The sequence below is a fragment of the Pinus tabuliformis genome, chromosome 3_2 (assembly GCF_031772625.1).
Source record: "Pinus tabuliformis cultivar Carrire ecotype Pingquan chromosome 3_2, CPIR1, whole genome shotgun sequence".
Classification (NCBI taxonomy): Eukaryota; Viridiplantae; Streptophyta; class Pinopsida; order Pinales; family Pinaceae; genus Pinus; species Pinus tabuliformis.
In genome coordinates, this window is record NC_142302.1 from 531813696 (window position 1) to 531957874 (window position 144179).

Sequence of the window (144179 nt, forward strand, 5' to 3'; positions counted from 1 at the left end):
AGAAGAAGTTCTATATGTGATCAAAGGAGAGAGAGATTACTCTAAATATGCTATTCTAACTGCAAAAAGGAGAAATACTGAAATGTAAAGCAAACCTAGTGAACCCTAATTAACAAACTAATTCTACTTTTGCAGAAAGCACTATGAAAACCATGGAAGGAATGCCATTACATACTCAAGGAAATAAACAACATCTAACTAAGCTATTTTTGGAAGTAAATAAGAAAAAACATATTTTGGATTTTTATATATTTTTATGTGAATTTGACATGCATGTAATTTCTTGTGTGTGAATGTGGCAGTGAATAGGTGGCGTTGAAGGGTGGTTTTGGGACTTTGGAGGATGTGGGATGGTGTGTATGGGTCCTAGGAGGTCTTAGGTGACCTTCTGGAGGCTTTTTTCACACTCGACCTGTTATCAGGAAATCTAGTGCCTATGCAGAGCTGCTAGTCCCACTAAGGGTGGTAGCTACCTTAGAAACAAACAAACTAAAACCACTTTCATTTTCCTTTATGAGAAGTAGATAAAAGGGGAATAAAGGAGACCAACCTCTGTCTTGCGCTTGGTTCCTGGCTTGATTCCTCTCCCTTCTGACAGATCTTTACCACTCGCTTCCTCATCTACCCAGCTTCAAAGAGCACCTGTGGAATCAAAGCAGCATAACACTATCCAAGAATAGAGATCTACTATCATAAACAATATAGGACCAGATATATATTGACCACACAAATGCATATATCATCAATCATACAAGAATGTGGAGGAAAACTTGAATATCTTTATTAATAATCAAGAATAGCAAAGAGGATTACAACCAATTGTTCTGACCCAGTGTCATCCTCTCAGCAAGAAAGCCCTTCTTAACCTTATGAAAAGCTTAGATCACCCAACACTATGATGTTACACCAAGAAACCAACAACACTTTCTTACAAGATACAAAATTCCAGCCTCTAGATCTCTAGGATGAGGGATCCATATATAGATGTTTGCAAGGGGGGTGAGTCAGCTTTTGAGATTTGATTAGTGTCCTCTCTCTGATTGTTCTTGATTCCACTTCGAGATTGATGATCTCTTACTCATCCCTGGGCAAATGTAGAAAGGCAAGTGTCACAGGAGAAGTTTCTGGAAGATTCCATGATCCTCCACCTCACAGATTGACCCTGCCATTTGTCCACTCTCACCCGTCGCACCCCATAGAAGGTATTTTCAGTATGCATCGCAGCTCTCGTGTGCATTTAGGTGGGATGCAGTGCACTTTGACCATGGAGCAGGTGAGATGGTTCCGTTTTGACCAGTTCTAAGTAGTTTTTCATGGAGAAATTCTGGGAGATGATGTAATCAGCTGACCTTGTTCTTTTAGGGGTTCGAACAACACTTTTAGGGACTTAGGAGCCCTTCGTTTATGGACATTTATGTTGCAGTGCCCAAAAATGTCTATAACAGTTGCTCCCTAAAGCATGAGGTCATTAATCTTTTGATGTCGGGTGAAATGCTTTATCATGAGGATCCGAAGTTTTTTCGAGCTGGAAGGTGACCTGTAATAAGATACAATACAACACATTATCTTCATAACATTTTCATAATCTAGTTGAGGTGGGCATTCCCATGCTCAGCGTTATAAATTCATTTTCATGTACATAAGATAGACAGTCGTCTGCGTGCAGACTGATGATTCTGGTAGAGCCATCATCCCTTGGATTGGATGATTATCTGTGTAGCGATGATGTACATTTGATGTCTTTATTTTCCTGAATATATATTGCAGCTTAGATGGATGAAATTAGATCCAGGGTCTTGAATCTCGTTCGATCTTCACTCGAAGTACAAGTCGATCCATGTGAGAAATGTTCTGGAGTCGAACATGGAAAGACATCGCCGGATTACCAGCCAATGATGTAAGTTGTTAACAGGCACGAGAGGAATCACCGATAATGATGATGAACCTTAAGGTACTACAGTACAATTCACGTGGTGTGAATAAGGGACTTGGCATCGAACACCATGCAAAATCGTTCGGTCGAAGGCCATTGATGTAAACCTATCACCGGAAGTGAGAAACTTGCCATTGAGGCATGCAAGCTTCAAGTACTGAAAGGGTTGTTCCTAGATCGACTTCCTGGATAATGAGCTAATGTCGACAAGAAGCGATCTGTCATAGGAGGGCCTTAGTGAATCCCACATCAATGACATGGAACAGAGCAAGTGATTTTAATGGAGGTGAAAACGATCTGATGATATAAGGTTCAAGGTGACGGTCATGAAAGAATGGAGAGTAAATGTATTGCAGTGGATGAGACACAGGTGAATTCTCTAAGCAACTTATCTTGAACATATTGACGACACTGACATGATGGATTGGTAGCGTTAACACCAAAGATGGATGGTGTGATGGACTAATGGTGATATGACCAGTGAACGGAACAAGCCAACCCGACTCGGATGCGGAGTAAAAGTGTCATGTTCAAAGCGACTTGCTACCAATAAAGTTTCTTCGAGTTTTCTTCCCAATTTTTCCCTAGTAATTGTTGACCAGTACCCCTTTATTTTTTTCAAGCTTGAGGAGGATAACATATGATTGTTCTATAATTTTCCCTTCGGGCAAACCCATCGCTATGTTTTAACGAGTCTAGCGATAGTGAAACTCGTTCTTGTTTGTATGGAAAAGTTTGTTGCTATTCGTTTTTAACAAGTTTAATGAAAAAGATATCTCAGTCCTTTTCAATTTTAGAGAGTCTAAGAAAGGGACGTAAAGAAAAATCCAATAATCCTTTTTCGTCATATAATCCCTTGAGTCTGAAAAAGTATAAAATAATACAAAGGGATGAATGTTCGGTAATTTTAATGAGCCGAACAAAACAAGCACTCGATCTTTTTTTGTAATAATCCCTCAGGTCCAAAAAGATTAAAATCTAAAGGAGAGATACAACTTTTGGTCACTTTGACGAGTTGGAGAGGCCAATTGCTCGACAATATTTTCATATTTTACAAGTCAGATGAAAAGAGCTTAAAGGAGACTCGTTTTTCAAGGAACGAGTGATAAATTCAGGTAGCAGCTAATTCCAGGTAAGGTTTGGAATTTTCCAATCATGGCAGTGTCACAAGGATGGCTAACAGGATCGCTCTTCGCGGCTGTTCCTCAAAAAGCGTAAACAATCAAATGGAGGTGAATGATCGGCCAAAATAGAGTGGAGGTGATGATGAGAACATGACCAAGGTTCAATGGCTGATGATAATACATTCACAATGGTTATTTACCGGAAATTGGTTCATTTTTTAATGAGATTAAACTCTGGGGGAACATTTGCTCATTGCTTATGTTTATTTTTTAACAAGCTTGAATTCCATGATAAAACTACTCGATCCAGTCATATAATAAGGATGTCTCATTTAAAAATGACATTTTTTCAAAGCTTTGCCCCACATCCTTTCTTTATGAAAGTTAGGAAATGACCAATCCTACGAGTTTAAAGGGTTAGAGGACCTACAAATTTAAAAAATAAATGGTTGCTCTTCGCTTGCATGCCCCCAGATATAGCGAAAAATTTCCAAGTTACCAAAGATTGTTCTATCCGCACCGCGGACAAAACACTTCCTTGGCGATGTCTATCGAAATAAACAAAGGTGAGTGGCGCAATTGGCTCCAGTTACATAACTTTGACGAAGGAATCTTATTCCAGTCTAATCTCATAAACTAGTCATATATCCTTCACTGAAACCTACCCTATACCCAAGGTTTTCCTGTCGAAACAGACTAGGGTGCATGCCCCCTGGGTTTCAGTCATGTCCTCTGAATCACTCAAGCTCATCAGGTGGACGGACTGGGGATTGATGAGACATTCCTTCCGTGAAAATACCATTCAGGGATGGTATTTGACTATTTGCTATGTGTGAACCGGGGAATGAAAGCTAGTCTACGAGCTTGACCACTCTTCCTTCATGCAGAAAACACATTACTCTAAAGAGGGAGGAGACAATGGCTCCCATGCAATAAATATCGTCACGTCCAAGGATTAGATTATAATCCAGGCATCCTTGGACTACCATTATGTTCATGTGAACGGTTTTCCTTCTTAATGTTATCGGCACATTGGGAAGGATCCCTAATGGTCGACTAGTTCCTTTGTCAAAGCCTGTTAGATTTCTCATTTCAGGCAAAAGCGATGGCGAACCAAGCACTTTCCAAGCAGTTGAGGAAAGGATACTCACAGAAGCCCCTTCATCTATGATGGTACCAGCCATAACCATTCTATATTTTTCAGCAATGATTCGAAATGGTACACTAGCTGGTAAACGAGGTCTGCCTAGTAGATTCCAATCGAAGGAAACAACTAGGTTTCTTGGAGGTGGGACTAAATAGACGGCCGGATATGACTCTGACAAATTTCCTTCCTGTGGTAAAGGAACGGGTAGACTGCCCCCATGTTCATCGGAGTCTATGATTACGAAGATAATTTGAACAGTGTCGTTCTTGTACTCTCCAGTGACTGTATCATCTGAAGATGGATCCACTGAAGGCAAGACTAGGTCAACTGTCGCCTCGACCTTTTGACTTTTTTCTGGTGTGGATTCAGATGGTTTATCTTCAATGATAGATGCTTCGGATGACCGCAATGGTGTGTCAGCTGGATTTTCAACTAGTGATGGACTTCGTAAGAGATTCTTATATCCAGGAGGAAGCCGTAATGGTGAAACCAGATGGTCATCCAAAAGTATTTTAGCCTCATCTAAGAAGGGACAACGGTGGACGGCATGATCGCCTTCACACAGTTTACAAGGAAATTTACATTTTCCTTTTTGTCCAGGGGCTTCACTTTCACTAGTTGACAGTGTATTTTCAACATGATCATCAGAGGTTGATGACACTGGATTATGCAAACGAGGAGACCATTCCCTTAAGATCCGAGGGATGCAAGGACAATCTCGATGATAGTGGTCTCCTTTACAAATGACACATGGCGATTTAGGACTGGACAGTGCAGTGTGTGGATTTTCGCTAGACAATGCCTGGTTTCCCCTTTTCACCTTTGGCTCCTTCTTCTTCTTCTCTCTCCTCTTCTCCTCCTTCTTCTTCTCAGTTACTTGATTTTTGGCTTTACCAGCTTTATCAAGTGAAGAGGAAGGAGGAGAGCGAGAATTGGATGAAGTAGAAGGTTGGGGGGTAACCCTGGTATCATTTAGTTGCTGACTTGGTTGTTCAGGAATCACTGTGTTCTGAACGACAGATGTCGAGAAGAGCCATACGGGAAAGCTGATTGTCAATCCTAGAAGCGACAATGTGGCCATATGGGGTGCACCAACATCTCCCCAATAGGAGAAAGGACTAGGATTTCCTCCAAGGGGAAATCCTTGGTTGGTGGACTCCATTTTTCTCAACCTGAGACCAATGTAGGAAAGGTAATGTTTATTCTGATTAAAATAAATTTTAGACGCTTTGACACAACTTGTTTTTTCAATTTTTAGGAGTCGAGAAAAAACAAAAGATGACTCTAGTCGCCTTCAAATTTTAATGAGATTGAAGTGACAAGTGCTCAGATGGACCTTTTCCTTTATGGAGTTTGAAAAGGAATGAAAGAGACTACTCTAGAAATCTAGATAGAGGGATTACCAAACCAATCGCAAAACTGTAGGATACTATTTATGGTACGGCAATCAATCATCCCGAATGTTGTGTTCAGTGCATTGCGATCGATAGGGTGGCAGACACGACGTCCTATGGATAAAGGATAAAACCTATTGTGGTATCCCAATATATGCTCGACGATACATGCGAGCACAAGTCCGTACTGACACTTATCGTCTCAAAGTGGAGGAATCACCCAACCAGCAATGAAAACAATAGTAACCAGGCATTACGACTCCGGAATACATCTCTAGCCTAGACTTCTAAATTTTGTGTGTTAGGTTCCAAAGCGTTTTTAGATTCATTAAATTTATTTTACAGTTGATCTTTCTTAAGAAATTTTCCTTTCAGGTTCACCGCATGATGTAGATATACAATTCCTAAAATGCAATCTAAGATGATAAACACTCATTTAATCTTCTTTTTTGCAATGAAAATCCTAGCTACTAAGGAAAGAGAGACGATATTATTTCAACATAGAGCAGAGAGCACACACTATATGCACTGTCCTAAATCAAACCAACAAACAGTCTAAATGAAAATGCACATGCATGTATTTGTTTTCAACCTTCTTAATGCGTGAATGATAAAAAGAAAGCTAAGCGCAAATCTAAATTATTTTTCAAAGCAACATTACTAACAAGTTTCTTTTCAAGACAAAATGAAGACAATGACGACACTATGTTATTTGGAATTGAAAACTTGCTTTCGACACTTGAAAAAACTACTAATTCAAATCAAATACAAGAGTAACATTGTAATCAACTATCAAGAACAATCAGATTCTCTTCTATGACTGAAAACGACACTTGCGACACTTTCAAATCAAGAAATGACAGTTCAATTACGCTACTTCTTTGTAAATGAGAACTGAAAATGGCTCACAATACATAAAAACATTTATAGTTCTTTGCACAATAGAGGCAGAATAATGGAAAGGAAGGGGGTTTCCAACAAAGGTATACTGACTACAGACAACAAAACTCCTGAATAGAGTTGAAAAGAGTGAAAAAACCAAATTCTGGAGGCAAAATTAGCCCTTTCTGATCAGCGCACCTGTTACACAGGGATTCTAGTATGCATCCCACCTACAGCACACGAGAAGTGCGATGCATACTGAGATCCTTGAAGAGAGGGTGTGACGGTATAGTGCGAGACTTTTGATCTAGTTCTTGATCATAGTTTGCAGCACAGTTCAGGGATTTAGGCAGAGCAAGTGGTAATCAGTAAATAAATCACAGGGGTAGATCTAAGGAGGTTACTAGAGCCACCACAATGGCAATTAGAGAGCTTATAAATTGATTGTTCAGTTTATAAACAAAACCTGAAGATAGACTAAAGCAGCATTGATCTACTTTAAACTTGCATAGCAAATGCAATTCGAAGGCTAGGTGGCTTGACTTCAGGCTCCGTCTGTAAGTTTATAAAGCAAACAAATATAGATAAACAAACAATCTATTCAATCCCCAATGCAGTCACCATTTTGTTATCGGGAAATCTAGTGTCTATGCAGAGCTGCCAGTCCCACTAAGGCTGGTAGCTACCTTAGAAACAAACAAACTAAAACCACTTTCATTTTCCTTTATGAGAAGTAGATAAGAGGGGAATAAAGGATACCAACCTCTGCCTTACGCTTGGTTCCTTTCTTGATTCCTGTCCCTTCTGATAGATCTTTACCACTCGCTTCCTCATCTACCTAGCTTCAAAGAGCACATGTGGAATCAAAGCAGCATAACACTATCCAATAATAGATATCTACTATCATAAACAATATGGGACCAGATATATATTGACCACACAAATGCATATATCATCAATCATACAAGAATGTGGAGGAAAACTTGAATATCTTTATTAATAATCAAGAATAGCAAAGAGGATTACAACCAATTGTTCTGACCCAGCGTCATCCTCTCAGCAAGAAAGCACTTCTTCACCTCATGAAAAACTTAGATCACCCAACACTATGATGTTACACCAAGAAACCAGCAGCACTTCCTTACAAGATACAAAATTCTAACCTCTGGATCTCTAGAATGAGGGATCCATATATAGATGTTTGCAAGGGGAGTGAGTTAGCTTTTGAGATTTGATTAGTGTCCTCTCTATGATAGTTCTTGATTCCACTTGGAGATTGATGATCTCTTACTCATCCCTAGGAAAATGCAGAGAGGCAAGTGTCACAGGAGAAGTTTCTGGAAGATTCCATGATCCTCCACCTCACAGATTGACCCTGCCATTTGTCCACTCTCGCCCATCGCACCCCATAGAAGGGATTTTCAGTATGCATCACACCTGCCATGTGCATTTAGGTGGGATGCAGCGCACTTTGACCATGGAACAAGTGAGATGGTCTAGTTTTGACCAATTCTGAGTAGTTTTTCATGGAGAACTTCTGGGAGATGATGTAATCAGCTGACCTTGTTCATCTAGGGGTTGGAACAACACTTTTAGGGACTTAGGAGCCCTTGGTTTATTGACATTTATGATTGGGGTTGCAGTTCCCAAAAATGTCTATAACACGACCTTCAAAAGAAAACCTATAGGAAAATCTACAGGAGGACACAGGAAATCTACAGGAGGAAAACAGGGCAACTACAGGAGGCCTACAGGAGAAGGCCAAGAGCATTTTTCACTATTTTGAGGGTGTGAGAGTGGTGGAAAAGGGTGGATGAAGGTTGGACTGTGGTCTTAGGGTACCTAAGGTCTACCATGGACCACCAAGAGAGAGAAAGATGACTGGGTTTGCTTAAGAAGAGAGGAAGAAGTTTTATGGAAAATGTAGGAAACTAAGGCAGAATTGAGGTGAGGTTTGGGCGACTTGTAGGGCATGGATCAGATGGAGGATGGGATGGCTGATAAGCTAGCCTACTACTAGAAGAGATCTACTGCAAAGGAACTGACAGTCGACCAATAAGATCAAGCAAGCAATGAAATTAGTGCATCTAGAAAAACAGAGTTTTGCATCAAAATAGTCTAAACAATGATCTATGGAAGGAAATGCTGAGAAATGTTGCAAGAAAGGAAAGAATGAAATAATACTATTGAAAATCATGAAGTGAGCATGATGAAGAAGATCTGAAGCAAAGCATAACTAGACTATTATCCTACCCAAAAGCTGCAAACACTAGAAGTCCTATGAATGAGGAAAATCAATGTTTTTGGGGTAGCAAGAGAGTCTTTGCCTCAAATCATGGTCCTAGACGAAGGAAGAGAGGCCAAGGCACTGTTTCTAGCCCTCTGAATCTTCCTTTTATCACTTCTTAACCTACTACAGAAAGCACGAATGGAAGAAAACTACTAAATCATCAAAAGAAACCTATTCTTAACCATAAGAAAAATACATCTAACAACAAACTAATCTACAAAATGAAACAAGGAATACAAATACAAGTAAAGAGGAACTTGGATTCTTGGTTTGGGCCCTAAACCAAGAGCTTTCGTGCTCTGAGGTAACTTAGTTCTAGCTCAAAAAGGATTCCATCTTTATTTTCAAAACAATAGGAATATTACATGAAACTGTCATAATAATAAGCTCGAAATTTGAGCAGAGTTTACATAAGCGAAAAAAATCCGACCCTAGTGATGCCCTAGGCCTCTCTACTTATATAAATGAAGATACCAACAACTTCCTTAAAATCAAGGAGGCCTGGCTCCTAAAACTCGAGATAATCATCAGTCATCCTCCACTCGCTCGGCTGCCTTCTAGTGCAAGATTTGACTAAGAGTGCTCCGAGCTGAATGAAGGGGAATTCAAAGTGAGAAGTAATAAATTAGGGGGGTTCCATCCTATAAGTCCTCTCCTCTATCTATTTCAAGTTATTGCTACCATTTGTCCACTGAATCCTTACTTTGACCTCGAAATCCGTCAATAATCTGCATTAAATACATGTTAGACCATATGGCACAATAACTAACTCAACTCACTCTATAACCATAAATATAATCAGAAAATCATACAATAAGCTATGAGAATGGTTGAATTGGCTAGGTTGGGAGGTAAAATGAGCCCATATAATTACCTATTTATGAGGCTCATCATTACCCCCCTATTGATGGTGTTTCTCATCCTCTGAGCAACTTAGTCAATCTCCCCATATTTTATGACCCTGTGGCCTCCCTAGCATTCCAAGATTCTTATGTGGTCTACTCTTCTTTTCCATAGAATAATGCCTTCCTGTCTATTTCCTTTCACTACTCCTCCCCTTCTTCTTCTCTTCTACCTTCCAGCACACCTAATAGGAGGGCAGGACACAATTTGAGGCCAATCCAATTGACCTTCAGCCTCTACATGGAGCGCTTGTACATTGGCGCTCTTTTCAATTACTCCTTCAGCCTCACGGGGGAATGATATTCCCTAATCTGCAAACTGTGTGGTAAGGTGTTCCATCTCCTCATGCATGAATGCACACAGTCATCCCCAAGTAGCCTTTGCATATCCTCAAAGTTTGCAATGGCTTGTGCCTAATTGGTGAGATATCTAGGGCCAATCTGAGGGTCATTGGCAAGCAGGTTGTGTGTGCTGATGAGTGCCATAGGAACTGATGGCTCAACACTTATCATTAATGGCTCATTCTGCTCCTTTATCATCAATATTTTTATTTCTACTACCCTCAATTCTTCATGATTCATCCATCAGGCCATGGCCATTAATTGCAGGTCCCCTAGCTTGGCATTGGGATCCCACACATTCATGTATGTGAGGGCCATGTTGTGTAAGTAGAATTCTGTCATCTTTGCTCTATCCTCTAAGGTGCTTTGGTCACGCAAATCCATAAACTACCTGTAGTCTTGGAAACACATTGTGCCTCTTTGTGCCAAAGTCTTTATTTTGGAATTGTAACCATTGGTCCTTTAGATAGAGGCCATAGGATTTGGCTGGTGTTCTGTATTGCAATGCCTCCATGGATAAGTTGGCCATGCATGCCAGCTGGGTCTCTTTCTCTTGCAGTTGCCTCCTTAGCAATTCATTTTTAGTTTCAGGGTGGCTTCTTGTAATTGCTTCCCTATCTCTCAGGGCACTCAACTCTCTACCCATTTCCCTAATTTTGTTTTCCATATGGCCAACATCCTCAACCACTTTGGATTTGGCTATTTGCATCCACCTATTTGTTCTCACTCTTTCTTTCTCTAATTCAAAAAATAGTGGAATTGCAAATTTTTGTGGAATTATTTTGCCTCCCTCAAGTAGGTTGTAATAGGAGGCAAGACTAGGCTAGGGGTCAGGATCTTGTGTCTCTTGTGCTTCCTCCTTCACTTGTGGTTGTCCTTCTATCCTTTTCTCAAGTTTTTGGGTCTCCTATAGTTTTGACAATGTCTCCTGGAGAACTATCTGAGCCTCCTGTAGGACTGTTTTTGGGTCCTGTAGTACTGCCTTTTTCTTCCATGTGGAAGATCTAGGAATCCCTCTTTCATATGTTATAGGTGTCTTGGAAGGAGATTCTTTCCCTTTGGCAGAGGGGGAATCCTCAATGGTAATTGGCACTTTTGAAGAGGGCCGAGGCTTGCCTGTTTTAATTCTTGTGCTTTTCCTAGCCCTAAAATACGTGGAGGTATGTCTTTTCCTATTTTTCTTTGACTTGATTGGGGTCCTGAGGGTAGTGAGGGCAGCTGCTACCTCCCTTTCCAAAGTCTTAGGGGATTCTTCTCCTTGTTCTTCCTCCTCTGCTTCTTTTTCTCCTTCTTCTGTCTCTTTTTTTGTCTCTTCCTGATCTGTTTCTTCAGCTTTCTCCTCCTCTATTTCAGTGCCTTCCTCCTTCCTTTCTTATTCTACTATGTAGCCCCTGGCTCCACCTTATCCCCCTTGTTTTTCGTCCTCCTCACTGCCAGTAGAGTTGGCATCATAGGTTAAGGATTTTATGTCATCCTCAGTTGTCATGTTTAAGAAAACTTCCCATGCTATGGGGAGTGTAATGTTTTGGAGGGCTTCCTCTACTAAGATTCTAATTAAGCCATGGTGAGATAGCTGCTCTAAATTTCCAGCTTGTACCTTGGTTCTGGAGTCAGTGAGGGATTGCAGGAGGAAGTAAAGGATACTGAGCTTCTGAGGTGCTGGAGTGTCCATGCCATACCTTAATTCTTGGAGGATTCTAAAGTGATAACCATAAACAATGTTGTACCTCCCCTCACAGGAAATGTATTTGATTATTTGATAGCTAACCTCATCCCAGGGATATGGTATGCTAGCCCTTTTAATGCCATTTTTATCTTCAACAAGGGTTTCATGATTTTGGAAAACGTTCTTCTTGTTAGCCTGACCAATTGGTTTCTCATCTTTACTCCAAGGCAGCCCAAGAGGAAGGGTAGTGACCCTACTGATAAATTTAAGGGTTATCTCCATGCCAAGACCTCTCATGGTGACAATGGCATGTGTTATTGTGTGAGGACCAAAGAGAGGACAAATTCTTGGGAAATCTCCTCATCAAACCCTCAGAATTTCTCAAAAAAGTTCATCCAATTTTCTCTTGTGAATATCTCCACTACTTGGGGATGTGCATGGAGCCTAGTGGAGTTAGTGAGCTCCTTTCTCATAAACCCTCCTGTCATATTGTCTATACTATTTTTGAAAACCAAATATGGAGGTGGAGACAAAGAATTTTGACAAAAACAGATAAATAAAGGAGACTGTGTTTTTTTAAAATAAGAAGATTTTTTTTTATGTATTTTCTCCTCTCCTAAAGACTTATTTCCTCCTGAAATTGAAACCACTTTTTTTATATATTGACATTCAACCAGTGGTGTGCATGAACCCTACCTCTTCAGACTAAGAATCGTGCTAAAGATCATGTTTTATCCCCTCAAAACAACTTACTGGCCCTCTTGTAGAAGCCTGTTGTCCCTCCTATAGATTTCCTATAGGTGCTCCTGTAGAAAACGCCGAGAGCAAGAATATGGGAGAGATCGATGGAGGAAAATGGTTATGAGGTTGTGGGGTCACAAGGAGACTACTGTAGCTAAGTTATGAGGAGAGAATGAAGGAAAAGGTGGTGAGAATGCTCAGGTAGGAGTATTTATTACCCTTTATGGATATTTTTGGTGAGGAGTGCTGAGCTGGCAAGGTAAACGTTGGCCATATTCGGACTGTTGGTCCCCACTTGCTTGGTCATCATGGCCCTTCCTCATAATCATCCCTCATTATTGCATCGAAGTTCACACTTCCTCCACTACCTGTCCTTGGCATCTTGTGTTGGAGTTGACTGTGCGCACATGTGGGTGACATCTCAGATGAGTGGAGTCAACTAGATGAAGGTGGCCAAGTTAACTGGCCACCTTTCCCTCATTCAACCTCAACCATCTTGTTGCTCTTGCATGACTTCTAATTACACAAATGCAAATAGAGGAGTGACTTAGTTACTTACCTGTGATCCGAGTGTATTGGCTGTGAGGTGCTGTGGCTTTCTCTGCTGCAAGAATTTCTTTCCTTTTTGCATGTTGTCTCTGCTTGTTGATGTGTGGTTGTGTGCTTGTGCAGGTTCTCCTCTGGCTGGATCTAAGCTTCAGGTGCCTTTTCAACCTTCATGTTCACACTCTCTTCTTGTTGGTGCTGGATTTCTATGGGAATAGCTGCTACAGGAATTCCTACAGGAGCTCCTGTAGCTACTTCGCACCTTGAAACTTCAGCCTGTTCCTATGCTTGGAGCTTGAGGATGATGCTAGAGGTGTAGATAAAGATGGAGAGGTAGTAGGTATGCTTCAGGTGAGGTTGATGGTACGTTTTCCTCTCATTTTTTGTTTTTGTTTTTTTTTACATATATTGGAAAACATTTTTCTTATGTTTTTTTGGACAAGAGAAAAATGATTCTTGGGGTGTGATGCAGGTTGAGAAATGATGGCAAGGAGGTTTGAAGATTGTATGAGGGATTATAGGTTCTTCATGACACTTCTTTGTCCCTCAAACTGCCTTCTCTAGCCACTTCTAGCTCTTTGTAATTCCTACAAGAGCCTCTTATAGAAAGCACAAAGCCTCCTATAAAAAACACAATTTTGGAAAAGAGGTATAATGGGGTGAAAGAAATGCCAAAGATGATGGAGGAAGGAGTGGAGAAGATGAGGTAGGTGTTGTTATGCATGTCAGTTCCCCTTGGAATCTTCTTCTCCTCCCTGTAGTCCTCCTGCAAACCTACAACGCAACAAAAAAAAATCATTCTCTTTATCCTTTTTCTCTTTTTTCTTCTCTCTTTTCTTTTTGGAAAACAACTAGGGTGCCTCAGAGAGGTTTTCACCCTCATTACCTACCCTGGGTGCCTCCAAGGGAGGTTTTCACCCAGGGATCTTTTCTTTTTCCTCTCTTTTTTGACATCACTGGGCCACCTCATAAGAGGTTTTCAACCCAATCATGGGATCCAAGTGCCTCATGGAGTTTTTCACTTGAGTCCTTATTACTGCTTCCTTTTCTTCAATGAGTGGGTGCAGTGGAAGCTAAGACATGCTGCACTACCATCACTGTTTTATTCAAATCTTCAATAAACTCTCTCTTGGAGAGGGGTTTCTTATAGACTTTCAACCGATGTCCATTGAAAAGCATGGGGATGGCTTCATCATCAATGGTTCTGATCATAATTGAATCATTGTCATTGCATTTCTCCACAATGTAGGGTCCCAACCATCTTGTCCTCAGCTTGCCTTTGAAATCCTTGTATCTCGAATCATAGAGTAGTGCCCAATCTCCTTCTTGGAATTGCTTCTCCTTGATATTTTTGTCATGCCATATATTTCTCTGAAGCTGAACTACCTATATATGGAGAAGGGCTTGCAATCTGTGTTCATCCAATCCATTGAGACAAAGTAATATTTCCTTCTGTGCATGGCTGAGGTCTAGGTCCAACTGAGTTGCCATCCTTAGGGTATTGAATTCAAACTCTATTGACAACAAAGCCTTCTTCCCATAGACCAATTCATAAGTTGTGAACCCTGTGGTGGTCTTCCATGTTGTGTTGTAGGCCCAAGTGGCCTCAACTAATCTGTCTGCCCATTCTTTTCTACTGCTGCTCACTACCTTTGTTAGGATCACTTCCAAAGCTCTATTAGTGACCTCCACTTGCCCATTGGCTTGTGGATGGTAACGGGTGGAAGTCCTGTGCTTGATCTTATGACGTGTGAGCATGTCTTCAATCAGGCTGGAAGTGTATTGACTTCCTTGGTCTGTGACCAACTCTCTCGGATACCTGAATTTGTAGAATACTTTTTCTCTCAAAAACTCAGCTACTTTTTCTTCTATCACTGCTTTGATTGCTTTTGTCTTTGTTAGGTATTCGGCGCACACAATGATGTACTACTTCTGCTTTGAAGGGGGGTCGATAGGCCCTACAAAGTCCATGCCCCACTTCTCAAATGGCTCAAAGGTCACTTGAGTTTGCATGGGTATTTCATCCTTTGGAATGGGTTTCCCCATCCTTTAACACCGATCATACTAGCTCATGTATCTCCTCACATTCTGATGAAGAGTGGGCCAATAGTAACCTACTTGCAATATCCTGAAGGCGGTTCTTTTTGCTACAAAATGACCACCACAAGTTCCGTCATGACAGGTTAGGAGGATGTCAAGGACCTCCTCCTCCCTGACACATCTTCTCAAGATCTGGTTTGGGCCATGTTTGAAGAGATTGCCCCCAATCCAAGTGAAAGGGGTGCTTTTCCTTACTATCTTGCTTTTCTCTTTTGAGGACAGGTGTGGTGGGAAATGTGATGAAACCAAGTAGTTTGTTATATCAACAAACCATGGAGATAGTACTGATATAGCAAATAGGTGTCCATCTGGCATTTGGTCATCCACCATTCCTTCTTCACCTGCAGGCAAATTTACTCTAGACAAAAAGTCAGCAACAACATTCTCTTTACCAGGCTTATCAATAATTGTCAAATCAAACTGCTATAGTAAAAGCAACCATCTAATAATGCAAGCATTTACATCTAGTTTGTTCATTAAATATCTAATTGTAGCATGATCAATGTGCACAAAGGTTTGATAGCCTGTGATATAATGTTTGAATTTGTTAAAGGAGTGTAGGATAGCTAGGAGTTCCTTGTCGGTTACAGTATAGTTTAACTCTGCCTTTGACAAGTTTTTGCTTATAAAATATATGGCATAAAGTAACTTTTCATCAATTTTTCCTAAGGCTACTCCTATTTCTTTGTTAGAGGCATCTGTGTGAATGTGGAAGGGTAGGGCCCAGTTTGAACCTCTGAGAATTAGGGCAGTCACTAACTTTCTCTTTAAGGTATCTAAGGCTTCTTGACAGTTTTCTGACCATATGAACTCAACATATTTGCCTAAGAGGTCAAACAAAGGAGAGGCTAGCTTGCTGAAATATTTAATGAATCTTTTGTAATATCCAGCTAAGCCTAGGAAACTTATGACATCTCTCACCTTTTGAGGAGGTGGGACCCTTTGGACGATGGCAATTTTGTTGGTGTCCAAGGGCAGTCCTTGCTGAGATATTGCATGACCTAGCACGGTCCCTTCAGTCATCAAGAATTCACATTTTTCTAGACTGAGGGATATGTTATTCTAAATACACTTATCCAGAACTTTTCCTAGGTTAGATAAAGCTTCCTGAAAGTCAGAGCCAGAAGGAGTAAAATCATCCATGTATATTTTGACCGCATCATGGACCAGTTCAGAAAATATACTCAATAACACTCTTTGGAAAGTGGCTGGAGCATTGTACAAACCGAAAGGAAGGACCTAGTATACAAAGGTAACCCAACGACAAGTTAAAGTGGTCTTATTTTGGTCTTCCTGGCTGATTTGAATCTGATTGTACCTACTAAACCCATCTAGGACAGAGAAAAAAAAATTCCCCGCCAGACCGTCTAACACTTGATCTATGATAGCTAAAGGAAAGTGGTCCTTTTTAGTGGCTTTGTTCAATTCCCAATAGTCAACACAGATTCTCCACTTACCATTTTTCTTCAGCACTAGCACGAAAGGAGAGACCCATTCATTATCAAAGATGGGATAGATGAATCCTGCATCAAGCAACTTCTCTAGTTCTTCCTTAACAATATCTTTAAGTGCTAGGTTCATCCTCCTTTCAGGCTGCCTGACTGGTTTACAATCCTCCTTGATGTATATATGATGAGTACATATTGAAGGGTGCACTCCCTTCATCTCCTTATAACTCCAGGCAAAGGCATCTAGATGTTTTCTTAGTAGACTGCACAATTCCTTCTCCTGGGAAGTGGATAAGGATGGATTGATTTTCAATGTTCTTTCTGGGCCAAAATCTATATTCTTAACATGGAGAGAAGTGGACTCAGCCACACAGAGATCAGTTCAGGCATTGTTTTGGGTTTCTCTTACTATGTCCTCTAATGGTGATACACTGGGAGGTGGATTCTTAATCAAATTTTCAATCATATCATCCTCATCTTGTTGTTTTCCCCCGTGGAGATTTCTAATGCACAAAGCAGTGCAGAATAAAATTCATCCTCATCCTCCTCCTCCAACCAGAGAGGTAGATCATGTTCTATAAAGGTTTGGGCAGGAATATATAAGGTTAATTGCTTGGACATATGCCTGTTCTTGATGGTCATGTTCCTAACTTGGTAGCTGATGTAGGCATCTGCTATAGCCAACCAGGGTATTACCAGAATGAGAGGATACTTAGTGAGCTTTAGCTTTGGCTAGAAAATTAGGAAATCAATAGGGTATTTCCAAGAATCAATAGAGACCATCACATCTTCCATAATCCCCTGAAGGGTCACAGTGGAGTGGTCTGCTAGCTATGGCACTATCATGGTCTTCCTCAAGGAGCCCTGGAGGTTAAGTTTGAGCGTTTTGTCCTTTGTCAACACATTAATGCCAGCTCCCAGATTAATCAAGGTATGCGGGGTCATTGTGCCATTGATGTGTACATCAACTACCGGGCTTCCAGGATCCAGATATTTTGGACAGATTATCTGCCCCAATATCAAGTCAGATAGTTGTCCTATGACATTGATGGTTGGAGCATCTCTCTTGCGCCTTCTTGGATGCCTAAAGCACTTCTCTTTGATCAACCTATCGTAGATAGGCACATATTTTATGGCTTGGAGAAGTGGTATCTTTACACATAAATGTTTCAATTCTCCTAGGAGTTCAGTCCCTTCTGGGGTAGGTTGGATTGTCATGGTTAGTCTCTCAGGAAAGGGTGGATTTTCTTTAGGTTCACTTTCCTCTTTATCTTCCTCAACCTCTCTGGGTGGAGGCTGGCTATCTAGGAGAACTTTCCTAGATTGCAAGTTGATTTCTTGAATCTCCACCACATAAGTTGGGCATGATGGTTCCCCACTATACACTTGCTGAGCCTATTTGTTGTTCATGTTTGGATTTGGCTAGGTAGGCATTTGGGATTTCCTTGGTGGAGCAGAAGGTAATGGTTGTGGTTGGATAGGTGGTGGAGGTAAAAGAGCAGGAGGAGAGTTGTATTATGGCCTCCACCCCTGATGAGATGCATTCCACTAAGGTTGTGGTTGAGCATAGGGTTGAAATGAATGAGCGAGTGGTTGGGCATGATATTGAGATGTGAAGGACCAAGGAGGAGGTGTGGACTAGGAAGGATGAGCAAGGGGGTGCCAAGAAGGTATGGATGTGACTTGGTTGGGGTCGTAGTATGCCTGAGATGTCCCTTGCATCCCCTACTAGTATTGTCTAGGTCCATGCGGTCTCCCTTGGTTTATGTAATAGAGTTGTTCAGTGACTCCCTGAGCCCCTTGATACATAGCTTAAATTCCGGGCAAGGAAGGGCACTTATCTATAGAATGATTTTCTTCACAGACTAAATAAACCTCTATAGAGTTCAATGGGCATTCGTTCCTAGCATGCATCCTGGTGCATCTAGGACAAAAAATGGCTAAAGCCATTTTTGCTTCCTCTTGCTTTCTTTTGATATGTAAGGTATCCATTTGCATGGCAAGAATCTGCAACATCTCACTCTTGAAGTCTTCCAACATGTACCAATTTCTCCTTAAATGGATGAGTTGGAGGAAGAGGTACTGGCTATGGGTTAACTCCCCCTACCTTTCATTCTGGATGCTCTAGAATGGTTTTTAAAAACAGTCTTTATGTCCTCATAGGATAATTGGTAGATGTCTCCCCTGGCCAGTAGATGGAGGGTGTCTAAAAGGTCTTCCTGAATTCCCCTGAGTAGGACCAACTTCAGAGACTCAGGGTCAAGTGTACACTCAGCCCTTTTGTAATTAAGCTGGAACCTCTCTTCGTAGTCTTCCAGGGACTCATCACTTCCCATGGTCATTCGGAAGATTTCTTCTTTAGTATCTTTTGTCCTACAATAGTCTCGATACTTGTTGTTAAAGGCTTGTTGCATTTGAGTCCAAGTTTTGATGCTATTGTAAGGTAACCCCATGAACCAGCGCAATGTTGTGTCCTTGAGAGTAGAAGGGAACAGTTTCAACTTTTTCTCATCTTCTGCATAGTCATAAGTTCGATAGATGACAACGAACTCAAACAAGAAGGTGTCAGAATCTTCTGTAGTCAGGCCATGGAAGTGAAGTAGGGCTAAAGGACTTATATTTTTCATTTTGGTATGCTATTGGTCTCTTGAATGGGAAAGTTACCCTCTATTATTTCTCCATTACCCCTAGCATTTCTATTTTCGGCCATCGACTCCAGAGGAACGTTTTCTTCTTCTTCTTCCCCTATAGGCTCTTCAAATATGTCTGGCTGTTCACCTAAGGGTTCTTCTTGATCGCAGCCACCGAAGAAGAGAGAAGGTTGGCTATGTGAAGTAGTGGGGGTGTTGGGAAATTTTTTTCCTGAATTATCTCTATTCCTATGAGGCATGAAAGGAAATATCTTTGGTTGGTTTTTTCTTTTTTTTCCGCATTGATAGTACCTGCAGAAACTAAAATTGTGATTGAAAAAAACAAATTGCAACTAGTTGAAATGAACTTGCTGAATGGAAATTGTAGAATTGAAAAAGGAAAGCAAGTAAATATAGAATTAAAAGAAAGGAAATGGCTAATCCACTTTTGCTGAAATGGAAATTGCAGAATTGAAAAAGGAAAGCAAAGAAATGTAGAACTGAAAAGAAAGAAATGTTTGGCCTACTTTTGATGAAATAAACTATTAGCAGAATGTTGCAATAGGAAATAGAAGAAAGCAGTAATCACAGAATACTCTGACGCTTCCACAACAATGGCACCAAAAATTGGTGAGCACCAGTATTGTGGTAATAATGCTGCAACTCCTGAGCTACCTACTTTACTGTTATCAACTCGGTAGTTCGTAACAAACTTGGAAGCGTTGATGCTATATGCACAAGTACTAGTTCTCACTGCAGGTTGTCACTTGGTTAGTCGACGCAATATCACTAGGAGCTCAATCCAACTTCTATGGATTCTAGAAGAAGCTTTATATGTGACGAAAGGAGAGAGATATTACTCTACATATGCTATTCTAACTGCAAAAAGGAGAAAGACTGAAATGTAAAGCAAACCTAGTGAACCCTAATTAACCAACTAATTCTACTTTTGCAGAAATCACTATGAAAACCATGAAAGGAATGCCATTACCTACTGAAGGAAGTAAACAACATCTAACTAAGCGAATGTGGCAGCGAATAGGTGGCGTTGAAGGGTGGTTTTGGGACTTTGGAGAATGTAGGATGGTGTGGATGGGTCCTAGGAGGTCTAAGGTGACCTTCTTGAGGCTTTTCCCACACTAGGCCTTCAAAAGAAAGCTTACAGGAAAATCTACAGGAGGACACAGGAAATCTACACGAGGAAAACAGGGCAACTACAGGAGGCCTACTGGAGGAGGCCGAGAGCAGTTTTCACTATTTTGATGGTGTGAGAGTGAGTGAGAAAGGTGGATGAAGGTTTGAATGAGGTGTTAGGGTGCCTAAGGTCAACCATGGACCACCAGGAGAGAGAAATATGATTGGGTTTGCTTAAGAAGAGAGGAAGAAGTTCTATGGAAAATGGAGGAAACTAAGGCAGAATTGAGGTAAAGTTTGAGCGACCTATAGGGCATGGATCAGATGGAGGATGGGATGGTTGATAAGCTAGCCTAATGCTAGAAGAGATATGATATAAAGCAACTGACATTCAACCAATGAGATCAAGCAAGCAATAAAATGAGTGCATCTAGAAAAACAGAGTTTTGCATCAAATTAGTCTAACCTATGATCTATGGAAGGAAATGTTGAGAAATGCTGCAAGAAAGGAAAGCATGAAAGAATAATATTGTAAATTAGGAAGTGAGCATGATGAAGAAGATATGAAGCAAAGAAGAACTAGACTATCATCCTACCAAAAAGCTACAAACACTAGAAGTCCTATGAATGGGGAAAATCTATATTTTTGGGGCAGCAAGAGAGCCATTTCCTCAAATCATTGTCATAGAGGGAGGAAGAGAGGCCAAGGCACTATTTATAGCCTTTTGAATCTTCTCTTTATCACTGCTTAACCTGCTACAGAAAGCACGAATGGAAGCAAACTACTAAATCATCAAAAGCAACCTATTCTTAACCATAAGAGAAATACATCTAACAACAAAATAATCTACAAATTGAAACAAGGCATACAAATACAAGTGAAGAGGAACTTGGCTTCTTGGATTGGGCCTTGACCCAAGAGCTTCAGCCTTTTGAGGTAACTTACTGCTAGCTCAAAAGGGATTCCATCTTTGTTTTCAAAACAATAGCAAGATTACATGAAACTCTCACAATAATAAGCTCAAAATTTGAGCAGAGTATACATAAGCAAAAAAAATCTAACCGTAGTGAGGCCCTAGGCCTCTCTACTTATACAAATGAAGCTACCAAAAACTTCCATAAAATTAAGGAGGCTTTGCTCCCAAAACTCGAGATAAGCATCAGTCATCCTCTACTTGCTCGTTTCCTTCTAGTGCATGATTCGGCTGCTTGTATTCTGAGCTAATGAAGGGGAATTCGAAGTTAGGAGGAATAAATGAGGGGGATTCCCTCCTATAAGTCCTCTCCTCTATCCAGTTTGAGTTATTTCTGCCATTTTTCCACTGAATCCTTGACTTTGACCTCGAAATCCATCAATAATCTGCATTAAATCATGTTAGACCACATGGCAGAATAACTAACTCAACTCACTCTATAAACATAAATATAATCAGAAAATCATACAATAAAATAAGAGAATGGTTGGTTTGACTAGGTTAGGAGGTAAAACGAGCGCATATAATTACCCATTTATGAGTCTCATAACTGCTGTGACTGAGGCAACCAACCAGAACAAGCGTATAATATAGGTCGTCAATGATGCATGTTGAATGGTCCCAGAGTTGGCCATTCGTGAGGAAGAACTAGTCGAGGTGCATGACACTCGTACAGAAATGGCGAGGGTTCAATTGGATTTGAACCTATAGGTTAACAAGTTACAGTTGAAGGCCTATCCTTTCACCCCACTAGAAGTAAAGGAGAAATGGGTGACCACTGTCATAGAGGTAATAGCGGCAGTTGACAGTGTAGTAGTAGACTACACACAACTTTCTGAGTAGTCATTCGAGGTCCTGACGAGCTTGCAGGAGCACCCTAATGTACAAGGACTAGAGACAGAAGTGCATGAACTACAACAGTGCTATGATGAGGTCAAAGGAACAGTGTGAATCGTTGCACTCACACAAAGATTAGCGAAGCTGCAGGAGGACAAGCAGCTAAAAGAAAAGGTGGATGCAACACTCCACAAGGAAGTAGTATTGAAGGTGCGACTAAAACCCTGATTAGATGAGGTTACACGGTCACAAAATATATTGAAGGAAAGTTTGTGACTCTACAAGAAACTCAACAAAAGCTTTATTCTGACAGTTCAGGAGCAATGACTGAGCAAATGGTTGAAGACGTGAAGCAGGTGGCTGTATAGTGCACTGCTGAAGTTGTAGTCATACGGGTCGAGCTGGGAGGTCTTTGCGCTAAGATCTTTGTGTCTACTGAGTGAATCAAGCATGATTCACCATGTTTTGTGCTAGGGGCCTATTGGGAATAGGATCCCCTAAGGATAGTTTTGGGGGTAAAAGCCCATGTTTGGGTCGAATTTTGTAATAAAGTTGTAAAGACTCCGCATTTTGTGGTCACGGAGCATGAAGGTGTCATGATTCATAAAGGGTTGTCCACACTTATTTTTGCAAAGTAAAGTCAGCTGTAAAGATCTACCCATGGTCTGCGGACCATGGGATTGTATAAAAAGAGCTAAATAAGTAAGCTCTAAGTAGTTAGAAATCGTCAACAGGAAATGGTAGTAGAAGTAAGAAGTCTTGAGTGATAAGGAGAATAGTGTAAGTTTCAGGTCTTAGTGTAGGTAGAGGCTATGTAGCTGAGTGCGCAGAGGCCTGGGGAGGATTTCCGCAACTGAGTGCGCGGACCCCTGTAGCTGTGTGCATAGGGTAGATAGAGTATATAATCATCTAAAGATATCAATAAAGAGAAGCATTTTACAATTCTGTGTCTTGTTTCCGATTAATGCATCTTGTCATATTGTGTACGAATTTCATTTATAATGTTTATGTGATGCACAAATGTATGTAATTATGTTAGATAATTGAATGGAAATAAGGATATCTGTTTACGCGGTGCTAACTATGACTGTTTAATAAGATAGGTAAGACACTTAAGCTACTTTGGAAATCTACATGATACGCTGCCCTAGCAACGTGAAAGCACCTGAATTGCAGGATAGGGCTACGCAAAGGTCAATCATACCCCTTCATGGAGATACTGAAGGGAAGAATAGAGGGCTAGTCTTATAAAGCCCTAGAACTTAAGTGAAATTTGTGAAAGTAGGAATAAAAGGAATAAATCGACATCAAGACCATCTCAAGGTGTGGAAACTTGATTCCAGCATCCCCCCATATTTCTTTGGGTGAGACTTTGGTTCACGCTCCATGAGTTGATGCCAAAAGACCCAGTAGTGTAGGGATTTTGGATAACTAATGTTGAAACTAGGTTAGGCCCCACCAAGCCAAAAAATGGTTCCTTTCCTGACTCCATTCACTAATGAAGTGTTGTTCAATGTAGGTGGCCAGGAAGCTTATTCCTTCACTGATGGGTTCTCTGGGTACCATCTGATCAAAATCATGTTGGAGGATAATAACAAGACAACCTTTGCAACTATGTGGGGGTGTTTTCAGTACACGGTAATGCCTTTAGGATTGAAGAATGTGCCTACTATTTTCTTGCCCGTAGTTGTTGTGGCATTCAAGGAATTTATTCACAAGTTCCTAGAAGTGTACTTTGATGACTGGACTATGTTTGGACTAGTGAAACACCATGTTGCAAGTTTGTGCTTGATGCTAGATACCTGTCGAAGATACCAGATTGCACTCAATCTCAAGAAATTTCTGTTTTGTGTTCCTTTTGGGATGCTGCTGGGTCATCTGGTTTGTAGGCAGGGACTGATGGTAGATCCAACGAAGATCATGGTGATACTTCACTTGGAAGCACTGAGGATTGTGAAATAGCTGCACACTACCCTAGGACATACTAGATATTACCGAAAGTTTATCAAAGGCTCTGCCCAGATCACCACGACTATGGAGAAGTTGTTGAAAAAGGATTTCACATTCTATTGGAACGAGGAATATAAGAAAATCTTGGATGTATTAAAATAAAATATGGTCACCAGGCTGATCTTAGTCTTCCCAGATTGGAAGAAGGAGTTTCATGTATATGTCAATGCATCATGTATAGCACTGGGAGCAGTACCAAGATAGGCTCAGGGAGGATACCTACACCAATCTATAGTGTTCGTGAGAAGAAGGTTATCCAAGGTGTAAAATAACTATTCCACCACCGAGCGCGAAGGTTTAGCCATGGTATACGTGCACCAGAAGTTTAGACACTATTTGCTGGGTGGCCATTTTAATATTTATACAGATCATTCTGCGTTGAAATACCTAGTTAATAAGCCTACGTTTGTGGGGGAGACTCTGCAGGTGTTTGTTATTGTTCTAGGAGTATGATTTTGAAGTTATTGTGAATCCTAGATGACTGAATGTGGGACCAGACCATCTTTCATGCATCGAAATAGGGGAATATCCCACTAATTTGGAAGAGGGATTTCCTAACACGCAACTACTTGCAGTGCGTGCTGCGGATGGCCATTTTGAAGATATCATACACTTCCTAACAACAAGAACTGCCCTAGAAGGATACACCGTCTAGCTGAAGAAGGAGTTAGTGGTGCGTGTGGCAGAATTTTCTATCATTACTGGACATCTGTACCAAATGGGTCTGATGAGATATTGCAATGATATGTACCATAGTTTTAACAGAGTAGTATCCTTGCTGACGCTCATGGAGGTGCTGCTAACAGGGTGGTGGAATCATTCAATAAAGTGTTGGAGAATGCATTGACCGATGTTTGTAATGCTCAATGAAGTGATTGGGATCCGCGCTTACCTGTTGTACTGTGGGCGACATGCAATAAGTTGACTAGACAAACACCGTTTAGGCTACTATGTGGTGTCAAATTAGTAATGCCCATGGAATACATTGTGCCTAGTCTATGCATGGTGGCACTCATGGGTATGATCTATCGTGGAGCCTTGGAAGAGAGGCTTGAACAACTGGTTGAGCTTGAGGAAGAAATATTTCTAGTTGGATTTTACCAACAAGTCCAAAAGCAGCGCGAAAAAGCATGGCATGATTGGCACGTTAAGTTGTGCACCTTCAAGGTAAATGCCCTGGTTTTGTTATATAACAGCAAGTTTGATAAATTTGCAGGAAAATTCGAAATGCATTGGCTAGAGCCCCATGTCATTAAGGAGATTAGCAGTGGAGGAGTGGTTCAGTTGGTCAAATTTAATGGAGATCCTTTCCTAGGAAAGGTGAATGGCAGTCGCTTTAAGCCATACACTGGTGGTCTGACCATGTGACTGTATGAAGGTAACATAGCCTTAGGGCTCCAAGCATCTGAAAGGAGGCACGGAACTATAAACTACATTGCTCGGGTTGGGGAGCTGTGAAATTGGGGGATTGAACGAAGCAAGGAAGTGTCACAGGGTTTGTGGCAACGTGAAGGGAGCTGCACTACCCAGGGAGAAATCGCGCAGGTCAGTCGGAAAGTGACCGTTAAAGTGACTGTTCAAGATTTGACTGTAGAAATGTGGCCAAATGGAGCAAGCAGCCAGCATTTAAGATGAAATTTATGGGTCAAATCCTTGAAAATATTCCACCAATCTAGAATTACTGACCAAATTTTGGGGGAACGGTTGGATTTGAATTCAAAATTCCCTATAATTTACAGGCGGTTACCGAGAGAAAAACACTTGGCATTTAGAGAATTGAGTTGTTGAGCTCTCAGGTGAACATGAACCGAGAATTATTCGAAGCTTTGATAGTGAGTTCAGCATTTGAGAACTTAATAGAGATATCACGAGCATTGCTGATGAGCGCTATGTTGCCACCTGCCATAGCCATGGATGCCAAAGCAGTGACGACCAAGGAGGATATGCGAGAAGTGGTTAGCGAGGTAGAAGTAGCTACTCGAGAGGTTGTTGAAGTATTAGTGAATGTCCCCAAATCACCAAGGACACTGAGACCAAAGTCAATCGCAACCAAGGAGAGTGTGATGGATAAGAAGGGAAACTAGCCTGCAATACCGATGTGCACATCGCCGAGAAGAAACCCATGTAGGTTTTAACCCCATACAAAAATTACCTGCATACAAATTCTAAAATAGAGAAAATAAACAACACAAGAGCATAACACATAAAAAACATATACACAAAGATTTTCCCCTGGATCCCAAAATAGAGACTACCAGATTGATTTTTCATTATGTTCCTTTCAATGTTACATATTTATACATGCCGTAGCATCCAATACCATGGACTGGAAACCATCATGTCCAAAGCATGGACCGAAAACAATCGCATCCAAAACCATGGACCGAAAACCATCGCATCCAAAACCATTTGCAAAAATCATGCACAAAATCATAGGTAGGTTCACCCAACCTAATAGAGGGGGTTTACCTACACCCCTCAAACCCCCTGTGACCCCCCTGTTACACAATCAATGCAACAAAGGGGGGGCTCTTCCCCCCCTCTAACCCTTTGGTTAACTACATCGACTAGTCATGGAAAGAATATAAAACAACCCAACATTTTCCCACTTGTTGTTTTCTTCCCACAGGGGGCCACAAGTGAGCTTGGTCATTTATCCAGCCCTGCAATGCCCATTGTTTCTCTAAACCAAGAGAACTTATTAGAGCTCATAGATTTTGTCAATGCATCTGCAGTATTCTTCAAAGTGTCCACCTTTACCAACAACACCCTTTTGTCTTCTATCATATCCCTCACAAAATGATACTGAACATCAAAGTGCTTTGTCTTTGAATGATATGCAGGGTTCTTTTCCAAGAAAATTGTACTTTAGCTGTCACAGTCTATCCTTATAGCTCCCTGTACTAACCCCATACTTGAGCACAATCTCTAAAACCAAACTGCTTCCTTGCTTGCATGATTGGCTGCCATGTATTCTACCTTTGTAGTTGATAGTGCCACTATAGATTGCTTCTTACTCATCCAACTGACTGCACCTCCAAATAGGTTAAACACATACCCACTTGTAGATCTTCTCTAATCCAGATCTCCAGCCCAGCCTGTGTCAACAAAGCCACAAATATCCACACTCTGTCCAATTTTGGTCTTCCTTGGTAGCACAAACCATAATCACTAGTGCCACGGAAATACCTGAAAACCCGCTTCACTGCTATCCAGTGCTCCTTCACTGGTTTTGACATAAACCTGCTTAACACTCCCACTGCATGTGCAATGTCTGGTCTAGTAAAAACCATTGCATACATCAGGATACCAAATGTAATTGCATATGGAACATGGGACATGCCCTCTTCCTCTTCTTGTGTCTTGGGACATTGTTGAGCAGATAACCTCACACCTACAAGAATAGGAACCTTGACCGATTTACTATCCTGCATATTAAACCTCTGTAGTATTGTCTCAACATACTTCCTCTAGTTTAACCAAAGATTCCTCTTTCCCCAGACTCTTTTAATTTCCATGCCCAAAATATAGTTTGTAGCACTAAGATCTTTCATGTCGAATTTGGAGGACAGTTGGGTCTTCAAGTCCTGGATAATTTATTTGTCATTTCCAACCAGCAACATATCATCCACATACAAGAACAGATAAATAACATGGTCACCAATTAATTTAAAATACACACAATGATCTGCTTTGCTTATGGTGAAGCTAAGTCCCTATATAAATGTATCAAATTTCTGATACCACATCCTTGGTGACTGTTTTAACCCATAGAGAGACTTCTTTAACTTGCATACCATTTCTTTCTTACCCTTCACCGCAAAACCTCCAGGTTGCTTCATGTAGATCTCCTCTTCCAGATCCCTATGAAGAAATGTTGTCTTCACATCCATCTATTCTACCTCAAAATCAAAAGTAGCAGCAACAGATAAAAGTAATCTAATAGAAGCTACCTTGGCAACAGGAGAAAAAATATCACCAAAATCAATTCCCGGCACCTGCGAATAACCTTTGCAACCAACCAAGGTTTGTATTTCTCTACCTTTCCTTCTGCATTTGTCTTCTTTTTGAACACCCATTTGCTGCCAAGGGGTTTCCTTCCAACTGGCAACTCCACCAGATCCCAAGCCTCATTTTTGTGCAAAGCTGCCATTTCATCAACTATGGCCTCTTTCCAGAGTTTTCCATCCTCTGAATCTATTGATTCCTTCACGGTTCTAGGATCATCGTCAGTAACCGATAAAGAAAATTTTGAACAGAAAGAAGTTGGACTATACCTTTCTGGTCTTCTTTCTCAAACTGATCTTCTCACACCCGAAGTTTGTGGCTCTTCATCTTCTGATTCCTTCTCTACTGTAGAGTTTGATTCTTCCTCCTTTAGCTCAAACTCTATCTCCTCAGGTTCCTTTGGTTGGAATTCATGTTTAATAACATATTTTACCTCTCTGAACACCACATCTTGGTTGTACACAACCTTCCTTGTTACGAATTTCAAATCTTATAACCCTTTAAACCATCGTTATACCCAATAAAGATACACTTTTTAGATTTACTATCCAACTTGGTTCATTTCTCCTTTAGAACATTTACATATGCATCACATCCAAATACCCTCAGATGTGAAAGAGATGGTTTCTTACTAGTCCATACATCTTGTGGAGTCTTATCCTCCAACGCTGATGAAGGTGATCTATTGACAAGGTAACATGATGTCTCCATTGTCTCTGCCCAAAATTCCTGTCCTAACTCGACACCACTGAGCATGCTTCTTTCCCTTTCCATCAACATCTTGTTCATTCTTTCTGCAACTCAATTTTGCTGAGGTGTATATAGTAGTATTCTGCCATGCTATACCACACTTCTTAGAGAATTCTTCAAATTCCTTACTGCAAAACTCTCCACCGTTATGTGTCCTCGGCACCTTTATCTTCTTCTCTATCTGGTTTTCAACCAGAGCCTTAAATTTTTTAAACCTATCAAAGACTTTAGATTTTTTCTTAGGGAAATATATCCATGTATTCCTTGAGAAGTCATCTATAAATGATACATAGTACACATACTTACCCAGTGATGGAACCTTCACAGGTCCAAACACATCACTGTGCATAAGTTCTAATATCTGTTTCACCCTCTTACCACCAGAGGGGAAACTCACTCGATTCTACATCCCATATACACAATTTTCATAGAAATAAAAAACCAGAGAGATATTACTCATACCTTCTACCATACTTTTACCATGAAGTATTCAAAGGCCCTTCTCTCCAATATTTCCAAGCCTTTGATTCCACAACATTGTCTTCTCTTGAGAGATCACTAGATTTTCAACTCCACTTTTAGGAGCCACATAAATGTTGCACCTATCAAAAAGAGTGCTAGCTTACAGCTTGTACAAAGTTCCAATCCAAACTCCCCGCATCACTACCATTGCTTCCTGAACCATCTTGCAGGTATCCTTCTCGAATATTATTTTTACACCTACATCATGCAACTTGCTTACAGAAATCAGATTTCTGGCCAATGCAGGAATATGTAGAACAACTAGAAGTGTTATAACCCTTCAACATTACAAATTCAACTTTACTTTTATGCGACCAACGATTCTAGCTTTCTTATCATCCCCTAAGAAGACATCACCACCATCATATTTCTCATATTCGTAGAACCACTCTCTATGGGGAGTGAAGTGAAAGGATGCACCTGAGTCAATCAACCATGCCTCATGATCTAAATGTATACCTGAAGAAGCCAAGTACACATCCCCACCTTCATTTGAGGTGGTTTTCGCGTCTGCAGAAGGAGCATCATCAGATCCCTTTCCCTTGTCAGGAGCTTTAGATTTACAGTCCCTTTTTTAGTGCCCTTCCTTACAGCATTTCCAGCACACCACCTTTATAGGTTTTCCTAGAGATTTTGATCTCCCTCTAGATTTAGATGTCCCACTCGATGACTTATTTTTGCTTCTGTTTTGGGACCGTCCTCATATAAACAAGGCATCACCATTATCGCTCTCCATATTTTTCCGTCTCATTTCCCCTGTCAGCAAGGATGAGACTATTTCATCAAACTGCAAGGCAGTTACATTGCTACCTATTGCAATAACTAGACTATCCCACAAATATGGTAGAGGACACAACAAAATGATGCACTTATCTTCATCTGAAATTTTAATATCAATAGATGACAACTGACTTACCACAGTATTAAATGCGTTCAGATGCTCTGTCACCGAGTCTCCATCTTTCATCCTCAGGTTATACAACTTTTTATGTAGGAAGAGTTTATTCACCAGAACTCAGATTGGTATAAAGTACCTAACTTGTCCCAAAAAGCCTTCGCCATAGCTTTCCCTGATATATTCAACAATACTGAATCTGAGACACATAATTGTATTGTGCTCTTTTCCTTCCAATCCAACATCTTCCATTATTTATCGGACACTCTCGTTGGTTTAATATTGGATCTATTACGATCCACTTATCTTTATCCACCAACATATCCTCCATATTGAGTTTCCATAACTCAAGACTCTGACCATTAAATTTCTTGATCTCTATCTTTCCACTGCTCACCATCTTCTTTCACCACCAAAATTGATCCCATAGATCTCCCACTAAATAGGATCTACTACAGGCCCGAGCGAAACCCCTCAGCGGCAAAGGAATCCCCTTGAAGCCCAAAATAGATCTGATACCAAATGTAGGTTTTAACCCCGTACAAAAATTACCTACAAGTGAATTCTAAAACAAAAAAATTAAACAATGCGAGAGCATAGCACATAAAACACATATACACAGAGATTTTCCCCTGGATCCCAAAACCGAGACTACTCGATTGATTTTTCATTATGTTCTTTTCAATGTTACAATACATATTTATACATGCCGAAGCATCCAATACCATGGACCGAAAACCATCGCGTCCAAAACCATGTGCAAAAATCATGCACAAAACCATAGGTAGGTACGCCCAACCTAATATAGGGTCTAAAACCAAAATTTTCGATGGCGCTGCCCAGACCCCATAGACGGGGTTTAGCTGCACCCCTCAAACCCCTTGTGACCCACCCGCTATGTAATCAGTGCAACAAAGGGGGGCTTCGCGCCCCCCCCCCCCCCCCCCCCCCAAACCCTTTGGTTAATTATGTTGTCAAGTTGTGGAAAGAATATAACACAACCCAACAACCCACCGAAGCCCACCGCACAAGAAAAGGGAAAAGCCATCAATCTAGAGTCGGAGGAGGAAGAAATTGAAGTCATCCTGATGGATGATGAAGATGTGGGAGTAGATGTGGAGGAAGTTGAAGCCTAGGCTACTAACCCTATCACTCAGTTATTTGAGTATGTTGCCCCACACAAGGGCAAGACCATAGTGCCAAAAGATATCGATGAGAGCAAGGTCCCTTGCAAACCCCTCTGCTACCAGATGAAATTGTCTTTGAAGGCCCATGCTTGGGGTAGGTTCCTTTACTAAAACTCAAAGGCTAGGACTTGGTTGATCATGAGAAGTTCCCACGCCTAGCGATCGAGTAGCTGATGTGTAGCATCAGCGATAAAAACACTAGAATGACCACATTAGAGCTGTGGAGGTGGCTCAAAGGAGTAGACAAGGCAGGTTTGCTCAATCTACTATGGGTTTCGCATTATAACCACACCCTGGTTAAAGTATTGGTCATCAAGCAGCTACTCTGCTTGGTGCATGATGGGTGTCTATGGTTGCAGGAGCCAATATCCATCACTAATAGGTTGATCTATAGGATCACACAGTTTCTTTACACAGGAGAAAATTTGGCCATGATATTTGGCAGAAAAGGTCATGAGAAGGCCCTCACGGAGGCCATGAAAGAGAAATTTAAGTTGGTAAAGAAGCCGCGTGGATATGCCATATCCAGCATCTATGACCCTACTATGAAGGTGGCTACATAGATTTTAGCAGGGAAGGTGATGAGGAAGTGTCAAGCTAACGAGGTGTTGGCACCTATCATCGTGCTAGCAGCCCAATGCACTGAAGGATTTCAGTTCAATTGGGTAGACTATCTCTGCGGTGAGTTCATTGCAAACTTCCATGAAGAACAGGAGCTCAGCAAGATGTTCCACTATTTGTGGCTCTTGTTTTCTATTGTGCTGGTAGCATGGGAGTTGCAAAAGGATAATCAATTCCCTTCAGTCATGTTAGACCTACCAGGAGTAGCGAAGTACGCTTCACTATGGGTGACCAAGTTTGTGTAGCGCATCATGGATAACAATATCTTCTAGATCTTGATGGAGATCAACATCTGCATGGCCATCAATCGCAAGACACATTTGTCGCCTACAATTTCTGCCAACTTGTAGGGCTACGCAGAGTTTAAAGGAGATTTTCACCATGTCCATTAGGGCATGGAAGGACCCTGCATAGAAATGATATGATATGCCTTACCTGGAAATAGATGACACCAATAATGTAGTACTTGATTGATGGCTAGAAAAATGGCGCACCATAGCAGACTTGACAGTGGGAGGAAGCAAGTCCACCACACAGAAAAAAAAGGAGGAGGCCAAGCTCAAGATGACGCAGCTGGTCGAAAATAGAAAGAAGGAGGCTACTAACAAGACCCAGGCAGAGTGTGATGCTGCTCAACAGATAGAGAAGAAGAAAGGTGGAACAGAGTGAGGCTCTAACAAAGGCGCAAGGTCGCCTTCACTTGAGATAAAGGAAGAGACGGACGAATAGAAAGAACAACATGGCACGGACCCACAGGCAACATCCACCTGCATCAAGCATCTAGAAGAGCAAGAGAAAGGAGGGTCCAGGAATAAATCCAAGGCTACTAAGACATCACTAGACCCAATCACCTTCACAGAGGGAAATTTGCATGACATCGGTCACATGGTGCAGGATGTCACCACTAAGGCCCTACAACAGTTTGAGCAACAAAAGAAAATAATCTTGGGGGCTATCCAGAAAGGTCTACAGGAGTTGCAGACTCGCATATGACAGGCTGGAACGGTGTCCACCAGCCTTGTTATCGGCACTTCAAAATTTGCCGAGATGCTACATGCCAAGATGTCCAATGCAATGGTGCTGCCTAATGGAGAACTAACCGTGGAAAATGAAGCTGATAGGCCCACTGTCAGCTCCCTCAAGGGAGTAGGGTTGATTCTAGCAGTGCTCCTTCACGAGGCACTCCTCCTTTTCAGGATGGAGTGATTACGGAGCTGAGGGCCCATGAGCACCGCGCCCTCTAGATGATTATTGAGAAGTGGATTAACAATGAGAAGATGGAACTAAAGTAGGACTCTTCCATCGCTGCTGTGACCAAGGCGACCAACTAGAAGAAGCATATAATACAGGTCGTTGAGGAGCTATGCTGAATGGTCTCAAAGTTGGCCATTCTTGAGGAAGAACTAGTCGAGGTGCGCGATGTCGGTATAGAAATGGTGAGGGTTCAGTTTCAGTTGAACCTATAGATTACTGAGTTATAGTTGAAAACCTAGCCTTCCACCTTGCCATAAGTAAAGGAGTAGTAGGCGATCATTGTCACAAAGGCAATAGCGGCAGTTGACAGTGTAGTAGCAGACTGCACACAACTTTTTGAGTAGTCATTCGAGGTCCTAACGAGCTTGCAGGAGGACCCTAATGTACAACAACTAGAGTTAGAAGCATGTGAGCTATAACAACACTATGATGAGGTCAAAGGTACAACACAAACCATCACAGTCAAACAGAGATTGGTAAAGCCGCAGAAGGCCAAGCAGCTGAAAGAACAGGTAGATGTAGCGGTACATAAAGAAGCAATGCTGACGGCATGATTGAAGCCCTAGCTAGATGAGGCTTACATGGTCATCACCTCTATTGAAGGAAAGCTTGCAATTCTACAAGAAACTCAACAAAATCTTCAAGCAAACAGTTTAGGAGTAGTGGTCGAGCAGATGGTTGAAGACACGAACCAAGTGGCCACATAGTGCACTGCTAAGGTTGGGGTCATACAGGTCGAGTTGGGAGGTCTTCGCGCTAAGATTTTTGCACCTACCAAGTGACTCAAGGGCGAGTCATGATGTTTGTGTTGGGGGCCTATTGGGAATGGGATCCCCAAGGAGTGTTTTGGGGCTAAAAGCCCATGTTTGGGTTGAATTTTGTAATAAATTTGTAAAGACTCCACATTTTGTGGTCATAGAGCGTGAAGGTGTCATGAGTCATAAAGGGTTGTCCGCCCTTCTTTTTGCAATGTAAAGTTGGCTGTAAAGTCTACCCATGGTCCACAGACCATGGGATTGTATAAAAAGAGCTAAGTAATTAAGCTCTAAGTAGTTAGAAGTCGTCAATAGGAAGTGGTAGTAGAAGTAAGAAGTCTTGAGCAATGAGGCGAAATGTCTAAGTTTCGGGTCTTAGTGTAGGTAGAGGTTCTGTAGCTGAGTGTGCAGAGGCCTGGGGAGGAAGTCCACAGCTGAGTGCATGGACCCCTGCAACTATGTGTGCAGGGTGGATAAAGTCTCTAATCATCTAAAATTATCAACAAAGAGAACCATTCTACAAATTCTATGTCTTGTTTCTAGTTAATGCATGTTGTCATATTGTCTATGAATTTCATTTATAATGTTTATGCGATGTGCGAATGTATGTAATTACGTTAGATAATTGAATGCAAATAAGGATATTTGTTTACGCGATGCTAATTGTGACTGTTTCATATGATAAGTAAGACACTTAATCTAGTTTGGAAATCTGTAGGATACACTACCTTAGTAGTGTGAAAGTACCTGAACTACAAGTTAGGGTCATGCGAAGCTCAATCATACCCCTTCGTGGAGGTACTAAAGGGAAGAATAAAGGGCTAGTCTGACAAAGACGTAGAAGTTAAGTGAACTGCACAAAAGTAGGAATAAAAGGAATAAACTGACATCACGACCATCTCAGGGTGAGGAAACTTGGTTCCAACATCCCCCCATACTGCTTCGGGTGAGACTTCGGTCCGCACTCTGTGGACTGATGATGAAAGCACCAATAGTGTAAGGATTTGTTAGGCTAACTAATGCTAAACCTGGTTCAGGCCCCACCAAGCCAATACTCAGTCAATCACCAGTGATGGCGCTAATCACTATGCTCGACTCCTGGGGCATGAGACATTGAGGTGGCCACATCTTTACAAGAGTGATCCAGAATTCAACAGCATATATGAGACACTTCTCGAAGGGAATAACATTCCAAATTTTCACCTTCAAGATGTATTATTATTCCACTTGGGACACATATGTGTCTCTTCAAGTGAGTGGGCCAAGATGATTTGGGAGGCATAGTACAGTCAGGTTGCTGGACATTTTGGAGTAGAGAAAACAGTGGAGGTATTGCAGAAGTATTTTTATTGGCCAAAACTTTGTCAAGGTCTTGGGAAGTACACTAGATCCAACACCGTCTATGTCATTTCCAAACCAACCATCAAGAAGCAAGGCATGTATACTCCTCTACCTACTCCTAATCGGCCTTGGGAATCTGTCTCCATGGATTATATGTCATTTCTTCCTTCTACTAAGCATAACAACGATTGCGTTTTCATGATTGTCGACAGATTCTCTAAGATGGCCATCATGGCAGCCTGCAAGAAGAGAATCACAACAAAGGCCACTACTAAGATATTCCTTTAGTGAGCGTGGGTACTCTTTCGGATCCAACAGTCCATTATCTCAGATTGGGACAACAGATTCATGAGTGCATTTTGGTCAAGTCTCTGGTCGATGCTAGATACAAAACTCACTAAGTCCACGACTTTCCATCCCTAAACTGATGGCCAAATAGAGGTTGTCAACATGATGATCGTACACATTTTGTGCATGCACAACTTAAAGCATCCACACACATGGGATAAAGTCTCCCCTATGTCCAACACAGCTACAATAGATCTCTCCACATCTCAATAGGCCATGACCCCTTTCAGGTAGGTTGGGATTTCAGCCATTATGCCCCATTGATGTGGCTATACCATCTGCAGCCACTCCGGTAGATTCCACTCATGTGCAGTACGAAGCTGAAAGGGCTAATAGCTTCATTGAGTGCATTCAATACATCCACCAATAGGTCCACGATATATTGGACAAATCCAATGCTAGGTGAAAGAAGTGCCATGATTAGCATCAAGTGCCACACAAATTCTAGGTGGGTGACAAAGTCTAGCTACATTTAGAGAAGGAGCGCCTTGCTAGACCCCATCGCAAGTTTCACCCACTCTGATATGGGCCATACACCATCACAAAGGCCATCTGGGACAATTCCTTCGATCTCAACATCCCACCATTCCTTGGTCTGCACCCAATGTTGAATGTAGATCACCTTCGGCCATACTTTCCACCATTGTTGGACACATCTGACATTGTAGAAGAACTCACACCAACATAGCTCAACCTAGACTGCATGGAATAGGCAAAAACTGATCAGATCATGGACACACAGATCAAGAACACTCAGCAACAGAGGATACAACTATATCAAGTTTTCAAAGCAGGCCAACTCCTTCACCAAGGAAAATGGCTCACCAAGGACCAAGTTCATCAAAAGTTTCCTCATGTCATGGAAGAACTCAACGTAATCGGGACCATTGCCTCCTAATGGGGGAGGACTGATCCAAGTGGATATTTGTGGCCACCCACCTATTCCACTTGGACCCTCACCATTATTTCTTTCAATTTTTTGGTTTCCTTAATTATAGTACAATTTACTATTGTTGGTAGTTTTTCAGGTCCTAAACGTTTCGAGGCCCTAAATGATGGTCTTTTGCAAAATTTCTCTGATGATTATTTGAGTAATCACATCGGAAGTTGTATTCCTTGGAGAGATCTCTCCAATGAGGTATCATACGCATCAAACAGAGATAATATGACCATGTTACAACACCGGGAAGTTAACTACCCAACTAAGTCAAACAAGGCCCATACACTCTTGGTGTTACATCTCCTCGTGTTAGGATTTTGGTTGTTTAGGGTTTTCTCTAATTGTTCAATAATAAAAAGGCCCTTGAGCCCATAGAAACTTTTAGGGGCGAATGTTCGCCCTTTGGCAAAATTAAGGGGTTTTAAATTTTTAGTGGACAAATATTTTGTATCATAGTACATTTTTACAAATCACCTCAAATAGCCCACCTTATTTTAAGGGAGAGGGTAAAAAAGGTAAATTTAGCCCTTGAAATTAGGAGTTACAACCTTCCATTTACCCATTTTCAAGAATAGATTTTATTTAAGTGAATCCATTCGACCATTTTCAAGAATAGGTTTATTTAAGTGAATCCTATGGGCCAAATACCATATTTATAAAAGAGGTATGGTAAATTAATAAAAATATAAATAAATGAGAGGTATGGTAAATAAATAAAACATTTTTTATATTTACTCCATAAGTCACCTTATATACATGCAAGGGTGTAAACAAATAAAAATATAAGTAAAGTGGAGGTATGGTAAATAAATAAAACATCTTTTTATACTTACTCAAAAGGTATGGTAAATAAATAAAAATATAAATAAACTAGACATATGGTAAATAAATAAAACCTCTTTAAATAAATGAGAAGTATGGTAAACAAATAAAACATTTTTTATATTTACTCCATAAGTTACCTTATATTTAGGAACACTAAAAAAATGCGTTATATTTAGGTGAAACCTATGGGAAAAATACTATGGGACAAATACCATGGACTAGATTTTTATTAATACCATGCAAAAAAAATTATTAACCCTAATATTAATATTATTAACCCTAATATTAATATTAATAAAAATAAGAATGGCACATGGTATTGACCTATGGTATTCACCAAAATGGCACATGGTATTGACCCATGGTATTCACCTGGAATGTAGCCTATTTAAATGGGGGAATTAAACCAACATAGATCCATCTTTACTCTGGATCTACTAACCCCCGAGAGGTATCAAATATCGTGATATGCAAACTAGCATAGAGTGAAAAATATTTGATCCCTCTCGGGGGTGGATCAAGAGTAAAAATGGATGTTGTAATTTAATGTATGTTAAACATTTTAGCTTGGTTAAAATATAAAATAAAATAAAAATCAACTATTAATTTTATTAATTTTTATAAATTACTAATAGTAATTTTTAAGCTCTGAGTTTATGATAACCCATGGTATTGACCCATGGTAATAACAAGATCTTACAAGATTTTATAATTGAGTAAAATATTCCCCATGCCTGGTGAGAGATTCGCCAAAAAAATCATATATACATATTATATTATTGATAAAATGGCCTTCCATTTTTCCTATATACCATGGAGATTCGCCCATTTATTATACATATAAATTTAGGGGGGGGTTCTTAAAATTTTCCGTGCTTGAGCCTCATTGTAACTCACTTCAGAGGCATGTAGCTACCACATCTCTTCTTAGAGATAAGCTACCATCGCCCGAGCTATCTTATTTCCATTCTATTTCTAAGAATAGTTCAACATTTTTCTATTAATGAAATGAAGTGTTTTTCTGCTACATCTCTGTGTTTATGAGTATATCTGTAAGTTGTTGCGTTCCTGTTTAAGTTCAGATTAGACAACCTGGAGATCGGTTCCACATCTTCTACACAATATCTTCTACTCCGCTGGCCACACCTTCTTCATTTGAATCTTGGGGCTCCATCAGCTGCTTCTGCTTGTCCAACCTCTCCTTCGTTCTCTGCTTAGTGATTTTTCTTAGTGATTTCCTAAGTAGAGGCTCCTTTCTCTGCTTCTTCTTTTACATCTTGCGCCAACAATTTTCTTCCTTAGGGACCTCGGCTTGTTGACATGTGCTCATAGTGTAGAAATCATGATGAATCCCAGCCCTTGTCTAAGAAATTATTCTTCAATCACCTCCTAATTCTTACCAAACATGAAACAAAATGCTCAGCTCACACTTAATAAAAAAATCACCAGTCGAAATATTAGTGAGAAAAGTGTTCAAATGTGGAGTGGATTGCGATATTTATAACCCTTTTGAATTTCAAACTCCATGATATTTTTGAGATCAACCTCATAAATTTGAATTTGGCGGCAGATTTGCCTAGATATGCCCATTAAATGCATTCCCCACACTCCTTTTAAGGAAACTTTCCCTGTCAAATCAAATGTAGCAACCCCAATAGTCATATTAAAGATGAACTACATCATACCCTTCACTGCAACATGGTTACTCCTTCCTCATCATAGCTTCCTCCCTCTGTGCCATCCTCCTAAATACCATGCAATGCATCCTCCTCGATAAAGTCCTTGTTTGGAAGAGTAGTTTAAATTATCATGCTTCCTTCCAACTGCCTGTAGCACTAAAAATTTTCTCCAATCGTATAGTCATTGCATAGTCCCAGGGATAGAATTGTCCCTGTAGATTTTCAACCTACTACCATTTACTCACCGAAGAAATAATTCTCCATTCAGCTTCGTGAGCTGAACCGCACCACCATATGTGATATACCAATGCATTTTGAAGTTTCCCAGGAGCCTTATGAACTTACTATTGTACAACAAAACCAAGTCTTCATTCTTGAATTTGTTTGCTTAATATGCCGATCATGGCAGGCCTTTTCCCTAGATTTCTACACTTGTTGCTGAAATCCTGCAATAGAGCGATCTTCCTCGAGTGGGAGCAGTTGTTCCAATATCTCCTCCATAATGTTTCTATCCTCCATGTCCATGACGATAGTGATTCTAAGACTCGATACTATGTATTTGATACGCATTACAACTTCCTATCCATAAACTAATCTAAATTGAGTCTGTCCCATCAACTTCTTGCAGGTAGTCTTGTATGCCCATAAAACTACTGGTATGCACACATCCCAATATTTTATGTTGACATTGCATATTTTAGTCAGAGTGTTCTCCAAAAGTTTGTTGAAATCCTCAACTGTGTCATTCGCCCGAGGATGATGAGGAATGCTCTTCTTATGACGTACTTGAAATTCCTTCGTCCGTGCTTCACTAGTTTTCTGTAAGAAGTGCGATCCTCGGTCGATCATTAAGATCTTTTGACAACCACATATCGACAAGATAATTTCAAAGATGAATTGCACAATATTGTCTGTGCTGCAATCCTTTACTGGTTATGCTTCAACCCACCTAGTAAGATAATTTGTCACGGCAATAATGTATCACGCACCACTCTTCTTTCCCAGTAGATTGATCAACCCAACAAAGTCAATCACCCACTTATCATAAGCCTGCATGGTGACTCGTGGATTCAGTGGAAATTCATCCATTCTCGACGGTCTTGTGGTCCTCTGGCAGACATTGCAAGAACTGAAATATTCTTTTGAATCCTTGTGTACCATGGGCTACCATAGTCCTGCTCTTAAAATCTTCTACGTGGTGTACTTTCCTACATATTGTCCTCCCATGACACCACCATGTGCTTCTACCAAAATACTATCTTTCATGCTCAGGGACATATCTACACAATATCTCATGGGGGCCCATTTTATATAAATCTCTGGCAATCAAAGAAAAATCCACAGCTCTGACTACAATTTCCTTCTTTTGTTGCGTCATATACTCCACAGGGGCTACTATAGTAGAAAAAAATAAAATGATATCGATGAAATGATCATCAATAACCCTTACTGCAAAGAGTTGCACATCGATCAATCCTTCTTCAATGTTCATTGGTTCTTTGTCGGTCTCAATTCTAGACAGATGATCTGGCTCATCGTTTAATCATTCTGGATTGCCTATTACTTCAAAATCATACTCTTGGAACAAAAATAGCCACATGTAAATCTCCCCCCCTCCCAACACAAGCTTGGTCACCAAGTACTTCAGTGCAGAATGGTCTATAAACATATTGAAGTGTGAGCGTAATAAGTAATGCTTAGATTTATGGAGCAGCTACACCATATCCAAGCCCTCTCATTCCATTGTTTAATAATTCCTTTCTTCCTTAGATAATTTTTGACTCGCAAATGTGATGGGGTGATCAAGATCCCTTCTCCTGACTGCGCTAAGACAACGCCCATTTCTATTACGCATCCACATGAACATGGAACTCCTTCCAATATCGAGATCAGTGCAATGACCATTTTTTCCTTTAATGTGTCGAGGATTTTTTGAAATTCATCATCCCAACAAAAGGTGACATCTTTCTTCAATAATTTTTCCAACGGTGCCGTGATATGTGTGTAGGCTTTTATGAACTAATAATAACGAGTATTCCCTAGATATGCGCATAGCTTCTTCACATTCTGCGGCGGATCCAAATTGATAATAAAAATATTTTTTGTAGGGTCCACCATCAACCCCTGCTTGCAAAAAACATGGCCCATTAATATTCCATATGGTACACAAAAAATACATTTTTTTAGGTTCAGCAAGATTTGATATTTCCTATAGGTATCCAACATCAATCATAGGCTTAAAACATGCTTCTTTCATAGTCCAAAGACTCTCCAAGCATCAAAGTAAACCTACAGAAATTTGTGGATTTATTCTTTTAACGTTGCAATGACAACTTTGGAGAATATCGTACGTGCATTATTCAACCCAAACAACATGACTGTATATTGAAATGATCCCCATTCAGTAGAAAAAGTGGTCTTACTCCTATCTTCTCGCACAATCTTAATCTGATGATACCTTGAAAAACCATCTGTAAAGGAGTAGGCTTCCTATCTTCCCACATTATCCAACACGTCACCAGGGAACGATGTTGGGAACAGGTCATGTACACATGCATCATTCAACTTTCTTAAATCAACACAAATCCTTATGTCTCCCTTAGTTTTTTTCTCTTACACTACCATCGGGCTCACCCATTCAGATTCTTCCATAGGTCCAATGATTCCAGCTGTGACCATCTTCTCAAGCTCCTCCTTCACTTTCTCTTTGTATTTTGGGTTTATCCTCTATGGTTGTTGTTTTACGGGTTTCACATCTGGCTTCAAAGTGATCCTCATTATGCCCAAATCTCCTATAATGACTCTTAACTCGGTGAATTTCATCAGAAACATCTCCTAGTACTCATGCAGTAATTTGACAACCTTACCTATTGTATCCTCATCCTAGCTATCTCTGATGCACGCAAATTTGGGCTCCGCTTCTGAGCCTATATTGAATTGCTTTGTCTTAACATGCTATGTTATGTCAAGTATCTAAACTTATAGTCACGCAACCTCATATTGTCCTTCTAATTCAAGGATGTTAATTTTGCATGGATATTCGTCCCCCTCTTCTGCAGTCATATTATAGCATTCTATTGTTTGCTAAAATTGCACATTCTAATAAGGTTGTACCCAAGTTGTTGGCACATTTGCTGACCGGAAAATTCCTACTCGGATTTCCCTGAAGGGCATCATCGATACAGTGAAAAAAATAATCTTTGAAGCTAAAGTCCAATATCCTTCATATCATACCAGTCGGCAGTGCCATGGCACAACTCTGTTTTGAGATACCAATTCATCGATATCACATCCAAAGTGTGGACAAATATGTTTACCCATTTTGGTTGAGGTTATTCAACACATGTCATAGTCCAACGAGACAAATGTTCTTAGGGATCATACTTACCATTATACTTCTCTCTAAGCCTTGTGTTTGCATGACTGAACATGAGCCTCATCAATCAATGATACTCCCTCCAATCTCCTATATTGTCTTAATGCGAACCCCACCATCACACAGGTGTAGACCTCAAAGATATATCCAAGGCCTAGAATCATTGTTCTTCTTATACATCCCTTTCAAATTCATTTAGAAATAAGCTAACATCACCTATCCCACCATAGTAAGGTAAATTACATACCTCTATTGAGATGCAACAAAGAGGTTTTGTAAGTTTGTTATAGTGCAGAGTAGAAACTTCGTGCAACTGGTTCTAATGGTTCTCTAATTCCTCATTAGAGTATGAGACACACGAGTTATCCTTTTCCTAGCTTAGCCTCCCATCTGTTATGGGGTTGATCCAATCCTCATCCCATTTAGTTAGCTTACATATATTTTCAATATATTCATCATCATATTCATTGTAGATAGGTTCTGTATATCGCGCTCCTTCAAAGGGGTCCAAAGGAACAACGACCCTGGTACCATTCTTCTTGAATACCATACTTCTTCTTTTCAGATTGATTATAGTGTCCATATCAAAATCCCAATTGAGGCCAAGTAAATCCGTATATTTATTGTTGTCTTCCACAATCTCAATGAGTTCAAAGTCCGCCACCACACTTTCTCCTTCAATGTCCACAACACCACACAATCAACCCATCGAGATGATTTTCTTTTGACTGGCCATGCACTTCTAAATTAGTGAGCATTGTAGCTTTGGTTGCCCCATTCACTCCCATGTTTGCTTCAGTAATACATTCGCATCTGATCCCAAGTCTAAAATTACTTGATCCATTTCGAATTCGCCGATCTATGCAGTTAATCGAATCTCTCGAATGATTCTTTTGTTATTTTTGTATACTTTGTTTACCGCACATTGTTAAGGTTGTCACTTCTCTTTGCCAATGTGGTTATCAGTTAGTTATTGCAATCCTTCCACTATTTTTTTCTCCCTTAGTAACTTCATACATTTCTGCAAAAAGGACTTCAAAATGGTCGGATCAGGCTTCTCCATCGCAGTAACCACTTTAAGATTATTCTTTTGTGGTACTAGTTGAATATACATCTTCGATGTTGAAGCTCCTAGGCCCATGAAACTCTTTTTTGCTTCCATGAAGGTTTCTCTCTCCCTCTGCATATTGAACCTAGTACTCTTTTCTTCAGCCTTCCTCACCCATGTATTTGCCATAAGATTTTTTCCCTTTGTTTTATCTCCTCCTATAGTTGTGCCACTTCATGTCACTATGTTAACACTTGGATCATCTTCACACAGTTCAACCCTAATCATTTGAAAGTTATATGTAGGCTACTGATTCTTCTTTTCCTACATTTTATCCATCAAAACAAGACAATCCTCTATTACATGGTCAAACTATCTACAATACTTACAGGAAGGGGTAGTGGGGTTCTAACAATCCCATGCAAAATGTCAAACTTTGATGTAGTTATAACATACAATCTGACCCTGATCGCATCCAGCGTCACCTGCTTGACTGCCTCCTCAACCCGGAAATCCTTCGTGGATTATAGGTGAACCATGATCTTCCTGCGTGAAGACTTTAGTCTACATTCTATATGTTTTAGTTTTCTTTATCATCAAATCATAGTTGTGACAATTTATTTCATCATGTCCTACTGATCGGCAAAAGTTACAAAATAACTGCTTTGGAGACTGCACATACTTCTGTAAAAGATAACAATGGTCAATTGGGTGTTGGACTACAATTCGGAAAATACTACACTAGGCACATGATTTGGTACTTGTTCCAACACTAGGTTTCGGCTTCAGAGGATTAGGATCTCCAGCAGCCAAATAATCATGATAGATAGGACATTGGTCCTTATAGTAACCTTCCACTTTACACTTTATGCACCAAAATTCTAAGTGCATATTAGGCTGAAGTTCTTTTCCCTTCTTCAAATATTGTATCTCCATATGTAAGCTCGCTAACTGGGTCTATATATGCTGAACTCCTACATGAGTATCCTGTACCAGCAATGGTTCTAGCTTCATCGCAATTTATAATACCTCAGCTTGCGATGCGATCTTTTGTTTCGATAGAAGTAATCTAAGATGAGGTAATAGCGCAACTATATATCACTTTTTGTGCTACTCATCAGAGATCTAAAAGTTGACTTGTCCCAATTGCTAAGGGTTTTTCACAAGTTGAAGGCATTGACTACACTGAAACCTTGTCCCCTATTGCCAAAATGAACTCTATCCACCTTGTTCTTTCCCTTGCTGCTTCTTTCAAATGGGAAGTCCATCAGATGGATGTTAAATCTGCCTTCTTGCATGGGGACTTGCATGAAGAAATCTATATGGAAAAACCTATTGGCTTAAGAAATCCCTTTATGGTCTCAACCAAGCTCCTCGAGCGTGGTATGCCAAAATGGATAACTTTCTTTTAGAATCTGGCTTCTTTAGGTGTCATTCTAAAAATACTGTCTACACCAAGAAAGTGGGCAAGTCTCTTATCATTCTTGCTCTTTATGTTGATGATCTTATCCTGACTGGTAGTGATCCGAACCTTATAAACTATGTGAAGTCTAGCCTTAAAAGGAAGTTTGAAATGACAGACTTAGGACACTTACATAATTTTCTCGGTCTTCAAGTCTTGCAATCCAAGGAAGGTATTTCCCTTTCTCGGTCCAAGTATGCCTGTGATATTCTATGCCATTTTCACATGGAAGACTGTAAGCTAGCCCCTTCTCCCTTTCAATCTGGAGTCAAACTTTCAGTCACTTGTACTTCTCCTGAAGTTGATGCTACCTTATACTGTCAACTTGTAGGAAAAATTTTGTATCTAACCGATACTCGTCCTGACCTTTCCTTTGTTGTTGGCCTTGTTTCTCGGTTTATGTGAAAGTAATTGGAAAGCAGCTAAAAGAATACTTCGTTATGTTCGAGGTACAGTTCAGTTTGGGATTCATTACAGTGCTGAAGAATCTCCTCTATTGGTTGGTTTCACTGATTTCGATTGGGCTGGTGACCCTGATGATCGGAAGTCTACTGCAGGTTATGTGTTCACTCTTGGTTTAGGACCTATTACATGGGCTTGCAAGAAACAAGGTGTCATTTCTCTTTCTTCAGTAGAAGCAGAGTATCGCGGTGCTGTAGAAGCTAGTAAGGAAGCCTTGTAGCTTCGTTAGATCCTGTCACAGTTTGGCTTTCAGCAACATCATCCATCTACACTTTGGTGTGATAATCAAAGTGCCATTCAATTATGCAAAGATCTAGTCCAACATCAGCGCAGCAAACACATTGAACTGCACATGCACTTCATCAGAAATCTCATCCATGACCATGTTCTTGAAGTGCAATATTGTTCAACAGATGATCAAGTTGCAGACATCTTTACAAAGGCTCTCACAAAGAGAAGTTCACTAAACTTTGATTTATGGTTGGAGTTCAGGAAGTTGTCACTAAGGGGGGATAGGCTCTAGTGCCTCCTTCCTTCTCCTATTGTGTCATATTTGTAAATCCTTCAATCCTATCCCAAGTTGTTCTTAAGGGGGGATGTTAGGATATTCCAGCACATAGGAAATAGTTAAGTACAACTTGGTCTAGTATAGAGTTAGGTATAGAGTTAGGTAAAGTGTGTTTCTTTACTATGAACATTTTGTAACTTACAATCTGACGGTCACGATATGTAGTGATCCAATGGTTCATTCTCTCCTCGGTATTACTGACACTTGATACGTGGCTTAACACCCGATTGGTCCATGATCTCTATTTAAAGAGCATGGAGGGCCATTTCTAGGGTAATCCGTCTATGAGAGAAGCATATGTAAATTTTCATTCTTTTATTAATAAATTGCTTGAAGTGGCCACGTTGGCTCAGGCCGTGGACTGTTTCCCTCTTTGAGGGTTTTAACCATGTCAAAATACTGGTGTATTGATCTGTGATCTGTTTGTGAGCGGTGTCCTTTGGTGTTCTGTCTGAGGAACTTACCCTGTAAATTCCTACAATTTTTTGGAGATCATGGTAAAACCTACTATTACGTGTTCATTGTGTTGGCCTAGCGATCTTGGATGGATTACGGTAAAACCTGGTTCATATTGACAAGGGTGAGGTGGTTTAGCCTCAAGATGCCCTCATTGGTTCTTTTGGTTTGAGTTCCACATTCATGCTTGGAATATGGCATGAGGGTGAATAGTTGAAGAGAGATTTGGTTCAGCCATTCTATGGTTGGGTGAAATGTGCTAATCCCATCCCTGATTTGGATTTCGCATCATTAATATGAGGTTATTTCTCCTTGTATTTCTATGAGTATTATACTAGTTTATATGTGGATCATATTTTTGTGATTTCCTTGGTATTTCTATTGCTATTATGCTAGTTATGCATATATTTTATGACAGAGGCTATGTATGCCTCTCATGATGTTTTTACTTATAAATGAATTAACAATTCATCTATTACCTAATAGATGATAATGCAACTAATGATATAAGGGAACAATGCTTCTTAGTGATTATCAGATATGTGTGAGACCCTTATGCCTAAATATATTGTTTACACCTGTAGATTAAATATTTGTGATATGTTTGACGAAATTCCTATCATGGCTAGTAGGGTTCTAGTCAAGGGATTGTTCAAGTAATTGAATTTGAATCATCATTTCCTTGTTAACTTTCTATTTTGAAGGTGTCATTCAATTTTGGGTAGTGACTTGGGCCCTGGGTTTGAAGAAGTGGATCAAATATTGTGGATGCTGGCATAACACTGAGAAAAGTAGTCCCTGGAAACTAGAATGCCATGTTGTGGGAGTTTCTAAAGTCCTCTAGACATTGGCATTCCCATAACATGGGATAGTGTGCAGTTTAATTGCTCTAAGAACTCAGCAGGACCCAGGGGATGATTTCTTGAAAGGTTGGGATGGTTCCTGGGAGTCCTCATGTTGATGTGGAAGGTTTGTATGTTGTGTTTCCATCAATTCCACTTCATTTAGGTCACATAGGAGGTTGAATCCAATCATAGTAGCCTCTTGTCACATGTTTACCCCGGTTCGCCAGTTAATTAGGTAGATATTGGAGGACAGTGTTATAGAGTGGTATCAGAGCATGGTTCACCCCTCAGACTGGATGGATGGTGTGTTGGTCATGCATTCTTGTCAGTTGCATATATATTCCTTATATTTATAGTCCATGTTATTGTTGCATTTGCATGGTGTTGATCATGGTTTTAGTGATGTCGTCATGTGAATCTTCATGGTGTTGTTGTGGAATTTGTCATCATGAGTATATGGTTGTGTATTCATTTGTTATGCATGCCAGTGTCTATATGTTGTTATGCATGGATTGTCCTAGTGAAGGTTGTTGTGCATGAAGTCATCATATGCGATTAGGTCATCATGGTGTTATTGGTATGATTTCTTTATGCTAATGTCTTGGTTGAGATAGAGCAGGAGATGCAGACCATGAAAGTGAAGGTGCAACATTGGACTTTAGGGTAAGATAAAATAATCACACATTTATTGTATGTTTGGCATGCATGTATGTTAGTTAATGGATTGTTATATGAATTAGGGTTATATACATTAGGTTTATGTACATGTCTATTTTTGTTATGGTTACATACATGATAGATGCTAGCTTATTAGTTTAGTCATATGCACATGTGTTACAGAGCCATGAATGATAGTATCATGTGGTTATATGCATTATTGTTGATTGTTTTATGTTAATTGAATTGATGATTAAGCTATATGTGTTTGAAGAGTATGTTATATGCTAACTTGTAGTTAGATCGATGATTATGTTATTTGTTGTTGGTGAGCATGTTATATGTTAAATTATTGTTGTTATATGCTAGTTAACTTGAAGATTAACGTTATAGCATTAATATATTGATATTATGTCTGTCATACTAAGTTGGATTAGTCTATGCAAATGGCTAAGGTTATGACATTTAGGTATGAGTTAATATATTGTGATATTATGTCATACTAATCTAGACTGATCGTACATACGTGATTGTTATGCATGAAACATAAATGTTTATGAGCTTATGATGTGAACATGTTAGTTAGTTACTATTATGGATATCATGATCTTATTTTTGGTTGAGCTGATGTGTTGTAAAGTTATATTGTGCTAACTAGATTGATTGTGCAGACAAGATAACCTCCCCTAAGATACATTAAGGAATGAGCTTTCTTATGATGTGTACTCTGTGCTTGATTATTTTATTATGTCTTCTATTTGGTTTTTTAGTGTTTGATGTCGATTATACTATCTAGTTGATTTATATAACATTGTGTGTTTATAGTTTTCTTGAATGTTTTATTAATTGCATGATATAAGTAGGTGTCTATAAGCTTGTATGAAGAAATGATTGTGTCTTAAGATGGTTGTAGTAATACATATGAGTTGAGATAGTTTACATGTACTTGAGTGTAATAGGTCATAGTTGTAGAATTATGTGTAATGACTATGACATAGCCCATTCAGTCTGAGGGGTGAACCATGCTCTGATACCACTCTATAACACCCTCCTCCCACATTTACCCAAGTAACTGTCCAACTGGGGTAAACATGTGATGAGAGGCTACTATGATTATATTTGATGTCCTATGTGACCTTAAGGAAGTGGAATTGATAGAAACAAAACATACAAACCTTCCACATCAACTACAGGACTCTCAGGAACCATCCCAACCACTCAGGTAGCTAGCCCCTAGGTCCCACTAAGGTTTTAAACCACTTGACCCCCGGGCGCTCCCATTAGATGCACCTGGCAGTTTCCAAAAGGCTATGACTCTCTCATTCCAAGGCATGCTAACATCCAGGGACTATTTTTCCTACTGTTGTGTCAATGCCCCTAGGTTTTGAGCCAATTTTATTTCCAGATCCCAGGTCACTGCCTAGAATTGAATGCCACCTTTAGAATAGAAAGATAACAGGGAAAAAATGATGCAAATGTAAATAATTGAACAAGCCCTTAATCATATCCCTACTAGCCATGACAAAAATTTCATCAAACAAACCAAAAATATGTAATCTACAGGTTTAGACATCAAATTTGGGCATAGGGGTCTCATACTTATATGAGAATCGCTATGAAGCATTGTTCCCTTATATCATTTTTTGCATTATCATATATTAGGTCATAGACACATTATTCATTCATTCATGAGTAGAAACATGATGAGATCCATACATAGCCACTATCATAAAACATATACATAACCAACATAATAGCAACAAAAATACCAAGGAAACCATGACCATATGATCCACATATAAACCAATATAATACTCATAAAATATAAGGAAAAATAATCTCATATTGATGATGTAAAATCCAATTCGAGGATGGGAGTACAACCTTCCACCCGACCATGGAATGGATGAGCCAAATCTCTCTTCATCCATTCACCACCATGCTTGATTCAAATCATGAATGTGTGACTCAAACCGAAAGAACCAACCAGGGCATCCCTAGGCTAAACCACCTCACTCAATAGAAACCACGCTTTACCATAACCCATTCCAGATCACTAGGCCAACACAATGAATATGTAATAAAAGCATTTACCATGATCTCCACCCAATCATTAGGCCAAACAAACATGGATGCCATGAGATTTATCCACCTACACCGTGAGGAATTTTCTTGTCTCCTAGTCTCTTAGGATTTGTCGCAATCCACACCAGATCACTAGGCCCTAAACCGAGACCCAATCTCCAGGCTTTACTACGAATCCCAACCTGATATTACTAGGCCCAATGGAGAGCAAGCCACCTCTTCGATTCACTGTATATCTTGCCATTCACCGACAAGGATTGTTAGGGCCATTGGCGCAACACAATCCTAGCTTTACCGCAACCCACAATCTAACTCATAGGCTACTAGGCTAGTGGCTTTACCATGTTCCATAGTCTGGTTCAGAGATCACTAGGCCACATTCTCTATCATTCGGAGATCCACCTCAATCAACCTTGAATCTATCCAAGAATCTAACTCAGCCAAAACATGAGAATTCCAGCACACAATTTGTATCCGAAAATGGCAAGGTTAGGTTGAAGATACTGTCACATCTAGAAAGACCCATGCCATAACATCAAAATAACCACATGCAATCCCATGCATGTCAATTATAGCAAGGAAAATAAACATGAAAATCGATACCTACGAATAATAATGTTGTAGATTCTTGATCCTACTCTTCCTAGTTTGATCCTTCCTTCGTCGTTCCTTCTTTGCCTTACTTGAATGCAAAAATGCTCCAGGAAACTCTAAGTGTCCACGAGTGAGAGAGAGAGAGAGACAGTAATGAGGGAGCTCTAAAACTAAATTGATAAAACGTTACAAACTAATCCTTAGAAGCCTTTTTATCAATTAGGCCTCTATTTTCTTCATCTTCCATTATTTTCCTTCACATTCCTCCTCACATGCAACCTATAACCGTTCACCTTCCTTTTCTCCTAATTTCCATTATTTTCATAAATAAATGTGCCAAAAATGCCATTTTCCCTTTGTAGAGCATTATCCATTTCCTTTTCCAATTTCCTTATCCATATTAACTGAATGAGCACCTGCACTAGGATGTCTTGCCCAACATTCAGCTTGGAATAATTGTCCCATCAGTCGTGGTTATTATTTTTTCCTTTATTAAGTTTTATTACATGGAATTTTCACCAAGGCTATTACAGAACCCTCCCTATTAGGAGACATTGTCCTCAGTGTTAAAATACACCTATGCCTCCGCAAAACACTTGAAGAGAAAACATACTGCCCATGGAGCTTTATAACATAGCTGGATGCAGTATTTACAATGATCAACCTACTGAAAATCAAACCAACATGACAACATAACAACATGACAACTATATTGACATGACATCCATATCACTTATTGAAGCTTTATAACATAGCTCATGGAAGTATTTACATCCATAGACATATTTACATATACCAAAACATCATCAAACATGTACCAAAACATATGCCAAAGACATGTACCAAAACACCATACAAAAACTTAATTGCGTCAACCAACAAACAATGAAGGATACATAACTCACATCTGATATTCCATCTCCCATGTAGCTTCATTGGCCCCAAAGTTCTTCCATTTCACTTTATCCTGCTAGGTTGCTCAATTCTAGAGCATGATCACCTTTTTTTGCAATATACACTATGGCTTCGACTGGAATTCTCCATCTGGTTCCACCTACAATATAGAATAGTCAATCACATGATTAGCATATTTAACATACTTCTTAAGAAATGATACATGGAAAACATCATGGAATTTCGCTATTGGAGGTAGTGCAAGTTGATAGTCTGTTGGCCTAATCCTCTCAATAGTACTGAAGGGTCCACAAGATAGTCATGTCATCTTGGCACATGATCCAATCCGTAATGATATCCTCTTTGGTTTGGTGCAAAAGTACACCTATTCCCCAACCTTGAATCCTTAACCATCCTACTCTGGTCTTCATATCTCTTCTGCCTATCATGTGCTACCTTTAGATTCTTCTTTATAACCTACATTTCTTGTTCCATGTCTGCCAACATGTCTGGTCTAATAAATACCCTGCTAACATGATCACTCCAACTAATGGGGGTATTGCAACTCCAGCCATAAAATGCCTCAAATAAACTCATCTTCAAAGATTATTGATACCGATTGTTATAAGAAAATTGTACCAATGGAAGATACTCCTGCGACTTTTTCTCCTAATGCATCACGTACCTCCTCAACATGTCCTCCAATATTTGTTTGACCCTCTCTCTCTGTCCATCTATCTAGAGATGATAAGTTGTACTCAAGGCAAAATCTATGCCCAAACCTATAAACAACTCCTTCTGAAACATGGACGTGAACTTTTCATCCCTGTTTAACACAATATTATTTGGAACACCATGGAATCTAAACACATCTCAAATGAATATCTGTGCTACATAGCTAACTAAGAATGTAGACTTCATGGGAATGGAGTGCATTGCCTTTGTCAACCTGTCCACCACTAACATGATGGAATCATGTTTTCCCACCTTCCTTTGCAAACCTGTGATGAATTCCATGGAAATGAGTACCCATTTCCATTCAGCAATCACAACTAGTTGTAGGATTCCACCTAGTTTCTAACACTTTTCCTTCACACACTGACAATCAAAACACCTAACCACAAACCCTGCTACATTCTTCTTCAGATTCAATCAATAATAAAATTTCTTGGTAGCATGGGTGACCTGAATATGGTTTCGTATGAAAGTCCCTCAAGGTCACCTTCTTAAGCTCACTGTTGTCTAGCACATATATCTTGTCTCTAAATCTAACCAATCCATTTGTTGTAATAAAATAGTCCACATTTTATGCACCTGCACCTATACCTATACCTATACCACTACATGTACATGTACTTGTATCTACACTACTACATGTACCTTTACTTGTAGACTACTGCAACCCATGGACAATCTCCATGTACCTGACATCCTGGTGACCTTCCTATAAGATCCTATCCTGTAAGTATATCCCATAGGAGCACATAGTTGCTAAGTGATTTACCTATACCCACTTTCTAAGACCATCTGCCACCCTATTCTCCTTTCCTTTGATATACTTGATCTCGAAGTCAAACTCATTGATCGTGGAAAACCATCTAGCCTGTTCGGTGTTCAGATTCAATTTTTCGAACAAATACCTCAACCGAAAGTGATCACTCATCAGCACAATCCTCCTGCCAAGAACATAGTGCCTCCAAATCTTCAATTCATGTATGATAACTATTAACTCAAGATCATGTTTTAGGTATTTCTACTTTTTCTCATTCCATTTCCATGACTCATAACATACCACCTATCCTTCCTACATATGGACTCCACGAAGTCCTCTCTTTCAAGCATCTGCACATACTACAAATTTCTTGTCTATATTTGCAATATTTATCACTGGTGCATCTGTCAATAACTACTTAAGCTACTCAAAATTGGCCTCAGACTCCTTTGTTCATTAAAATTTCTTACCTTTCCTCTGTAATGATATAATAGGATAAGAAATCTGTGATAAGTTCCTGATGAAACTCTTTTAATAGCCTACCAACCCCATGAAAGATCCCACCTCATCCACATTCCTAGGAGCTATCCACTCCATGATGGCCCTTATCTTTTCTGGATCTACTGCAATTTCCTCCTTGGAGACAACATGTCCCAAGTAGTGTACCTCAGTCTTAAAGAAACTACACTATCTAAGCTAGCATAGAACTAATTCTCTCTCAAGAACCTCAACACTACTCCTAAATGATTGACATGCTCTTCCTCATTTTTAGTATATACCAACATGTCATCAATGAACACAATAAAAAACTTATCCAAATATGAATGAAACACACTATTCATCAAGCACATAAATGTAGTTGGAGCACTAGTTAAACCAAATGGAACTAACACAAACTCATAATGCCCATACCTGGTCCCGAAATCCATCTTGTAAATGTCCTCTTTGATGCGTACCTAATGGTATATAGATCTCAAATAAATCTTTGAGAACACTGTTGTTGCTTTCAATTGATTGATCAAGTCATCAATCCTCGGTAACTGATACTTGTTCTTGATAGTCATTTTTTTCAACTTCTTGTAGCAAATGGATAATCAGAGAGTACCATCTTTCTTCTTCACAAACAATATCGGTGCACCCCATGGCGAAACACTTGGCCTAATGTATCCATTGTCCAACATTTCCTTCAACTGAAACTTCAACTCTACCAATGTAGGTGTGCTCATCATGTAAGGTGATTTCGATGCTGGAACTCCCCTTGTCACTAACTCAATAGAAAATTATACTTCCCTATAAGGTGGAAACTCTGAAATATCTTCTGGAAACACATCCTTAAACTACTATAGAACTGAGTTCCTACTCAAAACATCGGCATCCTCAGCTTCCTTACCTTCCTCACTATAAATATGTATGCAAAATAATTCACACCATTTCCTGTGACTGCGCTTTGCTTGCATAGTTATCACCATCCTAACTTATGTGGCTTTCTTCTTTCTATGTAAGATTCTTGGTTCCACATTGTCATCCACATACTCAATTTCTTTCTCATAATAATCCACCCTCGTTTTATGAAGATACAACCAATCCATGCTCAACAACATACTATATGATCCCAATGGTAACAAATTAAATTTTTTTATGGTAGGCATACCATTTGAATCAAATGCACAAGCTCTTACCCAATAATGAACTCACTTCTTTATACTTAGAGGCAACTGCAATAACCAAGATTTTGCATAAAATTCATTACTCAAACCACACTTATCCACAAAGTCAGGACTAACATCGCTATAATTAGATCTAGAGTCAATCAAAATATAAATAACTTGATCACAAATCTTACCATCCATCTCAATGATAGATGCCTGATGGTCTACATGTTTATTATCCAATGTGGAATAAATTCGAGGAGATGCTGACCCACATCCCCAACAGTTTGTGCCTCCTCTTCATTATATATCATAGGCCTACCACCCTAACTCTATGGATAATCTCTCTTAATTTTCTCCTTACCACATGTCCAACACTCCAATCGACTAGCACCCTCACCTCTATGTTGTTGTTGTGACCCATGTCCCTATCTAGTTGCCTTGAACCCCCTTTATGGTGCAACATTCTATTTCTCATCTGCATTCTGAGGCCTTGCTCTTTTCAGTTTCCATTTATCTTTACCTTTGTGTTTCCTTTCCATTCTTGTTGAGATTCATTTTTAAGCTTTGAATGTTCATAGAAATTATTTAATTTCCCAATAACTTCCTCAAGTGACTAAGGCTCATCATACTCAATCCGATCTCTAAATTCCAATGTCAATCCATTGACAAATTTATGAGGTTCATCAATGGGTATATTATATAGACCTTAATGCACCTCCATCTTACTAAAATCAACTTTTCTCATAACTCTTTACATGTTTTAATAATATTTTTCTTTATGAGAAGAGTAAACTTGCAATCATGTCTAGTGATCTAATGTGCATTGATTGCAAGTTTTGGAGCAAATTTTGGCTAATTAAAGTGTAGGAAATAGAATGAGACAAGAAAGAGGGATCCTAGAAGATATAATCTTGTTGACAAGGTTGATCCTCCTTGTGGACATAGACATGAGTGGGCCTAGAAACTTGAAAGGATAATAAACTAGACATCTTCCTAGATTATAACTAAAAAATTGAACAAAAGAGATGACCTATCTTGCTCTGATGCTAATCCAATTTCCTTTGTTGAGATCCTCAAATTTCTTGTGTAACAAACTCGTCCCTACTTATTTCAATGCTTATGTACCTGCATATGTATCCAAGAGACAACAAGGCATACAAACACTAATAACGAATCCAATAATAATCTATTTATATGAGCAAGGAATGCCAAACAAATACATACATGAACATATATATTAGGAAGATGAGCCAACAGTGGCATTATTATTTAAAGAATAAAGGGGAAGCTTACAACCATAGCCTTGATTTTGAAATGCTCTTCTTGAGAGGTAATCCAAGTCCAAGCCAAGAAACTCTCCAATTCTGCGTCTCCAAGTCTAATGAATAACCTCTAAGCAGAAGATCAGGATAGGGGTGGAAATGGACATAGATAAACCATTTGGGAATGGTAGAGGGGAAAATTATAGGTTAGTAGAGGGAGTTAGACCTCCTCTAAAGATAGTATTAGGCCCACATATTAACGAGGTAGCTCATAGGGATGAGACCAAGAAGTCAAATTAGGAGGATTCGACCTCATCTATGCAAAACCACCTCCATCTCGCCACTCTGGAACCTTCTAAATCACAAAGCTTCTCATCCTAGTTGAGAAAAATTCCTTTTTGAGACCATCAGGGATATGAGAGAGAATAGAGTAATGCCATCACTAGCTTAACAAGGTGAAATAGGCAATCATCACAGTTTTGAGCTTCATAAGGGCAATGATTCTAATTTTAGGGTTTCATGAGCTATTTCTTTAGGAAAAGCTCTAGAAATTTTCTGGGAAAAGCTAAAGGAGGGATCTGAGCTATACACATTGAGAGTATACTATATAATTATCATTTTTTTGGCACTTCAGGATATGTGACAGGGAAGCGCAGGATGCGTGAAAAAATACTACGTGATAGATGCCCACTAAAGCATGAAGGAAGAATGAGGAGTGATGGCTGAAATGCTTTACAAGCTTTTAGGCAAGGATGTGAACACATAGTGTCAGGAGACCTACAAATCAAGGACACATATACATATATATATATTTGAGATCAAGAGATGAATCCATGGCATGGACACAACCATCTAGAGGATGAAGACTATATAAAAATATCCATGGTATGGGTGTAGCCATCAAGATAACAAGGATCGGTATAAATATTAAGTCCCACGGTATGGTCACAGCCATTCGTATAATAGAAACATGTGTAAAATCATGAATAACATAAAACTCTATGCAGCTTGAGCCATAATAGACAAAAATCAGGGTCTTGTGCTCCATACTGACTCAATCAATGTATGAATCCCAGCATGTGAATAAATGTGTTGAAGTCAAACATTCTATAAAACTACCTAATTACCGACCTGTGATGTGGACCATTAATAGGTACGAGAGGAACCATCAATAATGAGAATGGCCCTCAAGGTACGACATTATAATCCGTGAATGTGATAATGAAGTTGAGGTCGAAGACTTATAGAATCACCCTATCAAAATCCATTAATGAAGACATTTCATTGGATGCGAAGAACTGTCCATTAAGGCATGCCAGCTCTAAGATACTGAAAGGGAGTTCCTAAGACATCTTCCTGGATATTGAGCTGAAGTTGATAGGAAGTGAACCGTCGAAGGAGGGAAATTATGAATCCCCCATCATCGACATGAAACAAGGAATAAAGTGGAATGATATTCAAGACTATAACAATGACTCAAATAATGTATAGGTAAATAACTACACATTAGACTTCTATTGAACATATTGGTGACACGACTCCGGAGTGTGGTAGAATCTGACTCAACACAGGACTAAAGGTCATGATGATAGTGTGGAATAGTCATATGAGAGGCAAGATGGATCACGAAAACCTAGGAGGACAAGTGACTAAGTGAGGATATCCAAAACCCAACATGAGAGTAGAAGAGTGTCATGTTCAAGTGTGGCATGCTGCCTATACAAAGGATGTCTCATCTTCATTTTGCCCCGGTATTTCTTGCAAGTACCCCAATCATTTTTATCACAAGCTTGAAGGGGATAACATATGCTTGTTATGTAAGTTCATTCCTTGAATGAATCCATCCTAGTAAGTTTTACGAGCCCTAGGAAGGAGAAGCTCCATCCCGTCATGGTGACGAGCCTTTCATCGTAAAAATTCAATGAGCCTGACGTAAGCATAACTCGGTATATTTTTCATGTTTAGAGAGTTTGAAAAAGAAACAAAAAATAAAACTCTGTCATATCCCTTTTCATGATTTGTTGCTCGAACCCGAAAAGGTAGAAAACAATATTAGAGGGAACATGTTGACCATGTCGACCAAGGTGTACCTTTTTTGTAAATAGTCAGTCTAAACCCAAAAAAGGGGTAAACGTCTACTAAGGTGATGTTGATTCATTTACTTTAACGAGTTTGAAATGATAATTACTCGACAATCTTTTCAATTTTTGACAGTTAGAAAAAAGATGAAATATGACTCCTGGGGGGTTCGTTTTTCATTTATTTAAGGAGTCCGAAAAAAAGATAAAATAAAAATCATATATCGATGTTCTTGATAATTCCTGGTTTAATGGAAATATCAATAGGCATCGTAGCAGTGACGGTTCCTGCATTACCCTCCGACAAAATTTCATGTACCTGAACATGTGTTTGAAACGATGACATAAAAGGATGAGAAACAAATGCTTTAGGACTGGAAGGCATCTCATCGAGGCCAGGGAGAAAGGAAGAATGATGATGTAGACCTTTCCATGGAACTTCCTCCAAATACATGACCTCCACAATACTCTTGTCAGTGGGGAATATCTTGTTCAAGGGATCGGGAGAATCCCAAGAACCAAGCCAAGGGGATGGCACATAAGTGTCCAGGTTCATACTGAAGACAATATGACTTTCTGAAGCATCCATCAAAGCTAAAACAATTTCTTGATAATTTATCTTCAATGGACTTAAAGGCATAGCATCGCCAAATGAGTCAATTTGATATTCGGAAGGGATAATACAAGGATCCACAGAATCTGAGATCATATTGACTGAATGAACATTTCGAGGTGGGACAGTAAAAGTACCCATTAAAGTAGAGTCTTTGAAGAGACCTATGCCCATACTCTTGTAAGGAATCTCAGTGTTTCCCACATAAGGAACGTTACCATTGGATGAACCAGAAGAAAAGAAAGATAGTTGATAAACCATGACTATTTTTCCTTCACGAGGAAAAGGAAGTACACAGAACAAAGAAGACACCACACAAAACGTGGCATGAGTCCATATTCACCCAAGAAGAAGGTTATATTTGAGATTGGAATCTACAACTTCTACTTCTAATTCAACATTCTTGCCTTCTAACATAATTGGTAAGTTCATGAGAATACCATATGATCGCGAAACTCTGCCATCAAAGGCTTCCAAGGTGTTCGGATATTCGTTAAGAGGAGGAGATCCAATGGCTTTCCAACATGAAACTGACATGATGCAGGTCAAGGCACCTTCATCAATAACCGTTCGATGAATCATCTTTCATTTGATAAGGACCTAGATGAGAAATGCGACCTGATGAGGAAGATGAGGTAAATTATTCTCTAGATCGAAATTAATCAGACTCAAATCAGAAGGATCGATAGAACCTTTAGCAGAAAGAGTGACTTCTACTATGATGGACAGGATTGAAGGAGCTCCAAGGTAGACATCGCCAAAGGTGCATGAGCTAAATCCTCAAAATATTGTAATGTTGCACAACTCTAGCATTCATATTGAAAGATGACTTCTGAAGAACACCTTTAGGGGGTGTTCATATGACAGACTCACTGTTAGGGCACTCGAATGGAGCAGACCAGAAGAGGACAGAGTAGAAGTAGAAGGAGCATCGTGGGCTTCTTTCTCCGTGGTCTGTTTACATGTAGCCAGATAGTCCTTGGTGTTGGGTAAAATTAATTACTTAATAAATAAATAAAACAACTAATCACCTAGGAATTAATTATCAACCCAAGGAGCATCTTTTTATTTCAAGGCAATCGGAAAAATTGCATAACAATACCAACAGTTAACATTGGTTCTATATGATTGTGGTCTATACTGTTAAGCTAATTTAACAAGAAATAAAATTTCAAACTTGAATAATAAAAAATAAGAAAGTAAATGACAGGAAAAACAATTATTCTAATAACACAACTTGAATCATTGCTAAATTAAACCGCACATTGCTGAATTGGAAATTTCATCTATTGCACTCAACAGAATTCAAATACTAACCTAGAGCAACAAATCAAATTAAATCTAGTAATTGAATGAAATAACAAATCTGGAAATTGCAACAAACAACAAATTAGTTAAAAGAAAGGAAATTTACTTCAAAGAACAATGATTGAAATTCAAAGAAACAAGCACACAACTAAACTATTGTAGATGTTCAAAGCAACACCTCGTCCAAGGTAGTGGGCCCAACTGCCCAAGACTTAGTTTTGCCTTGAGAAATAACTTATATTAGATTACAAATAATGGATGTAGAACTCAATGGATAACTTCCTTCATTAAAAAATATTAGAGAAATAATTACAACATAATGAAGCTCTTAGCTTTTCCTCAAATTCAACAATTATTCATCTCCCATCTCTCATCTCTTATCTCTTCTCCTACATCCTATCTAAGAATTTTCCATCTCCTATCTCATGATTATCCTTCCATTATCCTTCCAATTATTCTCTAATTCTTCTCTCTATTCCCCTCCTATTCTCCTCATATTATCCTCTTCTCTTTGATCTCTATTTTCATTTAAGTACATAGAGGGCAAAGGGAAGTTACAAAAAAGATGATTACAAAATGATTTCTGTTACAAATTTGGATTGTCCAAAATGAATTGATCAACAAGATCATATCTGAAAGATCTTTCCATCAACATTCAGCAGGAACAAGTCGAAATTGGTATTGCAATTGGAAGAATTTGGAAAATGTTTGTAACAACAAATCTGAGAAAATCATCTTCAAAGAACATTTTGTTTCTCTTAATACAGACCGAATTTTGGAAAACAGCTCATGAGAAATTAGTTCGGTCTGTTCTAGACAAAACCCATGTTTCAGATTTTCTAGATTCTCCTTCATTTGTCTGAAATATCCAATGCAAAACTATCACTTCTTATTCCAACAAATTTCTAAGTTGGAATACTTAATTTTGAGTTGGAGATCAAATTTGAAATCTCGAAAATATCTTGGAGGCTAAAATCATGAGTGTTGTTACAACAAATCCATTAGTAAACCATCATTGGTAAAATCATGCATAATAATCATCAATTTATTAAAAATAAAGGAGAAAAATGGTATTTTTCCATAAGAGCATAAATAATTATAAAATGGAATTATATGATAAATTATGATAAATGGCATGATAAAGAAGGGTAGAAATAGATGAAATGGGTGTTAAAAAGTGATAATATTAAGGACAAATTAATGGCCCAACATACCCCCAAACTAAATATGTTTCGTGTCCTCATGTAATCCAAAGTCTTTTTATTAACCAAGCTATAATAAAAAATGTTCATCTCAACTAATGGAATTAATGGAACAAATGAGTTCTTCCTCAAATAATGAATATTCAAGTTTAGCAATGTTGATGAAGGTGTAACAATTTTCACATTGACTTTCAAACACGTGTATATGAAGTTTCAACAAAATATGATATAAGTAACAACAAACTTCGTTAACCATTCTCTCAAAAACTACAAACCAGGTTTTGCTGAAATTTTGCAAGAAGATTTCTACTATGTTAATGCTTCTAGAATCCAAAAATCATATCGTTTTGATTCACGGATCATGAGATATAAGAAAAATAGTTGTAGGTGATAGTGCATGATGTTTGAAATTTTAAAAACTAATTTAACTTGAAATTTTCTGGGTTTGTGTATTTTAATGATACCTATTTACTATCCAAAAATCACAATAATTCAATTTATATTTTTTAAGATATACACAAATCAATTTCTGCACTGTATAAAAATGAAATTGTATGCCTTAAATGAGAAAGAAAGTAAAAAACATCCATCATGTGTAGCAATTCCTCCCCCGAACTGGAGAATTAGCATGCCCTTATGCAATACTAGAAAACAAATTGAGGTAGTTGCTACAATTGTGGTTGAAATCTATTCTTGGTGTAAAAAACCATGGAATAAGAGACGTTTTGAGAATGAATAAGGAGATTGATGGATGATGTCATGATCATAATAAATAAATGAATGAAAGTAACACTCCTCCAAACTAAAAGCTTCTATGTCTCTAAAAAAGGGAATTGGTAAAGATGTGGAATGAATGATGATAAATAATTCTCAATGGATTTTCATAAAATTCTCCTAAATTCATAGTAAATTAGAAACTTATGCTATTTTACCTCAAGTTTTACCACCGGGAAAAAAAAACTGGAATGGCATGTAGGTGATGAGCCCCAATTTTGGTACAATTTGGGCTCATTTTGGCCTATTCTACTTGCTCAAACCATTCATTTTTTACTGCTTATGCATGCATTTCTTAGTTTATTCATGTTGTTTGTAGGAATAAGGGTAGGCACTCTATCTACGTGACTAATGCATTGTGATTCCAGGTTTTGGCATTAAAAGGGAGCAAAAGACAACGAAAAGGAGACAAGGAGACAATGAGGTGGCACTGCTGACTTTTAGGAGAGGATGTCCACGGTCTTGGGGACATTCCTCGTGATTCCCACCAAGAACTCTGAGCTCCAATCCATCTCCCCTCCAAGCTTAGAAGTAGGCAGCTGTTCTACAGGAACAACAGTTATAAACTGCTCTACAGGAACAACAGTTATGACCGTCCTACAGGATCAGCAGTTAAACTCTAGTTGGACAGCCGAGCTCCTAAAATCATGGACACTTGTTGGATCATCATTTTTGTATAAGTGTAGAGGCCTTAGCCTTGGATAGGTTGTTGAAACTCTCGTCTTGCTATTGTAATTTTCGAGCACAGCTCCGTTTTTGTTCCTTTTTGTAAGCCAATTTGGCATGATATCAGGTTATGAATAAAGAAGGCAGATTCTGATCTAGTTCTGAGTTTTCTTAAGGAGACTATAGCTCTCAGGTTAGGGCCCAACCTGAGAGCCATAGATCCCCTCTGCTGTAGTGTTGTTTCCATTTCATTTCAGCACTTTGAGTTTTTCATTTGCACATGCAATTCGAATTACAGGTTGTTAAGTTGGTCTTTTTCATGAGTTAGATAGGAGTTGCTTATGATGACTTTGTTTCCATTTGCTTAGTGTAGCAGAGGATAGATATAATCGATTGGAGCTCCAACAAAAAGGTTGTTAAGGCTCACTGCCGTCTCATCTGGGATTGGAGTGCAGTCCATGACTAGCCACCAAAAATACGCATTTCTTTGTTCCATGATTGCTGCAAACATAGTCACGTTATGTTAGATGCTTCCACATGGTTCACACCTGCACCACACTCCTTTACGACAGCTTCATGCACATTCTCCTTCGCGTTTAGATTGCTGTTCATTGAATTTATAAGCACAGGTAGTCTAAGTTAATGCATTTTTGGTTTGGTGATAGTCACAAGCATTTGTTCCATTTACACTACTTTCTCTCATTCCATTACTTCGTCCTCCATGTTGATCACACATGCAAACACATCTTTGACCTCTGCTCCACTCTGTCATCTCCCAAAGTCTTTCACTCCTCACGTACTTCCATTCTCTAGCCCTTTCATTGACCTAGCCCTCTATCTTCCAACCTACTCCCTACATTCACTCCCTATCCTATTCCTCCACTTCTACAGCCATCACCAGCCTCATTCCTACCTTACACATCTCCCACTACCATTTCATCACTCCTCCATCACGCCAAACACTCACGGTAGGTCATCCTGTAGCCTTTTGTAGACATCTTGTAGAAACCAGAGTATCCTGTAGGATCCCCTGCAGACTTCCTGTAGGAGGCCACTCACTCGGTTGCCGAGCTTCTGAACGTGAGGAACCTCTGTGGATGGATGCTAAGGATCCCTAGGGACCTCTCCTAGCCTCCCCAACCTGTCCCACGCTTTCCTTCCTTCTCCATCCCATCTGCACAATCAAACCCTAGTTAGCACAAAATCACAATCATTCCACACACTTAAGGGAAAAATACAAAAACATATCTTTCATGATGCAAGTAGTTTAGATCCATGCATTTGCACTTATTAGAGGTAACAACAGCATTGGTAGAAGTTTCATTCACATTTCTTGCATTGTAGAGGTTAGACTAGTTAAATTAGGGTTTCCTAGGTTTACATGCTTTGATTTTCTTTTAGTCCATTTTGTCAAGTAGAGTAGTTTTCCTTTGAGAATAGCTTTCGTCCATCAATTAGCAAGCTTCTTCTGAGAGCCTATACAAGTTGGCTTGAGCCCTAGCGGACTTGTGCCAGCTGACCAAGTGACAGCTGCGACAAGAGCTAGTACTTGTGCATATAGAACCGTCGCTTCCAAGTTTGTACGAACTACCGGGTTGATAAAATGAGAGACAGGAAGCCCCAGGAGTTGTAGCATTATTGCTACAATACTGGAGCTCACCATCTTTTTGGCGCCGTTGCCGGGGAAGCGGCAGAGTATTGGTGATTGTTGCTATTCATCTATTTTCCTTTACAACCTTCTGCTAAGTAGTTTATTTCATTTCCCTTATGAAATTTCATTTATGCAAAAGTAGATTAGCATTTCTTGCTTTCATAGATTAGTATTTCCTGCTTTCATAGATTAGCCTTTCCTGCTTTCATAGATTAGCATTTCCTGCTTTCCTAGATTAGCCTTTCAATTCCGCAATTTCAATTTTGCAAGCGTAGATTAGTGTTTCAATTTCGCAAGCGTAGCCTAGCATTTCATTCTTGCAATTTCATTTGAGCAAAATAGATTAGTCCTTTCCTACTTTCATTTCAATTTCGCAAGATAGTTAGTTGCAGTTCAATCTATTTCATGCCTTGTAGGAGTAGAGCTAAGTTAGAAAAATGATTGCACAACACCCCCACTGCTTCACACAGCCAACGTTCTTCTTCGATGGCTGTGATGAAAGAGCCCCTGGGTGGACATCAAGACATATCTGAAGAACCTATAGGGGAGAAGAAGAAGAAAACATTCCTCTGAAGCAAATGGCTACAAGTAGAGATGTTGGGAGCAACATCTTGTCCAAAGATGAATTTGAAAATCAGATCAAAGATTTCAAGAGTGATATGAGGCAGTTTCTTGCCATGCAACTGGATACCTTGCGGATCCAAAAGAAGCAAGAGGAAGCCAAGAGGGCTTTGGTCATTTTTTGTCCTAGATGCCCTAGAAAGCATCCTAGGAACGAATGTCCAATGCACCCTCTAGAAGTGTGTTTCATCTGTGAAGAATACCATCCTACAGATCAGTGCCCTTCCTTGCCCAGAATCAAAGCTACATATCAAAGAGCCAAGGGAGCCACTGAATCACTCTGTTATATGAACCCAAGGAGGCCACATGGACCCGTACCCTACCAGCAGGAACTACAAGGGACACCCGAGACCTATTATGACCCTTACCAAGCCACCTTCATGCCTTCTTGGGGTCCCCCTGCTCATCCTTCCTGGTCTACACCTCCTCCTTGGTCATATTCTCCTTGTTCCTTCACAGATCCATATTATGCCCAACCAGTTGCTCATTCGTTTCACTCTTATGCTCAGCCACAGCCTCAATGGAATGCACCTTATCAGGAGTGGAGGCCCCAGTACAACTCTCATCCCGCTCATTTTCCTCCACCACCTGCTCATCCACAACCATCGCCTCCTCCTCCACCAAGGCACCCCCAAATGCCTACCCAACCACAATGCCATCCATCTCCATCTCAATTTCACACCCCCACTCACTTACCCGTACCACCATTTCCAAAGCCATACAATGGAGCAGCTCAACCCCATTGCAAATCTGAGGCACAACATGTGCAAATGACTCCTCTTGAGCCCAATGATCTTCACCAAAGCTCAGGAAGAGTGTTGCAAAGGAGAGATTCTATTGACAACATTGAAGGACCAAAAGCAAAAGAAGATTCAGAAGAGGAAATCAAAGAACCATGGGCTGCACTTGATCAAGTGAAGAGATCAGAATCAGAGATCAAGAAAGCTTCCTCATGGTTACCATCAAACCCTCCATGTAGTCAAGAGAAAGATCAGCAAAAAGAGGAAGAAGAGAAAGTCATGTTAGAAGGTGACATGAAACATGATTCAGATCAGAAAAAGGACCAAGGATATCAAAGCTATATTGAGACATGGTTCCAGACAGTCACTAAGTTGCAGCAGTACTCTCTTCCTCAGCTATGTTTTGTACTTTCAAAGTCAGATCATTTTGTCTCTGAGATCTGGATACTTGTCCAAGCATGCATTCCGAGCCTTCACATCATTTTGTCTCTAATCTTGATGTGCACATGGCTCCATTGGAAGTATTCTTATACTTGAAAATGATTTTGTTTTTTAAAGTAGGGTAGGGTAGAGTAAAAAAAAAAAAAAAAAAAAAAAAAAGAGAAAAAAAAATGAAAAAAGAGGAAAATAGAAATCTAAGGTGAAAACCCCCTCGGAGGCGCCTTAGATTGGCTCATTGATTGAAAACCTCCATGAGGCGGTCAATGGGTTGGAAAGAAAAGAAAATGAAAGAGAAAAAGATCTTTGGGTGAAAACCTCCCTTGGAGGCGCCCAAGGCAGGCAATTAGGGTGAAAACCTCCATGAGGCGCCCTAGTTGTTTTTCAAAAAAAAAAAGAGAAAAAAAAGAAAAAGAAAAATAAAGCTAATCATCATTGAATAATTTTATGTTGCAGCAATGACATTTCAGGTTGCAAGAAGGATGTTTCATGGCAGGAGGAGCACTCCAAATCAAGGTCAAAGGAGTTTTTGTGCCTTCTACAGGAAGTTTCGTATCTTCTACAGGAAGCTTACAAAAAAGCCAAATTGATCTCCAAAGAGGACCTGAAGGCTTGGAATATGTCCATGAGGCCTACACTCATCTATGTTTCCACTCCTCACCCCTTTTCCATCATTTTTTCATGTCATTAAGCTTCTTTCCTCAAAATTGTGTCTTCTACAGGAAGCTCTGTACCTCTACAGGAAACTTCCTGTAGAAGCTCAGAACGAGCCAGAATGTGTTTCATGAGCAGATCTGATGACTACGGGTTGGTGTGGACGCATGCAAGCCTCTTTTGGGCCCATGCACGATGCTGATACCTTGCTCCACCATCCTCGTCACCATGTAGCTAAGATCCCTGCACCAGCAAACCAGATCAATGAGTTCTCGTGGAAAAATCAGTTGTTAGAGAAAAATGAACACCAAGAGCTCACACCACGTCCATGTCGAGCATCAGAAGCTTCGGGAGTGTGATTAGCAGGTCATCTCCATTGTCAAGTAGCATGCACCCAAGGAGGTGAGACTGTTACAAGGCACCCCGCGGGAATCCTGTAGCAGTCAAACCTGCAGGAGTGGATGCCATTCATCGCCCAACCATCTGCAAACAACACACGGGCGCATGCAACCAGAGCGTCCACTACAGCGCCAGGATCCTGTAACTACGAGCCTCTGGGACTATATAAGCCACAGGCAGCAGGTAGATCCGTCGTCCAAAAACTGGAAATCATGTGCAGACGCGCGCAGGTAAGTGTTCTAATCCTTCCTTCCATCAAATCGCATGAGTATTACCTTGATTTGTTTGCATGGCGTAGAAATGAATGGTTGAGCGGCCGTAAGGCCAGTTAACTGGCCACGTTGGCTAGTGAAGGGATAGTCAGATGATGGGTGGCAGCCACGACAAAGGGAACACGCAGCACGCACGTGAAGATCAGTCCCGTCAACCGAGAAACGAGTTTAACCGAAAAGGGCGGCGGCAGATCTGTGGGAATGAATGCAGCAGCAAGTGAATGTGCAAGCGGATGATGGGTGACGTCACCCAACGGTCCGGTGGGGACAGCTCACCCTCCGCGCCACGAGCTGCCCCGATTCAAAATCTAATCGGCTAGATTGTGCACGTATATCCATCCACCTCCACTTCAAAACTTGAGTAACTCTTCTGAATACCTCTGCATGTTGATACGCCAAGCTTTCGGCCGACTGAACACCAGTGAAGCGCACCTCAACCGTAGTCCAACTACCATTCTCCTCGAAGCCTGCGCACTGCTCCTACAGGAACAGTTTCTACAGGAACGCAGTCCTACAGGAAGCAGTTTCTACAGGAACGCAGCTCTACAGGAAGGTGAAGTCTTCACATAAGAAAAGGTGGCAGAAAAGAGGTAACCCTGAAACTCCTTCCGCAATTGGCTTTCAAAGGTGGCAAGGTCATTATTCACAGTCTGGTCATAAAAAATATTGGATTGCCGTGCCTATACTATCGCTTCTATAGGATAGCAATATAATTAGACTGTGGCCTGTGAATTCATTGCATCCTCTGTCTATAAGACCGAATTTCCTTTGTATCTACCACCTTTGGTCAAAACCACTGTGTTCATCATGCCTGGTGGGTTTATCAGGCGAGAGCCCACTGATTCAAATACACTAAGAAGAAATCCGGCAGTGGTTGAGCTCTTCACGAGAGCACAATGGATGCTTTTTTGTGATAAACTACAGGGCTACGATGATGAAGTAGCCGAGGAATTCTTGCAGGCTCTGTAGCCTAAGTCCCAGACACTGGCCACAGTAAGCTTCAGAGGTCTCAGCCTCCAACTCACCCCAGAGCATATAAGTCGAATCACAGAACTGCCCATGGGTCTGCCGTGGGATAAAGAAGAGCGGAAGCAGAGCCAGCAAGCAAAGAAGGAGTTCTTCCCACCTGAAGAATCATTCACAGAGGACAAAAATGGGGTGAAAAGGACAAGCCTGTTGCCACCATGGAACGAAGTCAGTTTGCAAATTATGAAATATATCACCTGTGAGGGTCGTTACAACATCGTATATGCATATCACTTCAGGCTGCTCAATGAACTAAGACACCAGATTGACCTCCCTGCAGCACAGAGGCTGAGCATTCCTTACTTTTTACTGCAGTCCTTGATGGAGTGCTCCACAAAGCTCAAGGACGGAATTCCGGATCAGGTAGCCCACCATGGGCTAGTCAAGCTTCTTGTGGAGGATGCTCTCCACTCATATAAAGTCCCCCTCGCATGGGAATCATTTAGGAATTTACCAAGAGAAGGAAACATAAAAATGTTGCTTGAAGAAACGGAATCCTCTAGCGGTGAAGAAGAAGAGCCAATAGCCGAGAGTAAGAAAGGGAAAAGCCAAAAGGTCCCGACTCCAACACAGAAGAAAGAACGAAAGGAGAAGGAGGAGGGAAAGGATGACAGAGCAAAAGAGGACACCCCCATCCTGTCAGCAAGGGAAAAGAGGTTGAAAAGCAGGGCAGTCAAAACTAAGGTGGTCCCTGCCAGCCCAAGCACCTCGTCAGCTCCTGCAGTCAAAGCCAAAAGCAAAATCCATGCAACCAAGCAAGAAAAGGTGGTGAGAGTTGCATCTGCAGGAACGCAAAAACTGGCTTCTACAGGAAGCCCGAAAACACAAACACAGGCTTCTACAGGAAGCCCGAAAACACAAACACAGGCTTCTACAGGAAGCCCGAAAACAAAGACAAAGGCTTCTACAGGAAGCCCGAAGATCAGTAAGGAGTAGGCTTCTACAGGAAGCCCAAGAGCAACGACCAAGGCTTCTACAGGAAGCCCGAAAATCGTTGGAGAACAGGCTTCTACAGGAGGCCCAAAAACGGAGACAAAGGCTTCTACAGGAAGCCCGAAAGTGCAACCACAGGCTTCTACAGGAAGCCCGAAGACAGAGACAGGGGCTTCTACAAGAAGCCCGATATTGGAAAGAGGGGCTTCTACAAGAGGCCCGAAGGTCATTGAGAAACAACCTCCTATAGAGAGTCCGAAGATAAAGAAAGAATCTTCTACAGGAGGCCCGGAACCGGGCAAAGCAGGGTCTTCCACAGGAAGCCCGAAATCTAAAAAGGAGGGGCCCTCTACAAGGAGCTCCGAGAGAGCAAAACGCAGGAAAGAGAAGGCTGGCATTCTCGAAAAGGAGGCAGCAGTGGCACTGGCTGCCCTCAGCACACCTCCAAAACCGAAAGAGAAAAGGGAGAGGGAGACCCCTCTACCACCTGAAGCCAGGAGAAGCAAGAGGATGACCGCGGGCAAGCCACGGCCTCCACCCAGCAGCCAAACCACTTCAGGGGATGTCCCTACTTCACCGAGTGTAAGGACCCCCTCTAAAACATCAGCTACCCCTGAAAAGGGGAGCCCAAAAATAACTTCCTGGACACGAAAGATAGGCCAGTCGCCTTCCGAAGCCCGACTCAAGGAAATAGGAAAGGGGAAGGAAGCATCACCCTCGTCACCACCAGGGGCAGAGAAGGCAGGGCCATCAAAAGCAAAAAAGAAAGAGCCTTTTCCGGTCCCGAGTCCTCGGCCAAGGACAAGGAGCAGGAGCAAGGTTGCTCAAGGATGAGCAAATGATTCAGCTGGGGGGTGATGATGAGCCCCAATTTTGGTACAATTTGGGCTCATTTTGGCCTATTCTACTTGCTCAAACCATTCATTTTTTACTGCTTATGCATGCATTTCTTAGTTTATTCATGTTGTTTGTAGGAAGAAGGGTAGGCACTCTATCTACGTGACTAATGCATTGTGATTCCAGGTTTTGGCATTAAAAGGGAGCAAAAGACAACGAAAAGGAGACAAGGAGACAATGAGGTGGCACTGCTGACTTTTAGGAGAGGATGTCCATGGTCTTGGGGACATTCCTCGTGATTCCCACCAAGAACTCCGAGCTCCAATCCATCTCCCCTCCGAGCTTAGAAGCAGCCAGCTGTTCTACAGGAACAACAGTTATAAACTGCTCTACAGGAACAACAGTTATGACCGTCCTACAGGATCAGCAGTTAAACTCTAGTTGGACAGCCGAGCTCCTAAAATCAAGGACACTTATTGGATCATCGTTTTTGTATAAGTGTAGAGGCCTTAGCCTTGGATAGGTTGTTGAAACTTTCGTCTTGCTATTGTAATTTTCGAGCACAACTCCGTTTTTGTTCCTTTTTGTAAGCCAATTTGGCATGATATCAGATTATGAATAAAGAAGGCAGATTCTGATCTAGTTCTGAGTTTTCTTAAGGAGACTATAGCTCTCAGGTTAGGGCCCAACCTGAGAGCCATAGATCCCCTCTGCTGTAGTGTTGTTTCCATTTCATTTCAGCACTTTGAGTTTTTCATTTGCACATGCAATTCGAATTACAGGTTGTTAAGTTGGTCTTTTTCATGAGTTAGATAGGATTTGCTTATGATGACTTTGTTTCCATTTGCTTAGTGTAGCAGAGGATAGATATAATCGATTGGAGCTCCAACAAAAAGGTTGTTAAGGCTCACTGCCGTCTCATCTGGGATTGGAGTGCAGTCCATGACTAGCCACCAAAAATACGCATTTCTTTGTTCCATGATTGCTGCAAACATAGTCACGTTATGTTAGATGCTTCCACATGGTTCACACCTGCACCACACTCCTTTACCACAGCTTCATGCACATTCTCCTTCGTGTTTAGATTGCTGTTCATTGAATTTATAAGCACAGGTAGTCTAAGTTAATGCATTTTTGGTTTGGTGATAGTCACAAGCATTTGTTCCATTTACACTGCTTTCTCTCATTCCATTACTTCGTCCTCCATCTTGATCACACATGCAAACACATCTTTGACCTCTACTCCGCTCTGTCATCTCCCAAAGTCTTTCACTCCTCACGTACTTCCATTCTCTAGCCCTTTCATTGACCTAGCCCTCTATCTTCCAACTTACTCCCTACATTCACTCCCTATCCTATTCCTCCACTTCTATAGCCATCACCAGCCTCATTCCTACCTTACACATCTCCCCCTACCATTTCATCACTCCTCCATCACGCCAAACACTCATGGTAGGTCATCCTGTAGCCGTTTGTAGACATCCTGTAGAAACCAGAGTATCCTGTAGGATCCCCTGCAGACTTCCTGTAGGAGGCCAGTCACTCGGTTGCCGAGCTTCTGAATGCGAGGAACCTCTGTGGATGGATGCTAAGGATCCCTAGGGACCTCTCCTAGCCTCCCCAACCTGTCCCACGCTTTCCTTCCTTCTCCATCCCATCTGCACAATCAAACCCTAGTTAGCACAAAATCACAATCATTCCACACACTTAAGGGAAAAATACAAAAACATATCTTTCATGATGCAAGTAGTTTAGATCCATGCATTTGCACTTATTAGAGGTAACAGCAGCATTGGTAGAAGTTTCATTCACATTTCTTGCATTGTAGAGGTTAGACTAGTTAAATTAGGGTTTCTTAGGTTTACATGCTTTGATTTGCTTTCAGTCCATTTTGTCAAGTAGAGTAGTTTTCCTTTGAGAATAGCTTTCGTCCATCAATTAGCAAGCTTCTTCTGAGAGCCTATAGAAGTTGGCTTGAGCCCTAGCGGACTTGTGCCAGCTGACCAAGTGACAACTGCGACAAGAGCTAGTACTTGTGCATATAGCACCATCGCTTCCAAGTTTGTACGAACTACCGGGTTGATAAAATGAGAGACAGGAAGCCCCAGGAGTTGTAGCATTATTGCTACAATACTGGAGCTCACCAGTAGGGACTGGCATTTGCGGAATCTGATGTAGGCTAAGCTGATGCTGAAAGTGATGCAAAAGGTGGAAGCCATGTAAACACATCCAGTCTGAACAATTGTCCATGTTCGCGAGTTTCTTGAGCATCTTCTGGTAGTTGCAATAGTGTGGGCTTGTTACGAATAGATTTGCCCTCCATACTTGTTTTTCTCTTATAAACAATTCACTATTCTGCATGCAATTTTCTTGAATTCACAATTTTAGTTTTTAATAGCAACAGATAAAACACGTGCAAAGATTTCAATCAGAAAAACATTTGTACAAATGCAATAATAATATTTTTTCAAATCAACAAGTTATGGCGAAGTTTGGTAATTATTACACACACTATCCGATAATGCATATCTTCCCCCCTCAAATCAGAAAAGGGCATCCATGACCATGAAGCATAGGAAAAAAAGGAAAGGACATTGAGGATTCATAAATGTAGGTGACCAATCAAATAAAAGCGGTGTAAAATACGAAAAAGGCAATCAAAGCATTACACATCAAAAGATTTGAAATGCCCCAAAAAAGAATAAAACAGATATTAGATCATTATGTAAATAGATTTACCTTAGGTGGAAAAGTGACGAATGCATGACTGATGATAAATGTTAATGACTGGTGGTAGAGTGATTAGACAATAATGATATAATGTATATAAAGATATAGTTTACCACTATGCTAGCATGGTAACTAGATAATCATAGTGCCATTCACTAGGATATAACAAAGTGATCACGCTAGCTCGTGATGAGACCCCCTATCCTTCCGATAATTTTGACTATCAAAAAGGTCATTCCCTTGGTGTGGTGGCCACAATTGAATATCACCTGTTACACTTTTATGATCATGGCAGGATGGCTAGTGATGAAACCCCCTATCCTCTTTAAGACAATGTTTGTTACTTTTTCATATTTTTATATTTTAATACTTTTAATATAAAGAGAGGGAGACTTATTTACTCCTTAAGAGTCAGTGATGGCATAAGAGGTAAAGAAAATGTCAATGAAAGTTATGCTTTTCCCCCATATCATCATATCAAAAGGATTTATCCATTTGAAAGTGTAAAAGATAAACTATCATGGTATTAGAATAATAAATCATTTTATAATGTGTCCAAAGAGAATATATTCAACCAGTCATTATATAGGTGCACCATGTCAGCTTCAGAATAAAGATGACCATCAAAAGGTTTTAAAAGTCATAATGGTATTAATATTACTGTTTTTCTTTATCTTAGGCACAAATCCGATTGGATGGTTTTTTTGTTCAAAACATAAAAGAGAAAGAAAAATGACAAAATGACTAGCGATGAAACAGTAAAGAGAAATCACAGTTATTCTTAAAAAAATGAAAAAAGTGTTGTTCAATTTATTGAACAACAATCATTCAATCGATTGAATAGAAAACTCGAAAAGAAAAACATACAAAGGTGTTTCTCAATCGATTGAACAACAATCGTTCAATCGTTTGAACAAAAAAAGTCAAAAAACACAAAAGTGTTGTTCAATCGATTGAACAAAATTTTTCAATGATTTGAACAACAAAAAAAAAACATGCAAAAGTATTGTTCAATCGTTTGAATAGCAAAATTCAAAAACGCAAACGTGTTGTTCAATCGATTGGACAACAATTATTCAATCGTTTGAACAACAAAAATGAAACACGGAAAAGTTTTATCGAATCAATTAAGCAACAATCGTTAAATCATTTGAATAGCAAAAATAAAACACACAAAAGTGTTGTTCAGTTGATTGAACAACAATCGTTCATCATTTAAACAACAAAAATAAAACACGCAAAAGTGTTGTTCAATCGATTAAACATCAATCATTCAATCGCTTGAACAACAAAAATAAAATACGCAAAAGTGTTGTTCAATCAATTAAACAGAAATCGTTCAATCATTTGAACAACAAAAATAAAGCAAGAAAAAGTGTTTTTCAGTCGATTGAACATCAATCGTTCAATTGTTTGAACAGCAAAAATAAAACACACATAATTGTTGTTCAAGCGATTGAATAGCAATTGTTAAATCATTTGAACAACAAAAGTAAAACATGCAAAAGGGTTTTTTAATTGATTGACAACAATCATTCAATCATTTGAACAACAAAAATAAAACACACAAAAGTATTGTTTAATCGATTGAACAATAATTGTTGAATCGTTTGAACAATAAAAATAAAACACGCAAAAGGGTTGTTCAACCGATTGAACAACAATCGTTCAATTGTTTGAAGAGAAAAAATAAAACACGTGAAAGTGTTGATCAATCGATTGAACAATAATTGTTCATTCATTTGAACAACAAAAATAAAACACAGAAGTGTTGTTCAATTGATTGAACATCAATTGTTCAATTATTTGGACAACAAAAATAAAACACACAAAAGTGTTGTTCAATCATTGAAAAACAATCGTTCAATTGTTTAAACAACAAAAATAAAACACGCAAAAGTGTTGTTCAATCAATTGGACAACAATCGTTTAATCTTTTGAACGACAAAAATAAAACACACAAAAGTGATGTTTAATGGATTGAACAACAATCGTTCAATCGTTTGAATAACAAAAATAAAATAGAAAAAAGTGTTATTCAATTGATTGAACAACAATCGTTCAATCATTTGAACAACAAAAATAAAACATGCAAAAGTGTTGTTCAATCAATTGAACAACAATTGTTCAATCATTTAAACAACAAAAATAAAACATGCAAAGGTGTTGTTCAATCGATTGAACAACAATTGTTCAATCATTTGAACAAAAAAAATAAAACAGGAAAAGGTGTTGTTCAATCGATTGAACAACAATCGTTGAATCATTTGAACAACAAAAATAAAACATGCAAAATTTTTGTTCAATCGATTGAACAACAATCGTTCAATCGTTTAAAAACAAATATAAAACACGCAAAAGTGTTGTTCACTCGATTGAACAACAATCGTTAAATCATTTGAAAAACAAAAATAAAACACGGAAAAGTGTTTTTCAATTGATTGAACAATAATCATTCAATCATTTGAACAAAAAAAATAAAACACACAAAAGTGTTGTTCAATCGATTGAACAACAACCATTCAATCATTTGAAAAACAAAAAATAAAACACGCAGAAGTGTTGTTCAATCGATTAAACAACAATCGTTCAATCATTTGAACAAAAAAATAAAATGCACAAAAGTGTTGTTCAATTGATTGAATAGCAATCATTCATTCATTTGAACATCAAAAATAAAACTCGCAACATTGATGTTCAATCGATTAAACAACATCGTTCAATTGTTTGAACAATGAAAATAAGACACACAAAACTGTTGTTCAATCGCCAACAGAGCAGAAACTACAACTTTGAAGGAAGCAACACTTGAAACACAAAAACATGAAAGAAATTAGAAAATAAACAACACTTTATTTAAAAATAGTAAATAAATAAATTAATTAAGTTACAACATCTATGATGTTATTTTCTAATGGAATATCAATTTGTCAATGAAAAAAATAATCTCTTGGAAAAATGTTTTGGCAGTAGTGACATGAATCTTCAAATGGAAATCAATTCTCCATTTCTTCTATCATGAATCCATTAGGTAATGAATTGGATGAAATGCCATTTTTTCATTAAAATTTCTTTCGAGAATTGCTCGTTCATAAATTGACCTTCTTTATTCTCCTAGGAACTGCAAAAAAATGATTGTCTACCTGCAATAAAACATTAAATCATGGAGAAAGAGAGGTGACCGTTCTCCCCTAATCCAAGAATTATGCAAAAAAATAACTAGTTACTCTGTAAAACAAACCCACCAAAACGAATAACAAAGTAAAATTAATTTATTACCTGTGGGAGAACGGTGGCCAATCATGCTAACCTACGGTGTTTTAATCATAAATTTTTCATTTTTTGTTCAATTTGAGTGATTCCAAAGAAAAATGAAAGTAAATTAAGAGGCATATCTTCAATAGAGACAGGATTTAAATTTCATGAGATGATCTATCAAATTTACTTAGGATGACCTACATAACATAATCATTTTCAATAAACCATGGCCTCTGTAGAATGCATGAACATTGTACATCCAATGGACGAGCCCACGTACACAGAAGGCAGCCTGCCTAAAGAAGCCGAGATCGTTCTGCACTCTCTGGCGCTGAATTGGGCGGATGTTGTGGATGCAAAGTGCCTGGAAATCACGCCTCTCAGGGGAACCATGACAAACGAGGTCTTTCAGTGTAATTCGAAGACAAGGAAGGGGAAAAAGCCCAGGAAGGCCCTGGTTCGAATCTATGGAGAGGGCGTGGATTTGTTCTTCAACAGAGAAGATGAGATCAGAACATTCAAGTGCATGTCGAGGCTCGGGCAAGGACCAAGTTTGCTGGGTCGGTTCCCCGAAGACCGTATCGAGGAGTTCCTCAACGCAAGGTTTGTGATGTTCTTTAAGAGAAATTCTGGTTCCGAACCTAGCGGATCTCTCGCAGTTCTGGCTCGATTCCTTCTCCCACCAATGGAGAAACTCCCCAGGCTTACCCGCAGCAAGTCTCACGAGTTGCTCTTCAGAAAAATGCAGCCAAATCGCTTGCAGAGGCTCAGCAATGGCGGATACAGGAGGAAGGTAGATTTCCCCCCCTAGTGAAAGAAAGAAGAGAAACCACCGAAATGGCATCGATCCCTTCACGAACAGGTGCCCTTCTTCTCCCGCAGCAAGCACGAAGAAGCTTTCGGATGCGAATGCCCATCTAGAGAACGGAACGCCTGATTCGCCATCACTATTCTTGGATCTGGAGATTGTGGCGGCATTGCCTCTGACTCAGCCTTCAAGTTCGACGCCTGATACTTCCAATGTTGTTTCAGAAATTTCACATTCTGAAACCCTTCATAGTGCGAACCTGAATACAAGATCTCTGTCAGAATCTCCGACACGAAAGAATTCCTTTGCAGTGGATCTGGGTTGGCGTGAAAGCTACCATCGGCAGAAGCCTTTTCCTCCCCCTCTGCCTCCAGTGTGTCAAGAGATAGGAGACCCTACAGCCTCTGGCCTTGTGCTGCTTCAGAAAGTTTCTGAAAATTTCTCTATCCCCTTTTAGGTTCAAATCACACAGATCTCAGGAAAAACCACTCTGCAATCGGTACACCCTTCAGATCTGGTGCAGAATCTCAAAGTAAATCCGGAACGTCGATTCGGGATCCCCTCTGCCCTACAGAGACTTATATTTCAAGGTAAACAAATCGATGATACCCTTCCCCTCTCTTCTTACAGCATAAAAAATAATAGCTCTTTAGTGTTTTCCCTTCGTTTGAGAGGTGGCGCTGCAGGTCAATCTTCTTCTGCTCCTCCCTATTCCTACAAAGCTGCAGTTCGCTCTAAGATACCCAATTCCCCTGAACCTCCCAAACCTAAGCCTTTTCTAGTTGACAAGCTAGAGGAGGTCCCCTCTGTTGAGATCTCCCACCCTGACCTTGCAGATGACATTCAAAGATTTGCTGAGAGGGCCATCATTTGAAGATTGAATGGGCTTTGGCCTCGCTCTAAGGACCTTTATGACTGGATCAATGACAACTGGACTCACCATTGCAAGGTCTGCTTCTGCTCAAAAGGATATTTTATAGTTCTGTTCGACAGTCTCAAGCACTATGAAAAGGCCTTAGAAGAAGGTCCTTGGTTCATGGGTTCAGCAGGACTCTTCATAACTCCATGGTTCTCAGATTTTGACCCAGCTTCTGCAGTCATTACCAAATCCCCTGTCTCTATCAGACTCCCAAACTTTCCAGTTCACATGTGGCATACAACAGTCTATAGGAGCATAGGCAACACCTTGGGCAACTTTCTGATGGGAGATTACAGGCGGGAACAACAAGGTCTCTACACATATGCTAGAATATGTGTGGAGCTAGATCTAAGTAAGAGACTGCCAGAGAAAATCAATCTCAAGATCAATGACTCTGCCTGGACCCAGAACCTGGATTACGAAAACACCGCCTTCCGCTGCCGCCACTGTCACCTAACAGGGCACCTGCAGAATTCCTGCCCATCGCTGCCAGCAAAATCGAAAAAGGGAAACTCTGCAAAGTCCAAACCCAAGCATTGGACCCCTTGTTCTCCGCTGCCAGCAGTGAGCTCGGAGTCCTCAAGCTCGGAAGATGAGGACAGTGATTCAGAAATGGACCAGGCACCTCAAATGATGGATTCGTCCACAGATAAAACTACGCACAACACTATCACAACAATCTCCCAGAAACGTGTCCATGAGACCTCCTCTTCTGAATCAGATAAGGAGATCTCCCTAATGGAGAATTCCAGTCTTCAAGTTGTTTTATCTCACACTCCCCAGGATGGCTGGATAAAAGTCAATATAAAGAAAGGGAAAAAACACCGTGTTGAGGCCACTGCCCCTGTGGGGTAATAGTCAGTTTTTGCTCTCAAGTTATTTGTTGTAGCTCCGTGATTGGTTCACTCCTTCTCCGGGACCGAGGTTGATAGTTTCATCATTTCCGGTCTACCGGTTTCTTGTCTCTCATGATTGTACTATATTTTACTCAATAGAAATAGTTTAATTTTACTGAGAAAAAAAACAAACATAATCATTTTCAATTTCCCAGTTTAGACGAACAATGGATATTTAAATCATACATTTTTGGTTTGATGACAGATTGATATGATTCAAATTGGAAATGAAATTAGATTCATTTATTTATCTCTGGACAATTGAAATAGGTTTTGAATACAAGAAGAATTGGTGGGTCAAATACTTTAATGAACAGCTGGAAAAACAAAGTTTTAAGAGTGCTGATTTACGATAGACAATCAGTATTTTGGTCATAACATCCTCATACGATATCGAAATAGAGTGATTAAAATTTCCTTATAAACTATATTCATAGGGGAATATACCATAGAATAAATATTTTAACAGTATCATCATTTAGACCTTGAAAATCAGACTGTCCCAACTCTATTCTTGAGCTGCCCACTAGACACCCTATCAATGTTTTGGTTATAACTTTTTCGTTTCAAATCCAAATGGAGTTATTTAAATTGGGTTGGAAATTATACATACATGTCTACTTAATATAGAAACATGTTTTAAAAAAATTATATTTTGGTCCCTCAAAAAATGACTGTCCTGACTGTGTTTTCATAACTTTCATCAAGCCCGCAAGCCAAAAAATAGGGTATTCAAGCAATTTTTCCAAATTGGTGATAAAAATGAATATGAGTGTTTTTAGAACTATTATTTTCAATATAATACATCTATATACAAAAATAAATTCAAGCATTTATCCCAATATTAATTTTCACAACATGTTGCAACGAAAACAACTATTTTTACATATAAAGAAATTTATTTTTTTATATACTTGTTTATTTTATTTGCTACAGTAACCTACTCTATTTGAAAAATGAATATTCTTATGTATAAGAGTATTTCCAGTGAATGTATTTTCGAAACAAGACCTCAATTATGTACATACCCAAATTTGAAAAATGGATGTTAATAAATAGTAGGGTATGAGAAGCCAACTTCCCTTGAAAAAATGGTGTCAAAAATTGTTGAAGTATGGAGTGATGTTGCAAACAAATTATGGAGTGAAACCAATCTTCAATATATCTTTTACTTTCTTCATTTCCCATAGCCATCATATCATGAAGTTCTTGAGTTTTTAAAATGACTTGTTGATGCAGACTAGAAGAAACCTCATTTTCTTCCATAACTTCTACAATTTTTGGATTTGAAACATTCCCAATCTCAATATAAGTTTTCTGCAATGGTGCATGTAAGATAGAATGGGTGGAAAGGGTAGGTGAATTTTTTAGTTCAACACTGTAAGCATGTTGTACTGGTTTATTATGGTGAGGGTGTGGAATGAGTTGAGCAAGAAATTGTGTAGGGCATGGAGCATTTTGATGATGTAGTTGATTGGGTTTTGTGGATTATTTTGATAGGCAAGCAAGATTTTGTGGAAAATCTGTAAAATAATATGGATGATGTGTTTGTACTACAAGATGTGGGAGAGTATTCATGTGATCATTAGACGAACCATGCCAAACTTGTAGACAAGATTGGTAGGGGTTATATTGAGATTGACATGGTTTCCCTAACACATGAGTATTCCATAATGGATTATGCAAGTAAGAAAATGGAGAGGAATCATTTTGAACCATACATGTCGGCCACGATTTCCATGGTTTTGACCTTGTTGCAATTTCCCCATCTCTTTGATATGCTACTTCCATCCTAGATAAGGAAGAGTGACGATTTGTGGGATGCTCCTTTCGGTAATGAGGAAAAAACACTTCATCAAATTTTACGTGATTATTCTCAACCTAAAAAACATGAAATTGTGAATTTAGAGAGCTAATAAACTATATTTAAAACTTTCGAATAAAACATTCATTTCAGGACTTATGGCTTCTATTCTTGTAGTAGATTTGGAAAAGAAAGAAGAAACTTCTCTATAATTATTACCAGCCTTGGAGATTCCTCTTGAATACCTTATGCATAAATAAAAAACATCATCATATAATAGCTGAAAAACATCACCTTTTCCTATCAGATTTGAGAGTTCTAAAAATTCATCTTTGATTCTGTTAAGAAGGAGTGTTTTTAATATCTCTTTTTCCAAATACTTATGCTTTGATTTTTGAAGGTTGTATCGAAATTGCTCTACATAGTCCTCCAAGCTCTCATGTTCCCCTTGTATCATTCTGAAAATATCTTCACTATCCTTGCAATAGTCTTGGTACTTCTTCAAGAATACATTCTTCATGTCCTCCCATGTTTAAATGTAGTTCCCACCAAGGCTCATAAACCATCGGAGAGCTGCTCCTTTCAAAGTAAGAGGAAATTTTTTCAATATTTAAGCATTAGTACAATAATCATATCCTCTACAAAGTACTTCAAACTCAAACAAGAATGTATCTAGATCTTCATTTTCCAAACCATGAAAATTTGGTAGAGCAGATGGGGGAATTATGTGCACTTGTGTCACTCTTCCTAGATCTTTGATAGGAAATTCGAAAGTAGCAATGTGAGCCATTTCTTACCGTAATATAAGATGTTCTTCATGTGTTTCTTTGAGGCAGGGAAAATTTTAAGAACCCCCCCTAAATTTATAAATATAATAAATGGGCAAATCTCCATGGTATATAGGAAAAATGGAAGGCGATTTTATCAATAATATAATACGTATATATAATTTTTTGGCGAATCTCTCACCAGGCATGGCGAATATTTTACTCAATTATAAAATATTGTAAGATCTTGGCGAGTCTTTCACTAAATAATAAAAATTTGTAAAGTCCTAGTGAATCTTAGCATAGGCTACATGCTGGTTTAATTCCCCCATTTAAATAGGCTACATTCCAGGTGAATACCATGGGTCAATACCATGTGCCATTTTGGTGAATACCATGGGTCAATACCATGTGCCATTTTTATTTTTATTAATTCTAATATTAGGGATAATAATGGTTTTTTGCATGGTATTAATAACAATCTAGTCCATGGTATTTGTCCCATAGTATTTTGGCCATAGGTTTCACCTAAATATAACCCATTTTTTGAGTGTTCGTAAATATAAGGTGACTTATGGAGTAAATATAAAAAAATGTTTTATTTGTTTAGCATACCTCTCATTTATTTATATTTTTATTAATTTACCATACCTCTTTTACAAATATGGTATTTGGCCCATAGGATTCACTTAAATAAAACCTCTTTCTTGAGCCTTCATAAATAGAATGAGGGTTATGGACTAAATATAAAAAGAGGTTTTATTTATTTACGATACATCTAGTTTATTTATATTTTTATTTATTTACCATACCTTTTGAGTAAGTATAAAAAGACGTTTTATTTATTTACCATACCTCCACTTTACTTATATTTTTATTTGTTTACACCCTTACATGTATGTAAGGTGACTTATGGAGTAAATATAAAAAATGTTTTATTTATTTACCATACCTCTCATTTATTTATATTTTTATTAATTTACCATACCTCTTTTATAAATATGGTATTTGGCCCATAGGATTCACTTAAATAAAACCTATTCTTGAAAATGGGCGAATGGAAGGTTGTAAGTCCTAATTTCAAGGGCTAAATTTACCTTTTTTACCCTCTCCCTTAAAATAAGGTGGGCTATTTGAGGTGATTTGTAAAAATGTACTATGATACAAAATATTCGCCCACTAAAAATTTAAAACCCCTTAATTTCGCCAAAGGGCGAACATTCGCCCCTAAAATTATCCTTTCTTTGAGGCTCCTCCTTCAAATGTTCCTGTCAATTGGCTAGTGGAATGCGTGGTGCTTATATCACCACTTGAGTGGAATTATGAGAATTTTTTCTTTCAAAATTCTACCTCTAAAATTTCTACTTATATCAGTGTATGCTATATGACCTAAGCCTGACTACTGAGGGTATACCCATCACTAGTCTCATAGGATGCACACGTAGGTTCTTACCTTCCGTCTTCAATATCCAGCTCTCGTGAAGCCAGGTATGCATCTACAACCATATATTAGTGTGGTAGTGAAACTTGACTATCTCCCTAGCAACGATGCCAAAAGGTTGGGTAAAATTAATTGCTTAATAAATAAATAAGACAACTAATCACCTATACATTAATTATAAACTCGAGGAGCATCTTTTTATTTCAAGGCAATCGGAAAAATATATGCATAACAATAGCAACCGCTAACATTGGTTCTATATGATTGTGTTCTATACTATCAAGCTCATTTAATAAGAAATAAAATGTAAGACTTGAATAATAAAAAAGAATAAAGTAAATGACAGGAAAAACATTTATGCTAATCACACAACTTGAATCATTGCTAAATTAAACCACACATTGTTGAATTGGAAATTTAATATATTGCACAAAATAGAATTCAAATGCTAATCTAGAGAAAAAAATTAAGTGAAATTTAGTAATTGAATGAAATAAGAAATCTAAAAAATGTAGCAAACAACAAATTAGTTAAAAGACAGGAAATTTACTTCAAAGAACAATGATTGAAATTGAAAGAAACAAGAACACAACTAAGCTATTGTAGATGTTCAAGGTAGCACCTCGTCCAAGGTAGTGGACCCAACTGCCCAAGACTTAGTTCCACCTTGAGAAATAACTCATATCAGATTACAAATAATGGATGTAGAACTCAATGGATAACTTCCTTCATTAAAACATATGAGAGAAATAATTACAGCATAATGAAGCTCTTAGCTTTGCCTCAAATTGAACAATTATCCATCTCCCATCTCTCATCTCTTATCTCTTCTCCTACATCCTATCTAAGGATTGTCCGTCTCCTATCTCCTGATTATCCTCCCGATTATCCTTCCATTATCCCTCCAATTATCCTCTAATTCTCCTCTCTATTCCCCTCTCTATTCTCCTCATATTATCCTTTTCTCTTTCATCTTTGTTTTCATTTAAGTACATAGAGAGTAAAGGGAAGTTACAACAAAGATGATTACAAAATGATTTCCATTAAAAATTTGGTTTGTACAAAATGAATTGATCATCAAGATCTTTCCATCAACATTCAACAGGAACAAGTCAAATTTGGTATTGCAATTGGAAGAATTTGGAAAACGGCCACAACAAGAAATCTGAGAAAATCATCTTCGAAGAACCTTCGATTTCTGTTCATAAAGACCGTTTTTTGGAAAATTGCTTAATCCAAATCTAACTAAGTCTGTTTTGGACAAAACCCATGTTTTGGTTTTTCTAGATTTGCCTTCATTTGTCTAAACCGTCCAATGCAAAATTGTCACTTCCTATTCTAGCGAATTTCTGAGTTGAAATATTTAATTGTGATTTGGAGATCAAATTTGCAATCTAGAAAAGATCTTAGAGGCTAAAATTATGAGTGATGTTACAAAAACACTATTAGTAAACCATCATTAGTAAAATCATGCATAATAATCATCAATTTATTAAAAATAAAAGAGAAAAATAGTATTTATCCATAAGAGTATAAATAATTATAAAGTGGAATTACATGATAAATTATGATAAATGATGTGATAAAAAAGGGTAGAAATAGATGAAATGGGTGTTAAAATGTGATAATAATTAGGACAAATTAGTGGCCCAACACTTGGTTCAAGTAGCGATCGAGATAGGTGACGCAACTTGCATTATGACAACTTGGGATCCTGAGGAAGCAGAAGGTTGAGGCTGGTCTACCAATTGGGTCTGCTGTGACGGAAAGTGTTCTTTTAAGACATTCGAAGTCCCCTTTAGAAAGCAAGTAACTTCAGATAATCATGGAAAATATTTAGTGTAATGATCCTCCTCGCAAATGAGGCAAGGATATTTTGGCTTTCTACGAGAAACATCGTCAGCAAGAGATTTACTAGGGTCCTATTTTGGGGCATCAGATTTGGCCTTAAATTTGCCTTTCCTTTTACCTTTAGAGGATTTATCTACTGTGGTAGAATTGACAACATGAACCTCGTAGGTTTTTCCAGGACTGAATTAATTCTTAGAGGGATTATTGGAACCAGTGTTTGAGATCAATTTATTCTTCGAAGAAGCCTTCACAAGAGTCAGAGACAAGGAACCAATCACACCATCAAGAGGTGGTGTATTCAGAGACTTCGATGCTGTCAGATCCGATGATGATCTCGGAGCATAAGGTAACATATCAAACAATGTGTCAGATTTCGAATAGAATAGGTCAAAATACTGAGCACGAGTGATAACTTGCTCTTCAGTAACACATCCACCCATGGCTATGTCCTTAGCAATTTTGTTGATGAATGATTTTATGAACCATTCTACCAACAACTCATCAGCAATCACAAACTTGATGAGGCGACACTGATGTCTCAATTCATGGATATGATCAGAGATGTGGGTTATGGTTTCTTGCTTTAGTGAAGTGAGAAAACGGGTGCTAGTTTCATAGTGAATTCACAGCTGGAAATGACTGAGAAAAGCCATAGCGAGAGAGTTGAAGTCACCGTAGGTACCTTGAGGCAATTTGATGTACCACTAGGTGGAAACACCTGTGAGAGTTCTTTGAAAGAGTTGAAGATGAATAGAATCGTTGACATACGAATTGGAGGCACACGAGAGGTGATATGTCATCACATGGTTTTGTGGATCCTCCTTTGCTTTTCCCTTGAATTTGAGGCAATCACTCAAAATCTTTGTTGGGATTGGAAGGAAATATGGTAAATGAAGAATGGGATCATTCATGAGCCTGGAAACATTAGGTAGCTCCAATGTAGCCAAGAAAGGAAATCACGTGTTAAATGGCATATAGGGCCTTTGAGGAGACCCAAACTGCAAAGTCCATCCTTGCTGGTAAGGATTTTTCCCCCATAGTGGCAGATTTTGTCCATATGGAATCGAGTTTTGTCCCCACTGAGGGTTGCCTTACCCATAAGGAGGATTCGATCCCTAGTAGGTTTGATATTGCCCTGCCATAGGCCGCTGATGAGAATTATACGCGACATACAGGTTATAAGGTTGTTGAATCTGTTTCCACTAGATGTAAGCATTTTGAACCTGCTATTGTAGGGGTTTAACTTGATCTTGTAATGGCTGACCTTGCTAATATGCATATAAGGCTTGTTGTTGCAAATGTTGACCTTGTTGTTGCAAAGGTTGGCTTTGCTGCTGTAAAGGTTGGCCCTGCGCCTGCAAAGGTTGGCCTTGTGAGGAAAAGGGTTGGGAGGACTACTGAACAAACTATGTCTACGACTGCAAAGGTTGCTGCAACTATTGTAAAGGTTTCCCATATGGTTGTAGTAGATGTCCTTACTACTACAATGCTTTCCCTTGTTGTTGCAAAGATTCCCTTACTGCTGTGAAGGTTGCCCTTGCTGCTGCAAAGGTTGTCCTTGTTGCTGCAAGGGTATCTACATAGTTCATGGGGTGATACCTTGAGGGTATTGATAGTTCCCAAATTCGATCTGGCCATATCCACTTGCCATAGTGGATTGGCCAAGCTAAACATAAGGTCCAGCTTGAGGAATGTAAGGTGGATTTACCATATCTTGCGAACCATATGGCACATACGCTGGTTGGAATGAAACTTGAGCCATATATGGTTGCTGGTATTAGACGTTACCTGACCCAGATGGACAAGAAGTGTTAGGAATAGCGCAATAAAAGGGTTGATTCATTCAAACCATGTGAGTTTGTAATTCACTCACCATGGTTTTTCCAAACATCATGGGGATATTTGAATCCTTCCCCCCAGGTAGTGGAACAGTCTATCCACTTACTAGAGGGATAGAAGAACTTACCAAGACCTGAATTGAGACTATCGGTTGAACCAATGAAATAGGTTGAGACGGAATGGTAGGTCGAACTAGAACTGAAGTGAATGCAGTTTGTATAATCAGGTGAGAGGTTGTGTTTTGAATGAATGGACCTGACGTAGGCATAGTGTCAGAAGACCAAATGGGGTTTTGATACAATGACGAGGCACTAGGAGTGCACGAAACCAACTGAGCTAAAGAGGTATTACCATGCGACAATGTGGGCTCACTAAACTCAGGATAAGAGAGAGATGGGACTCTTCCTATAAAATGGAAGCCTTCTAGGGGGAACTTGTATCCTTGCTCATCATCTACATGAGGAGTGTGGGTAGTGGAAACTTCCGCATGACCCGGAGAGGAGATTGGGATCTCGCCTTCTGACTCCATATATGGGAAAAATTTGTGACAAGGAACCGGAGATGTATGAGAAGATAATTCTAAAGGAATTCCAGGTCGACAGTATGGACTATATGGACGATGTGGAGATACCACAACAGGATCAAACAATGGGTTCGGTGGATAAACAACTAGTCTTTGCGGACTTTCTTGATTCTGTTGACTCTCGGGTGTCTGGATAAAATTACCAGAGGAATTTGGATTAGATTCTTGTGGTGACCAGGAATCTGATGGAGTAGGGCAAGAAGACAAAGGTTGGATACTCATAACAATTCCAAGTTCAACACCTTGATCCTCAAGTAACTCAGGAAGTTCTGGATGAACTCCTTGGGTGGACCCTTCAGTATTAGACAATGAATGGGAACTATGAGATGGACTCAATGGTTCACCCATGATGGCTTCCCCTCAATAGAAAAAAGGAAAGGAAACAATTTGTTTAAGGCTTTAACAACAACAATGTAAACTTTGAAACGGGAACTATAAACTCAAAATGGGAACTCTGGCCAAAAAACCCCGAAAAAACATCAAAAACAGTGCTAAAAACGAAAAGTGTTGATGCTGGAATAACACATTTTTTTTTTGGGTAAATTTTCAACATGTTTTAAAAATGGCGGTCAAAATCAATTTTTTGCGCAAAAATTATCTAAAAAACACCCTCAAAACGAAAAGTGTTAATGTTGGGAGAACACTTTTTTTATCATGACCCCGAAAAACATTAAATTTAAAAAAATAATGAAAACATAAAATAAATAAATAAATAAATAAAATTAAAACAATGAAAAAACACTTAAAAAAAAAGTTAAAAAAAAATACAAAACATAAATTAAAATATATACTAAAAACAAAACATAAAATAAAAATGAAAAATGAAAAAAAAATCAAATATATAAAAAAAAAGAAAATCAATCATAAAAATGTAAAAAAAGAAAACAAAATTAATGATAAGAATTAAAAAACTAAAAAAAAAAAAAAAAAAACAAAACATTAAACAAATAAATAGTAAAAAAAAATATTTAAAAAAAATGGGAAAAAAAAAGGTTATCTTCTAAACCATAAAAAAAATTGGCAAAAGAAAAAAAAAATTAAAAAAAAATGGAAAATAAAAAAAACAAACATTAAAAAAAATAAAAATTAAGTAAAAATAGAAAAATTAAGAAAAAAAATATTAAAAATAAAAATTAAAAGCAAACTAGATTAAAAAAAAAATAAAAAAAAATAAAAATTAACAAACAAAAAAATTAAAAACTACTAAAATTAAGATTAAAATGTTGATTATTTAAAAAAAATATATAAAAATATATACAAAAGACAAAAATAAAAAAACAAAAAATGTTAAAAAAAAATTATCTCACAAACCATAAAAGAAATTGGGAAAAAAAAAACAAAATTAAAAAATATATATTTATATATAAAATTAAGTAAAAATAGAGAAATTAAAAAAAAAACAGTAGAAAAAACTGGGAAAAAAAATAAAAACAAACTAATTTAAAAAAAAAAAAAAAAAAAAAATTAACGAAAAAAATTAAAAAACAGGGAAAATTAATATTAAAAAAAAAAAATTAAATTATAAAAAAAAACAAAAAAATGTGTATTTTATATTAAAAAAAAAAAGGTGTAATTATTTTTTTGTTAAACATACATATTTTATTCACAAATAAAAAATTAAAAATTAAAATCTTTTTTTTTTCCAACAAGCTTTTTTTTTTTATTAAAAAAAATTATGATTTTTTTAAACAATTATTATTATTATTATTATTTTTATTTAAAAATAAAAAGGATTAAAGTTACATTTTATACTTTAAAAATAAAAAATAAAAAAAATTAAACCTACATTTTATACTTTTAAAAAAAAATAAAAAATTAAAATTAAAATTTACAATTTTTTTAAACAAATTTTTATTATTAAAAAAAAATTATTATAAAAAAAATTTAAAAGTTAATATTTTTTTTTGTTCTTTTTTTTTTAATTTAAAAAAAAAAATTAAAAAAATTGGTGGCCATTTGCCCCCCCGCCGCCCGTGGTGGTGCTTCGGTGGGCGGAGTGGCCTGCCTGCACAATCAATCAGAACATATAGATCATCAAGATCTGAGCTACTCGTTATGCAGATCTGAGCTACTCGTTATGCAGATATGATTTGAGCATCCATCACCATCTGCAACTAATAAGCTGCGTAGATATGGAAAATTTATTGGGATAGAGAAAAATTTGGAACACGATCAAATTAGGAGACCACCATTAGCTTTTTCTTCTGATAACCCAATTACACCAGATTCTTCAAATGCTTCGAACCTCAGATACTCATCCAAAATTGGCAAATTCACTGTTCAGAATTCCCACAGACAAAGATCATATCATCTTGAAACCATCAGAGAAAAATCAATGGAATGAATTGCCATTAGTGGAGAATGAATGAAAGAATTTTAACAAGATACAAATATAGAATAATTTCAGCTGGTATAGCTATACTGTGCTGACATTGACTGAAAGACATATGCCCAATGTAAAGTGCCTGATAAAATAAAATGCAAAAGAAAGCAAAGAAAAAAAAAATCCTTGAATGACATGCTTCTTCAAGAACACGTCTAAGTTAGAATAATAATGAAGGGCAGACTGGCTCGCTTGTAGCCCAGATCTTGGCCTTTAACAGATCTACTGTTGCTCCCCAATTTATTATGTGCTTCATACTCTCTAAGCATCGGCTCGCTTGCATCCCTGGTCTGGGCCTCTGACCAATCCACTCTTGCTCCCCAATTTACTATCTGCTTCATCCTCTCTAACCACAAGACCAGGCTGATGGCTCTCCACCCACCATGGTTGAGAGGAATTGTAAGCTACAAGTTGGTGGTCATATGGAGGTCAACTGGTAGAATCTGCCCCTAAATTGACAGAAACTGCAGAACTGTGCTGCAATTGAGTACAATCATTTGCATCTTCAGCAGGAACGTTCAGATACAACATAAACCCATAATTTGTGGTGACCATGTCTTGTACAAGAGGCACGTACTTACCAACAAATGCTCCTTCATTATCTCAGTATAGAATTCTATGTGAAAAGGAAACTCGGTTTGCTTTGGCAAGGCTGTATTTCTTTCTTTGCGGATGCTTTATGTGGATTTTTCCTTGTCTGCTAAAATGCATCTCGATTCTCTTTCACACCAAAAGGTGTACCAAGTCATTGTTGCTTTCCACATAACTTCAAGCCATTTCAATAATGCCGCTTTTTGTCATATAATTAATCCGGGTGAGATCGAGATGGAAATTAGAGAGAAAAATTGAATAGAATTTTTGAAAAAGTGAGATGCAAATTAAAACAACAAAAAAAAACTTGGTAACGATAATTACTCTTATTTACTTTATAAGATAAATTCTATTAAGCAAAGAAATTTCGGAGTGATATTTAGAAGTATAAATTCGAGAACTTGATAATGCATCATGCTCTGAATTCTATTAGTAAAAAAATATCGGGCGGATATTTATTAGAAGGATGTACGGGAGAACTTAATGATGCATCAGGCTGGAAAATAAACATTATAAAATTATTAAATGCAGAAGAGTAATTGATAAAATTTGAATATTTTTTCTAATCAATTATGCTTGGAGGTGAAAATTGCTGTTGCTCAGTCGTTGAATGGCTTGTATAAGTGTGCATGTTGGTAGCAGGGGGAGTGGAATGAGTCCTCTTGCGACCGCCCAAAGCTTGGCCAGATGGAAAACTTCTGTGACACATAGGGCATTCATGCACCCTAACTTTCTTAATCTCAGTGCACAAACTCTGCTTATAAGACTCAACAGATGGCCCATTGATAGACCAGTGAACTGCCTCTTCTTTGAAACTCTCATCAGTTTGCAGTGCGGGAAAGAGGGATTTGGACTTGTAGTGCCAGCTTGCCCTGTGGCCGCCCAGAGCTTGAAATGAAGAAAACTTCTTATTGCAGGACTTGCATGCGTAGAACCTCATCATCATCATCTGTGGTTTGAAATCAACATCCCATTCCGGACTGTATGGAGAATCTGCACCCACGGGTTCGAACCTCTTTGGCTTCTTGACTCTCCGTCTGATGGGGTGGAGCGTGGAGGGACCAAGGGACTCAGAGGAAGATGTAGTGTTTGGGGACTGCGACTGGTGATCAATTCCATCGGAGAAAAGCATCATCAAACAATGCGTAGCCATCTCCTCCTCATCGTCTTCTTCATGATCTTGATTTTCTTGATCTTGATCTTGATCTCCTTGATCTTCTTGGTGCACAGTGTTTTCTGATTTGGGTATCAGAGAAATCGAATACCTTGAGCGTCTGGATCTCTTGCCCTTTGTGGCAGAGCAAATGTCTGATACCAAATGCGGTGGAGGCTCCATGTCCACGTCTGGAGATCGAAACTGGAACAGAGAATCTTCCCCTACTTCTGCAACATATGGGATTGTTGCCATGGTTATTGTAAGTACTGCACTTAGGCGGACAGGGCCAAACAGGAAGCACAAGCTAAGGCAAGTACTGCAGTTGGGAGAACTGGGGGAAAACTGGAAGCACAACTAAAGGCAGTACTGCAGTTGGGAGAATTGGGGGAAACTGGAAGCACAAGTAAAGACAGTACTGCACTGGGGAGAAATGGGGGAAAGCTGAAAGCACGAGTAAAGGCAAGCCCTCTGCCCACCGCCGCGCCACCACGGGCGGCCGGGGGGCGGATGGTCGATTCTGGGAATCGACCATCCGCCCCCTGACCGCCCGTGGTGGTGCGGCGGTGGGTGGAGGGCCTGCATGCAGGCCACTCTGCCCACTGCCGCGCCACCACTGGTGGCCGAGGGCCAAATGGCCACCGATTTTTTTTTATAATAATATTTTAAATTTTAAATTAAAAAAAAATAAGTTTGTTTTAAATTGGTTTGTGATTTTATAAAAAAACATTTTTATAATAATTTTTTTTAATAATAAAAATTTGTTAAAAAAAAAATGTAAATTTTAATTTTAATTTTTTTTTTTTTTTAAAGTATAAAATGTAGGTTTAATTTTTTTTTAATTTTTTTTAAAAGTATAAAATGTAACTTTAATCATTTGTATTTTTAAATAATAATAATAATAATAATAAAAAATTTAAAAAAAAATCATAATTTTTTTTAATAAAAAAAAACATAATTTCTTTTAATAAAAAAAAAAACTTGTTGAAAAAAAAAAAAAAATTTAATTTTTTATTTTTTATTTGTAAATAAAATATGTATGTTTAACAAAAAAATAATTACACTTTTTTTTTTTAATATAAAATACACATTTTTTGGTTTTTTTTTTTTATAATTTAAATTTATTTTTGTTTTTTTTTAATATTAATTTTATCTGTTTTTTATTTTTTTTCATTAATTTTCTATTTTTCTTTTTTTAAATTAGTTTGTTTTTATTTTTTTCCTAGTATTCTCTAATGTTTTTTTTTAATTTCTCTATTTTTACTTAATTATATATATAAATATATATTTTTTAATTTTGTTTTTTTTTTTTCCAATTTCTTTTATGGTTTGTGAGATAATTTTTTTTTAACATTTTTTGTTTTTTTTTAATATTAATTTTACTAGTTTTTTTAATTTTTTCCTAGTTTTTGCTAATGTTTTTTTTTTTTAATTTCTCAATTTTTACTTACTTAATTTTTTATATATATATATATTTTTTTTTTTTTTTTTTTCCAAATTCTTTTATGGTTTATGAGATAATTTTTTTTTAACATTTTTTATCTTTTATTTTTGTCTTTTTTATATATATTTTTATTTTTGTTTTTTAGAGACAATTATTTCATGTGGATTGAAAATTTAATTAACGATGTATAAATATGTAGAATATCGAAAATAAAAAATATCGACCTTCTTCTTTAAATATGCAAATCAATAAAAACCTCACTACAAAAAAAAATAAAAAAAATAAAAACAAGAAAATATGAAGAAGAAGATCACTTCCAAAATTATTAAATTTACAAAATAATTATTTACATTTCATACATTAGAAAATTTAAAGTCAAAAAATAGGTCTTTTAAAAAAAGGGTGTGATGCAGAATAACCACTTTTTAAAATCAGCATGAAAATCACTACCATTCTAAAACGTAATGTACATAAAAAAAATTAAAGTGCCAAAAACTATGCTCTAAACAAAACATGTGCGTTCTGCATCACCCCTTTTCAAAATCGGGTCACTTTTTTGCTATCTCTACAAAACGGGTAACAGTATCAGTTCCCGTTTCAAAGTTTACATTGTTCAACCTTGAAATTAAGAGGGAATTACTTAATTTGGTCTAAGAAGCAACTGCTTGGGAAGACATATTTACCACGGGAAGTTATATTTTAGAAACAAAAACATTTCCTTTTCATCTTTTAAGAGTTGAGAAAAGGGTGAAAAGGTGACTCTAGTCACTTTCAATAGTTTGGCAAGTGTGAAAGGACAAGTTTGTCTATGATCTCTTCAAATTTAAAGAGTCAGAAAAGATCAAATGACTGCTCAGGTGACTCTAGGTAAAAGGAGTACCATGTAACCGTGAACTGCAATATACACCTCAAGAAATAAATTGATGAAGGACTTGATGTATGGGCAGGCAATCTCCCCAAATGTTATGTTCGATGTATCACGTTTACATTGCAGCAGACTCGACTGTTGGCATTATGACACAACTATGACACAGGTGTTGTCCTTGATGGCAAATCACTCAAATGACAGATCAGTTTAGGCTCACAAAATGAAGAAAGAGAGGTATACGCAGGTTCCCATTGACCAAGCCGCATATACACGCCGGTTCGCAGACCAAAAGGCACATATGGAGTACACACACACTTTCACGAAATGAAAGGCACGTACATGTTGGAAAACTTGGTTTTGTTCCATGGTATTTGGTCCATGGTATTGTGATCCATGGTATTGGTCCAAGGTATTTTGTCCGATGTGTTGACCCCAGGCATTTGGTCCAAGGTATTGATTCTAAGTGGTTTTGGACCATGGTATTGAGTAAGGCCTAAGACTATAAAAGGAGGAGAAGATCATTAGGAAAAGGCACTCTTGAATTGAATATCTAATGAAGAGAAAGATCTAAAATACAGGTGATTAGGTTATGGTGCATAGCTGGATTTGAACCAAGGATGAACCTGAGCACTTGATGAAGGATAAGTTCTTTTGACGGGTCAAGATCTTAAGGCTTGAAGAGAAGTATCTTTGTGTGGTTTTGATCTTTTATCTAAATAATTGGCACATGTCGTAATCTATAAATATAATGATCTAGGTATAACTGATGTTTGAATAATTGTAAAGGTTAAAATCATCATTTACAGATCTGTACACAGGTTCATTATAGCAAAGGTGTGTATACACACTGGTTCGACATTTCAAAAGTGCGTATATTCAGGCTTGCCTTGATACAAGTACGTATGCATGTAGGTTCGTCACATTGAAGTATCGTACACCTCATAAAATATGCTTTAGCTACTTCTAATTGATGTTGCAGTATTCTAGATTCTGGTTACTGTTACTATATTCTAGTTACAACATTCAGAGAAGTGATTGTTGGACTCAGTTTTGGTTGGTGCAAAGGAGATTGATTGATACAGATATATTTGATGTTTGATTGATGTTATCCAATATGAAAATTTATGAAATGTGGTCCCTAGAAGAAAAGAGAAGGTTGTATCCTCTATAGGTCAGCACCTGCGTACTAGTACATCAACTAGTACAAGAGCTAGGGGCTTTGTAGCTCCCTTCTAGGAGAAGCTGGAGAACGAGAGAAGGTTGTAGCCTTCTGCAAGTAGAAGCCTGCATACTGGTATAGGACTGTACCAATACAAAATATTGTAAAAAGAAATTTCTTATTAAAAGGAAGATAGAGACGATTGCAGCACGTGGTTTTCACCCACATTAGGTTTCCACCTTATATCTTGTGTTCATGTGTGTGACTATCTGTTTTGTTTCTACTACTCCCGGTTACTATTTATATGGTTCGGATGCTCAGATTTAAGATCAACTTATGAAGAATTAACTAAATTATAAGTTTACATGTTATATGCAGGTTGCCTTATATACAGTTGCGTATAAACGCAAGTTTCATTAGTGAAGTAACATATATGAATCAGAATATGGAAATGAAACATTGTTGACTTACTAATACTAATTCAATCCCCCCTCTCAGTATTATTTCCAACAATTGGTATCAGAGTAGGTCCTTCAGAAGAAGCTTGATCGCTTGAAGGAAGATCTATCATCATGAGTAACTACAAAAGATAGGTATCCATTAGACCACCAATCTTTGATGGAAGCAACTTCATTTATTGGAAGGTAAGAACCACAACCTATCTTCAATCTCTTGGAACAGTTGTTTGGGAAATCGTGGATGGAGAATATACATTTCCATCAGCAATTCCTACAGATATGACAGGTAAAAAGCAATATGAAATCAATGCCAAGGCCGCCAATACATTATTGGGAACTTTGTCACAATCAAAATTTGTCAAGGTCATGCAGCTCAAAACTGCCAAAGAAATATGGGACAAGATCATTCTAAGCTATGAAGGAGACGATAAGGTAAAACGTGCAAAACTACAATATCTCAAAATTCAATATGAAACTCTCAAAATGCGAAATGATGAAAGTATAGCTAATTACTTCCTACGTATAGATGAGATTGTTAATTGCATGAAAAACTTGGGTGAAGAGATAAAATAAGTTACCTTAGTTGAAAAGGTTTTAAGATCCTTGCCTTCTATGTTTGAATCAAAAGTTTCTACCATAGAAGAAAAGCGGATCTTCAAAGTATTACTATGACACAGCTGCACGGAATCCTAACTGATTTCGAAATGAGAAAAGGAGGTCCAGCAGCTATGAGAGAAGTCGCATTCAAAGCTTCATGAAGAGAAGAACTCAATGAATCAGGACATATTTCAGAAGGAGAGGAAGAAGCAAACTTTGTCAAGAACCTTCAATGGGGTTCTGGAAGATTCAGAGGTAAACTAGCTTTCAAATGTTTTTCTTGTGGAAGAGTCTGTCATTATGCTGTCAAATGTCGTTACAAAGATAAGCTTGATAAAGGTAAGGAATCAGCAAAATGGAATAGAAAACAAAGTGTAAGTAAGAAGAGCTACTATATGCATGAAGATAGCGATGGTTTATCAAATAGTGATGAAGATGAAAATAATAATGATTATAGACTTCGGATGGCTTTTGAAGATGATGATTTCTTGGATGCTTTAGATGAATATGGTCTTCATGAAGAAATATATAAACGTAAAATTTGTTTATAAGAAAAGAATATGATTATAGATAGTCTTGCATTCCAACTTGCTGAAAGGAAAAAACAAAATAAAAAATTAGAATGTGAAATTGTGGGACTAATAAAGGATATTGAGAAAACAAAAGCTCTCAATCTTAGATTTGCTAAAGGATTAGAGAGCCTAAATGAAATTATCAAAGTGCAGCATTCTCCTCTGATAAACATAGGTCTGGGATATACTAAAGAAGAACAGAAACTATCCACCTCCACTAAAAGCTATCTTGATGCAGTGAAGAGCAAACAATGTAAACTTTGAAACAGGAACTGATATTGTTACCCATTTCGTAGAGATAGCAAAATATTGACCCGATCTTGAAAAGGGGCGATGCTGAACACACATATTTTTTAGAGCATAGTTTTTGGCACTTTAAATAACTTATATGCTTACCCGTTTCATAGGGTTAGTAAAAACGTGACCTGATTTTCAAAAGTGGTTAAGCAGAATACACTTCCTTTTGTTGGGAGCATATTTTTGACATTTTAAATTTTCTTATGTATCAAATGTAAATATTTGTTTTTAAATATTAGTGATTTTCATGCGGATTTTAAAACGTGTAGATGCAATGTGTTGATGCCGCATACCTTTTTTAAAGAGGACTTATTTTTTACACTTTAAAATTTATTATGTCCAATTGTTTTTTAAATTATGATTACTTAACGAATTGTCAAGTTGTTTTATTTTTCTTTTTTTAAATGTTGATTAGTTAAAAAAAAATATATAAAAATATATATAAAAAAGACAAACAAAAAAAATAAAAAATGTCAATTTTTTTTTTATCTCTTAAGCCATAAAAGAATTTGAAAAAAAAACAATATATATATATATATATATATATATATATATATATATAAAGTTAAGTAACTAAAAATAGAAAATTAGAAAAAAAATTAAAAAATAGAAAAATTAAAAAAAATTAAAAACTAGTAAAATTAATATTAAAAACATTTTAAAAAAACTTAAAAAACAAAAATAAACTCAAATTATTAAAACATATATTTTTAAAATTTTCATATTTTTTTAGTTTTTCTTTTTTAAATAATTTGAGTTTATTTTTGTTTTTTTAGTTTTTTTAAATGTTTTTAATATTAATTTTACTAATTTTTAAAAAATTTTGGGTTAACTTTCTATTTTTGTTTAATCTAGTTTGTTTTTAATTTTTTTTCCTAGTTTCTTTTAATGTTTTTTTTATTTTTATATTTTTAGTTACTTAACTTTATATATATATATATATATATATATAAACATTTTTTTTGTCTTTTTTATATATATTTTTAAATTTGTTTTTTTAAGTAATCAACATTTTAATCTTAATTTGGCTAGTTTTTATTTTTTTTCATTAATTTTCCTTCTTCTTCTTTTTTTTTTAAATCTAGTTTGTTTTTAATTTTCAATCTTTTTTTAGTTTTTTTGTTAATGTTTTCTTAATTTTTCTATTTTTACCTACTTAATTTTATAGTTTTTTTTAATGTTTTTTTTTCTTTTCCCTTTTCCCCAATTTCTTTATGGTTTACATATTTGTTTGTTTTACATTGTTTTTAAATATGTTTTTTTTACTATTTATTTGTTTATAATTTGTAATTTTTTTTAGTTTTTTTTTAATTCTTAACTTTTATAGGTTAATTTTGTTTTTTTTTACATTTTTATGATTGATTTTTTTTTTATATTTCATTTTTTATGTTTTTTATTTTTGTTTTATGTTTTGTTTTTAGTATATATTTTAATTTATGTTTTGCTATTTTTTTTTTTTTTTTTGTGTTGTTTCATTGTTTTAATTTTAATTTTATATTTTATTTTTATTTCATGTTTTCATTATTTTTTTAAAATTTTAATGTTTTTCGGGGTCATGATAAAATATTTTACGCCATTATTTCAAAATGTTGAAATTTTACCCTTGAATTTTTTTTTTGTTATTCTAGAGTCAACACTTTTCGTTTTGAGGGTGTTTTTTGGACAATTTTTGCACAAAAAATTGGTTTTCACCACCATTTTTAAAACATGTTGAAATTTTACCCTAGAAAAGAAATGTGTTATTCCAGCACCAACACTTTTGTTTTTATCACTGTTTTTGATGTTTTTACGGGGTTTTTTGCCAAAGTTCCCGTTTTGAGTTTATAGTTCCTGTTTCAAAGTTTACATTGTTAGCAGTGAAGAGTTTGACAATTGTCAGCAATGGCATAAAGTAGATCACCAAGTAAATCGGGGTCAATCTACTTCAAGGACGAACATAAGCTACAACCAACCTCAAGTAAATCATACTCAGTTTTCTTCAAGAATGAATGTCAATAGAAACTATAATCACGAGGTCAGTAGATTCGATAATCGCAGGAATTTCTTTAATGGTCAATTTTTTTCATGTCATAACTTTGGACACAAAGCTGCTCAATTTGTTGCTTACAACACCATCAGGACTAGAGAAGCACGAAATCAAAAGAATGTGACAGGGATCATGAAAAGGACCTACAATAACTTTTCGCTTCTTGAAAATGAAATAGAATGCTCTATCTATAACAACTTTGGTCATGAAGATTCTGAATGGAGGAGTAAATTTCGTCAAACATCTCAGAAGGAGCAAACTTCATTAGGTCTGAAAATTTGGAGAAAGAAAGAACCGCAAACACAAAGATGTGGTATAGCCTTGTATGAAGAAGGACAAGAAAATCAGTGGTACATTGACAGTGGATTCTCGAAACACATGACAAGTGATAAAGAAAAACTTCAGTCATATAATGCCTTAGAAAAGGAAAAGAAGGTCTCCTATGAAAATGACACTCCTGCTGTCATAAAAGGTAAAGGTTCTGTTCTCTTAAAAGAAAAGGTTAAAGTTGGGAATGTTATGTATGTTGATGGTCTAAAGCATAAACTATTGAGTGTCAGTCAAATGTGTGATCAATGAAATGAAGTAGTATTTCGATCAAAGCGATGGGTTGTTCGTGAGCTTGATATAGGAGAAATAGTGATCAAAGGTATAAGAACTCTAAACAACCTATACATACTCAAGGGAGGACAACAATAGTGCTACCTAAGCAAAAATGATGAACACTGGCTATGGCACAGAAGATTAGGGCATCTAAGCTTCTCTCAAATAAGAAAATCATGCAGATTCTAGGTTGTTCATGATCTTCCTAATATCAGCATTCTAGAAAAAACAATATGAAAATCATGTCAATTTGGTAAGCAAAGCAGAGCTCATTTCCCTGAGAAGTAAGGATCAGCTAGTAAGCCTCTTGAACTTGTTCATACTGGTTTATGTGGTCCATCAAGGAAAAATTCATCTCATGGAGAAGAATACTTTATATTGTTCATTGACGACTTTTCCAGAATGTGTTGGATAGGACTTATAAAGCATAAAGATGAAGAATTTGAAAAGTTCAAAGCCTTCAAAGCCTTGGTTGAAAATGAATCTGATTGCAAAATAAAATGCCTCAGGTCTGATCAAGGAGGGGAATTTACCTCATATGAATTCTTCGACTTTTGTGAAGAACATGGAATAAAAAGGGAATTCTCTACTGCAAAGACTCCTCAAAAAAATGGAGTGGTAGTAAGGATGAACCGAACTATTCAACAAATGGCTTGTACCATGCTAGATGAGTCTGGAACTCCTGCAACGTTCTGGGGTGAAGCTGCATTTGCTGCCATCACTATTCTCAACAAAACAAACGTTTGGGTAAACAACACTCAAACTCCACATGAACTTTGATATGGTAAGACTTCTACTGTAAAATACTTCAAAGTTTTTGGAAGCAAATGTTACATCAAAAGGATTGATGAAAAACTTGGCAAGTTTGAACCTAGAGCCGATGAAGGCATTCTCCTTGGTTACTCTTCCCGAAGTAAAAGATATAAGTGTTATAATAAAGACTTGGGAAAATTGTTGAAGTTATTGATGTTGTGGTTGATGAAGCAGGTAAAAACCGAAGATTATGAAGAAGGTGAGGATTATCCTTCTACATCAAATCAGACTAATTCTGAAGAAGAAACTGATGAAGCACCAGAAGAACAGATAACGGTAGAAGAAAAGACTCCATCCAGGTATGTTCAGAAAAATCATCCAGAGACTCAAATTTTGGGACAGAAAGAGGTATGGGTGCAGACAAGAAGAACTATTACAGAAGCTTCAAGCTATCTAGCATTACATTCCACCATTGAACCTCAAAATGTACATGAAGCATGAAAAGATGAATGTTGGATCAAGGCCATGAATGAAGAGCTTGAGAAAATTGAAAAGAATAATACTTGGGAATTAGTTCCTAGGGCTCATGATAAGAATATCATAGGAACCAAATGGATATTCAAAAACAAGTTGAATGAAAATGGAGAAGTTATTAGAAACAAGGCTAGACTTGTTTGTAAAGGATATGCTCAACAAGAAGGTATAGCGTTTGAAGAAACTTTTGCACCTATTGCTAGACTTGAAGCCATAAGAATGTTCCTTACTCTTTCTAGCTTTCAGAAATTCAAAGTATACCAAATTGATGTAAAATCTACCTTTCTTAATGGAGACTTAGAAGAAGAAGTATATATTGAGCAACCAGATGGATTCATCCTTGGAAATGATCCAAAACTTGTATGCAGACTCAGAAAGGCTCTCTATGGTCTAAAACAAGCTCCAAGGGCATGGTATTACCATGTTGACAAATAGCTCCATCAACAAGGTTTTTCAAAAGGATCAGCTGACAGCAATCTATATACAAAGATTGATAATGATAAATTGTTAATACCTGTTATGTATGTTGATGATATCATTTTGGTAGCAATGAGGAAGCCATGATTCAAAAATTTGCTTTGGTAATGCAAAAAGAATTTGAAATGTCCCTGATTTGTGAGCTCAAATATTTTCTTCGTTTACAAGTTCAACAAAATAAACATGGTATTTTTCTATCACAGACCAAGTATCTCAAGTAGATCTTGAAAAAATATGGCATGGAAGAATCTTAACTAGTATGTTACCCTACGGTAACAGGATACAGTCTCAGTTCAAATGCTGAATCAGCAGCAGTACATCAACCAACTTACAGATCCATGATTGGCAGTCTGCTTTATCTAACAGGTACCCGACCAGACATCATGCATGCAGTGGGAATAGTTGGAAGATTCCAAGAAAATCCAAAGGAATCACACCTTCAGGTAGTCAAAAGGATCTTCAAATATCTTCAAGGAACTCAGAATTTTGGTTTATGGTATCCAAGGGACACAGATCTTACACTTCATGCATATACAAATGTATATTGGGCAGGAAGTGTGGATGATGGAAAAAGCACTAGTGATGGTGCATTCTATATGGGTTCCAGATTAGTGTCTTGGTTCAACAAGAAACAAATTTCAATTGCATTATCTACAACTGAAGCAGAATATGTGGTTGTTGCATCTTGCTACACACAACTCCTTTGGATGATGCAAACATTGCAAGACATTAAGATTACATGTACTCCACCCATCTCCATCCTATGTGATAATACAAGTGCAATCAGTATTTCAAAGAATCTAGTCATGCATTCCAAGACCAAGCACATACCTATCAAATATCATTTTCTCCATGAACAATTGCTTGAAAAAAATGTCAAATTGGAGTACGTTCCCTCCAAAGAACAGGTTGCTCATATATTCACCAAACCACTGCCCAGAGAGACATTTGAATATCTCAGGCAGAAGTTCGGAGTATTTGATCCATCATCTTGTCGTTGAAACTTATATGTTTCAAAAAAAAATGGTTGTACACGAGTTTCATGAAGCGTATCCGCGTACATATGTAGGTTTCTATGAAAACAGGCATGTATATGTTGATTTGAAGAAAAATAGTGGGCCTGACTCAGGATGAAAGGAGTCTGATATGGGTCTGACAGTAATCTCTGGCACAGGTTCAAGGGGAGATCACGGTTGCTATTCTGGAGGGTGATTGACAGATGTTGCTGATGATAATTGTTGATAAATATCATAGTCTTGTTTTAGATATTTTGTTTCTATGTCATGTATGTCTTTTATTATCAAGGTCATCAAACAACCTATTTTGTTTCCCCACTATGTATAGGATGGATGATGTAATGTTCTTGTTTTGTCATGTATAAACATTTTGTATATCCCCACTTGGTTGGGAGATGGATGTATGTATGAGTCTTTGCTGATAGGAAGGTCATTTATGATGTATAGAGCCATGTTCTTCTTGTAGAACATCTTTTTTCTGTAGACCTTGCTTACAGTCAGGGGGATCATGGACATCACACTTTAGCATATCAGAGATTTCAGCATGTACTCAGGGGGAGCATAACCCTTTGCCCTTGATGACAAATGGGGAGAGTGACTTGGGGTTGCCATCAAGTCTAATGGGGGAGATTGTTGGCATTATCACACGGCTATGACACAGTTGTTGTCCTTGATGGCAACTCACTCAGATGACAGATCAGTTCAGGCTCACAGAATGAAGAAAGAGAGGTATACGCAGGTTCCCATTGACCAAGCCACGTGCACATGCGAGTTTGCAGACCAAAAGGTGCGTATGGCATACACACGCAGTTTCACAAAATGAAAGGCGCGTACATGCTGGAAAACATGGGTTTGGTCTATGGTATTTGGTCCATAGTATTGTGATCCATGGTATTGGTCCAAGGTATCTTTTCCGACGTGTTGACCCCAGGTATTTGGTCCAAGGTATCGATTCTAAGTGGTTTTGGACCATGGTATTGAGTAAGGCCTAAGACTATAAAAGGAGGAGAAGATCATTAGGCAAGGGCACCCTTGAATTGAATATCTAATGAAGAGCAAGATCTAGAATACAGGTGATTGGGTTATGGTGCATAGCTGGATCTGAATCAAGGATGAACCTAAGTGCTTGAAAAATGATAAGTTCTATTGATGGGTCAAGATCTTAAGGTTTGAAGAGAAGTATCTTTGTGTGGTTTTGATCTTTTATCTGAATAATTAGCACATGTCGTAATCTATAAATATGATTATTTGGGTATAACTGATGTCTGAATAATTGTAAAGGTTAAAATCATCATTTACAGATCTGTACACAAGTTCATTATAGCAAAGGTGCATATACACACTGGTTCGACATTTAAAAAGTGTGTATACGTAGGCTTGCCTTGATACAAGTATGTATGCACGTAGGTTTGTCACATTGAAGTAGTGTACACCTCATAAAATATGCTTTAGCTACTTCTGATTGATGTTGTAGTATTCTGGGTGCTGGCTTGGGTTCTAGTTACTGTTACTGTATTTTGGTTACAGCATTTAAAGAAGTGATTGTTTGATTCAGTTTTGTTTGGTTCAAAGGAGGTTGGTTGATACAGATATATTTGATGTTTGATTGATGTTATTGATGGATCCAATATGAAAATTTATGAAACGTGATCCTCAGAAAAAAACAGAAGGTTGTAACCTTCTGTAGGTCAGCACCTATGTTCTAGTACATCAGCTAGTACAAGATCTAGGGGGTTGTAGCTCCCTTCTAGGAGAAGCTGGAGAACGAGAGAAGGTTGTAGCCTTTTGTAGGTAGAAGCCTGTGAACTGGTATAATATTGCACCAGTACAAAATATTGTAAAAAGAAGTTACTTATTAAAAGGAAGATAGAGACAATTGTAGCAGGTGGTTTTCACCCACATTGGGTTTCCACCTTATATCTTGTGTTCATGTGTGTGATTATCTGTTCTATATTTACTGCTTCTGGTTACTGTTTATATTGTTCTGATGCTCAGATTTAAGATCAACATATGAAGAATTAACTAAATTATAAGTTTACAGGTTATATGCTAGTTTCCTTATATACAATTGCGTATACACACAAGTTTCATTAACTAAAGTATCGTATATGAATCAGAATATGGAAATAAAATATTGTTGACTTGCTAATACTGATTCAGCCCCCCCTCTCAATATTATTTCAAACATCGACTTCCTATGGATAAAGGATTGCAACCTAGAGGGCTCTCCCTTTATATATGCGATAACATGGGGAGCACAAGTCCATGCTAGAGTTGTCTAATGCTGAAGCTAACAACAGTAGCTAAGTTTTAAAGACGCAAAAACACATCTCTAACCTATACCACTAGATATGATCGTTAATGTTTCAAATATTTCAATTTGATGAAGGCTAGCTATGTAGGGAAGAAAATCACTCAAATCATGCATCAAACCAAATGCAATATGCATCTATGACCATATTCAAATGCTAAATGAAAAATATGAAATGTAATCTTTCACATGATAAGAAAATGAAACGCCAAAACAAATCTTAAAGAAAAATTTCCTCAAGATGTAATGATTATTTTTCTCTTTTTGACAATGCAAAAAACGTAATCTAATGCAAAGGGAAATAGAATTGCAATAAAACCAATAAATATGAAAATCTCTTTCACATCAATGATTCGAATGCAATGCAAAATGTTTTGATAACTAGAAAATGAATGGCACTTTCACTTTAGTTCGAAACATAAACAACTTCAAAGAAAACACTTTCTTTTGATCCCAATGAGACGATTGAATTGTAGTCTATCGTTCGTCAAATGAAGCTTTAGTAATTTTCACTATATTCTCTAATGAAAACAACTTAAGTCACAAAAACCAAAAGTAATTTTCAAGCACGTTTGAATGCACAAATACTTTTTAATGCGGGCAATCAATCTCTGATATCTGATCGAAATACCAACAAGTGTATTAAGGTTGACATAGAAAACCTAGAACCCTAAAAGGCTAATCAAACTTCAGGAACACTCAAGCCAATTCAAAAGGAAATTGCATGCCGACACTGAGAGAGTCAATGAGAAACATACTGGTAAATCACAAGGAGAGGACAACTAAAACCGAAAATCAAAGAGAAAACCCTAAACTTCTAATTTTTCTACAATCATCACACTTGTCAGCAGTAAAGTAGTGATAATTGCTACTGTAACAAAAAAACCGCGATATCATCGCGGCTGTCAAGCTCATATCCACGATGGTCAAAGAAAAGGACAAAGAAATCTAAAATTTTCAAAAACAGTTCATGTTAACAATCTTCAGACATCTACTAGGCAATGACATTGATTGCAATCAAGCAATGAAGTCTAAAAATCAATGGTTGAACAAACTCGTCAAAAGACAAGGTGAAGGAAAAGAAGGAAAGTGTCATAGGCTCCCCAACGAAGTCACCATTTCTTTGAAAAGGTTGATCCTCTCTTTGGATAGAGACAATCCCTCTAGCCCAATGAGTGGTTCTAGCAACTTGAAAGGACAATCAACTAGACATCTTCCTAGATTATAACTGAAAAATAGAACAAGAGAGATGGCCTACCTTACTCTGATTCTAATCTGATTTCCTTTGTTGAGATCCTTGAATTGCTTGTGTCACAAAATTGTCCCTGCTTCTTTCAGTGCTTATGTACCTGCACAAGTATCCAAGAGACAACAAATCATATCAATACTAATAGTGAATCCAAGAGTAATCTATTTAGCTGATCAAGGAATGCCGAACAAATACATACATGAACATATATTTGGGAAGATGAACCAACAGTTTTATTACTATTTAAATAATAAAGGGGAAGCTTACAACCATAGAATTGATTTTGAAAGGCTCTCCTTAAGTGGTAATCCAAGTCCAAGCCAAGAAACACTCCAGCACTCCTCCAAGTCTAATGAATAACCTCTAAGCACAGGCTCAGCATAAGGGTGCCAGTGGTGATAGATCAATCATTTGGGAATGGTAGAGGGGAAACTTAAAGGCTGGGAGAGGGAGTTATACCTCCTCCAAAGATAGGATTAGGCCCACATATTCAGGAGGTAGCTCATAGGGATGGGACCAAGAGATCAAATTAGGAGGATTGAACCTCATCTATGTGAAACCATCTCCAGATTTCCGCTTTGGAAGCTTCTAGATCATGAAGCTTCTCATACTCTTTGGGAAAAATTCATTTTTGAGACCATCGCGGGTATGAGAGAGAAAAGAGTGATGCCATTGCTATCTTAACAAGGTGAAACATGCGATCATCATGGTTTTGAGCTTTATAAGGGTGATGATTCTCATTTTAGGGTTGCATGAGCTATTTCTTCAGGGAAAGCTCTAGATATTTTCCAGGAAAAGTTAAAGGAGGGATCTGAGATGTACACATTGATGAGTATACTGTATAATGATCATGTTTGGGGCACTTTAGGGTATGTCATAGGGAAGTGCAGGAGGCATGATAAAATACAATGTAATAAATCTCCCTCCTTAACTCCTCACTTACTCGAAGATTCCTCAATCAAATCTCATCAGCTCAGAATTGGAAGTAGTCGAGTCATAAGGATCATCAGAAGCCAAGCTACTGACAATTGAAGACAAATTGGTCTCAATATTGGGAGATAAGCCTCCCTAAAATTTAAGGAAGTTGTTGGTAACTTCAGTTATATAAATAAAGAGGCCTAGAGCCTCATTAGGATTCAATTTTTTTCTTCAAGATAGCTAAGCAACATTTTTGAGTTAAAGCATTGTAACTGAGCACTCTTGTGTATTTTTTATATTTTAATGTAAGTGAGAAGCATTCCCTTGATCCAGCATTGAGTTGACTCAGAGGGCTGAAGCTCTTGGGTTAGGGCCCAACCCTAGTAGTAGAGGTTCCTCTTTTTGTATATGTATGCTTATTTTATACTCATAGTTAGCTGTTGAATTGATTTTGGTGTTGCTAATTTTCAAGTATTGGCAGGGTTAATTAATTTGCTTCCATTTGTGAATAGTTCTAACAGTAGCATCATAGTGACAAGAAGATATTCCAAAAAGGTTGTCAGAAAGTGGTTTCCACCTCATTTCTCCATTTCAGGGATCATGATTTGAGGAACACTTCCCGTATAGCCCAAAAAACTAAATTCTTGATTTTCTACATAATATAAGGTTTCTTGATAATTAGGTCATTATATTTTAGTTTCGTAGGATAAATTGCAATGGGAATTTCTGATATATTATGTTTTGTATTGATTTCACAGTTCTTTTGTATTAATTTCAAGCACTTCCATTAATGAACTTAGCAAATAAATGGTAACAACTCTATTTTATTCTATTGAATAAACCCTTCTTGTTTATAGATGTTTTTATGTATAAATGAAAACAATGATGTGTGTTGTTGCAGGAGCTTCTACATTGTAGGGAGACCTCATCTCATTAGCCTCATCCAAGCCATATCTGCCCATGTTGCCAAAAGTCAATATGTTCTCAATTTGAATTCTTGTTTTATAAGGAAAAAATGTCATTTCCATTGAGAAAATCCAACCATCTCAAAGCCTTTTCTTAACTCCTGAGTAGTTCCTTCCACTTCCATGCCATATTGCCTCCTTATTCACCTCTTTGAAGCTCCATTCCACCCTCTATACCACTTCCAAAGCATTCGGCCTATTCCTGTAGTAAAACAGGGGATCCTATAGGAGAACTAGTACATCTTGTAGGAAATCTTGTAGTAGCCTATTTCGAGCCTGAAATGAGAAAAATCATCACTGAAGCCAGGATTAGGCCCCTACATGACCTCCAAGACATCAAAACCAATGTACCCGTCTTCCTCCACACCTGTCTTCCCTGCCAAAGAACAAGGCCAGATTATCATTTACATTTACAAAGAAAAAAAATTAAAAAAGAGGAGTTCTTTTATATTTACACATGCACACAACAATTAGTACTCTCTAGATTAGATTTCATGCTTAGATTAGTTAAAAACTCACATGTGACAAGTAGGGTTAAAGTAGGGTTCTTTTGAAAACACAATGTGTTAACAAGTAGATAGAGGATTTCATGTTACTTTGCAAGCATCTTTTTCAATCTTTCATTCTTGCAATTAGGCAGAATTTATTTTCTCTCATTTAGGGTGAATTTCCCCTCTCTAGTTCATAAGTAGACTTCTTCTAGTCAATAGAATTCTTGTTTGAGAAACCGTAGTGGTCTATCATCCCAATTAGTTAGTGACAAGAGTAGACCAATTACATCTATTTGTGTATACAACACTGTCACCTCCAAGTTTATACGAACCTCGGGTTGATGAAGAAAAGTTGATAGCTCCAGGAGTTGCAGCATCCTTGCTATAATACTAGTGCTCATCAATTTTTAGTGCCATTGTGAGGGATGTGTCTGAGTAGATGTGATTTCTACTTTCTCTCTTCATTTTTGTATCTCTTTTATTTTGCAATTAGTTCCATTCAACAAATAGTTGCAATTTAGTTATGTTTTCTCTCAATTTTGCAAGAAGTTTAAAATTAAAAAAAAACACTCCTTTCATGCCTCGTAGGAATAGAGAGAACTTAGGAAATTTTTTGCCAAATATCCCCACCACTTGAAACAACCAACCTTCCCTTTTCCTCGGTGTCTATGAGCTACAAGACCCCTTAGGAAAAAAACCAAAGATTTTTGAAGAGCCTATAGGGGAAGTTTTTCCATGAACTAACACAATGGCTGAAATTAGAAATGAAAGGGGAGACAGAGAAAGAGTTGAGGGTGATTTTATGGTCAAAGAAACTAATGGGGATGCTAAGATGAAAAACATAAGCCCCTCTGCTATTCCTCACTTCCATGGCTTGACCTCAGAAGATCCAAATACTTTCTTGTTTGAGTTTGTTGTCATATGCAGAACTTATGATTACACCTCTGATGATCAAAAATTGTAATTATTCCCATCCACTCTTAAGGATTCAACCCTGCATTGGTTCATGGGTTTGCCTAGGGATAGTATCACCACTTGGGTTCAAATGCAACAAGCCTTGAACAACAAGTATAGGGACTATTGCAAGTCCAAAGATACCAAAGAGGAAATTTTTAGAATGACTTTGGGACATGATGAATCTTTAGAGGATTATGAGGAAATATTCCAACTCAATTATAAAAGGGCCATGTGCCCCCTTGATCCTGAATCACTTAAGTTATTCCTTCTCAGGTGGGTCAGGGAAGATCTCCTAGAAACCCTAAACTTTCTATTTGGAGGGGACATCTACCAGCTACCCTATGATGATATCAAGACTGCTTTCAAGAATCATTCTAGGGAAGCTAGAAGGAAGGCTAGGGCTAGCCGAGTGGTGGCCAGTTCATCCTCTTCCAATACATCCACAAAAAGTGAAATTGGGAACATGTTGGAAGACTTTAAGAGTGAAATGCTACAAACCCTTGCTCTGCAAATGGACACTATTCAAATCAAAATGAAGCAGGAGGAAGCAGAGAGAGCATGAGCCATCTTCTACCCTAGATGCAGAAGGTGGAACCCTAGGAATGAGTGCTCATTGACACTTATAAAAATCTACTCGTTTTGTGAGGAAAACCACTCCACAGACAAGTTCCCTTCTCTGCCTAGATTAAAAGTTGTGTATCAAGGAACCGAAGCAGTGACATAATAACTCTGCTAAATAAATCAAAGGAGGACTCATGGACCTCGACCATACCAACAGGGCATGCAAAGGTCATCCTATTCATATTACAACCCTAATCAAAATAGATACATTCCCCTTGGTGTCCCCCCTTCTCATCCTTCCTAGTCTACACATTCTCCCTAGTTGTTTTCACCTCAATACCATTCCCAATCGGCCAACCAACCATTTCAGCCATATAATCATCCAAACCCTCAGTGGAATGCACCACCTCAGGGGTGGAGCCCCCCATACAACCAAGCTCCAACTCTATTGCCTTCACCTCCATCTCAATAACAACTCCTACACCTTGCTAAACCTAAAAACCCTCAGATTCCTGCCCAACCAAACTTAAACTTGAACAACAGACAGGCATAAGAAGTCTATAGTGGAGAAACATCCTACCCTGCATATGCTGTGGAAATTCATGAAGTTAACCTTAGGTCTGGAAGAGTGCTTCCAGATAACCAACCTCCAACTCCACCTAGGGACCATGAGGAGGAAAGAGAGGAAAGTGTACCTAGAGTGAACCCACCCCCCTTTCCTGAAAGGTTAATTCATCCTATCCAGCACACCGAAGAAGAGACTGAACTTTTGGGTGAGTTGAAAAATCTTTGTCAAAATCCCACTTCTCTAAGCTATCAAAGATGTCCCCATCTACAATGAGCTGATCAAAGAGAAGTGTTTCATACATCCAGGAAAGCGGAAGAAAGACATCCCTACCATCAATGTCATTGGACAATTGTCCGACTTAATGCCAGGGCGGGTAATTTTCCTAAAGTATCTATATCCTGGGAGTCCTATAGTAGATGTACACATCGATGGCACCATTTTTCCCCATACCTTGATTGATCTTGGGGCTTCCATCGATGTGATGACTAATCACATTATTGTTTTGGAGAATTTAGTATCTACAGATAAATACTAATTCCCTAGATTAGTAGCCATATCTAGAACAATAGTTTAAATCATTTTAGCATTTTCATATAAGCAATAGATAAGAGAGAGAAGATGAGAAGACCTACTTGTAGTTCCACTTACCTCTTGTCTCGTTTGTATCGATCCTGTCGCTCCTTCCCATACTTAACACGCTTGAGAAGTACATCTAAACACAAGAAGAAGACAAAGAACCGATCAAAGAAAAACATCTATTGAATACAAGTGAATAGAATTAGATACATTTGACACATATAAGCATCATAAGATAATACAAACATATGGGAGAAAGGTTCAAATACTTTATTGAATATAAGAAGGAACTACAACCATTGTGTTTGATTCAAAGCCATTCCTCCAGCTTGGATCCCATTCACATAACATCAAAAGCATGAAAAACTTGTAGCATTACAATACTTGCTTCAAAGCAGATTCTCATAGAAACATTATCTCCTTACAATTCAGCATAGTCCAGCCCCTGGTCACTTAGATGAGTTTTCAATTTATAAGAGGATGAAGGAGGTTATGTCATAAATCGGGGTATTGAATGGCCTTCCATACATAGAATTAGCTCCATGGAGGAAGGCATGTGAGGATAGGATGCATATTAACTCACTCCTCATCCATTTTTGAACTCATGGGAGTTGATAACTGAGGGAAACTTCTAGATGACTCCAAGAGATAAGAATATTCCCCATTCCCTATGTGAATTTCACTCAATCTCACCCAACACAGGTGAAAGAGGGCTTAAGTTCTCTATAGAGCACCCTGGCATGGATTCAACTACTCTGTAGTGTACCCTTACATGGGCCTACCTACGCTGGTCCCTTTAGAGGTCATTTCAAGATGTCTTCAAGTCATGAAACTGTCTGGGAAGGAGGCATTAAAAAGGGTGACTTGTTTAGGGCATGTAGAAAATAAAATTAGGGTTTGATGAGCACTAAAACATTGATCTAATTTATGGGAGTGATTTGCCAAAATGGATCTATAATAGCTGCCCCCTAAAGAATGAAGTCGAAAAATGCAAATGTCGAATGAAATGCTTTACGATGTGATGAGGAGGTTTCAAAGTGGAAGGTGGCATGCATCAATTACAATACATATATCATGATATTTGGATTTTTACATGAATTACTAAGGGAAGACACACCCATGCTCAACTTATAAACTTTCATTACATCTACATAGATAGTCGTCTATAGATATAGACCCATGATCAGAATGACCATCAATGTAAAGCCATTGTACATATGATTTAGTACTCCTGGAAACGCAGCCCGGATGTATGAAAATAGATCTAGGGTCTTCTATCTCATTCAATTGTTCACTTAATTATGAGTCGAACCATGTGAATATGTGATCTGAAGTTGAACATGGGAAGACACCGTCTGATTAACAACCAATGATGTAAGCCGTTAACAGACGTGAGAGAAATCATTGATAATGATAATGATCCTAAAGGTACTACAATACATTCTGCATGGTGTGAATGAATGATTTGATTTCAAACACCATACAAAGTCTTTCAGTCAAAAGCCATTGATGTAAACCTATTGCTGGAAGCGAGAAACCTGCCATTGATGTTTGCAAACCTCAAGGTACTCGAAGGGTGTTTCTAAGTCAACTTCTTAGATAATGTGCTAATGTTAAGAAGAAGCGACTCGTCGTAGGAGGGCCTTGATGTATCCCACATTGACGACACGAAATGAGTGTAGTGATTTTGGAGATGGAATTTGACTAATGACATAAGGTTCAGGAATGACGACCATGAAAATGAAGGTTTATGGTATTGCAAATGATGAATTTTGACTGGATGACTTCTCTTGAACATGTCGGCAACACTAAAATGAATTGGTAGCATTCACCCAAAATAGAGTGATGGATGGTATGATAAACCAATGGTATGATAACCATCAAGCTGATAACCCAACCCAAATAGTCACAGTGATGGAGTGAAAGCGTCATGTTCAAGAGCGACCTGCTACCATAAAGTGGTTTTCCCCTTTTTCCCATTTTCCCCAGTTATTTTTGACTAGTCCGTCTTTATTTTTTATCAAGCTTTTGCAGGATAACATATGATTGTTGTATAATTCCACCCCTCAGGTAAATCCATCGCTATGTGATGTTTTAATGAGTCTAGTGAAGGTGAAACTTGGTCTTCTCTAGATGGATAACTTTGTTGCTATTTGATGTTTTAACGAGTTTAACAACAAAGATAACTTGGTCCTTTTCATGTTTAGAGAGTTTGAAAAGGGAAAAAAAGAAAACTCCACAAGTTATTTTCCATAGATTTGTCTCTCAAGCCCGAAAAATCATAAAACAATACGAGAGAGAACCTATTGACCATGTTCAGTCAATGTATTCCTTTTTCGTAGCTAATCTATCTCAGCCTGAAAAAGGTTTAAACTTATATTTAGTAGATGCCATTTCCAATCCGTTAAATATCTGAAAAGGAAAAGCACTTAACAATCTTTTCATATTTCGAGAGTATGAAAAGAGCTTAAAGAGGAATCAACTTTGAGGAATGAGTGGTGTCTAGGATAGCAACTGGTTCCAGTGATGTTGGAACTTCTCAAAACATGTTGATTTATGTGAAGAAGCTGGCTAATAAGAACACCCATTGTAGTTGTTCCTCAAAAAAGGATAAAACAACCAAGTGAAAGCGTATGATCAGCCAAGCAACTAGTGATGATGGAAGGAGAAAACCCAAGGCTCATTTGATAGAAGAGGTTGATAGAATGGAAATCACGAGGGCTAAAATGGAAATAGGTTCATTTTTACGCAAGCTTTAACCATGGGGAACTATGCTTGGATTTACTTTCATGTTTACACAAGCTTGAATAAAAAAACTATGCCTGGATTCAATTTCATGTTTATACAAGATTGAAATGAAAAGCTATGCTTGAATTCAGTTTCATTTTTACACAAGCTTGAATCACAAAAAACTATGCTTGAGATTGGTTTACGTGCCCCCAACATGATGACTCAATTCTAGCTGCATGCCCCCTAAGCTTCATTAAATTCACCTAAGTAGACTACTTGTGGCTATCAAGTGGATGGAATGAAGGTTCGTTTATGAGATCAAGTGAAAGACTCGACTGGGATTTTACAAGATCTACTCAAAGACTCAAAATGGAACGTTGCTTCAAGGGACATTGTTTCATTTTTTAATGAGCTTGACACAAGACAAGGAAATCTACTCAGATTCCTTGTTTCATTTTTTAACGAGATTGACACAAGACAAGGAACAATGCTCTGGGACCTGTTTCATTTTTTTAATGAGGTTGACATAGTAAAAGAACTATCCTCATAATCCTTGTTTTATTTTTTAACGAGCTTGACACAAGACAAGGAACTATGCTCATATCCTTTGTTTCATTTTTTTAATGAGGTTGACACAAGGCAAGGAACTATCCTCATACCCTTTGTTTCATTTTTTACTAAGGTTGACATAAGACAACAAACTATCCTCTTGTCCTTGGTTTCATTTCTTAACGAGGTTGAAACAAGAAAAGGAACTATCCTCATGGGAGTTGTTTCATTTTTTAATGAGGTTGACATAGTAAAAGAACTGTCGTCATATTCCTTGATCACGACTCGTAAGAGGTCATGACTATGAAGAGCTTCTCATCAGATGGGAGAACAATTCTTTGGAAGGGATCTGTAGCAAGGAATCCATTAGAGAGATCTGGTTCCAATGCCCCTAGTACATAATGTACAACATCACTGAATTGATCGTCAATTATGTAGGCATGGAACGGGTTGCCACATAATTAACCTGTGGCGGGGATGATACCATTGGTACAAAAGGACAATTTAGGGAAGATGGTTGACTAGGCCATATTTGGACTAGGAAATGAAAGCTGGTCAACAACGACAATTTTGCCTTGATGCGGGAAACAAATCACTTGAAATAGTGTTTGAACAATAGCTCCCATGTCATAAACATAGTTGTGCCTAGCAAGAAAATTGTAATCTAAAGGGCCTAGGACTACCATCACATTGAGATAAACAATTTTTCCTCCCAAAGTAATAGGAAACTGAGGAAGGATCCCTAATGGTTGACTATCTCCTCTGTTAAAAGCTAACAGATTCTGGGTAGCTGGCACAAGAAATGATGAACCGAGTGCTTGCCAAGGAGTGGAGGAAAGGATACTCATAGATGCGCCTTCATCTATAATAGTGCCAGACACAATCATATTACAAACCTGTACTATGATCTGGAAAGGCACATAAGAAGGAAGACAAAATCCTGCCAGTCGATTCCAATTGAAGGAAGTGACTAGACTACATGGAGGGTGTATTGTAAGAATGGGGGAATTACCCCCTTGAGTTATGAGAAAGGGAGGATTTTCTTCCTATCTTGATGGAAGAGGAGGGTTGCCTCCAAGCTCATTGGAATTTGTAGAAAGAAAAGGAACCTGAGTGGTATCATATTCACTCTCTTTGGGAAAGGTACAATTATTTGAAGGTGAAATCGGGTCAACTGTTTCCTCGACCTATTGATTTGGGTCAGGTATAGACTCATAGGATTCACATTCAAAGGGAGTGGGTTTGACTGACGGTTGATCTTGGTCAGTCAATTCATCAACTAGTGAAGGATTTAGGGGGAGTTTCCTGTAACTAGATGGAAGTCATTGCGGTGAAGCAGGACGATTATCCAAAACTTTTTGGGCTTCATCCAGATAGGACAAAGGTGAATAGGGTGATTCCCTTCACAAAACCTATAGGTGTTAGAGTCAGTCTGGTCATCCCTCCATCAGAGATCATTTCTCTTATTGCATTTCATTTTTAGGTGTCTTGCTCGATTCACTCAGCTTCATTCCGCTAGGGGCATGCTAGAATCTGATGGAAGGGTCTTGTCATTCATTATCCCTCATGCCTTATCCTTGCTGGCTCACGTCTGTCCATCAAAATCAAGTTTTAAAATCCCTCACAGTCCTGTTTTAGTCTATTGATCAGCAAGAGTCATTTCAGTCACTAGGTCTAGGGTTAGTTAATTTTGTCTTCAAGCAATGTCCAACAATGCCAACAAACTCATGAGGGAGGTCCTTAGTAAGTTTTCATTTCCAATATTTTCATCATCACATGCTCGACTATGACTTTTCTTCAAAACTCTGTTTTGAAGAAAATTCGCCATTTCGCTTTGTAATAAATTGTCATGTAATTTAAAAAAAAAAAATCATTTGTTGAATTCTCCAGGCACAGCCCTGGTCTTCCTTTGTCAAGACATGCCACTATCCCTACAAAAATTTGACAAAAGATTCATCACTCAAGCCAAAAATTCAAAAGGGAAACAAAAAGATAGAGTTTTATTAATTGTGGAAAAAGTGCCAAGTCAAAACATTTCAAAGTGGGTTTGTGAGAAGCAAAAATCAAATCCATCACTATAAGATGTTCTCATGGTTTTAAAACATTCATTTGCATCTAAGAGGTCAAAGAGGGTTGACGTCTAGTGTTGAGAGGGAAAACTTGCAAAGTTTCAAGACAAATCTGCGTTCAAAGCTGACGCGACGCATAGAGCAGGTGGCGCGGCGCACTCGTTAGGCGCGGTGCATTGTGTGCGATCATCCAGTGTATTTTTGAACAGGTGCGGTGCACTGGGAAGGCATGACGCGTTGGGAAAGCTGTGGGTCCACTCAGAGGACTTGCCCGACAAGTTCCAGAACGGCCTCCAAATGCCGAAAACCCGCAAAATTCTCTTGATTTCAAGTAGGTTGGGCTCCTCCTTCGATGTTCATCCATCCAAGTTTATGGTGTATATTATGTTTGATGTGGTGAATGCAAAAACAAAATATCAAACCTACCATGTCAAAATATTCATATGAAAAGTGCTATTTAGGGTTTCAAAAATTATTTGCCACCAAGTTTATTCTTTTTTCCATCACTTTCTTTCCTCCTTGATTCCATTTTTTCCCTTGATGTCATTGTTCCCTATCCCCTAAAATTACTAAAACCTCTATCCCAAATTCCCTTTCCCAAAATTTTAAATGGAAACCCTAAACCCTATTCCCACACATAAATCCTAAATCCTCTACCATATTTCCCTAACAAATCTATCCCAATAGTCCCTAATCCCTTAATATTTTTTCCTCTTCCTAACTTTTCCTTGTTTCATTTGTTTTTCCCTTGGTGGCAGAAATTAAACGCATCACAAAAGAGCAGTCCAACACAGTTTATAAATAGCAGCATCTTTTTCTTCAAGGTATTTTGTACAACAGCCATGGCATCTAAGCATTCATTTGATTATGAAATTGAAACCCAAAGTGACTCATCCATGGAGGAGCATGCACCCCGGAGGCCTCATAGAGGTGGTAGACATATAAGAGAAGAACCAATCATCCTCACTGAATTACAGACCTGCCCTCTAGCCATTTTATGTTTTCAGCATCAGTCATGCTATGAGTTTTGTGAAAAGGTGGCTAATGTTCAATTTCATCATGAGTTGGTTCGTCTATTTGTGTTGCATTTACATGGATATCAGGCTACCTTAGGTGGTGTCACCTTCACACTTACACCAGAATCTGTCTCACTAGCAACCGACATACCAAACATTGGGGAACCATGGACCAAGAGGAAGAAGATTGATCGGCAACATTATGAGCCATACATTAAAACAGGTTTCTTGAGGTAGCTCAAGAGAGTGTTTCCATTTTGATATCTTAAAGATGAATATGCTCCACTAATGAAATTGATCATGAAATATTTCAGCTGTGAGGGACGGTTCTCTCGTCTATATGCTTATCACATCAAGTTGCTCATGCATTTCACCAGGGTACGAATGATGAACATTCTGTATTTCATTTGCTGGAACATAGAGACGATGACCACCCTTGTGCAACACAAAAGCCCTCAGCAGCAACTTAACAATGTTTATCATTTTTCTCTCATCAAGATTTTGGTGGTTCATCAACTTGGATTACAGGGCATCACTTGGGATGATTTCATCTCTCGTGAATTCTTCAGAGTTTCACATGGATTATCAGAGGTTAAGCATGGGACAGGTGGACCTTCTCATCAGTATGAGTGCCATGATACTGCTAGTGTGTCGGTATTCATCACATATCAAAGGGGCACTAGACATTTGTTTGCAACAGCGAAGCGAGTGTTATCTCCACCCGGTGTGGAAGGGGCCTCACTTCTAACATCATCACCACAGGTATAGGACAGAGGCAAGAGGCCAATGCAGGATGAGGGGTCTTCAGGTGAGCAAGAGACCAACTTCATTCTCATTCATGATGATGATACAGATACGGGCCTACAAATTGCACATCTTAGAGACATCATTCAGGAGCAGCAAACAGGGATCAAAGCCTTATCCCTTGACAAGGAGAGGGATAAGTGGAATATGAAATACTTGGAGCAGAGGAAAAAATAGCTTGAAGATTAGCAAGCAATCATGGAGTTACAAAACATCCACGAGAATCACCAAGCTGCACAAAGGAGAAGGGTTGAGCTCACTTCATTGGAGCAAGAGATTAATGATGATCGAGAGTCTTGGCTTGAGAGAGTCAACATCCACTTGGAGGGACTGCTAGAAAATACTGATAGAGACAAAGCATTTTTGAGACACATGGCTTTCCACTACATGGCACGGAACAAGGTTTGCAAGGCACGAATAAGGAATCTAAAGGCAAAATTAAAGAAGGCAATAAGGAAGCAAAAGAGGAAAAGGGAGCTTGATCATCTTCAGATATTGGCCAAAGCCTCTTTAGCCCAGCATGACACTTGATGGAGAAGCTCCAGCCCAAATTTCAAGAAATTTTGGGCATTTTTGGCATTTTGACAAATTTTGGCACAAAAAACAGGGTTTTTCTCCCTATGCGCCGCGCCACGTGGCGCGCGCTTTTGCTAGGGAGCTCCAAATTGAAAAATTTTACATTTCTAGATTTGACATGAAAAATCATGGTTGCCGGTTCATGGCCAAGAAATTTGGGCAAGTTTTGAGTCCTCAGGTGGTCAAAAACACTCAAAAAATGACCTCACTGCCCCTATTTTGACACACAGGAAGCCGTCTTGGGAGATTGAAGTTTTGGAGGGGCAAATGACATCCAAATTCATAAATTCCACTTGGGTTTGGAAGTATAAAGGTAGGGATTTCCAAAAAAAACACTTAGGATCAATTTTGACTTCAGGAAGTGCCTCAAAATCAGCTCCAAATTGGTGCGATGTATAGAGAATCAGGCGCGGCGCACAGAGGATTTTTGCCTATTTTTCACTGTTCAACTCAGAAATTCGCCCAGTTTTGACTAGTTTCACATTTTCATGTAACTCTTGATCTATTTGGATGTAATTTCATGACCATGATGTAATTTTGGCACATTTTTACTTGTTCTATAAGATTCATTCACCAAAAGGTGAAATGTGAGTGAATGAATCAGTTTCTTAACATATAGAGGCAAGTTGTTTCATTGCCTATTTTTTAGTTCCTTGTTTAGATATGGTTGAAACAGCTCCTAGAATGATGAGCTAGACCCCTAGAGGCAAGGGAACGAGTTAGGCTTGTATATATTATGTAATTTCTCAGTCATTTTCATGGTTGGACACTTGGGATTGCTTAGCACTTCATTGTACATTTCATTTCTGCAATTTTGGCAAAGGAAAGACCAGGGTTTTGCAGCACTTGTTGGGATCCATGTGGCTCTATGTTTTAATGGTGTTTTTCTCTAAGTAATTGTAAGTTCACTGATGTTCATGTGTATCATTTTCCCTTCTCTTTTCTTCTGAAATTAAACAAATGAGTGATTGAGGTAGAATTCATTGGACTGTTGTGCTCTGCCTTGAAATTTTGTTTAATTTTACATGTTTTCATTTGTTTAAGGAGGAATATTGAGATCTTCTTGCCCTCCTTAGCCCCTCACCAGTCCGATCCATCCATTCATTTAATCTAAAACATCAAAGTGATTGCCTTACTTGCCCCAATCAGAACTCTACAAAAACTAGGCCTCATCCCTGGACCCAAATTTGCCTTTCCCTTTTTCCAACAAAAAACCGCCAAAAATCAAATCAAAACTTTGCACTTCATACCTAGCTTAAAATTAGTTTGCATTTCAGTCATCTCAAGCCCCATCGATTATCTTTCGCTGAGATTGACCCGAATAGAGCCCTCTCCTATCCGCGTAGGGCTAGCTACGAGGATGAGCGTGGTTTGATGTGGACCTAGAACCTTGTCTTTTTAGCCTGAGGCAAATCCAGGCTCTAACATAGTGGTGACCATACTGGGGAAAAAATGGTTTGCTTGTTGATGTCATTTGTTTTATAAGCTATATATGGAGCCTAAAGTTATGCCAGGTAGCCTTCAAAACACTTTTGCTTTGCTTTAGCGCAAGTAGATAAACGCTGCTTCAGTCAATCTCTGGTCTAGCTTGTGAACATGACACCTGACTTGTGAATTACCCCCTAGTACATTAGATTGTTCAAGACTTTGGGTGATGACTCTAGAATTCGATAGGCTGAAATCATTCACCTGGCAACTTCATTCACTGAAAAATCCAGAAATCAATGCTTCATGGTGACTCCACTGCAGGAAGATCAGTAGCTTTAAGATTTCCAAGATGGAATAGGTTGCAAGAAAATACGCTCCCAGGAGCCGAGATCATATTCCAGGTTTTCCAAATAAAATTCCTAAGGTAGATTGGCAAAAGAATTTGTCTATGTTTAAAGATGATGATAGGAAGGATGTTGCCTTACATCTGGTTAGATTTCACATACATATTCACAAGTTGAAGGTTGATTTTCCTGAAGATTGCTTGATGAAGATATTCATGGCCACTCTGGATGGTGAAGCCCGATCTTGGTATGAAAGTTTTTTGCCTGCTTGTATTTACTGTTTGAAGGATTTTCATGCCATGTTCTTTGAAAGGTATAAAGAATATTATCCATCATTAAATTTAGTTCAGAAATATTGCAAACATGCTTATAGTTTTATTGAAAGCCTTAAGAAATATTATGAAGATGATGACTTCATGGATGATGAGATCATGGAAGCCTTGTACGAGAATCCATTTCAGCAACATGAAGAGAATCTAGAGGATTCCCATCAAGATGCTCAGGAATATTTGCAGCAGCATCAAGATCTTGGTACAATGGAAAATGATGAAAGAGAAGGTTTTATTTCAAGTCTGTCCATAGATGAAGAAAGCAGTATGCAGGAAAGTCAAGTTTCAATTTTAGAATGTGATAAAGTCAAGTCGGCTATTTCAAATCTAGATTCAGACCGTGATGATGTAGACTACCTTGTGTTGAATCCCATGAAGTAGATCTCTGCTGTTGAGATCTTCTGGTATGAAGAAGACAAAGTTATTAACCAAAGCCTTCATGAGGAGGTAATCCAGTCATTTCATCAAAAACAAGATGGGATGTTTGTTCAAGTAAGTGAAAAATCTTCTTTTGATAACTCAGTGGTAAAGGATAATTTGGATAATTTGATTGCCATGTCATATGAAGACGATCAGTACTGTCATTCAGATTTTTCATGTTTTTCATGTTATTTCAAGAAGGTAGTAATTGCTTGAGCAAAACAAAACAGAAAGTATTATCTCCTTTGTCTGAAGATGAGATAGATCAGCTCCTGAAAGGTCATGTTACAACCCAAGCTAACGTAGATTTGCAGTGTGAACATGATCAAGAAGGTGATGGTGGAACTTCATCCTCTTTCGAAAATGATGACAGTCTTGTAATTAGCTTTATATATCAGCAAACCGATAATATTTTCTTTCATGAAGATGATAAGGCTGTCATGTTTGGTAATCTTGAAGATTGTTTTCTATTTAAGAATGACCTAGGCCATGAAGTTGAGGAATATGAACTTGAGAGAGACAATATGCCAAAATTTCTCACGGTCAAGGAATTTACAACTAACACTTAGATGGTAGAAAACTATACCTCTTTGTGCCTTCCTATTACTCAGCAACCAGTTGTTCTTTCAGATCAAAATGGAGGGAGTACTTTTATTTTTGCAGCTGGATCTCAAGATAAGCCAGTGCTTCAGGATTTTCAAGATCCCTTCGGCATTCTTCTAAAAGAATTAGAAAAGATAAATATTATCTGGTTCATTATCATAAGCTTTGGTTTCAGTGGTTATTTTGAGTTGCTTACAGGTTCGTCGTTCTGCCTGCTCAAGAAAAGTGAGAGCAGAAATTTGGTATGTAGCCATCTGCTGGATTGGTTACATTGGAAAGCTCATTACACATGATTGTACATATTTCATTAGTATGCAAGTGGTTGTCACATGATTTGAAATCTTGATGGACTGCTACCCTTTAATAAGATTTTTAAGTTCTTGTTTTAGTTAAGTCAGTCATGAGTCATTTGTGAGTCAGTTTTTAGTGTTGTTGCTAAGTTAGTTTGTGTCGGTTTCCGATCATGCATTTTAGCTTGAGTTTTGACTCCATTGCCCAATGGATGAAGGAACTGTCTCCTCTCCCAAAGATCTACCATTCTTCGCACCTCCAAGGAGCTACCATCCCCATTGGAGCCAATGTTAGAGTCGGTCTGGTCATCCCTCTGTCAGAGATCATTTCTCTTATTGCATTTAATTATTAGGTGTCTCGCTCGATTCACTCAACTCCATTTCCTTAGGGGCATGCCAAAATCTGACGGAAGGGTCTTGTCATTCATTACCCATCATGCCTTATCCTTGCTGGCTCAGGTCTGTCCGTCAAAAACAAGTTTTAAAATCACTTACAGTCCTGTTTTAGTCTATTGATCAGTAAGAGTCATTTCAGTCACTAGGTCTAGGGTTAGTTAATTTTGTCTTCAAACAATGTCCAACAATGCCAGAAAACTCATGAGGGAGGTCCTTAGTAAGTTTTCATTTCAATATTTTCATCATCACATGCTCGACTATGACTTTTCTTCAAAACTTTGTTTTGAAGAAAATTCGCCATTTCACTTTGTAATAAATTGTCATGTAATTTAAAAAAAAAAAATTCAGTTGTTGAATTCTCTACGTGCAACCCTGGTCTTCCTCTGTCAAGACATGCCACTATCCCTGCAAAAAATTGACAAAATATTCATCACTCAAGCCAAAAAATCAAAATGGAAACAAAAAGACAGAGTTTTATTAATTGTGGAAAAAGTGCCAAGTCAAAACATTTCAAAGTGGGTTTGTGAGAAGCAAAAATCAAATCCATCACTATAAGATGTTCTCATGGTTTTAAAACATTCATTTTCATCTAAGAGGTCAAAGAGGGTTGAAGTCTAGTGTTGAGAGGGAAAACTTACAAAGTTTCAAGCCAAAGATGCGTTCAAAGCCGGCGTGGCACATAGAGCAGGTGGCACGGCGCACTGGGGAGGCGCGACGCATTGGGCGCAGTCATCCAGTGTATTTTTGAACGGGCACGGTGCACCGGGATGGCACGGCGCATTGGGAAAGTTGCGCAGTGCACTCAGCCAACTGGCCTGAAAAGTTCCAGAAAGGCCTCCAAACGCCGAAAACGCGCAAATTTCTCTTGATTTCAAGTAGGTTGGGCTCCTCCTTCACTATTCATCCATCCAAGTTTATGGTGTATATTATGTTTGATGTGGTTAATGCCAAAACAAAATCTCAAACCCTACCATGTCGAAATCTTCATATGAAAAGTGTTGCTTAGGGTTTCAAAAATTGTTTGCCACCAAGTTTATTCTTTTTTCCATCACTTTCTTTTCTCCTTGATTCCATTTTATCCCTTGATGTCATTGTTCCCTATCCCTTAAAATTACTAAAACCTCTATCTCAAATTCCCTTTCCAAAAATTTTAAATGTGAAACCCTAAACCCTATTCCGACACATAAATCCTAAATCCTCTCCCATATTTCCCTAACAAATCTATCCCAATAGTCGCTAATCCCTTACTATTTTTTCCCCTTCCTAACATTCCCTTGTTTCATTTGTTTTCCCCTTGGTGGCAGAAATTAACCTCATCACAAAAGAGCAGTCCAACACAGTTTATATACAACAACATCTTTTTCTTCAAGGTATTTTGTACAACAGCCATGGCATCTGAACATTCATCTGATTATGAAATGGAAACCCAAAGTGACTCACCCATGGAGGAGCATGCACCTCGGAGGCCTCATAGAGGTGGTAGACATATCAGAGAAGAACCAATCATCCTCACTAAATTACAGGCCTACCCTCTAGCCATTTTTTGTTTTCAGCATCAGTCATGCTATGAATTTTGTGAAAAGGTGGCTAATGTTCAATTTCATCATGAGTTGGCTCGTCTATTTGTGTTGCATTTACATGGATATCAGGCTACCATAGCTGGAGTCACCTTCACACTTACACCAAAATATATCTCACTATCAACCAGAATACCAAACATTGGGGAACCATGGACGAAGAGGAGGAAGATTGATCAGGAGCATTATGAGCCATACATTAAAACCGGTTTCTTGAGGCAGCTCAAGAGAGTGTTTCCATTTCGATATCTTAAAGATGAATATGCTCCACTAATGAAATTGATCATGAAATATTTCAGCTGTGAGGGACTATTCTCTCATCTATATGCTTATCACATCAGGTTGCTCATGTATTTCACCAGGGCACGGATGATGAACATTCTATATTTCATTTGCTGGAACATAGAGAGGATGACCACCCTTGTGCAGCACAAAACCCCTCAGCAACAACTTAACAATGTTTATCATTTTTCTCTCATCAAGATTTTGGTGGGTCATCAGCTTGGATTACAGGGCATCACTTGGGATATTTTCATCTCTCATGACTTCTTCAGAGTTTCACAAGGATTATTAGAGGTTAAGCATGAGACAGGTGGACCTTCTCATCAGTATGAGTGCCATGAGACCGCTAGTGTGCCGGTATTCATCACATATCAGAGGGGCACTAGACATTTGTTTGCAATAGCGAAGCGAGTGTTATCTCCACCCAGTGTGGAAGGGGCCTCGCTTCCGACATCAACATCGTAGGTACATGACAGAGACAGGAGGCCAATGCAGCATGAGGGGCCTTCAGCTGAACAAGAGACCAACCTCATTCTCATTCATGATGATGATACAGATACGGGCCCATAAAGCGCACATCTTAGAGAGATCATTCAGGAGAAGCAAACAGAAATCAAAGCCTTATCCCTTAACATGGAGAGGGCTAAGTGGACTATGAAATACTTGGAGTAGAGGAACAAACAGCTTGAATATCAGCAAGAAATCATGGAGTTACAAAACATCCGCGAGAATCGCCAAGCTGCACAAAGGAGAAGGGTTGAGCTAACTGCATTGGAGAAAGAGATTAATGATGATCGAGAGTCTTGGCTCGAGAGAGTCAACATCCACTTAGAGGGACTGCTGGATAAGGCTGATAGAGACAAAGCATTGTTGAGACACATGGCTTTCAACTACATGGCGCAGAACAAGGTTTGCAAGGCACGAATAAGGAATCTAAAGGCAAAATTAAAGAAGGCAATAAGGAAGAAAAAGAGGCAAAGGGAGCTAGATCGTCTTCAAATATTGGCCGAAGCCTCTTTAGCCCAGCATTACACTTGATGGAGAAGCTCCAACCCAAATTTCAAGAAAGTTTGGGCATTTTTGGCATTTTGACAAATTTTGGCACAAAAAACATGGTTTTGCTCCCTATGCACCACACCACGTGGCGCGCGCTTTTGCTAGGGAGCTCCAAATTGCAAAAAGTTTACATTTCTAGATTTTTCATGAAAAATCATGGTTTCTAGTGCATGTCCAAGAAATTTGGGCAAGTTTTGGGTCCTCTGGTGGTCAAAAACACTCAAACAATGACCTCATTGCCCCTATTTTGACACACAGGAAGAAGTCTTGGGAGATTGAAGTTTTGGAGGGGCAAATGACATCCAAATTCAGAAATTCCACTTGGGGTGGAAATTAGACAGGTAGGGCTTTCCAAAACTCACGCTCAGGCTCAATTTTGACTTCAGTAAGTGCCTCAAAATCAGCTCCAATGTGGCGCGGTGCATAGAGAATCAGGCGCGACGCATAGAGGATTTTTGCCTATTTTTCACTGTTCAGCTCAGCAATTCACCCAGTTTTGACTAGTTTCACTTTTTCATGTAAATCTTGATCTATTTGGATGTAATTTCATGACCATGATGTAATTTTGGCACATTTTTACTTGTTCTAGAAGATTCATTCACCAAAAGGTGAAATGTGAGTGAATGAATCAGTTTCCTAACATATAGAGGCAAGTTGTTTCATTTCCTATTTTTCAGTTCCTTGTTTAGATATGGTTGAAGTAGCTCCTAGAATGATGAGATCGACCCCTAGAGGCATGGGAAGGAGTTAGGCTTTTCTATATTATGTAATTTATCAGTCATTTTCATGGTTGGACACTTGGGATTGCTTAGCACTTCATTGTACATTTCATTTCTGCAATTTTGGTGAAGGAAAGACCAGGGTTTTACAACACTTGTTGGGATCCATGTTGCTCTGTGTTATGATGGTGTTTTTCTCTAAGTAATTGTAAGTTCATTGATGTTTATGTGTATCATTTTCCGTTTTCTTTTCTTTTGAAATTAAACAAATGAGTGATTGAGGTAGAATTCATTGGACTGTTGTGCTCTGCCTTGAAATTTTGTTTAATTTTACATGTTTTCGTCTGTTTAAGGAGGACTCTTGAGATATTTTTTCCATCCTTAGCCCATCACCAGTTTGATTCATCCATTCATTCAATCCAAAACATCAAAATGATTGCCTTCCTTGCCCCAATCAGAACTCTGCAAAAACTAGGCCTCATCCTCGGACCCAAATTTCCCTTTCCCTTTTTCCAACAAAAACCTGCAAAAATCAAATCAAAACTTTGCACTTCATACCTAGCCTAAAATTAGTTTGCATTTATGTCATCTCAAGCCCAATATATTATCTTTCACTGAGATTGACCCGGAGAGAGCCCTCTCCTGTCCTCATAGGGCTAGCTACGAGGCTAAGCGTGGTTTGATGTGGACCTAGAATCTTGTCTTTTCAGCCTGAGGCAAATCTAGGCTCTAACATAGTGGTGACCATATTGGGGACAAAATGGTTTGTTTGTTGATGTCATTTGTTTTATAAGCTACAGACAAAGCCTGAAGTTATGTCAGGTAGCCATTGAAACACTTTTGCTTTGCATTAGCGCAAGTAGATAAGCGTTGCTTCAGTCAATCTCTGGTCTAGCTTGTGAAGGTGACACTTGACTCATGAATTACCCCCCAGTACATCAGATCATTCTAGACTTTCGGTGATGAGTCTAGAATTCGATAGGCTGAAATCATTCACCTGGCAACTTCATTCACTGAAAAATCCAGAAATCAATGCTTCATGGTGACTCCACTGCAGGAAGATCAGTAGCTTTAAGATTTCCAAGATGGAACGGGTTGCAAGAAAATATGCTCCCATGAGCCGAGATCATATTCCAGGTTTTCCAAATAAAATTCCTAAGGTAGATTGGCAAAAGAATTTGCCTATGTTTAAAGATGATGATAGGAAGGATGATGCCTTACATCTGGTTAGATTTCACAAACATATTCATAAGTTGAAGGTTGATTTTCCTGAAGATTGCTTGATGAAGATATTCATGGCCACTCTGGAAGGTGAAGCCTGATCTTGGTATGAAAGTTTGTCGCCTGCTTGTATTTACTGTTTGAAGGATTTTCATGCCATGTTTTGAAAGGTATAAAGAATATTATCCATCATTAAATTTAGTTCAGAACTGTTGCAAACATGCTTATAGTTTTATTGAAAGCCTTAATAAATATTATGAAGATGATGACTTCATGGATGATGAGATCATGGAAGCCTTGTACGAGAATCCATTTCAGCAACATGAAGAGAACCTAGAGGATTCCCATCAAGATGCTCAGGAAGCTTTGCAGCAGCATCAAGATCTTGGTACAATGGAAAATGATGACAGAGAAGGTTTTATTTCAAGTCTGTCCATAGATGAAAAAAACAGTATGCAGGAAAGTCAAGTTTCAATTTCAGAATGTGATAAATTCAAGTCAGCTATTTCAAATCTAGATTCAGACCGTGATGATGTAGACTACCTTGTGTTGAATCCCATGAAGGAGAGCTCTAATGTTGAGATCATTTGGTATGAAGAAGACAAATTTATTGACCAAAGCCTTCATGAGGAGGTAGTCCAATCATTTCATGGAAAACAAGATGGGATGTTTGTTCAAGTAAGTGAAAAATATTCTTTTGATAACTCAGTGGTAAAGGATAATTTGGATAATTTGATTTCCATGTCATATGAAGAAGATCAGTACTGTCATTCAGATTTTTCATGTTTTGAAATGTTATTTCAAGAAGGTAGTAATCGCCTGAGCAAAACAAAATAGAGAGTATTATCTCCTTTGTCTGAAGATGAGATAGATCAGCTCCTGAAAGGTCATGTTACAGCCCAAGCTAACGTAGATCTGCAGTGTGCACATGGTCAAGAAGGTGATGGTGGAACTTCTTCCTCTTTTGAAAATGATGACAGTCTTGTAATTATCTTTATAGATCAGAAAACCGATAATATTTTCTTTCATGAAGATGATAACGCTGTCATGTTTGATAATCTTGAAGATTGTTTTCTGTTTAAGAATGACCTAGGCCATGAAGTTGAGGAATATGAACTTGAGAGAGACAATATGCCAAAATTTCTCACGGTCAAGGAATTTACAACTAACACTCATATGGCAGAAAATTATACCTCTTTGTGCCTTCCTATCACTCAGCAACCAGTTGTTCTTTCAGATCAAAATGGAGGGAGTACTTGTATTTTTGTAGCTGGATCTCAAGATAAGCCAGTGCTTCAGGATTTTCAAGATCGCTTCGGCATTCTTCTACAAGCATTAGAAAAGATAAATATTTCCTGGTTCATTATCATAAGCTTTGGTTTTAGTGGTTATTTTGAGTTGCTTACAGGTTCGTCATTCTGCGTGCTCGAGAAAAGTGAGAGAAGAAATTTGGTATGTAGCCATATGCTGGATTAGTTACATTGGAAAGCTCATTACACATGATTGTACATATTTCATTAGTATGCAAGTGGTTGTCATCATGATTTGAAATCTTGATGGACTGTTGCCCTTCAATAAGCTTTGTAAGTTCTTGTTTTAGTTAAGTCAGTCATGAGTCATTTGTGAGTTAGTTTTCAGTGTTGTTTTTAAGTTAGTTTGTGTCAGTTTTCAGTCATGCATTTTAGCTTGAGTTTTGACTCCATTGCCCAGTGGATGAAGGCGTTGTCTTCTCTCCCAAAGATCTACCATTCTTGGCACCTCCAAGGAGCTACCATCCCCATTAGAGCCAATGTTAGAGTTGGTCTGGTCATCCCTCCGTCAGAGATCATTTCTCTTATTGCATTTCATTTTTAGGTGTCTCGCTCGATTCACTCAGCTGCATTCCACTAGGTGCATGCCAGAATATGATGGAAGGGTCTTGTCATTCATTACCCCTCATGCCTTATCCTTGCTAGCTCAGGTCTGTCTGACAAAATCAAGTTTTAAAATCACTTACAGTCCTATTTTAGTCTATTGATCAGCAAGAGTCATTTCAGTCACTAGGTCTAGGGTTAGTTAATTTTGTCTCCAAACAATGTCCAACAATGCCAGCAGACTCATGAGGGAGGTCCTTATTAATTTTTCATTTCCAATATTTTCATCATCGCTCGACTATGACTTTTCTTCAAAACTTTGTTTCGAAGAAAATTCGTCATTTGGCTTTGTATTAAATTGTCATGTAATTTTTAAGAAAATTTCAGTTGTTGAATTCTGCAGGTGCAGCCCTGGTCTTCCTTCGTGAATATATGCCACTATCCCTACAAAAAATTGACAAAATATTCATCACTCAAGCCAAAAAATCAAAAGGGAAAACAAAAGACAAAGTTTTATTAATTGTGGAAAAAGTGCCAAGTCAAAACATTACAAAGTGGGTTTGTGAGATGAAAAAATCAAATCCACCACTATAAGATGTTCTCATGGTTTTAAAACATTCATTTGCATCTAAGAGGTCAAAGAGGGTTGAAGTTTAGTGTTGAGAGGGTAAACTTGCAAAGTTTCAAGCCAAAGCTGTGTTCAAAGCCGGCGCGACGCATAGAGCAGGTGGCACAGCGCACTGTGGAGGCGCGACGCATTGGGCGTGATCATCCAATGTATTTTTGAATAGGTGTGGGGCACCAAGAAGGCGTGGCGTGTTGGGAAAGTTGCACAGCGCACTCAGCCGACTGGCCCGAAAAGTTCCAGAACGGCCTCCAAATGCCCAAAACGAGCAAATTTCTCTTGATTTCAAGTAGGTTGGGCTCCTCCTTCGCTATTCATCCATACAAGTTTATGGTGTATATTATGCTTGATATGGTGAATGCCAAAACAAAATCTCAAACACTACCATGTCAAAATATTCATATGAAAAGTGTTGTTTAGGGTTTCAAAAATTGTTTGCCACCAAGTTTATTCTTTTTTCTATCACTTTCTTTTCTCCTTGATTCCATTTTTTCCCTTGATGTCATTGTTCCCTATCCCCTAAAATTACGAAAACCTCTATCCCAAATTCCCTTTCCCAAACTTTTAAATGTGAAACCCTAAACCCTATTCCCACACACAAATCCTAAATCCTCTCCCATATTTCCCTATCAAATCTATCCCAATAGTCCCTAATCCCTTACTATTTTTTCCCCTTCGTAACGTTCCCTTGTTTCATTTGTTCTCCCCTTGGTGGCAGAAATGAAACTCATCACAAAAGAGTAGTCCAGCACAGTTTATAAACAACAACATCTCTTTCTTCAAGGTATTTTGTATAGCAGCCATGGCATCTGAGCAATCATCTGATTATGAAATTCAAACCCAAAGTGACTCACCATGGAGGAGCATGCACCCTGGAGGCCTCATAGAGGTGGTAGACATATCAGAGAAGAACCAGTCATCCTCACTGAATTACAGGCCTACCCTCTAGCCATTTTCTATTTTCAGCATCAGTCATGCTATGAGTTTTGTGAAAAGGTGGCTAATGTTCAATTTCATCACAAGATGGCTCGTCTATTTGTGTTGCATTTACATGGAGATCAGGCTACCTTAGCTGGTGTCACCTTCACATTTACACCAGAATCTGTCTCACTAGCAACCAGCATACCAAACATTAGGGAACCATGGACCAAGAGGAAGAAGATTGACCAGCAACATTATGAGCCATACATTGAAACCGATTTCTTAAGGCAGCTCAAGAGAGTGTTTCCATTTTGATATCTGTGTTCCCATTTTGATATCTTAAAGATGAATATGCTCCACTAATGAAATTGATAATGGAATATTTCAGCTGTGAGGGACGATTCTCTCGTTTATATGCTTATCACATCAAGTTGCTCATGTATTTCACTAGGGTGCAGATGATGAACATTATGTATCTCAGTTGCCGGAACATAGAGAGGATGACCACCCTTGTGCAGCACAAAACCCCTCAACAGCAACTTAACAATGTTTATCATTTTTCTCTCATCAAGATTTTGGTGGTTCATCGGCTTGGATTGCAGGGCATCACTTGGGATGATTTCATCTATCGTGACTTCTTAAGAGCTTCACAGGGATTATAGGAGGTTAAGCGTGAGACAGGTGGACCTTCTCATCAATATGAGTGCCATGAGACCGCTAGTGTGCCGGTATTCATCACATATCAGAGGGGCACTAGAAATTTGTTTGCAGCAGCGAAGCGAGTGTTATCTCCACCCGGTGTGGAAGGGGCCTCACTTCCGACATCAGCACCACGGTACAGGACAAAGGCAAGAGGCCAATATAGGATGAGGGGCCTTTAGGTGAACAAGAGACCGACTCCATTCTCATTCATGATGATGATACAAATACAAGCCCACAAAGTGCACATCTTAGAGAGATCATTCAGGAGCAGCAAACAAAAATCAAAGCATTATCCCTTGACTTGGAGAGGGCTAAGTGGACTATGAAATACCTAGAGTAAAGGAACAAATAGCTTGAAGATTAGCAAGCAATCATGATGTTACAAAACATCTGCGAGAGTCGCCAAGTTTCACAAAGGAGAAGGGTTGAGCTCAACTCATTGGAGCAAGAGATTAATGATGATCAAGAGTCTTGGCTCGAGAGAGTCAACATCCACTTGGAGGGACTGCTAGACAAGGCTGACAGAGACAAAGCATTTCTGAGACACATGGCTTTCCACTACATGGCGCGGAACAAGGTTTGCAAGTTAGGAATAAGGAATCTAAAGGCAAAATTAAAGAAGGCAATAAGGAAGCAAAAGAGGCAAAGGGAGATTGATCGTCTTCAGATATTGGCCGAAGCCTCTTTAGCCCAGCTTGACACTTGATGGAGAAGCTCCAGCACAAATTTCAAGAAATTTGGGGCATTTTTGGCATTTTGACAAATTTTGGCACAAAAAACAGGGTTTTTTCTCCCTATGCACTGCGCCACGTGGCGTGCGCTTTTTCTAGGGAGCTCCAAATTGCAAAAAGTTTACATTTCTAGATTTTTCATGAGAAGTCATGGTGTCTGGTGCATGGCCATGAAATTTGGGCAAGTTTTGAGTCCTCAGGTGGTGAAAAACACTCAAGAAATGACCTCACTGCCCCTATTTTGACACATAGGAAGCAATCTTGGGAGATTGAAGTTTTGAAGGGGAAAATGACATAAAAATTTAGCAATTCTACTTGGGTTGGAAAGTAGACAGGCAGGTCTTTCCGACAAGCACACTCGAGCTCAATTTGGACTTCAGGAAGTGCCTCAAAATTAGCTCCAAAGTGTTGCGACGCGTAGAGAATCAGGCGCGGCGCATAGAGGATTTTTGCCTATTTTTCACTGTTCAGCGTAGAAATTCGCCCAGTTTTGAGTAGTTTCACTTTTTCATGTAACTCTTGATCTATTTGGATGTAATTTCATGACCATGATGTAATTTTGGCACTTTTTTACATTTTCTAGAATATTCATTCACCAAAAGGTGAAATGTGAGCGAATGAATCAATTTCCTAACATATAGAGGCAAGTTGTTTCATTGCCTATTTTTCAGTTCCTTGTTTAGATATGGTTGAAACAGCTCCTAGAATGATGAGCTCGACCCTTAGAGGCATGGGAAGGAGTTAGGCTTGTCTATATTATGTAATTTCTCAGTCATTTTCATGGTTGGACACTTGGGATTTCTTGGCACTTCATTGTACATTTCATTTCTGCAATTTTGGCAAAGGAAAGACCAGGGTTTTGCAGCACTTGTTGGGATCCATGTGGCTCTGTGTTTTGATGGTGTTTTTCTCTAAGTAATTGTAATTTCACTGATGTTTATGTGCATAATTTTCCCTTCTCTTTTCTCGTGAAATTAAACAAATGAGTGATTGAGGTAGAATTCATTGGATTGTTGTGCTCTGCCTTGAAATTTTGTTTAATTTTACATGTTTTCATCTGTTTAAGGACTCTTGAGATATTATTTCCCTACTTAGCCCCTCACCAGTCTGATCCATCCATTCATTCAATCCAAAACATCAAAATGATTGCCTTCCTTGCCCTAATCAGAACTATGCAAAAATTATGCCTCATCCCCGGACCCAAATTTGCCTTTCCCTTTTCCCAACAAAAAACCCCCAAAAATCAAATCAGAAATTTGCACTTCATACCTAGCCTAAAATTAGTTTGCATTTGAGTCATCTCAAGTCCCATTGATTATTTTTCGCTGATATTGACCCAGAGAGAGCCCTCTCCTATCCTCGTAGGGCTAGCTACGAGGATGGTTTGATGTGGACCTAGAACCTTGTCGTTTTAGCCTGAGGCAAATCTAGGCTCTAACAATAGGGACACTTAACTTTACCCTTCTTTCCATCAACTTACTACCACTAGTTGATGGTGTGTCACCATCATGATATCTAGAAGTTGATGACATAGGACGATGTGAACAAAGTTTGCATGGATATTGAACTTTGTGAGGCTTGACGAATGGTTTCTCATTAGATGTTGCATTCAAAGCAATGGTTGCTTGGTTTCCCCTCTGTTTAATTTGCTTCTTCTTCGTCCCTTTTTTCTTCTTCTTAGCCATCTGGTTACTAGTACCAATACATTCATTGGGTGAGGAGGAAGAAGGGGAGGAATAAACAACTGGGGAAGAAGGAAAAGGGTCAACTTTAGGACCAACTGGAGGTTTATTTTGTCCAATTGGAGGAGTACTTGATTATAGAGAAATCGCAACACTTTGAACCAAGGAGGTTGAAAACAACCATACTAGTAAGCCAATGGTAACTCTTTGTAGGGATAATGTAGCCATATAAGGAGCACCAATATTTCTGAAAGGAGGAAAAGGACTAGGATTCTCATAAAATGGAATTCCTTAATTAGTGGACTCCAGATTTGTTGCCATGTGTTTCAACCTAAGATCGACTAAGGAGTGAGTGTGTAGGATGTTATCCATGTTCAATTAATTTTATTTTAATCAAAGTAACATAACAAAACAAAAGAGGGATAATCTAAGCAAAAGTTTTACCAAGCAACTATAAACTGCAGAATACCTCTCGGCGAACCAAGAAATATGGGCAGGAAATCTCCCTGAATGTTGTGTTTGGTGTATCACAGTGTACAAGGCTTCTTACTCGGTTACCTAAGGATGGATAGCAACCTAGTTTTGTCCTCCCATATATACCCAAAAGTACGTGGATTCCCAATCTGTATAAGGGTTGTCTAATGCAAAACCGCACAGTGAGATCATTCCCATATACTTTACGTACTGTAGCACGGCCCTATATACCTGAAGGTACGTGGACGAGCTACGATATAATCATGTTCGTGGAATGAGGTATCACACTTGGGATGTATTAAAGACAAGTTAGCGACAACTGCTTTGTTTTATGACACCAGAACACGTCTCTAGCCTAGAACCACTAAATGTTTTTTGCTAGGTGATAATGCTCCATTAGGTAAATTCGGATAAATTTTAAGTTGATATTCTTTAGAATTTACCTCTCAATGTTCACCACGTGATTTATGTTTGCAATTCCTAAAATGCAACTAATATGATAAGAATTATTTTCATTCAATTGAACAATGAAAACCTTAGCTAGTAGGGATACAGCATTCAGATCTTTGACAAAGAGAAAAGAGCACATCTAATGCAATTTCCCTAAACTATTCCTATGAGCACACACAAACTTTTCAATACAACATGAATGTATTTATTTTCAATTTCCTTAATGTGAATATGAACAAAAAGGAAACTAATGCACATACAATCAATCAATCTTTTTATAAGAACAAAGACTTTATGATAGTTCAGTTTCGAAGGCAAAGAAGACTTTTACGACACTTTCTTTCGAAGAAGGATTAATAGACTATAATCTAACTTTGACGATGAATCGATAATGGCAAAGAAATCATTTAAGAAACATTAATCAGTCAAGTCAAAGTAGGTTTGGAAAGAGGAAATACAGGTTGACTTCAAAGACATACTACAATCACTTATCTTACAGGAAGCATAAACAAAAGAAAATTTGGAGAAAAAACTTGATCCAAAGGTAAAAATTTTCCCTGAGGTGATTAGCGCAGGTCAAAGAGGGCCTAACTACATTGCAGAGCACTGTCTCTCACTCAAGGGTGCTCTACAAAGCACTGTCCCCTAATGAAGCCTACGCTAATTCCTGATAGGCCACTCAAGAGTCATCTAACCTCATTTTTTGACCAAATAACTCTTCAACAAGGCTAAAATACAATCAATGAAAGGAATTAAGGCCTGCTAGAGTGTCAGAGGATGTGGATAGGTTACTTGGAATGATGATCGTTCCCCAGTGGAGTCGCCAATTTGTTTTGGAGAATTTTGTATCTATGGATAAATATTAATTCCCTAAATAAGTAGCCATATCTAGAACAACAATTTAAAGCATTTTATCCTTTTACTATAAGCAATATATAAGACAAAGAAGATGAGAAAACCTACTTGTAGTTCTACTTTCCTCTTCTCTCCTTTGTATCGATCCTGTCGCTCCATCCTGTACTTAACGTGCTTGATAAGTACCTGTAAACACAAACAAAAGACAATGAACCGATCAAAGCAAAAATCTATTGAATACAAGTGAATGGAATCAGATACATTTCACACATATAAGCATCATAAGACAATACAAAAATATGGGAGAAAGGTTTAAATACTTTATTGAATAGAAGAAGGAATTACAACCATTGTGTCTGATTCAAAGCCATTCCTCCAGCTTGGATCCCATCCACATCACATCAAAACCATGACAAACTTGTAGCATTACAATACTTGCTTCAAAGCCAATTCTCATAGCAACATTATCTCTTTACAATTCAACATAGTCTAGCCCCTGATCACTTAGATCAGTGTTCAATTTATAGGAGGATGAAGGAGGTTATGTCATAAATGGGGGTATTGAATGGCCTTCCATACTTAGAATTAGTTCCATGGAGGAAGGGATGAGAGGATAGGATGCATCTTAACTCATTCCTCATCCATTTTCAATCTCATAGGAGTTGATAAGTGAGGGAAACTTCTATATGACTCCAAGAGATAAGAATATTCCCAAAACCCTATGTGAATTTCTCTGAATCTCACCTAGCGCAGGTGAAAGAGGGCTTAAGTGCTCTACAGAGCACCCTGGCATGGACTCAACTGCTTTGCAGCGCACCCTTACATGGGCCTACCTGTGTTGGTCCCTTTAGAGGTCATTTCAGGATGTCTTCAACTCATGAAACTATCTAGGAAGGAGGCATTCAAAAGGGTGACTTGTTTAGGGCATGTAGCAACTAAAATTAGGGTTTGATGATTGCTAAAACATTGATCTAGATGATGGGAGTGATGTGCCCAAATGGATCTATAACAATTATGCTCAAGATGAATCTCCAAGGATCATTAACGAAGACCATGATAGTCTTGTAGGCTCTAGACTGATCCATAGTAGCTCCTGAGGGAATTATTGAGGCTGTGATGGTCTCCATTGGTTCTTGGGAATACCCTGTTGACTTATTAGTTCTCCAGCCTAACACCAAATTCGATGTTTACCCTCCCATCCTTGGGAGGCATTGGTTAGCCACTGTTGATGCCTACATAAGCTACAGGGATAGAAATATGACCATAAAAAATGGGCATCTATACAAAAAATTGGTCTTGTACCCTCCTTCTCAACCATCCCTAGAGCATGATTTAAATTTATGGCTAGAAGAGGAGGAAGAAGATGAAGTCTACTCTTCCTCAATCTATACCCTACAAACTACCATAGGAGGCAGACAACCTGATGAAGATGACTTGATTGAACAAATCCTCCAAAAGCAATGTTCCAGCACCATGTCTCTAGAGGGAGTAGTGAAGGGAGCCAAAGACGACCCTCAAATTGATCTATGCTCAACTGAATCAAACCCTAATCATGTCAAGATTATTGAATTTGACACTGAAAGGTCATTGAAAATAAACCCCTCTCTCTCTGTACACCAAGAAGTGGAGTTATGTAACATGCTAAGAGAGAATTTGGATGCCTTTGCTTGGAATTACAAAGAAACGAAGGGAGTTCACCCTTCGGTGTGTACTCAACACATTTACATCAAGGAATGTTTCAAGCCAATCTTCCAACCCCAGAGGAGAATTAATCGAGCCCTCAACGATATAGTCAAAGAGGAACTGCAAAATTTGTTGGATGCATGATTCATTTACCCCATCTTGGATAGTGAGTGGGTGTCTCCTCTAGTTCTGGTTCCAAAGAAAAATGGAAAATGGAGGATCTATGTGGATTACCGAGAGCTAAACAAAGCCACAAATAAGGACCATTTCCCTCTACCTTCCATTAACCAAGTATTAGATGGTTTGTGAGGACAGAATTTATTCTCTTTCCTGGATGGATTCAGTGGTTACAATGAAATCCAGATCAGCCTAGAGGACCAAGATAAAACCACCTTCACCTATCCTTGGGGTACTTTTTCTTATAGGGTCCTTCATTTTGGTTTATGGAATGCCTCTTCCACTTTCTAGAGAGCAATCCTGAGTGTCTTTGCAGAGCTAGTTCATGATTCAATAGAAATTTATATGGATGATTTCACATCCTATGGGTGTGATTTCCTAGAGGCTCTCTCTAACCTGGGAAAGATGTTAAACAAATGCATTGAAATGAACTTATCCCTTAGTCCAGAATAATGTGAACTCTTAATGACTATAGGGAATGTTCTAGGGTACTCAATATCCCAGCAGGGACTGCAAGTAGACCCAAATAAAATAGCCATCATAAAAATGGTCCCTACTCCATAGAAATAGAGGGATGTCAAATGTTTCTTAGGTTTAGCCAAATATTATAGGAGATTTATAAATGATTTTAGTAAGGTGGCCTCACCCTTATTTGGATTATTGGCAAAAGACTCCAAATTTTTATGGTTAGAAAGCTACCAAGAGACCCTAGAAACCCTAAAGGACAAGTTGACTACTGCACCTATTCTCCGAGGCCCAAATTGGGCCCTTCCTATTCACATTCATGCTGATGCCTCTCACAAATCTATAGGAGTAGCTCTAGGCTAGATAGATGATAAGCTACCTTATTCCATTTACTTCATCAGTAAGAATCTGTCCAAAGCCGAGTTAAACTACACAGTAACTGTAAAAGAGCTCCTAGTTGTTGTCCATTTATTGGATAAATTTAGCCATTACATTACTGGTTACTAGATATTTGTACATACCGACCATGCTGCCATTAAATATTTGATGAAAAAACCTAATGTAAATGCTCGAATTATTAGATGTTTACTTTTATTACAACAATTTGATCTAACTATTATTGATAAGCATGGAAGCGAAAATGTAGTTGAAGATTTTTTATCCAGATTGACTTTGCCTGCAAGTGAGGAAGGAATGGTTGATGACCAGCTACCAGATGACCATTTATTTTCCATTTTAGTTCTCTCTCCATGGTTTTATAACATAGAAAACTACTTAGTATCTGCACAGTTCCCTCCAAATTTTTCCTCCAAGGAAAAGAGCAGAATCATAAGAAAAAGAACCCCATTAACTTCAATTGGGGTCAATCTCTTCAAGATGGGTCCAAATCAAATTCTGAGAATACATGTCAGGGAGGAGGAATCTTTTGACATCCTTCTGTCTTATCATGATGGGGCCTGCGGAGGTCATGTTGTAGCCAAAAGGACAACATTCAAGGTACTACAAGCTAGCTATTACTAGCCCACTCTCCACCAAGATGTAAAAAGCTATACCAGCTAATATGCTTTGTTCCAAAGGATGGGGAAACCTACCACTAGGGATTAAATGCCTATGCAACCTCAAGCAACTTTCGAGCCATTTTACAAGTGGGTCATGGATTTCATCTAGCCCATTGACCCTCCATATAGACAGAAGAAGTACATCATTGTGTGCACCGACTACTTAACAAAGTGGGCTGAAGCCAAATCTTTCAAGGTATCTACAGAAGAAAAAGTGGTTGAATTCTTTAGGGACAATGTGTTTTATAAGTTTGGATACCCTAGAGAGCTAGTCAATGATCAAGGCAGTCAATTTACATCCCACATCATTGAGAATCTATTAAGCCAAGGTAAGATGAAGCACTGAAATTCCACTCGTTACCATCCGCAGGCTAATGGAAAAGTAGAAGTCACCAACCAAGCATTGGAAAACATTCTGACCAAAGTGATTAGCAACAAAAGAAAGGATTAGGTAGATTGATTGGTAGAGGCTGTTAGTGTCGGTATCTTCATCCCTCCATCAGTGATCAAATTATCTTGTTGCATTACATGTTAGGTGTCTCATCCGATCAGCTGCATTCCATTAGGGTCATGGATCATCTGATGGTAGTGGAATATTATGCATTTTACCTCATTTTCTTTACTTGCTAGCCCATTTTCATACATCTAGATCATCTGCAGTCATTTTTTGTCTTTAAATCTACAAAAGTCATTTTTAGGGTTTTAGGTCTCATTAGGTTTAGAGTTTCATCAATAAGGTCTTGTCAACACTTAATAATGGTCAGAAGGCACATGAGGAGGTCAAATAAAGTCTCAGAAATAAGAATTTCAATAATCACATGCTTAGTGATTGATTTTTCCTCAAAACCCTGTTTTGAGGAAAGCAGAGCTTTTTATGTTTCAAGTACAAAATCTCATGTAATTTCATTTTTCCATATGTAATAATTTCAAGAGGTAGCCCTGGTCACCTTGCCAAGCCTCTGCAACTCCAGTTCCTACAAAAGAAACAAAATTTCAAAGTATTTATTCCATCAAAGGAAAAAATTAAAGCAAACTACCCAAAACAGAGTTTTTTTTATAGCAAGTGAAAATCAAACATTAGGAAAGTGGGTTTTATTGAGTCAAAAATTAAAGCCATTGCTATATAAAGTGTATTCATATCAAAGAGGCTCATTTGCATGCCAAAAGTGAAGGAGAGCAAGTGCATTTGTGTTTTTGAAGCCAAGGGAGGGATTTTGTACCAAAACAGTGAGAAATTGCGGGCACGACGCACCTGGGTTAAGGCGCGGTGCACACAGAGTCCATTCCCCATTGAAATTCTGTATTGGCATGATGCACTGAGCTAGTGCGGCGCATCTATGAGGTGGTGTGGCGCACAGGTATACAACACCCGAACTTCACACACAGCTTCCCCCAAACTCACAAAATCACTAATTCCTCATGGCACAAATTCTTCTTATGACATAAATGAGGAAACAGTCAGTGACTATTCCAGAGAAATTCATGCACCAAGGAGACCTCATAAGAGTGGAAAACATAACCGAGAGGAGCTTACTTCACATGCCGAGCTGTTGGCTTGTCCTCTTGCTATCACATGCTTCCAACACCAATCTTGTTATCAGTTTTGTGAGATGGTGGAAAGAGTCAAATACCACCATGAGCTTGCCCGACTGTTTGTGGTCCATCTTCACAATGGCCAAGTCAATTTGGCAGGTGTGACATTCACCTTGACACCTGAGACTATTGTTCAAGCAACTGGTACTCCAAATGTAGGTGAACAGTGGAATAAGGGGCAGCTGGTTGACAGAGATCATTATGAGCCTTATATCAAGGCTGGTTTTCAGAGACATGTCAGTAGGGTTTTCCCCTTTAGGTACCTATAGGACACATATGCTCCCTTGATGAAACTCATAATTAAATATTTCAGCTGTGAGGGTAGATTTTCTTGTCTATACTCCTATCTATGAGATTGTTGATGGACTTTACTAGGGTGAGGATGATGAACCTCCCCTATTTCATTTGCCGAAATATTGAGAAGACGACCACATTAGTGCAAAGGAAGCCTCATCATCAGTAGTATAACAACATCTATCACTTTGCACTAATCAAAATTGTGGTTTTGAATCAGATTAGTCTTCTAAATGTTTCATGGGAGGATTTCGTTTCACTTGAGGCCTTCACAGGTCCTCAAGTGCCCCCATCAATTTTTCATGAGGTAGGAGAGCCTTCACATCGGCAAGAGGTGCATGAGACACAAACCACTAGTGTGCCAGTGTTTATCACACACCAAAAGGGCACTAGAAGATCGTTTGCAGCAGCAAAACGAGTATTATCTCCACCCGAGGTGGAAGGGGTCTTGTTTCCTCCATTATCAGAGCAGGTAAAGGAAAAGGGGAAGCAGCCATTACATGATGAGGGACCTTTCGGAGGTCAAGAGGTAGATTTCATTCTTATTCAGGATGATGACACTGATTTGAGCTCAAAGCTCAAAGAGATCATCTGGAAGCAGCAAGATGACATTCATCATTTGTCTCTCATCCTGGAAAGAGCCAAGTGGATAATTAACTATTTGGAGTAGAGAAACAAACAGTTAGCGGATCAGAAAACCATTATGGAGCTCCAAAACATAAAGGCAAACCAGCAAGCTACCAAGAGGAGGAAAATCAAGTTGACAAAACTTGAACAAGAAATTCAAGCTGATGGTGAATCTTGGATTGAGAGGAAAAACTTGCACTTGGAAAAGATCTTGGAGAAGGCCAACAGAGAGAAAAATTTGTTTGAGGCACATGGCCTACCACTACTTGGTGAGAAAAAAAACTTGCAAAGTGAGAATCAAGACTTTAAAGGCCAAGTTGAGGAAACCATTGAGGAAGATAAAAGAGAAAGATAGACTCCAGATCTTGGCTGAGGCTTCCTTAGCCCAACACAACACTTAATGAAGGACACTCAGCCCAAATATCAAGAAATTTGGAAGAATTTTTGGCCTAAAAACCAGGTTTTTCTGCTTGGTGCACCGGGTGACCTGGCGCTCGCTTTACTGGAGACCTATTTTTGAGGAAAACTTAGATTTTTGGATTCGTCATGGAAAAATATGAATTCCCTCACATGGCCAAGAAATTTTGACAAGTTCTGAGCTTCCAAAAAGGTCAAAACACCTCAAAAATGACCTTTCTGCCCCTTTTTGGCCACACAGGAAGCAATGTTGGGAGAACTCATTTTTGGAGAGGCACATGGAGACAAAATTTATAAATTGCACTTGTTTTGGAAAGTAGACAGGTATACCTTTCCAACAAGTCCACTTGCAGCAAATTTGGTGCACGGGAAGGCCTCCAAAATCAGCTCCAAAGTAGCATGGTGCACAGGGACAAGAGTGTGGCACATAGGATGAAATTTTCTCATTTTGGCCAAAAAACTCTATTTTTCGCCTAGTTCCTTCTTAGTTTAACTTTTCTATTTCTAATAGTCAAACTCATGATGTAATTTGATGTGACTCGATGGATTTTGATACAAATATGCTAAATTTTCACTCATAGAGGTAGATTCATCATGAAAAGGTAGTTTGCAACTGAATGAATCAGTTTCCTAGGTTTTAGAGGAAAGCTATTCGACTGCCTACTTTTCAGTTCTTAGTTTAGACCTTGTTGAAATAGCTCCTAAACTCATGAATTCAGCCCCTAAAGCCTAGCATGAGTTTTTTTTTGCCTATATCTAGTATTTTTTCAGTCATTGGTAAAATGTTGGACTCTTATGAATGCTTTGAGCATTATTGTATATTCATTTCTAGAGTTTGGCAAAGGAATATACCAGGGTTTGCAGCACTTTGTGGGATTCTTGTGGAAAATTGATTTGGTATAGTTTTTCCTTTTGTAATGCAAGTTTAGATCTGTTTATGTATGCCATCATCTCTCTCTATTCATCTTAACTAAATGAAACAAGGATAAAGGTAGAATTCATTGATGTTACAGTGCTCTACCTAGGGTTTGTTTAGTTATTTATGTTTTCAGTTGTTTGAAGAGGATCCCTGAGACTTTCATGCCCTCTCCAACTCCTCACCAGTCTTAAAGCTCTCCATCTCACTCAATTTGAAGTACTAAACCCTTTTCCTACCTCACCCCATAGAGATCTTTGCAAGACTGTGTCCGCTCCCCGGACCCAAATCTGCCTTTCACATTTGAGCCAGCAAACCAAAGTTAAATTCATAAATTCAATCAAACTCCTAAGAGCATATACCTAGCCTAAAATCAATCTTCACATTATTCATCTCAAGCTCTATTGATCATATTCTTCTGAGATTGACAAGGAGAGAGCCCTCTCCCGACCTGGTAGGGCTAGCTACCAGGTTAAGCGTGGTTTGATGTTACCCTAGATCCTGACTTTCTCAGCCTAAGGTAGACTTAGGCCCTAATAGAGGCCACCTAGGCCCATAATACTACTTGGAAGACCACCACTGGCTTCACTCCTTATGAGTTGGTCTATGGGAACAAAGCCCTGTTGTCCATTGAAATTGAATATAACGCCTTAACGATGGCAGCACAATTGGATATAGATGTCACAAGGGAACAAAAAGAAAGATTTCTCTAGGTGAATGGGTTAGATGAATTTAGGATGCAGGCCCTCCTCCACGCAGAAGTGTTGAAATAATACTGAGAGGGGGGGGTGAATCAGTATTATCAAATTCTTTTCACTATACCTTCCAGATTTATAATTTAATTTATTCTTCAAATGTTGACCATTAATTTATATGTCAATACCATATAATAATGAACAAGAACAAGAAAATACAGATAGTCACACCAAAGAACACCAGATATAAGGTGGAAACCAAATGTGGGTGAAAACCACCTGCTGTAAAATGTCTCTATCTTCTTTCAATTAGAAACTTCTTTTTACAATGATTCTGTATTGGTGCAGTCCTTTACTAGTACGCAGGCTGCAACCTGCAAAGAGCTACAACCCTCTCTCTCATTTTCCAGACTCTCCTGGAAGGGAGCTACAACCCCCTTGGCTCTTGTATTAGCTGAGCTACTAGTACGTAGGTGTTCACCTACTGAAGGCTTCAACCTTCTCTTTTCTTCCAGGGACCACGTTTCATATATTTTCAAACTGGATCCATGAACATCAAACAATCATCAAGTACATGTGTATCAACCAATCTCCTTTCCACAATCAACTATTGAATCAACCACTATCTTCTCATATTGAAGAAAACAATACCAATAACAAGACACCTATTCTGAACCCAAAACACTGTAGTAATAGACAAAATCAGCTAAAATAAGTTTCAAGAAAAGTCTGCAACTTCACCAATATAATCCGCACTTTATCTGTGTCGATCCTGCGAACCTCCGCATCTGTACTTGTAGCTGAGTTACGCACCTCCGCACCTGCAGTTGTAACTAAAT